We start from the raw sequence: 144,179 nt of genomic DNA on the forward strand, positions 1-144,179 counted from the left end.
AATTCACGGTGGTGACTCCCACCTGGGATCAGACAGCCAAAGCTGCAGCAAGAGCCATGTGCCAGGACTTCATTCACATATATATTCATACTAGCTGAAGAGCCCGGCGCTGCCCCGGCATAGTAACTAACTGTGGTTAGTTATAACAAATTATAATTATGCTCCATCAAATAGTCCCGTGCCCATATACCCATCATACATATCCACCATCCCATAGTCCCGTGCCCATATACCCATCATACATATCCTCCATCCCATAGGCCCGTGCCCATATACCCATCACACATCCTCCATCCCTTAGGCCCGTGCCCATATACCCCTCATACATATCCTCCATCCCATAGTCGAGTGTCCATATACCCATCACACATCCTCCAAAGCGAATTCCCTCCGACCAAGGGGCTTGCTTCCAGGGGCAAGTGATGGACAAACTATTGTATCTATAGAATCGACAAATCCAGAACTACACCATATCATCCACAAGGGAACGGGGCTTGTGAGTGCTTCAACCGAACCCTGTTGCAAATGTTGCAGACCCTGGAAGAGGACAAGAAGATGAAGTAGCCCGAATTTGTGTCTGAGTTGGTGTGGGTTTACAATAATCAAGTCCATACAACTACCGGTTACACCCCTTACATACTGCTGTTTGGCAGAAGTGGCCGAGAGATCACTTAACTGGAGCTGGAGGCAGAGGATCCAAGAACATAGACACCGACTTCAGATGGTAAGGAAGCTGGTTGAGCAGAAGTTTCGGGAAGTGTAACATTCAAGTCAATCCCCAATGTCAGGTGGACTTCAGCCAGGGGACCGTGTGTTAGTGCAGGCCACACGACCCAGGAACAAGCTGGATCATTGTTGGGAGGCGGTACCCTACCAAGTGGTGAGGAAGATTCACTTGAATAATGCAGTCTACGAGGTTAGACCTGAGAGAGATAATGCCATGGCACCACGGGTATTGCAAAGGAATATGCTGCAACTCTGCTCTTCTGAAGCAGAAGACTGTACTGAAGCAGTGCCTCCAACAGAAGTGGCTGAGGTCCCACAAAGGGGAGTCTTAGAGGAAGAGGAAGAATGGCTTGCAGGGTCAATGAATTCACCAGAGATGCTGTGGCCGCTCTCAAGTGGGATAGAAAACAAACTCGGGGTCTATTTAGAACCTCCAGTGCTTGAGGCTCCAAGTACCCCAGACGTGCCTCTGCAGGAAGAGCTTCGCAGCACTGAGTGGGCCATTGCTGGGATTCCCTCTGTAACTGGTATGCTCAGGATGAATTTGTCTGGTCCCAGAAACAGCAGAAGATGCAGGAATGTGCTTAACTGTTGACTGAACTTGGCCTACCTGTGGGGAAACTTCAAACTCAAAAGAATTCCACTCACCCAAGGAATGGCGAGCAAAAATGGGGGAGGAATGTAACAAAAAGCTATAGACCTCTGAAAAATTAGTGCAGGATGTGTTATTAATAAGGAGAGGCATCTGCTGGCCAGACGAAATCAAGCGGAATCAAGGTGTGATGGAAATTTTTTTTGAGAAAGAACAAGCTATTGTTCGAAACGCGTAATCTACTACTTGTTACTCATGTGAACACACCATTTTTTGCTCTGTTTTGGACTTGTTTTTAACAATAAATTGGACTTGAATTTGCAAAGCTGGACCTTTTTTCTTTTTCCTTGGTTACTGCGTGAAGACTGCATGTGGTCCGGGCTATCCACTACACATGCCTTCAGGTGAGCTGGCTTCTTTTTCTCTTTTTGATGGAAAATTTGCAAGGGGGATGAGCTTGTGCGCTGGACCAGATCAGGTGACCCTCAGTAAGAACTTCCCTGATCAAAAGGCCTGTGCACCCAACCATGAAGAGATTTAGCATAAGGGAAGAGAAAGGGACAGATGTGCCTAGGAGACACCACTGAAAACAACATGACAGGCCTCAGCAGGGAGTCTGTGCTACCCAGATGCCAGTCACCACCTGGCAAGGACCAGATTCCCCAGAAGATATCCCCGAGTACGGCTTACACTGGTCAGAGCTGGAATCTCTGACCTGCACTGGTCAAGCCTTCAAGGCCCGACTGTGCCTGTCAAGAACTGAGGCCCAGTCCTCTCAGCCCTGAGCCTGAGAGACTTCCACCGATGGTTAAGCCGAGAAGAACCATGTGGCGACTGCGATAGGAGAGACACGAATACCATAGAGGAGGAACAGTGCAAGTGAGCAGGGCCATCACTTCCAGCTATCACCTACGGTACTGTGGTCAGCTGGGACTAGAATTACAGGTTGAGAGGGGGCCAGTTGGTCTGTGGGAGGCTCAATGGGCTTTAATAGAACTCGTTAGGAAAACGTTGAGAGGGGGCCAGTTGGTGTGTGTGAGGCTCAATGGGCTTTAATAGAACTCGTTAGGAAAACTCAGTGATCCCTGTTAGGACTAGAGCTTCTAGTGAGAACTCATGTGGTGGACTCCCAAGACTGAGCACGCCACTAACTTATTCTAAGGCCTGTTTCACACTTCAGTTGTTTGACGTCAGTTGAAATCCACCAAGAGGAAAAAAAAGGACCCGTTTCCGTTTGACAACAAACGAGAGAGAGCTTTTTTTTTTGCTGCCAGAACGGGTTTTGGGGTTGAATATCATAAAAGGAAATTCTTCCGGGCATGCTCAGTATAAAAAGGTGGATCTGTTGGTGGATTCCGCCAATTAAAGATTGGCAACGGATCCGTCACCCATAGGCGTCCATTATAACGCATGGCGGACAGCGACGAATCCGTTACTATCCGCTGTTTTAATGCACACAAAAAACGTTTCATTGTCCGTCCACTCCAGACAGCGGAAGCCAAAATTATGATGGATCCGTCAAAAAACGGATGCAACGGATGACCATCCGTCAAAATCCGCCGCTAATGCAAGTCTATGGGAAAAAAGGCGGATCTGCCAAAAAAAAAGGTGGAATCGTTTTTTTTTGCAAAACAGCAGATTTTTGACTGGCATCAAACAACTGAAGTGTGAAACAGGCCTAAACCTGTTATTTCCTATACTGTTAACTTGCATATCTACTAACACTAATTGTTCTAAAGTTACTGTTCTATATACCATTACATCAACTCCTGGCTATTTTTGCCTCGTGACCTCTGCTCGTTGCATCCAGGCACCTACATTACATTTACACAACCCATTGACAAGAGTCCACTATTATGGAAGGACAGCACCATGTTTTTTCTAATCCTGGTTTACCCATTGTATGTGTTATTGAGCCAACCTATCAAACCAAACTTCAAAATATTAAATCGATATAAGAATAGTGGATCAATTAACAGCAATCTGCTGATTGTTTCCAAGTAGCAACATTTTTTTCCTCAAAATAAATAAAGATACTTATTTTTGCCAACCATATACCCAATATATTTAATTTGCTATAAATGTTTCTACCAGGTATATCAGCCTGGGTATCGCTCCACTGATCTGTCACTGTTTCTGAAATAGCTGCTCCCTATCTTGACTTTTCAGGTTTTCTTCCCTTCAACTTTTAGATTTTGAAGGCAAGAAAACCAAGAATATGAAATCACGGTTGAAGAGTCTCACTCACCACATGAGACATATATGTCACACCATTATCTTTAATCACTCACAAAATGGTAATTAATAGCAAATTGAAGAGCAGAACTCCATCAATGGCATTTCAGAATAAAAATATCCTAGACATAAAAATCCGCATGGGAACAAAGACACAAAGGAGGCAACAATTATATCCACCTAAAGCCACTACTTACATGTCAGCAGTAATATGATTCACAATGGAGGATAATTGTGCATGACTTACTCTACTTTACTTTTTATTCTTATATTTTAAATATACTGATATATTGATTTTTTAAATAGATTTTATAGATTTCTTATTATTAATAGTCATATTACTAATAACATATTATTAGCAAAGAAATTGTCTCTTTATAAACCTACTAGCTATGAACCCGTTCTACGCCCGGGTGGTGAGCATTTTTATTGGTATATGGTCTCCCATCCTGGTATGTGCTGCCCCCCCTCCTATCCTGGTGTGCATGGTACCCCTCATCCCTATGCTGGTGATAGGTTTGGGTGGGCCTCTTGGGACCCTTCTAGTATGTTGGAATGGTGCCGGATCAGATATGCTTCGATCGGAGCAGAATGAGACGATATGAACACAGGAGAAGTATCTCTGGGTGCAAAATCATCTGAAGGTTTACTGAAACTAGTCCGGCTTATATCCACTGCCGGACTGGGCGTACACATTACATCATATCAGAATTTGTTAGCAATTAATAATTATGGTGATATGTCCTAAAATACATGAGTAAGCTGGTAAACATACAGATAACCATTTTCTTATCAGGTGACTCTCACCTTAGGGTACCGTTACACTTAGCGATGCACCAGCGATCCCGACAACGATATGGATCGCTGGTGCATCGCTAAGTGGTCGCTAGTGAGCTGCCACACAGGTAGATCTCACCAGCGACATAGCAGGGGTCGGGGGTCGCTACTTACCTGTCAGACGCGGCGATCCTGACGTCCTCCCGCCCGCGTCCACGCGTCCTCGTCTGCGCCACAGGAAGCCCAGCAGGAAGCGCCCGACGAGAAATGGTCCAGGACGTTCTCGCGCGACCAGCGATGAGCAGGGGGGGAGCCGGTCGGAGGTAAGTATCAGACATAGCGATATCGCTAGCAATATTGCTGCTACGTCACAAAATCGGTGACGTTACAGTGATATTGCTAGCGATATCGCTATGTGTAATGGGGCTTTAGACGTGGACGAGAGTCTAAAGTCTAATCTTCATCATTAGCCACCATAGTTACTAAGCCTTTATCTAATTAATTATATGCTGTCATTAGCTACCTCAATCAATACTGTGCTAAGTGACTTTGCGTGTTTATCAGTTATCAGGTTGCGTTGGCCCAAAGAAATGTACAACTTATCTAATATGTTCTAATATGTTCAAAGTCTTACTGCAAGCAAATGTCATCTTGAATTATTAAGTACTATTTCAATATAATTCTAGCTATGAGAGTCATAGTGTTTAAGAGATATTCTTAAAGGGTCTCTAAGTGTGTGTTAGAAGGGTCTCTGAATACCCTGTCAGTTCCCCCTTTTGAGAACAGATATGATTCTTCCCTTGACATATGGGTACGTTCAAAGGCCTAATGCCAGTGTCGGACTTTGATTTCTTTTCTTCTGCCGAATTCTCCCTATGGTGGGGAGATCATATCCTATTCTCAACCATGGTATGTTGTCTCTAACCTACTTCTTCTTGTGCTCTGCTGTGGTGTCAGAGGAAACTGGGCCTAACTGACACACTATTTCACTCAATGCCTCCCTAGTGTATTTTATGAATCTCTGCTGATTATAATAAACATAATTTATCCAGTCCACATTTTTCTTAAAATCAAGTTTAAAGTAATCTGCTGTTTTAGAAATATTATTTTGCTTCATCTGAGTCAGTTGCCAATTTTGGAGTAGGGCCATCAGCATCATCAGGAGCAGAATCATCACTCTTGCGTTCCAGGATCTTGCAATGGCTGGCATGGATCCAAGTAGGTTTTCGCTTGAGCTTCAGTGATGTGGCTGTGGTGAGGAGTACTTGAAAGGGATCGTCAAATCTGGGCTCTAGTGGCTTCCTCGTGTGTCTTTTGACCACCACCCAGTCTCCTGGCTGCAGAGAATGGGTTCCTTCTTGACTCTCTTTCCTGGAATAGAATGAAAAACTTGTTTATGCATGAGTGAGAGCCTCTTCTGGAGGCCCTGCACATAACCGGTGAGGTTATCACATTGTAGCTGCAATGTCTGTGGGAAGTACAAAACTAACCTAGGTGCTGACCCAAACAAAGCCTCAAATGAGGAGAGTTTTGTCTTCCTGTTGGGCGTGTATGTAATGGAAAAGAGAGCTAAAGGTAAACATTCTGTCCAAGGTTTCCCTAATTCTTCACTTGCTTTCTGAATTTTTAACTTAAGTGTACCATTTAGCCGTTCAACCTTCCCACTCCCTTGGGGTCTGTATGGGGTGTGTAATGCTTGTGTAACACCCAACATTTGCATAGCATTCTGCAATACCTCTCCGGTGAAATGGGAACCTCTGTCGGACTCTATGGTTTCAGGAAGTCCAAACCTACAGAAGACCTCTGACATCAAATTCTTTGCAGTGGCTCTCGCAGCAGCTTTTGGCAACGGGAAGGCTTCTGGCCACCCTGAGAAGAGATCAACACACACGAGCATATACTCATACGCTCTCACTCTTGGTAATTGTATGAAGTCAATCTGCAGTCATTGAAATGGGTAGAGGGGCTTAGGTGTGTGTTTCTGTGGTACTTTCACTACACTTCCTGGATTGTGTTGTGCACATGTTAGACATGCCTGTGTGAATCTAGCAGCAACTGTTGTGAAACCTGGGACGATCCATTGTTTATCCACCAAAGAACACATGCCATTCTTGGACAGGTGTGTTGGACCATGGGCCACCTGAGCCATCATGAGGTACAAGGACCTTGGGAGGCATACCCGTTGTCCCACCATCCACAAACCTTCACGGTCCTAAGCTCTTTTTCTCTTCCCCGGTAGCCTGCCGAGAAAGAGCCTGCAAAATTCCAAAATCCAGCTTACACTCAGTGCTTACCATGATCAGTGGAGGTGCCCCAGAGGTCATATGTTGCCTCGGCTTTCTGGCGGCTTCCTTAGCTGCTCGGTCTGCTTTGTCATTGCCTTTTGCTTCCTTCGTAGAGAGTTTTGCATGTGCCCTTACCTTGATGATGGCAACCTCCTTTGGGAGCAGAAGTGCCTCCATTAGTTGTTTAATGAGGTGCCCATGTTTGATAGGTATGCCTGCTGATGTAAGAAAATCTCTTGCCCTCCTTATGGGCCCATAGTCATGGGCTATTCCAAAAGCATACCTCGAATCTGTGTAAATGTTGCAGTGTTTACCTTCAGCCCCTTTAAGCGCTTCAATGAGTGCCGTCAACTCCACCTCTTGTGCAGACATGTGAGGAGGGAGTGGTTCTGCTTTTACTACCTCATGTTGTGTGGCCACGTCATACCCATTGTAGAAGCGGCCATCTTCACCGATACTCCGTGATCCTTCTACAAAAAACTCAACATCTGGATTAGCGAGAGGTGTATCGGTCACATGTGAAAACACTGCTGTTTCTTGAGCCATAAGGGCTATACAGTCATGTTCATGGTACGCGTCAAATAGTTCATCCTCTGACAATTTTTGTAAAAACAGTGGTTTCCCTTGTCCTTCTCCCACTTTTGAATCTGCTACATCAATTGGAATTAGGGTAGCTGGATTCAAAGTCATGCATCGTTTTAGAGTAACATTGGGAGGCATTAAGAGGGCACACTGAAGCTTAAGATGTCTGGCTACAGCAATGTGTTTGGGTTGAACCTGGCTGAGGATGCTGTGTAAGTCATGTATAGTGTAGATCATGACTGGATAGTCCAGCACAATCTCTGAGGCTTTGTCTAGTAAAAGTGAGACAGCTGCTACTGCACGGACACATGATAGGGCTCCTCGAGCAACAGGATCTAACCGAGCAGAGTAGTATGCTACAGGCCTGTTGTGTTGGCCATGTTTCTGGGCTAGGACCCCTGTAGCATGTCCCAGCATCTCTGTACAGTAGAGGAGAAAAAGTTTAGCATAATCTGGAGTGCCCAAGGCTGGAGCGGAGACAATTGCTAGCTTGAGTGAGTAGAAACTGTCTAAAGCTTCCTGATTCAGCTGAAAAGGTTATGTGGGTAGACAATCAGAGTGGCTGCATGAGAATGGATGCAGATCGAATCCAAGGCCTACAATATGACGCTAACCCCAGGAAGGTGCGTAGATGTTGAACCCCTGTGGGTGGCTTTAGCAGTTCAATTGCCTTTTTCCTATCTTCTGTCAGGTGGCGTGCTCCCTGTGAGATGCAATGTCCTAGAAATACAACTTTTAGCTGACAAAACTGTAACTTCTCTTTGGATGCTTTACACCCTTTGGAAGAGAGGTGCTGAAGCAGTGAGATTGTAGCTTCACAGCATACATCTCTGTTTGGGGCACAAAGGAGTAGGTCATCCACATACTGAAGTAAAACTACCTCAGCATGCGTAATGATCCAATCCTGCAAAACAAGTTGCAATGCAGCAGTATACAGGGTGGGAGAGTTGTGAGCTTCTTGCGGTAATACCATCCATGTATACTGTTGTTCCCTAAACGTGAAAGCAAACAGGTATTGACAGTCAGGATGTAAAGGCACAGAAAAGTAAGCATTTGCTAAATCAATGCAAGTGAAGCACGCTGCAGTGATCGGAATTTGTGACAGAATAGTGTGAGGATTTGGAACTACAGGTGTCAGTAGTTCGGTAACAGCATTTATGGCTCTGAGATCATGTACCATCCTGTAAGTGACTGGCTCCCCTTTCTTGCCCTTTTATTTTACTGGAAACAGGGGAGTATTGGCTACAGACTTTGTTGGTTTTATAGCCCCAGAAGCAATGAGATTTGTAATATTTTTCCCTATGGCTTCTTCCTGCGCAGCGCTTAGTGGATACTGTCTGATTTGTGGGGGTTGCTCCCGGCTTCAGGTGAATCATTACTGGAGGGACTGGCATATGTCCAATATCAGTCTTGGACTTTGCCCACAGGGTGTCTGGGACCTGTGCCAGTGACTCATCACTCTCAGGAGGGGAGGGGGTGTCAGCTATGTGCAGAAATGCTAGTACTTTGCACAGAGCAAATTCTGGAATCCCCGCTGTCAATTTAACAGTACCATCCGGCTCATATATAATATGTGCCTGCAGTGCTTGGAGAACGTCAGAACCTAGCAAATTGACAGGGGACTTGTCACTGATCAGTAATCTGGTCATACACATGTGGTCAACTAGTTTGAGGGGCAGTGGTTTAGTCAATTTACACTCTTGGATTAGTCCCTCAAAACCTTGGGTATAGATGGTATCATCTGATATGTCTGATGGTCTGACATGTTCCTGGAGGATAACTGTTGTGGCTGCCCCCGTATCCACCAGGAATGGAATTTTTCTACCACCTGGGAGATGTACTGAGACTACCCCTTGTGAGCTTGGGTGTGAGGGTGCCCTAAGGGGATAGATGGCTACGGGGTTGCCTGTTTCCTATTGTGGGTTTTGGGTTGGAGCGTCAGTCTTGGTCTGGTTGTCCTTTTTAGGGTCTTTCTTGGGCAGTCTGCACTGACGGCTAATAAGGCCCATCTTCCCACAATTATAACACTCCATCTGTCGCCGGTCTTTCCTGGCTGAATTATTCCTCCGACCTGTCTGAATGTCATTGGAAACATATTGTATTGGTACTGGCTTTAGCCTCTGGTCTAATTCAACCCCTTTTGCCACCCACACCAGGTCTTCTATTGTGCATGTTCTCCAGTCAGGCTTAGCTGCCTGGACCTTTTGTCTGAGCTGTGGTCTAAGCCCTGCCATGAAAGCTCCATGGAAAAGTTTCCTTCCTACGTCTCCCATTTCCTCATAACCCAAGTCTTTGTGTCTCAGCTTCAAGTTCCCCCAGAAAAGTTCCACTGTATCTTTGGGGCCCTGTATTACATCTAGGAGAGAGATCGTGGATTCTTCCACCTTTGCCTGACACCATGCATGCAGACCTCTCAAGAATCATAGAATCATAGAATCATAGAATCATAGAATCGTAGAGTTGGAAGGGACCGCCTGGGCCATCTGGTCCAACCCCCTGCTCAAAGCAGGATTCGCTAAATCATCCCAGTCAGATGTCTGTCCAGCCTCTGTTTGAAGACTTCCATTGAAGGAGAACTCACCACTTCTCGTGGCAGCCTGTTCCACTCATTGATCACTCTAACTGTCAAAAAGTTTTTTCTAATATCTAATCTGTGTCTCCTCCCATTCAGTTTCATCCCATTGCTTCTAGTCTTTCCTTGTGCAAATGAGAATAAAGTTGATCCTTCTACAATGTGACAGCCCTTTAGATATTTGTAGACAGCTATTAAGTCTCCTCTCAGTCTTCTCTTTTGCAAACTAAACATTCCCAAATCCTGCAACCTTTCCTCATAAGACAGGGTTTGCAGACCGGTCACCATTCTGGTCGCTCTTTTCTGAACTTGCTCCAGTTTGTTGATGTCTTTTTTAAAATGTGGTGCCCAAAACTGGACACAATATTCCAGATGAGGTCTGACCAAAGAGGAGTAGAGGGAAATAATGACTTCACGTGATCTAGACTGTATGCTTCTGTTAATACATCCTAGAATTGCATTTGCCTTTTTTGCTGCTGCATCACACTGTTGACTCATATTCAGTCTGTGATCTATTAGTATACCCAAGTCTTTTTCACATGTGCTGTCACTTAGCCCTATTCCTCCCATTCTATATATGCTTTTTCCATTTTTATTGCCCAGATGTAGTACTTTGCATTTCTCCCTGTTAAAAACCATTCTGTTTGTTGCTGCCCACTTCTCCAGTTTATTTAAATCTTTTTGAATCCTCTCTCTCTCTTCTCTAGTATTAGCTATCCCTCCTAGCTTTGTGTCATCAGCAAATGTAATCAGTTTACCCTCAATGCCTTCATCTAAATCGTTGATAAAGATGTTGAACAATACAGGGCCCAGGACAGAGCCCTGTGGTACCCCACTTGAGACATTCTTCCAACTGGATGTGCAGCCATTTACGACCACTCTTTGGGTCCGATCACTAAGCCAGTTATGAATCCACCTAACAGTTGCCTTGTCCATTCCATACTTAATCAGTTTTTCAATAAGGATTGTATGAGAGACTTTGTCAAATGCTTTGCTGAAGTCAAGATATACTATATCTACAGCATTTCCTTGATCCACCCAATCAGTGATACCGTCATAGAAGGAAATTAAGTTAGTCTGACATGACTTATTAGTTACAAACCCATGCTGACTCTGTTTAATCACTTCATTCTTATCCAGGTATTGACATACATGTTGTTTAATAATTTCTTCAAAGATCTTTCCTGGTATAGAAGTCAGACTCACCGGCCTATAGTTACCTGGGTCCACCTTCTTCCCCTTTTTGAAGATAGGAACAACATTTGCTCTTCTCCAGTCTTCTGGCACTTCTCCTGTTCTCCAAGAATTTTCAAAGATTATAGAGAGGGGTTCAAAAATTTCTTCTGCTATCTCCTTCAGTACTCTGGGGTGTAATTCATCTGGACCTGGAGACTTGAATTCATTTAGGCTAGCTAAGTGTTTCCTCACTATCTTTCTGTTTATAGATATCCTGGATTCTTCTATTCCCTTAATAGGACAGTGAATAACAGTTGATGTTACATTTCCTTTCTGAGAGAAAACAGATGCAAAATAGGAATTTAAAAGTTCAGCCTTCTCAACATCCTGTCTTACCATTTCATCATTTTCATCCTGTAAAAATCCTATAGCATCTTTGACTTTTCTTTTACTTTTGACATATCCCCAAAATCCTTTATTATTGCTTTTGACATCTCTTGCAAGCCTCAATTCATTTTCAGCTTTAGCTAATCTGATTTGTGCCCTGCAGGTTCTGCAGACAGCATTATATTCTTCTTTAGATATGCCTCCCTCTTTCCATTTTATAAACATTTTTTTCTTCCTTTTTAGCATGTGCTTAAGTTCTGTGTTCATCCATCCTGGTTTCCTTAACTGCTTCCTATTCTTCCCTCTTTTCGGAATTGTTAACAACTGTGCTTTGAGAATTTCATTTTTCAAGATTTCCCATCCTTCCTGGACATTTTTGTCTTTAAGGATATCCAGCCATTGGATCCCTCCAATTCTCTTTCTGAATCCCTTAAAATCTGCCTTTCTGAAATCTAACCTTGACGTCTGAGTCTTCACAGGTCTTCCGCCTCTAGTTATCCAAAATTCTAAAATAGCATGGTCGCTACCTCCTAGGGTCCCAGCCACTTTTACCTCCTCAACCATTTCCTCCCTGTTTATAAGGATTAGATCCAAGGTAGCAGTTCCCCTTGTTTTCTCCCTTACCTTTTGGAAGATAAAGTTGTCAGCATAAAGTGCATCCCTGACTCTATAGTCCTAAAATACTGTGCTCCCAGGTCTTGCTCTGAAGAGTATGATTTCCCCATTCTAGATATTATTTCCAGTACTGCCTCTGACTCGCCCCCAGAGGCCGTGGGGTGCTCGGTGCCGGGCCCGTTGATTTCAATGGGAGATGTCACAGTGGCAGTGACCCAGTCCGTGGCCTCAGGCGGTTAATGTAAAAGGGGTAGAGTGATAGGGATAAAGTTGTTGAGATGATTTGTGACGCCACCTGTGGTTTCTGGTCAGTTTGACCAGCGCTGCAGGGTTGCTTCTCTGGGACAGATGTTGTGGTGCAGCAATGATGTTGTAGCCCTCCACAGGTAGGGCTGTAGTCCCAGGGCAGAGTAGATGAGGTTGGCAAATGAGGAGATAGTGAGGAGAAGTAGATGGTGCAGTGTTAGGCACAGAGATGTAGCAGTGCTGAGTGGGTTGGCGCAGGAAGAAGGCAATGAGACAGATGAATGCAGTTCCAGTTCTTTTACTCACGTTCTTGGCACAGACAGGTGCCCGCTTCAATGCTGCGGTCTCCAGATCAAGGGCTCAGCCAACTCCCAGGCAGACGGAATTAGCCTTTCCAGCTCTCCCTTTCGTGTGCCTGTTCTGAACGTCTCCTTTCTAGCGCTTAAATTGAAGTACTTGTAGTTGTGTGTTAAACCCAAGTTCCTCCTCTCAGATGTTCCTTTGAACTCTACTCGCATGACAAGTGACTGTAGCCTGCTTCGGGAACTCCATCCGTCATGTCCCGGCTCACACATAGTTTGCCACCGTGTCTTCGAGTCTGTTGTGGGAATAGAGTGGTCACAGCTCCTATTCCTCTGGTGTCTGCTGCTGGAACATTAGTTTCACAAACAGCCTCGGGGACCGGACCCCGGCCATGCGCTTCATACTTGAGGAAGGGTTCTGCTCTGACCCTAGTCCCTAGTTCTCTTCTCCTTACGTTCCGTACTAAACTTTCTTTCTTCTGAAGATTCAGGCTTTCTTTTTCTCTTTCCCTTGCCAGCAGCTCCAGGTCACAGGAGTCTGCTGCAGCACCTCCTTCACTCCATCCCTCTCAGGGGATCTTCTCTCACAGACTGACCTTTTCCTAATATTCTCGCGCTCTCATATGCAGTCTAAGCTCCACCCACCTCCCAGCACTCTTCGTGTTCCAAGCAGGGAGCCATGAAGGTTGCTCTGCTACACTACAGTGTTTGTGTGGGATGCAGGTGTTGGAGGCTGGTCAGGTGTTACCATCTTACCTGGAGAGTGGGATACTACACCTCAGGAGGAGGTGCAGTACCTCTGCGGCGGCTGAACCCTCAGGGGAGCCACATACCCCCTCCGTTAACCGCAGCACGTCCGTGGGCTGTAAACAAATGAGTAGTAAGATGTTACATAAGGAACATACAAAATTTTTAAAATGCATTTTAACAAGTAAACAATTTTTAAACTAAACTTCCCAATATGGGAGGCACTGATTCCTAAACGTTGCAGAACAAGTTAACAGACTACCTATAATTTAACATTTTACCTAATTTAAAGTGCTATTGGCATTAAGCCTTGCTAAGAAGTTCACTACCAGTTCAATTATTACCATTTTCACTTCAACACCTTTTTCTTTTGTCATTCACATTTTCACATTCTGCTGTTTCTTCTAGACCCATATGTGACAAACGCTGACTTCTGGTTCGTCACCGGAATTCAACATTTTTATTCAGAGTTTCACATTTTTTTTTTTTTACTAAAACATTACTGCCAACTAAATCCTATAGAAAATCTGTTCTAATGCCATAACTATACTCTACTGCTATCAACATTTTTATTAAAGACTACCACTACAACTTATTCTTGTAGAAGAAATGCTTTCACTATAAAATACTAGAAAGATGTATATCTTTGTACCGTGTTAGCCAGTGGATAGAAAAATATTCAGGATTGAGAGTCCTCAGTAGTTGATACCTTTTAATGGCTAACTGAAAAGATGGTAACACATTGCAAGCTTTCGAGACTACTCAGGTCTCTTCTTCAGGCTAGACTAATACAAAATCTGAAGTCACATATTTATGCACAATACAGCATAGAAAAAATGCAATAGATAAGACAAGTGACGTGAAGCAGAACTATCAATATGGGAGAGGGAGAAACATAAATATAAACATTGGACCAGTTCATAGATAAGGAGTCTGGATGTTTTATGGTCCTCTGATTGGGGTCTAGTTCTGTGTTGCCCCGCAAGGTTTTAAAAGGAAATTCCTTAATTGATGTAAAAAGACATAAATCCATGCGACACATTCATTCAGAAAAAATGTAAAACCTGTCCATTTATAATGACCACGGACAAGATAAAGATCCCCAACTCACATCAGGACTACAAGATCCCAGGTACTTTCACCTGCATTACATCTAATGTGGTGTACTTAATTATTTGTACTAAATGTCCAACTGGGGGTCTGTATGTGGGGGAGACAGGGCAAAAGCTTAGAACAAGGATGAATGCTCATCGTCACACAATAAGAGAAAAAAGAATGGATCTACCTGTGGCAAAACATTTCTGTATCCCTGATCACAGCAGCATGGATATGAAATTACTGGTATTGAAAGGTAACTTCACATCTCAGAGAGAGAGACGAGTTTGGGAGTACAAATTTATGACGAACTTTGACACTCTCAGTGCTGGAATGAATGTGTCGCATGGATTTATGTCTTTTTACATCAATTAAGGAATTTCCTTTTAAAACCTTGCGGGGCAACACAGAACTAGACCCCAATCAGAGGACTATAAAACATCCAGACTCCTTATCTATGAACTGGTCCAATGTTTATATTTATGTTTCTCCCTCTCCCATATTGATAGTTCTGCTTCACGTCACTTGTCTTATCTATTGCATTTTTTCTAGGCTGTATTGTGCATAAATATGTGACTTCAGATTTTGTATTAGTCTAGCCTGATGAAGAGACCTGAGTAGTCTCGAAAGCTTGCAATGTATTACCATCTTTTCAGTTAGCCATTAACCCCTTCACGACCAATGACGCCACATAGGCGTCATGAAACCTGGTTCAAATCTGACCAGTGACGCCTATGTGGCGTCATGACTTCAAAGCCCCCCTGCGGGTCGGGTGACCGGGGTCACTGAAAGGTCACCCGACCCGCAGATACAGGGGGCTTTGTAATTCACCACAGGGGGCGTGGCTTCGCCCCCACGTGGCTACGATCGCTCTGATTGGCTGTTAAAAGTGAAACAGCCAATCAGAGCGATAGTAATATTTCATCAATGAAAATTGATGAAATATTACAATCCAGCCATGTCCGACGCTGCTGTAGCATCGGACATGGCTGGAGACACCGATTCCACCCCCCCACCGGCGATCGCCCCCCCCGCAACTGAATGACAGCTGCGATCTGCCGCCGCTGTCATCATCTGCCCCCCTCCCATTCCCTCTGCTCCCCGCCAGCCTCCGATCCCCCCCTCACCCCCCCGGTACCTCCTGAGTCCCCCCATCCCTCCCGGTGTCCCTCGGGTCCGGATGATGGGCGCCGCCTTCTTTGAAAATGGCGGGCGCATGCGCAGTGCGCCCGCCCGAATCTGCCGGCTGCAGATTCCATTCTTTCATTTTGATCACTCTCACAGTGATCAAAATGAAAGAAAAAGTAAATAAACCCCCCGATTATCACCCCCATAGGTAGGCAGAACTAATAAAATAAAGAAAATATTTTTATTTTTATTTTTCCATTAGGGTTAGGGTTGAAAAGAGGGTTAGGGTTAGGGTTGAAAAGAGGGTTAGGGTTGGGGTTAAAAAGAGGGTTGGGGTTAGGGTTGAAAAGAGGGTTAGGATTGAAAAGAGGGTTAGGGTTAGGGTTGGAAAGAGGGTTAGGGTTGGAAAGAGGGTTAGGGTTAGGATTGGAAAGAGGGTTAGGGTTGGAAAGAGGGTTAGGGTTGGAAAGAGGGTTAGGGTTGGAAAGAGGGTTAGGGTTGGAAAGAGGGTTAGGGTTGGAATGAGGGTTAGGGTTGGAATGAGGGTTAGGGTTGGAATTAGGGTTAGGCTTGTGGTTAGGGTTATGGTTAGGGTTGGGATTAGGGTTCGGGGTCTGTTGGGGTTAGGGTTATGGTTAGGGTTGGAATTAGGGTTAGGGATGTGTTGGGGTTAGGGCTGTGGTTAGGGGTGTGTTGGAGTTAGGGCTGGAGTTAGAATTGAGGGGTTTCCACTGTTTAGGCACATCAGGGGGTTACCAAACGCGACATGGTGCAACCATTGATTCCAGCCAATTTTGCGTTCAAAAAGTTAAACGGTGCTTCCTCCCTTCCAAGCCCCGACGTGTGCCCAAACAGTGGTTTACCCCAACATATGGGGTATCAGCGTACTCAGGAAAAATTGCACAACAACTTTGGGGGTCTAATTTCTCCTGGTACCCTTGGGAAAATAAAAAATTGGGGGCTAAAAAAATATTTTTGTGGAAAAATTTTTTTTTTTAATTTTCACGTCTCTACGTTATAAACTTCTGTGAAGCACTTGGGGGTCCAAAGTGCTCACCAGGCATCTAGATAAGTTACTTGGGAGGTCTAGTTTCCAAAATGGGGTCACTTGTGGGGGGTTTCTATTGTTTAGGCACATCAGGGGCTCTGCAAACGTAATGACGACCGCAGACCATTCCATCAAAGTCTGCATTTCAAAACGCCACTACTTCCATTCCGAGCCCTTACGTGTGCCCAAACAATAGTCCCCCCCCCATATATGGGGCACCAGCGTACTCAGGACAAACTGTACAACAACTTTTGGGGTCCAATTTATCCTGCTACCCTTGTGAAAAAAAAAATTGCTGGCTAAAAATCATTTTTTTTGAGGAAAAAAAAATATTTTTTATTTTCACGTCTCTGCGTTATAAACTTCTGTGAAGCACTTGGGGGTTCAAGGTGCTCACCACACATCTAGATAAGTTCCTTAGGGGGTCTAGTTTCCAAAATGGGGTCACTTGTGGGGGGGTTCCACAGTTTAGGTACATCAGGGGTTCTGCAAATGTAACATGATGCCCGCAGACCATTCCATCAAAGTCAGCATTTCATAATGTCACTACTTCCCTTCCGAGCCCCGACGTGTACCCAAACAGTGGTCATCCCCCCCACATATGGGGTATCAGCGTACTCAGAACAAACTGGACAACTACTTTTGGGGTCCAATTTATCCTGCTACCCTTGTGAAAAAAAAAATTGCTAGCTAAAAATCATTTTTTTTGAGGAAAAAAAATCTTTTTTATTTTCACGGCTCTGCGTTATAAACTTCTGTGAAGCGCTTGGGGGTTCAACGTGCTCACCACACATCTAGATAAGTTCCTTGGGGGGTCTAGTCTCCAAAATGGGGTCACTTGTGGGGGGTTCCACAGTTTAGGTACATCAGGGGCTCTGCAAATGTAACATGACACCCGCAGACCATTCCATCAAAGTCAGCATTTCAAAATGTCACTACTTCCCTTCCGAGCCCCGACGTGTGCCCAAACAGTGGTTTCCCCCCATATGTGGGGTACCAGCGTACTCAGGACAAACTGGACAACAAATTTTGGGGTCTAATTTATCCTGGTACCCTTGTGAAAATAAAAAATTGCGCAGTAAAAAATAATTTTTTGAGGGAAAAATTTTTTTTTTTATTTTCACGGCTCTGCGTCTTAAACTTTTGTGAAGCACTTGAGGGTTCAAGGTGCTCACTACACATCTAGATAAGTTCCTTAGGGGGTCTAGTTTCCAAAATGGGGTCATTTGTGGGGGAGCTCCAATGTTTAGGCACACAGGGGCTCTCCAAACACAACATGGTGTCCCCTAACGATTGGAAGTAATTTGCATTTCAAAAAGTCAAATGGCGCTCCTTCCCTTCTGAGCCCTGCCGTGTGCCCAAACAGTGGTTCCCCCCCACATATGGGGTACCAGCGTACTCAGGACAAACTGGACAACAAGATTTGTGGTCCAGATTCTCCTGTTATCCTTGTGAAAATTAAAAATAGTGTGCTAAAAATCATTTTTGAGGAAAAAAAAATATTTTTTATTTTCACTGCTCTGTGTTATAAACTTTTGTGAAGCACTTGGGGGTTCAAAGTGCTCCCTACACATCTAGATAAGTTCCTTAGGGGGTCTAGTTTCCAAAATGGGGTCACTTGTGGGGGAGCTCCAATGTTTAGGTGCACAGGGGCTCTCCAAATGCGACATGGTGTCCGATAACGATTGGAGCTAATTTTCCATTCAAAAAGTCAAATGGTGCTCCTTGCCTTCCGGGCCATGCCGTGAACCCAAACAGTGGTTTATGACCACATATGAGGTATCTGTGCACTCAGGAGAAATTGCTCAACAAATTTTAGGATCCATTTTATCCTGTTGCCCATGTGAAAATGAAAAAACTGAGGCTAAATGAAAATTTTTGTGAAAAAAAAGTATTTTTTTTTTTTACAGATCAATTTGTGAAGTACCTGGGGGTTCAAAGTGATCACTATGCATCTAGATAAGTTCCTTGGGGGGTCTAGTTTCCAAAATGGGGTCACTTGTGGAGGAGCTCCAATGTTTATGCACACAGGGGCTCTCCAAACACGACATGGCAACCACTAAATATTCCAGCATATTTTCCATTCAAAAAGTCAAATGGCGCTCCTTCCCTTCTGAGCTGTTCCGTGCGCCCAAACAGTGGTTTATGACCACATATGAGGTATCGTTGTACTCAGGAGAAATTGCCCAACAAATTTTAGGATCCATTTTATCCTGTTTCCCATGTGAAAATGAAAAAATTGATGCTAAAAGAAAATGTTTGTTGGAAAAATTAAAATGTCCATTTTTTCTTTCCACATTGCTTTAGTTCCTGTGAAACACCTGAAGGGTTAATAATCTTCTTGAATGTAGTTTTGAGTAGCTTGAGGGGTGCAGTTTTTAGAATGGTGTAACTTTTGGGTATTTTCTGCCATATAGACCCCTCAAAGTGACTTCAAATGTGAGGTGGTCCCTAAAAAAATGGTTTTGTAAATTGTATTGTAAAAATGAGAAATCGCTGGTCAACTTTTAACCCTTATAACTTCCTAACAAAAAAATATTTTGTTTCCAAAATTGTGCTGATGTAAAGTAGACATATGGGAAATGTTATTTATTAACTATTTTGTGTCACATAACTCTCTGGTTTAACAGAATAAAAATTCAAAATTTGAAAATTGCAAAATTTTCTAAATTTTCACCAAATTTCTGATTTTTTGACAAATAAACGCAAAAATTATCAACCTAAATTTACCACTATCATGAATCCCAATATGTCACAAACAAACAATCTCAGAATCGCTAGGATCCGTTGAAGCGTTCCTGAGTTATTACCTCATAAAGGGACACTGGTCAGAATTGCAAAAAATGGCCTGGTCATTAAGGTCAAAATAGGCTTAGTCATGAAGGGGTTAAAAGTTATCAACTACTGAGGACTCTCAATCCTGAATATTTATAAAATACTAAGCATTAATTATTAAGACATTAAAGGCAATCATTCTTGGGTGATATAGACCAGGGGCGTAACTAGAACTGATTGGGCCCCATAGCAAACTTTTAAACGGGGCCCCCTCAAAGACACACCCCCTTCAAGATACACACCCTTCTAGACGCACCCCCTTCTAGACGCACCATCTTACCGATAATGCATACTAGAGTTGGCTGAGTGGCTGGCCTGGCATTAATTAAGCTGAGACAGTGAGGGCTGCCTGCTTTCCTCCGCGCAAACCGACCTCCAGGAACTACATTTCCCAGAGGTCCATGCGGCAGGCAGCTCTGCAAAGAGCTAATAGACAGCGAGGGCTCAGGGAAGGGGCGGGACTGAACTAGTCTGAAGCAATACACTGGCTGCAAGCAGGGAGGCGGGCCCAATATGTGCTTCGCTCCGCACACCAGGCACAGAAATTCAGCGTAGGCTGCAAAATCATAGTGTACATTTTTTTCCACCGGGGCCCCGGATCCCCTACACTACACGCACCGGGCCGGCGGGCCCCCAAGACAGCGTTGGCCACAGCACCCGCCAGAGCGCCGCAGTAATGCACCGTATATACTCGTGTATAAGCCGACCCTTGTATAAGCCGACCCCCCCTAATTTTGTCACAAAAAACTGGGAAAACTTACTGACTCGCGTATAAGCCTAGCGTGGAAAATGCCGAAGCTACTGGTAAATTTCAAAAATAAAATGGGTCCCATAAGATGCTCCATAAAGTTCATGATGGGTTTCATAAGATGCTCCATACAAAAATATGCCTAATAATGCTGCATAGTGAATAATGGTGGCCCTATAACATGCTCCATAATAACATATGCCCCATATAATGCTGCAGTGATTGGTGGCCCCTTATAATGCTGCACAGTGATTGGTGGCCCCTTGAAATGCTGCACAGTGATTAGTGGCCCCTTGTAATGCTGCACAGTGATTAGTGGCCCCTTGTAATGCTGCAGTGATTAGTGGCCCCTTGTAATGCTGCACAGTGATTGGTGGCCCCTTGTAATGCTGCACAGTGATTATTGGCCCCTTGTAATGCAGTGATTGGTGGCCCCTTGTAATGCTGCACAGTGACTGGTGGCCCCTTGTAATGCTGCAGTGATTAGTGGCCCCTTGAAATGCTGCACAGTGATTATTGGCCCCTTGTAATGCTGCAGTGAATAGTGGCCCCTTGTAATGCTGCACAGTGATTGGTGGCCCCTTGTAATGCTGCAGTGATAAGTGGCCCCTTGTAATGCTGCACAGTGATTAGTGGCCCCTAGTAATTTTGCACAGTGATTATTAGCCCCTTGTAATGCTGCAGTGATTAGTGGCCCCTTATAATGCTGCACAGTGATTAGTGGCCCCTTGTAATGCTGCACAGCGATTATTGGCACCTTGTAATGCTGCAGTGATTAGTGGCCCCTTGTAATGCTGCAGTGATTAGTGGCCCCTTATAATGCTGCACAGTGATTAGTGGCCCCTTGTAATGCTGCACAGTGATTATTGGCCCCTTGTAATGCTGCACAGTGATTAGTGGCCCCTTGTAATGCTGCACAGTGATTAGTGGCCCTTGTAATGCTGCACAGTGATTAGTGGCCCCTTGTAATGCTGCACAGTGATTAGTGGCCCCTTGTAATGCTGCAGTGATTAGTGGCCCCTTGTAATGCTGCACTGTGATTAATGGCCCCTTGTAATGCTGCACAGTGATTAGTGGCCCCTCTTTATGCTGCACAGTGATTAGTAGCCCCTTGTAATGCTGCACAGTGATTAGTGGCCCCTTACAATGCTGCACGGTCATTAGTGGCCCCTTACAATGCTGCTGCCGCTGCCTCAATTAAAGAAGAAAAAAACCTATATACTCACCTCGTCTCTGCAGCTGCAGCTGCTGCTCCTCAGCGTTGCCGGCCCTGCACAGTGACTGTTCAGGCAGAGGGCGCCTGCTAATTACATCATGGTGCCCTCTGACCTGAACGTCACTGCCAGAGGAAGCAAGACAGCAGAGGGACGCGCAGCGGTGGAACAGGGGACAGGTGAATATGGCTCCCTCCGTTATACTCACCTCTCCTAGCATGTGTCTTGCAGCCCCCCGTGCTTATTCCATCTCAGCACTGCTCTTCCTGCTTTCAGTGTCCACGTGGTGCCGCTCAATACATATGCGAATATGTAATGAACCACAATTACATATGCGCATATGTAATGAGCGGCCGCTGAAAGCAGGACAAACAGTGCTGAGAAGATGGACTAAGCAGGGGGGGGCTGCAAGAGACATGCAGGAGAGGTGAGTATGTACTTAATTGCACTACCCGGGTAGCGCCGATCGGAGCCGGGGACCCGGGCACCTATATAGGCCGGGCCCCAAAGCAACCGCTTCGGCTGCTACCCCGGTAGTTACTCCAGTGATATAGACACTGGTCCAGCCAGGATGTCTTGCAGTGTCCTTGTAATTGGAGCAGAACTCCAGGTCTGAGGTAGTCCTTATTTGAAGAAGGTTCATGTAAAACCAAGAGAGAGCACCTTAAGAGGCGCAAACTATTTACAGGAAAGTTTGTGAATCATTTCAAGTTCATGATCACTGTAGTTTTGTATAAAAGGGGAAAACTGATGCCCAAAACTAGGCAAAAACTGGCAACAAGATAAACAATGGGGCACAACGGTGCCAATACCCTCCTGGGTAACAGTTCAGTTACTGGTAAATGTTCTTTTACTGGTGGTCCCCTCCTGGGGTGGTGGAAGTAGTTTTCCTCTGCTTCCACCCGTGTGGGGTCTTGGTCTCCCGCAGGCAGAACATTGTTCACGCCAATCGGGGTTTTGCTGTCCACCCACACATACCCATCCATCTGGACCTGTTGAGACAGGGGCAATGAGATGGAGTTGATATGGTGGAGGCCTTCACTTTCCTTACATACTTAATTCCTTTCGGGGTTTCTTTCTTAATCCAACAACATTCCATTTGCATTTCTTTAGCTGCTTCTGCCCAAGCCCTTGCTTGTGGAACCAACTTATTGTCAGTGATCCACGCCATACTTGTTGCTAGAGCTGACTCCCAGAGGGAGGAATCTAGTGGCTCACTCTCCATCCCTAAACCTTTCAACAACTTACATGAATCCTTCACAGCAAACTTTCCTTTTCTCAACTATCTCCTGTGCTGTACAACCCTCCTGGTGCTCTGAGCTCTCTGTGTTACACTTTCCTGCCTGTGTTTTCTATCTTCTCTCTCTCTCTGTCTCTCTCGTTCTCTGGTTGATGCCTACTTTTCTCTGTACTTGCGATATTATTTTGTGCCCACCACTCTTGGCCCCTCAAAACTGGCTGTCTATAGCGCCCGTTTTTGTCCACACTTTTCGTAACCAGAGCTGTGATCCCCAGCTGAGGCGTGCAGGCCGTTTTCCTGCTATGTGTCCTCACTTGTCAGAACCAGAGCTGTCTTTATTACAGCTGAGGTAGTGGACCGTTGTTACCTCTGGAATTATGATTAAGTGCTTTGGCCAACGTGACTACCCTGGGTCACTTCGCTACTTAATCCTTGTTGTGGCCTCTCAGCGAGAAATGGCACAGTCTCAAAGTTGAGCCTAGTATACTCAGCAATTCTATATATCAACCAGAGAGCAAACCCTGTTAACCACAGGCAGGCTAATATGACCCAAACTCTCTCAAGATCTTCTAGCACCAAGTAGGAGTGGCTGGTTTTGCACAAGACAAGACAAGACAGGGGGTAAACAAACTTACTCCGTAAAAGACACAATTCTTTCAGGCACAATGCACGTATTTCGCAGAATTTTCACCACAATTGCTCAACTTGCAGTCTCCCCAAATATTTGCTGGACTGTTGCAAACCATAGGCCACCTGAAGACACGGACAGGACAAGCCCGACTACTTGCTTCCAGTCTTTCTGCGTAGCTTCAATCAACAGCAGCACAATATTATAGTTTCAGCTTATCTCATCCTTTCACGTGTGACTATGTGCTTTCACTTTCTAATGTTCCTTTACTATATCCTTGGTGCCAATTGACCAAAGGATCATACTGTTGGCACACCTAGTCGGACTCCCTTATTGCACTCAGGATTTGTATGTTTAAATCCTTATAACGTACACACGGTCATTCAGTTCATTCAAGGAGTCTCATGTGTCAATCACTTTCATGCACACACAGTTTGCACTTCAACATATAACAAAGTGGTTAACCATTCCAATATACTGTTATTATATGGTTCTTGTCAAATAATATGAGCTGGCAATGTAAGAAGACGGCTATAGCATACCCAGGATCCGGTCTGCAGACTGTGAGACAGATGGAGACACAGAGTTTGTAAGAAATAAAGTTTCTTACCTTCACCAGTGATATAGTCTGTGTGTCCTTCAGTCCTCAGTGCGTTGCCGGGTCTCGGATATTAGGTGTCCTCTGTTTCACCAGCCCACCCAGGGACGCCTAATGATGGGTTTGGGTGGGCCTCTTGGGACCCTTCTAGTATGTTGGAATGGTTCCGGATCAGATATGCTTCGATCGGAGCAGAATGAGACGATATGAACACAGGAGAAGTATCTCTGGGTGCAAAATCATCTGAAGGTTTACTGCAACTGGTCCGGCTTATATCCACTGCCAGACTGGGCGTACACATTACATCATTACATCATATCAGAATTGGATAGTAATTATTAATTATGGTGAAATGTCCTAAAATACATGAGTAAGCTGGTAAACATACAGAAAACCATTTTCTTATCAGGTGACTCTGATCTTAGACGTGGACGAGAGTCTAAAGTCTAATCTTCATCTTTAGCCACCATAGTTGCTAAGCCTTTATCTAATTAATTATATTCTAACTGTCATTAGCTACCTCAATCAATACTGTGCTAAGTGACTTTGCGTGTTTATCAGTTATCAGGTTGTGTTGACCCAAAGAAATGTACAACTTATCTAATATGTTCTAATATGTTCAAAGTCTTACTGTAAGCAAATGTCATCTTGACTCAATAAGTACTATTTCAATATAATTCTAGCTATGAGAGTCATAGTGTTTAAGAGATATTCTTAAAGGGTCTCTAAGTGTGTGTTAGAAGGGTCCCTGGTAAGCATGGCACCCTATTCCTCATCCTGGTATGCATGGTCTCCTCACCCCCCCAATCCTGGTATGCATGGTCCTCTCACCCCCCTATCCTGGTATGCATGGTCCTCTCACTCCTGTATCCTGGTACACAAGGTTCTCTCACCACTCTATCCTGGTATGCATGGTCCTCTCACCCCCTCTATCTTGGTATGCATGGTCCTCTCACTCCCCAATCCTGGTATGCATGGTCCCATCACCCCCCAATCCTGGTATGCATGCTACCCCTCACCCCTCATTCCTGGTATGCATGGTCCCCTCACCCCCCAATCCTGGTTTTCATGGTCCCCTCACCCCCCTTTTTAGTGGTATGCCTGGTTCCCTCACCCCGCTTTTGTGGTATGCATGGTCCCCTCACCCCCCTTTTGTGGTATGCATGGTCCCCTCACTCCCCCTTTCGTGGTATACATGGTCCCCTCACTCCCCTTTCGTGGTATGCATGGTTCTCTCACTCCCCTTTCGCGGTATGCATGGTCACCTCACCCTCCTTTCGTGGTATGCATGGTCCCCTCACCCCCCTTTCGTAGTGTACATGGTCCCCTCACCCTCCTTTCATGGTATGCATGGTCCCCTCACCGTCCTTTCATGGTATGCATGGTCCCCTCACCCTCCTTTCGTGGTATGCATGGTCCCCTCACCCCCCTTTCGTGGTATGCATGGTCCCCTCACCCCCCTTTCGTGGTATGCATGGTCCCCTCACCCCCCTTTCGTGGTATGCATGGTCCCCTCACTCCCCTTTCGTGGTATGCATGGTCCCCTCAATCCCCTTTCGTGGTATGCATGGTCCCCTCACTCCCCTTTCGTGGTATGCATGGTCCCCTCAATCCCCTTTCGTGGTATGCATGGTCCCCTCACTCCCCTTTCATGGTATGCATGGTCCCCTCACCCCCCAATACAAGTATGCATGGTCCCCCTCACCCCCCAATACAAGTATGCATGGTTCCCTCACTCCCCCAATACAAGTATGCATGGTCCCCCTCACCCCTACTAAACTATACACATACAAAAAAAAACATTTATACTCACCCTTCTTTCCTGTGCTCCAGCGCTGTCATGTTCTGCTGGAGGCCGGGGGAGGAGTCTGGCGCTGGAGTACGTGCATGCCCATAGTGCTGTCTGGCGCCATATTGCTGAAGACACACCGCAAATGTGTCTTCAGTAAAATGGCGTTGGATCGCGCTATGCGCATGCGCGATTCCGGCCGCACTCCTGCCCCGGTCTCCAGCCGAAGAGAAGCGCCGCGGCAACGCTCCTCCTGGTCAGGTAAGTATGTAAGTATGGCGCCCGAGATTGCGGTATGTACGCATACCGCCATCTCCGGGCGCCATACAGACTCCTCACCGCTGGATGCCTCATTCTGTCTGGAGCCAGACTGCGCAGGCGTGTCGCGCTTGCGCAGTCTATAAAGGCTTCGGACAGAGTGATGCTTAGCCAGTTATATTATAGATTTTTAAAAATCTTATCATCAGGGGATTCTTTCATTTACAAGACACTTTTCTCCTTGCCTCCCTAAGTCACCATCTACTCTGAAGAAAACTGCATAGAGTCAGCTGCAGATTCAGGGAGCTGGCTGTCAGAAAATGCCAGACTCTTCATAGAGAAGGAAGAGGTGGTTTATTACCTCTGCCTGACTTCTGTATACACAGTACTCAATGAGACATGTACATAAAGTACAGGAAGTACTAATCATCTTTCTACTAATGGCGATTACTCCTCCTGTCCCAGCAATCATATGACTAGTGGGTTTCAGGAGGTTGTAAGTAGAGTTCAGCGAGTATCTTTGGTTCCCTGCTTATTCGGCAAGCTGTAGCACTATAAGCTATAGCTTACACTATGGCTGGTCCGAACAATAAAAGCAACTGTTACCACCCACCTTTCATGTCTCGCCTTTTTCCTTATAGATTGTAAGCTTGTGAGCAGGGCCCTCATTCCTCTTGATATCTGTTTTGATCTATGTGATTATTGGTATGCTTGTCTATCATCTGTACAAGTCCACTCTAAAATGTAAAGTGCTGCGGAAAATGTCGGCGCTATAGAAATATTATTATTTTTATGTCACCAATGGGTGAGAATATTTCGGGCATGAAGTGGTTAATTTAGCCTCAATATACTCTGTGGAGCTCTATAAAACATTAAGGGTATGTGCACACGTTGCAGACTAGTCTGCGGAATTTTCTGCACAAAATCCGCATCTCTTGGCAGGTGAAAACGCTTGCTGATTTCCTGCGGATTGTAATGCATTTTGGTTGTGCGGATACTGGATCTGGACATTTTCTCCCTTGTGGTTGTGGAGGAGAGAGAGAACACACTGCTGCGGAACCCCAAAAAGAATTGACATGCTGTGGAAAAAAAGCAGCTGCAAATCCGCGCGGATTGTTCCGCAGCATGTGCACAGCGGTTCTTCATTTACCGTAGACTAACATTGCCTGTGCACTACATTGCAGATTTGAAACCGGCAAAAACTGCTGCGGATCCGCATCAAAATCCGCAATGTGTGCACATACCCTTACAGGTATTACATGTATAGTGAACACGTGAATGATCTAGTCAAAGTGTCACAAAGAAGGGATCCAGAAGGGGGCTGGAGGGGGCACAGCCTAAAGGAAGCCCCCCATGACTGCAATGGGCGGGTAGGTTTTTGAATTTGTTTTGGCCGGGCAATAATGGTTGGCTGGGATGGGCCAGGGGAGGGGTTTGGGGGGGAGGGGTTTGGGGTGGGGGGGGCAGCCTGGTCAGGGAAAAGTGCGGGAAAGCCACACTTCACCAACGAATCTGAAGGAGAGAAGACCCACCCACCCTCCCTTTTTTAGGCAGCAGGATTGAATTAAAGGTGTTAGGGGATTTTTGTAATTGATAAAAAAAAAAAAAAAAAGAGGAAAAAGTAGCAGAGGCATTTTGGTGGGAATCTATGCGAGGCGCTGCTTGTTGCTGTCGTCACAGTGGCTAAGGGGCGGGGGGTGGGGTTCTTGGAGTTGACGGTGATTGGTCGGGGAAGGAGTTGGATGTAATATTCCCGACAGTTTTAAAAAATGGTATGGGGGATCTGGCTTTTTGGTTATGGGCTCTGGACGGGGTTTTTACCTCGGGAGCTCTGGTGGTGAGTCTCCCGGAACGGGAGTTACGGTGCCCTTGAGCTGGGTTGGACGGCTGGGGGTAACATGGTGGTTTAGTTTTTGGTCTTGGGCCAAAAAGGTTTTTTATAGCCAGATCTTTTAGCTCCAAGAACCCTCCCCTCATATTATTTGTATTTAATATTTGGATGTTTATTGTTAATATTTGATTGTTTGTTAATAAATTGGCCGCTGTGGCCATAATTATCCAAAGGAAAAGTGGTAGTCTGTGTTACTTTAAGAATATGGGATACTAGGAGTCGGGGTGGTTTTTGGGAGAAGAGAGAAAAACTGGATTCGCCATATGCGGTCATGTGCATATGAGCTTACAATCTATACAGAATAATGGATAATTTTATAGACTATGTACATATTAGTGAACACATGTTTTTACAGCTTAATTATAGTCTTTAACAGAGAGATATGTAGGCATAAATATATGTAAAGTGGAGCTGGACAACATATATTAAGGGCTACGTTACTATGCCTTAAGTGCAGGTGAACGTTCTTGAACCAGTAGTCAAATAGCACAAATGTCAACCCTTCAATCAGATAATGGTGCTGCGGGTTTCTTAGTATAAGCTCTTAAAGGGTTTTCATCAGTGGTGCAGAATTAAATGCTGATTTAAGTGCTGGTTCTGATTTCTTGTGATCTCTGAATGTTCTCCTGAAGAGTCTACCATCTATAGGTAAGGATGCAAATAACACATATTGTACCCACTTTATTTATCTACAGTATATGGCACGACTATCTAATCCTTCTGTGTTTGCAATTTAAAGTACCTTCCATCAAAATTACTGTAAAAAAAAAGTAAAGAATATATTGAGGGAAGCAGTGGGAATAAGAAAAGAACAAAGCCTGTCCACTTGTGACCTGGTGATAGCTCGCCTTTAATTAAGTATGGTGTACATGTAACAAGGTGGCATGAGATGGTAGTCATGGGTGAGTCTACTAAGTCACAGTCAGTGAGCACCCCGCCACCTTGCACATGAAACGACAGGTGAAGTCCGAGTCCTGCAGTACAGTCAGTTACCTTCAGCTCCCAGTCCCTCAAGTTGCAGGGGACGAAGTTTCAGGAAAACACCACAATCCAAAGTTCTGTTCCAACGGCAAAATTTTACTGAACACGGTGCAAAAAATGCAAGGCTTGCAGATCTGTCCCTGCGGCTTCAGAATACTGCACAACACTAGCTCCTCTGTGGGGGTCCTGAACCCTGTATCTCACCTGGGGTCAATCCCGCTGAGCCAGTGTCCATCCACACTGCCCGGCAGCCTTCATTCCCCTGACCGAGGAATCTTCTGTCCTCATTATGGTGCATGTCCTGCCCCGGGCAAGCCTGCCTGGGCTCTGCTCTCAGAGCAGGAAGTCCTTTCTCTAAATTTTGAGATTTTGCACCATCCCTCTTTTAACTCCTCCCAAACAGTTTAATTAATTCTATCCCTAAGCTAAATATATAAAAGTACACAGGGCCATATTTAGAGTTTATGCTGCCCTAGGCAATTTTAGTGCTGCCTCCCCCATTTGTGAGTATGACTAATCCAGACACTTTGGCAAAAATCGCTGATGTGAAAGTAGCCTTTCTCCCTAGTGCAGCCATGTCCCCTGTGCAGCCATCTCCCCAGTGCAGCCATCTCCTCAGTGCAGCCAGCTCCCCAGTGCAGCCATGTCCCCAGTGCACCCATCTCCCCAGTGCACCCATCTCCCCAGTGCAGCCATCTCCCCAGTGCAGCCATCTACCCAGTGCAGCCATCTACCCAGTGCAGCCATCTCCTCATTGCACCCATTTTCCCAGTGCAGCCATCTCCCCAGTTCAGCCATCTCCCTAGTGCAGCCATCTCCTCAGTGTGCCCATCTCCCTAGTGCAGCCATCTCCTCAGTGCAGCCATCTCCTCAGTGCACCCATTTCCCTAGTGCAGCCATCTCCCCGCTGCACCCGTTTCCCCAGTGCAGCCGTTTCCCCAGTGCAGCCGTTTCCCCAGTGCAGCCATCTCCCCAGTGCAGCCATCTCCCCAGTGCAGGCTCCGCTCATTATCCACCCCGGCACTCATTCCCCCCCAGCGCTCATTATCCACCCCGGCGCTCATTCCCCCCCGGTGCTCATTCTCCACCCCCCTGGCGCTCATCCCCCCCGGTGCTCATTCTCCCCCCAGCTCATTCTCCCCCTCTCCGGCCCCCATTCTTCACCCGGCTCATTCCCCCTGGCCCCCATTCTCCACCTGGCTCATTCCCCCCTCCGCTCATTCTCCATCTGGCTCACCTTTGTCGTGGCTTGGTCCGTTCCCTGCTGCTGCTGCATGTGCATGTCTCTCTTTAATATTTCCTGTTTGTGTGTGTGTGAGCGCTCATTAAGGTCATGAATATGGGCGCCACGCCAATGAGAGTGGAGTGGCGTCCATATTCATGATTAGAGATGAGCGACTTTGCCTTTTTTCGGATCGAGTCGGGTTTCACGAAACCCGACTTTCGCAAAAGTCGGGTCGAACGAAATCGGCCGATTATTGTGAAAAGTCGTAGTCCGACTGAAACACGAAACCCAATGTAAGTCAATGGGGAAGAAAAGTCGGCAGTGAGTGGAGGACAGGAAACACACCTACAGTGCCCATTTTAATGCCAAAAACATCAATTCTTATTCCTTAAGCTTGTCAACCTTAATTTACTTTATAATAATAGTTAGGCATTGAAAACTGGGGGTTATTTGGCTAAAGTTGTGGGGGGGTAGTGCTGGCTCCAGATTTTCGTGGGCCCAGGGCCAAAGAGTGTCACTGGGCTCCTTTAACACATGACACAATTCATGATCCTTTCCAGAGAAATAGCGGTACAGTACAATGAAAAATACTTAAATTCTTACATCACATGACTGATATCCATTTTAAATTCTCCAATAGCTCCAAAAACAGACAGTATATTCCTCCATACAGTATTATGGCGACCGCATAGTGCGCCATACAGAGTGATGAGGCCCATATATTTCTCCATACAGAATCATTGGTCCCATATAATGTTCCATACAGTATATGATGAGCTCCACATAATGCTACAATATATGTTGTTCACCATGGATGAAGCTCCAGCGTCTTATGGGCCCAAATAATGCTCCATATATAATGGGCCCCATTTCTAATGCTCCAGTGTATAATGGACCCTGTAAATGCTGCTCCAGTGACTGATGTCCACCTTTGGAATGCTCCAGTGTATGGTGGGCCCCAGATATCATTCTCCAGAGTATCGTGCTCCCCAAAAATTGCTCCCAACCTTTAAAACAATTAAATAAGTCTCCTCGCTAGGGAATCCCTTTACTCTGGACTCCTCGTCATCCCCATCTTCCATCTCTCTGCACTTGGACTGTTTAGGCAGAGGGCGTACAGACATGATGTCATCGCGCTCTTTGACCAGAATGTCACTGTCAGGAAAAGTGTTTGGTTTCCAGGGGGCAGTATGGTTGCAAAGCTGAACCTTAAAGGAATGTCCAGAAGGGCACCACCAGGAGTGGAGCCTGCGGCTTAATTGGACTCAACATGGGCAACCTCAACCATGCCATCCACAAAAAAGCTGCACAGATTGCAAGCTTAATTCCGTTAACGAATGAGACTCAGGCATGTCCCCGCGGTCCGCGTCCAGCTTACTAGAGGGACACGTGAGGCTCTGGCACGCGAGATCGGCCAATAACAGGTCTGTCATGCCCTTACACCTCCGGGGCTGCACGCGTGCTACAATGAAAGGACAAGCGTGTATCGCTTACAGGTGCGGATAACACGCTGAACCCCGTTAGTGATGGGGATCTGGGATTACAATTCTTCCCCGTGAACAAGCATTTCCCAGTAAGTGCAGGTCAACCGTAATTCCGGAATTAGGCCTAAACGGCATTCCAGAAAGAATGTGAAAAAATTAAACCACAGGTGCTGTAGCTTGCTTAACAGCTGGGCTCCTCTGCTGAGTAGCACACAGTTCTTACATAAACAGGCGGCATAGCTTGGTTCACGGGTGGCCAACTCTGCTGAGTAGCATACACAGTTACTAGGCCCAAAGTATTAAGTGGTGTAAATGCAGTCAAAAACTGGTTCTTTCATAAACAGGCGGCATAGCTCGGTTCACAGGTGGGCTCCTCTTCTGAGTAGCAGACACAGTTACTAGGCCCAAAAGGTTTTTCAGGACAATATGCGGTAAAAAATTATTAGAAACACACACGGTGTAGCTCCTTCACAGGTGTACTACACCACTGGCTACCAGACACCGCTACTATGCCCTAAAACTGTCTGTTATCATTGAAAACCATTATTAATGTGAAAAAAAAGATATGCTTTTGTTTAACGAAACGTTCTCGAATGGAAACTCGAACAGCTGAATTTTAATCAAAGTGTTGTAGTTCGGCGAACGGATATAACACCGCCCAAAACAGCTTGAATTTGAACTTGGCCAACAGTTCCACTCAAACACCACTCATCTGTAATCATGAGGCAGACTCAGACGGTCTCAGGCACAGTATGGATTCGACAAGATTGCAGAAAGTTGAGAAAGAGTACAGTATCACCGGATAACAGGTATATATAGCATAGTTTAAACATTTAAAATCTCCGTGTTTATTTCCGGAGTACGACAAAGACACTCACAGCCTCAGTATGGATTAGACAACAATCTAAAAAGTAGAAAATGGAAATGTTTTTGAAGCGTACACCAGTATACACTGTTGGGGTATTTTTAAATCTTCACATATATTTCTGTCTCAGTAAGACAGTCCAGACTCTCCGCAAGAGGAAACGAGATGGATAAAAGTACAGACATAAAGTCGAGTGATTGCAGAAATTTAGGAATTACTAATCACGGGAAAAACTCCCAGGAGAATTCTCAGAGGCGATGCTGACCCTCAATTACTTTGTGTGTGGAGACAGCGAAAACAGTTCTTTGTGAAGAAAGGGTTGCTGCATCACAGAACCGTTGATCCCATCACCGTTACTCATCTCCATCAAATTTTGATCACAGGGAGAGATGTAGACATGGTCCTCACTGCCTATCATGATCTGTCAGGTAACTTTGGAGTGCAAAAGACAGAAGCTACAGGCTGTAGGCGATTCTATTGGATTGTCATGAGAGGGCACATTTAAAAATGTGGGCAGGAATGTCACACATCTGTGAGTAGGAAAACTGTGAAAGCTGATGATAAACCACCACGGCATCTCATTGTGAGTCGACGTCCATAAGAAATGGAAGCCATTGATCATCTGAAGCTAGAGCCCGGTCAGCAGGACAGGGCATAGCTACGTCTTAACCATCATCTATCAGTTCACCAAATTTGTAGTGGCAGTCCCAGGGAAGGATTTGACAGCCCAGACTACACAGCGGAGGAGCAGGGAGAGGTAAATATTGCAAATGCTGGGGCCCTGCCCAAGCAAGGGGGCCCACTCATGGGCGTCGGTACTGGCACTGGACCCCTCATAGTACGCCGGTGTGTCTGATGGCGGGTGTGCACCCCCACCGTCAGAGACACTTGATTGCACTATGAGGGACCCTGTGCCAGTGCTGGCGCCCAAGAGTCGGCCCACCCACCTGTCCAGGGCAATGGCACTCGCACGGTTGGGTGCGCTAGGTGGTGACCCCGGCCATGGGAGGGGAGAGGCAGCCCAGTTAGGGAGGTTTAAAAAATGGCATATGTTGATGTTGGACATTCAGCAGCTGCAAATGGAGGAATTGGAGAAGTCCGAGGAAGAGGAGGACAAAAGCGAGCCATTTTTCTGGCAACCTATGTGTCATCAGGGGAAGGTGGGACAAAATCCTTTGAAACCCATGCATGGTTCATTTTAATGAAGGTTAGATCATCAACATTTTGGGTCAACAGGGGGATCCTTTTTTCTGTCAGGATTGAGCCAGCAGCACTGAAGACTCTTTCCGATAGCACACTAGCAGCAGGGCAAGCGAGCTCCTGTAAGGCATATTGTGCCAATTCAGGCCAGGCATCCAGTTTAGAGGCCCAATAGTCAAAGGGGAATGACCTTTGAGGGAGAACATCGATAAGGGAGGAGTAGTTTGTAACCATAGTTGACAACTGCTGTCTCCTGTCACTTTCAATCGATGCAGTATTACCAGTCGTGTGAGCGGGACTTGAAAAATCAGTCTACAACATGGTCATGAAACCCCTTGTCTCCAACGCCACTTCTGATGTGTACACCACGAACACCTCTTCCATGTTTCCCCCTACTGCTCGTTGGAGAACCATCACCACTGCTGTGTGCTGGGAATGCCTCAAACAAACGGTTTACCAGAGTTGCTTGTTTGTTTACCAATATTAGGTCAAGGTTCTCCTGTGGCATGTTGTTATGGAATTTGCCTTTATAGCGTGGATCCAGGATGCTGGCCAACCAGTAGTCGTCATCGATCATCATTTTGGCAATGCGGGGGTCCCTTTTTAGGATCTGCAAGGCATAATCTGACATGTGGGCCAATGTTCCAGGTGTCAATGATGCACCGCGAGTGCTGAGTGGAAGAGCACTTTCTGGCAAATCCACATCCCTCCAGTCACGCACAAACCCTGTACCAGCCTTGCCACGCCAACATTTTCTCTTGCCCCACGAGAAGCATTCTCCTCCCCTAAATAATCATCCCCATCATCATCCCCCTCCTCCTCCTCTTCCTCTTCTTCCTCCACCTCGTCCAGGAGAGATTCCGGAGCAGACAATGGCTGACTGTCATCAAGGCTTCCCTCCTCCTCTTCCTCATCCTCCTCGGCTGCAGACGCCTGCTCCTTAATGTGTGTCAAACTTTGCATGAGTAGACGCATAAGTGGCATGCTCATGCTTATGATGGCGTCGTCTGCGCTTACCAGCCATGTGCATTCCTCAAAACACTGAAGGACTTTACAGAGGTTTTTCAGCTTTGACCACTGCACACCCGACAACTCCATGTCTGCCCTCAAAGTGCCTGGTTGTGTATCCTCCCACAAACGCATTACAGACTGCCTCTGTTCGCACACAGCCTCTCTACCATGTGCAGGGTGGAGTTCCACCTTGTTGCAACATCGATAATTAGGCGGTGCTTGGGAAGTTGGAGCAATCGCTGCAGCTTCTGCATACGACTGGAGTGTACGGGCGACCGGCGGATGTGTGAGCACAGTCTTCGGACATTCTGGAGAAGGCCTGTTAACCCAGATAATTATTGAGGAAGCACTGCACCACCAGGTTGAAGGTGTGAGCCAGGCAAGGTATGTGTCGGAGTTTTGAAAGGGCTATGGCTGCCACAAAATTCCGGCCGTTATCACAAACTACCTTGCTTGCCTCAAGATGTAGACTGCCCAGCCATGACTCAGTTTGTCGCTGCAAGTAGTCGGCCAGTACCTGCGCGGTGTGTCTGTTGTCACCCAAACACATCATTTTCAACACAGCTTGGTGAGGCTTACCACTAGCTGTTCGATAGTGGGACACCGAGTGTGCAACACTGGCAGCTGCGGATGGAGTGCTCATGCGACTGCACTCTGTGGACGAGCTTTAGCTTCTGGAGGAGGAGGCGGGTCGAACGCCTACACCCAACTGTTTTCTATACCGTGGGCTAGGCAGCACTGTCCCACCGCCACTGTCCACTGTGCACCCTGCATCCACCACATTAACCCAGTGCGCAGTGATGGACACGTAACGGCCCTGGCCATGCCTACTGGACCATGCATCTGTTGTGAGGTGCACCTTTCCACTCACTGATTGCTTGAGTGCATGAACAATGCGGTCTTTCACATGAAGGTGGAAGGCTGGGATGGCTTTGCGAGAAAAGACGTGCCGACTGGGTAGGTCATAGCGTGGTACTGCATAGGCCATGAGTTTGCGGAAAGCTTCACTTTCAACCAACCGGTAGGGCATCATCTCTTATGAGATTAGTTTGGCAATGTGGGCGTTCAAACCCAGTGTACGTGGATGAGAGGAAGAGTACTTTCTTGTCCTACTCATAGTCTCTGGTAGCATGAGCTGGACTTGAGAGCTGCATATGGTGGAACTAGCGGTGGACATGGCGGACTGAGAGAGGGTTGATGATGGTGATGGAGTTGGTGTTCTTTCTGATGGCCTAGATTCAGTCTTTTGTAGCAATAACATTGTGATTCCCTGACTGCTTTGGCCTTGCAACGACACCTCAAAATTTGCTGCTAGTGGTGTGCTAACCGGTGGGCTTACAGTGGGGGAAACGATGTAGCGTTGCTGACTACCTTCATTGGGAGCAGTTGCACATGTGGTGCGTGAGGTTTGGCAGTCCTTTCACGCTTGCAAGTGCATGGTGGTTAAATGTCTAAGCATGCAACTGGTATTCAAATTTCTCAGATTTTTCCCTTGGCTAAAGGTCTTTGCGCACTTCTTACAGATAACCTTTAAAAACACATGTGACATGTGTGCATGTCACATGTGTTTTTAATCCAGTTTTTTCCGTGCCTATGCATGATTTAAGAGACCCCACCCCTCTCTTGTGTGACATGCACATAAGGAGCTGGCTTACACCACGTGCCCATACTAGGAAGCGGCCTATCTTCATCCTGTTCATTTAGACACTGTTCACATGTTCAGGTTTTAAATACATTAGATAGGGACTGCTTCAATAGGGTTACCTTGACGCGGTGAAGCAGCTTGGTATACATTTTTTTGCAAAAAAACATATCGACTAAATACCCTGTATTTGTTATCATCTTTTCATCAGCACTTGCTGACTACTGTTATATGTTTTACTGCAGGATATTTCTGCACAATTGTCATTCTGTGCTCTCTGTTTGTGTTACAGTTAACCTTTGCCTGATCATTAGGATTTTGTTCAAAAAAGTGCCACACTGCACTCTTCCTACTATGGAAGACATTTTGAGGCCTTGCATGCTGTGCTAATTTGACTGGCCTAGCTGTCCTGCAACTCTTTTGGTTTTTGTAACCCGTTTATGGAATGCTCCGGGCCTGCCAGATAACAGCTGTTGCGATGTCGATGCCTGCTGAGCTATTGGCAGCGGCACCCTCTTCCCCCAATGGATGCCAATCTGGGTCAACAACTGGGTAATCCATCACCTCCTCTTCAATGTCATGTGCACCTTCCTCTGTGTCACCATGTAAGGTGGTATAGTATGTGGGAAGGGGCACCTGAGTTTCATCAGGGTCAGATTCTGGCTCAGTACACTGCGAGGACAATGTAGTGCTCTGAATGAATGTACCAGCAGATAAATGAAGCAGTGGCTGTGCATCAGTGCACTCCATGTCAGATTCTTCTTGGACTGGGTAATTCAGGATTTGACTTGATAACCCAGGCATGGTATGTGAAAAGAGCTCCATGGAGTAATCTGTAGTGTGGCCCGCTGCATCCTTTACTTTTGGTAGAGGTGAAGGACATAAGGAAAGGTGTGGTTCCTGACCATGAGCCTCCAATGACGACTCAGTGCTTTTATTTTTTGAAATTTCAGAAGAGGAGGCGATAGAGCTGGAGGCTGTGTCAGCAATGTAAGCAAAAACTTGTTCCTGAAGCTCCGGCTTTAAAATCAGTTTACCTACTCCTAGAAAAGGGAGCCTTCCAGGCCTTGTGGAGCCAGATGATGATGCAGGCTCAACACCTCCTGCATTAGGTGCTATTGTGCTTTTGCCACTGCCAGCAGATCCACCACCACCACCAACACCATCATTATCAGCTGGCAACCCCCGCCCACTTCCACGGCCTCTTCCAACACACTTCCTCATTTTTGGGAAAATGTACCCAAAATACCACCAGCAATATGGTACTGTAGAACAAGGTACAAGGTGTACATAGTATTGGGGAGAATTTGAATCTCCCTACAGACTTGAGGACACTGAACTGATATCTCAGGCCCAGTGTAGATTACACCTGAATATAACAGGCTGAAATTGGAAGGTGTATAAAATGTCTATATAGGACTGAGGGGAATTTGAATCTCCCTACAGACTTGAGGACACTGAATTATTATCTCAGACCCAGTGTAGATTACACCTCAATATAACAGGCTGAAATTGGATGGTGTATAAAATGTCTATATAGGACTGGGGAGAATTTGAATCTCCCTACAGACTTGAGGACACTGAACTATTATCTCAGGCTCAGTGTAGATTACACCTCAATATAACAGGCTGAAATTGGATGGTGTATAAAATGTCTATATAGGACAGGGGAGAATTTGAATCTCCCTACAGACTTGAGGACACTGAACTATTATCTCAGGCCCAGTGTAGATTACACCTCAATATAACAGGCTGAAATTGGATGGTGTATAAAATGTCTATATAGGACTGGGGAGAATTTGAATCTCCCTACAGACTTCAGGACACTGAACTAATATATCAGGCCAAGTGTAGATTACACCTCAATATAACAGGCTGAAATTGGATGGTGTATAAAATGTCTATATAGGACAGGGGAGAATTTGAATCTCCCTACAGACTTGAGGACACTGAACTAATATCTCAGGCCCAGTGTAAATTACACCTCAATATAACAGGCTGAAATTGGATGGTGTATAAAATGCCTATATAGGACTGGGGAAAATTTGAATCTCCCTACAGACTTGAGGACACTGAACTATTATCTCAGGCCCAGTGTAGATTACACCTCAATATAACAGGCTGAAATTGGATGGTGTATAAAATGTCTATATAGGACTGGGGAGAATTTGAATCTCCCTAGAGATTTTAGCAAGCTGACAATTATGCTCTCAGTCCCAAGTAAGGCAGCAGGCAGCCTAATAAGCAGGACTGTTGCACACAAAAGTGTGGAAAAATGAACGCTTGGTAACTGGGCAAAAAAGAGGATGAAAAGTATTTTTGCTTTTAAAAAAGCAGTTTGCACAGCAGTGTGAAAACAGCAATGCAGCTATCAGGGAGCCTTATAAGGCAGCCTAATAACTAACAGAGCTGATGCACCAAAATATAGCCTCCCCTGTCACTGCACACTAACTGGTGTGTTGTAGAGGCAAAATTGCTAGCAGCCGAAGCAGTTTTTTTGTATCTTCTTCCCTGCCTAACGCTCTCCCTACAGAGTCATCATCAGCAGCAGCAGCTCTCCTTATTCTGAGATCAGCAGAAGTAAGATGGCGTTCGGCGTGCATGCCCTTTTATAGCCCCTGTGACGCCACACAAAGCAAGCCAATCACTTGCATGCCCTTCTCAAAGATGGTGGTGACCGCTGCCTATGTAATCGCATTGCCCACAGTGTGCGTCCTCCATCATTGGCTGAAAAAGGGCGCTGAAGCATCATTTGAAACGCGACTTTGGTGCCATGGTCGCCGACCTCGTGGCCGACCTCACGCTATGGTCGGGTTTCGTTTCATGAAACCCGACTTTTGCGAAAGTCGGCGACTTTTGAAATTGACCGACCCGTTTCGCTCAACTCTATTAATGATCTTAATGAGTGGTACCACGTGACCGCGCACTCACACAGGAAGAACAGATATCGGTGCAGGACCATCGGAGCTCCAGCAGGCATTGCTGGAGGAGGTGAGTATGATGTGGGTGGGAACGAGGGGGAGGGCCGACCCCGGACTTTAAGAAAAAATAAAAAAATTGCTCAGGTGCCACCCTCCCGCAGAGTCCCGCCTTAGGCACATGCCCACGAGTGCCTAATGGCAAATACAGACCCTGCAAGTACATGCACATTTAGGATACAACATATGACAATGACATTGCTGCATGACATATATATATAAAACATTAGTGAACCATCAGGGTGCCACAGGTGACACATGTGCTCAGTGTATAGGAGAGAGAAGGTACATTTGGGATTAGTAATGAGAGAGTATGCTCATTACTCGAGATATCCGAGCATGTTCGGGTGTTCTCCGAGTATTTTGGTGTGCTCGGAGATTTAGTTTGTGTCGCCGCAGCTGCATGATTTGTGATGCTTGACAGTCTGAATACATGTGGGGATTGCCTGTTTGTTAGGAAATCCCCACATGTATTCAGGCTGTCTAGCATCCGCAAATCATGCACCTGCGGCGACACAAACTAAATCTCTGAGCACGCCCAAACTACTTGGAGAACACCCGAGCATACTTGGAAATCTCAAATAACGAGCCTACTCACTCATCACTATTTGGAAAACGTAAATTTCTCATTTCATCTACAAAAGCCACACTGAAAAATAAGTCCTTGTTAACTCATAGAAAACACAGGCACTCTCGAATGAGCTGAGCGTTCCTGTGTTTTGGCGAGTCAGGTGAGATATCTGTCTGCTGACCGGTTGTTTGGCCGACAGCTATCTAATGTGCAGTGGGGGTTTAGTCTTGTTTCCTTGTTGATTATATAAAAATACTGAATCAAATAATAGGAAACTGTATCTTCTTAAGCTCTGTGCCCATCCTTCACTCATGCTGTCTTTGCTTACAAGACTAGACTGATTCACTTCATGGGTAGGTGCACACCAGGGCCGGTATTAGGCTAAGTGGGGCCCTAGGCAAGGTTAAAATGGGGCCCTAAATGCTAACATATTGCAAATCACACAGAAGCATTTCGATTGTATTTACATGCGCTAAGTTCAGGACGCTAAATGAGTGTGATCGACATTATTGAAGTCATTCAACACTTGTTTCCTGCCCTCTTTCCACCTCTGAGAAAGAATGATGGGGACAGAATGATCACTAATGGATCAATCTGTCCCCATACAGTATCATGTTATCAGCAGCACATCTACAGTTTACACCCCATAGTCCTCCATATAATATAATGTGCCCCATAGTCCTCCATATAGTATAATACATTCCTCAGTCCTCCATATAGTATAATACACTCCCCATAGTCCTCCATTTAGTATAATACACTCCTCATAGTCTTCCATATATTAAAATACACTCAGTCCTCCATATAATATAATACACTCCTCCATATATTAAAATACAGTGCTCAGTCCTCCATATAGTATAATACACTCTCATAGTGCTCCATAGAGTATAATACACCGACAGTCAGCCATGTAGTACAATTCATTTCCCATAGTATAATGCACCCCATAGTTCTTCATATAGTATAATGTATTCCCGATAGTCCTCGATACCTTATAATGCAGCCCACATATAGTATAATGCAGCCACCCCATAGAGCATAATGCAGCCACCCCAGAGTATAATGCAGCCCCGCCATACAATATAATGTAACCACCCATAGAATATAATGCAGTTCCCCTCTTATAGTATAATGAAGCCACCCCTTAGAGCATAATGCAGCCAACCCACAGAATATAATGCAGCCCCCCTCATATACAAAAATGCAGCCCCTCCATAGAATATCTGGCAGCCCCCTCAGAGTATAATGCAGCCTCTCATAGAATATAATGCAGCCCACTTATATAGTATAATGTAGCCCCTCCATAGAACACAATGTAGCCCTCCTCATATAGTATAATGCAACCCCAATAGAATATAATGAAGCCCCCATACAATATAATCTAGCCCCCCATACAATATAATGCAGCCCTCCCATAGAATACAATGTAGCCTCCTTATATAGTATAATGTAGCCCCCTCACAGAGTATGATGCAATCACCCACCATAGAATATAAATATAATACAGCCCACCTCCCCATATAATATAATGTAGCCCCCCATATTGTATAACACAGCCTTCCCCATAGAATATAATGTATAATGTACCCCCCATGGTATATAACACAGCCACATAGTATATAGCAGAGCCACATAGTATATAGCAGTCACATAGAATATAGCACAGCCAACATAGTATTGTCACGGTTCTGTCCGCGCCGGCGTGCAGCCAATGTGGACCAAGGACTCACCCACACTGCAGAGGGGTCCGGGGTCAGACAAGGCCGGATAGTTCAAGCAAACAGGACCTGGAGAAGCTAAAGTCAGTGAGCAGTGAAGGACCTACGGTCATGTGACCATAAGGGGGCGGGGCTTAGCGTCTTGCTGTCAGAGATAGGCAAAATACTATACAGGAATGCTCAAACTCAGACAAACCAGGTCATACACAGAGATAACAATAAAGTACCAGGGATGAGACAGAATGGATAGTCGGGGACAGGCAGTGGTCAAAGCCAAACAGACATAGAAGGTACCAAGCAGAACCCAACAAGCAGTATCCAGAGAACAGACCGAGTCGTGCACAGAGTATCAGATAAACAAGGACACAGCACCAACACACTCAGGGGTCACCACACAATGCCAAGGGCGAAAGTATAACTGACGGGGATGGGAGCATCCTGAGGCTATAAGAAGCTTTCACAGAACCAGGGAGAGGCCACAATCATAAGCCCCAGGTGTGCAGGTAAGCCTGCACTGGGATCACAACCTTTAACCCCAGAAATGCCAGTCATCAGTACTGGTTCCAGACACCAACCCCACATGTGCGAGTCAAACCCGCACCCGCATGACAGTACCCCCCTCTCAACGGGGGGGCCTCTGGACCCCCAGGCTTGCCAGGGTACTTAGCATGGAAAGCCCGCACCAGGCGATCAGCATGCTTCAACCGGGCCGGTACCCAGGATCTGTCTTCCGGTCCATACCCCTTCCAATGAACCAGGTGCTGTACCGACCGCCGTACCAACCTGGAATCTATGATATGACCAACCTCGTACTCCACCTGCCCCTCAACCAAAACAGGAGGAGCAGCGGACTCGGAGTCTCCCCGGACTGTTTCAAAAGGTTTCAGTAGAGATTTGTGGATTTCTTGTATGGGCCAATGAATTTGGGCCCCAACTTGGCTGAAGGAACCTTCAACTTAATGTTTCGTGTGGAGAGCCAAACCATGTCTCCAACCTGAAACGTGGGCCCTGGTGTCCGTTTCCTGTCCGCGAAAAACTTATACCTGCCCTGAGACCTAGATATACTCCGCTGGACTTCTGCCCACGTATTCTGTAATCGCTGAACAGAGCCCTCAGCCCCGGGACACCCCGAGTCCAGACGAGAAAACTCACCAAAATGAGGACTGAACCCATAATTGATCAAAAAAGGAGTTATACCCGTGGATTGACACACCCGACTATTGAAGGCAAATTCAGCCAACGGCAGTGCATCGCACCAGTCATTCTGTCTAGCAGAGGTTAGACACCTGAGCATCTGCTCCAGGGACTGGTTTGTGCTTTCCGTCTGACCATTGCTCTCAGGATGGTATGCAGATGAAAAGCACAGAGACATCCCTAATTTTTTGCAGAAAGCAGGCCAAAACTTAGCCACAAACTGCACACCATGATCAGACACCACATTCAGGGGTACCCCTTGCAACCGGATCACATGCTGCACAAACAACCTGGACAACGTCTCAGCTGACGGTAGTGCGGACAGGGATACAAAATGAGCCTGCTTAGAAAACCTGTCCACCACTACCCATACCACCGTATTACCCTTAGATGGAGGGAGATTGGTAACAAAATCCATGGTAAGTGAGTCCATGGTCTTTCGGGCACTGCCAAAGGCATCAGCTCCCCTTTGGAACGAGCGCAGATCCCGCAACCAGCAATGAATTTTTTTATGTCCAAACCCAGGGTAGGCCACCAAAAGATCCTGGCCACCGCCAGATGCGTGGCTGAAATACCAGGGTGAGCACTCAGCTTGGATTCGTGGAACTCCTGCAAGAGTTTCAGGCAAAGTTGCTCTGGGACAAACAACTTACCCCCCCGGCTTGGCCGCCGGAGCCCGCGGCTGGGCCCCCTGAATCTCCCGTTTCAATTCAGATGAGACATCTGCTAACACAACCCCAGGGTGAAGAATGGAGGACGGTGGCTCGGGGAGAGACACCAGCTGAAAACTGCACGATAAGGCGTCAGCCTTTGACATTCTTAGACCCTGGACGAAATGTAATCGTAAACTGAAAATGGGAAAAAAAAGTGACCAACGGGCCTGTCTGGGCGTTAGTCTTTTAGCAGACTCAATGTATGGCAAATTTTTGTGATCCGTGATCACCGTAACCGGGTGACTGGCCCCCTCCAAAAAGTGCCTCCATTCTTCAAACGCCAATTTGACCGCAAGAAGCTCTCTATTGCCTACGTCGTAATTTCTTTCCGCAGCAGAGAACTTCTTGGAAAAGAAAGCACATGGCCTGAGGTTGGTTAGAGTGGCAGGCCCTTGGGACAACACCCCCACCTCGGAGGCGTCCACTTCCACGACGAATGGTTTGGACGGATCTGGCTGTACTAACACGGTGTTAGGACTCAGATTTCTGCCTCTCCTTTGCTGAAATCTAGGTCCTCACATTCTGCAGTCTCCTGCACTTTTCCTGCTGCAGACGAGATTGCAGAGGAGATTGCCCTGCAGCAACTCTCTCCAGAGGCTAAGTCCTTTGTTCCCTCATCTGAGCATGCTCATGGGACGAACTCCCATTGGAGTTCGGGAGTCAGGTGCTCAGGTCCTGTGTCAAATCCCAATGGCTCTTCCTGGAGCCTTGGAGATTTCCGGAAGGTCCCGTTCGGTATAAAAAGCACACATGGCAGTTCCACCATGCTCTAGTATTTTCATGCTTGCTGCTGTATGTTTGATGATGGATGTTTGGACTGGTGAATGACTTATTAAGAAACCCCTTCCCTCTGATAATACGTTTGTGTGAGTGATTGGTTCCTGCCAGTAGTAGTGCCAGCGCCAGCACGCTTAGCGTCTGCATTGCGCCAGCGTTATTTGCAGCGCCTTATCAGCGGCTCAGTTCTTGCCACGCTGCAGTTGCAGCTTATCTCTGCGTCCGCTGTTGCAACACCACGCACCTTATTTAACGGTAGGTCTAGTCGGAGTAGTCCTGCTGACTAAGGCTACTCCTGTGATCCTGAATACCGTATCAGCATCGCTGAGACTCTGTGACTCTGAACAGAGCTTGCTTCAGTGCACATTGGGTGCAGTTAAACCCTGTGCACATTGCTGCCATAGTGCTCTGCATCTACTAGCTGCGGTTTTCCATCCTCCGCACGGTGGACCCCGAGCGGCGAAGGCTCTTTAATCATATTTTTATTTAGTGCCTTCCGCCACTCCTAACACATGGGAGCAGACATAAAGCTTCTTTTCAGGGTCGCAAAGGCCTCTTTTGCGAGCGAGGACCAGTTTCTCACATCCGCACCTTTACATGTAAGATCTGTGAGTGGTTTGACCACCTGTGAAAACCCCCGAATAAATTTGCGGTAATAATTGGCGAACCCCAAGAAGAGCTGAAGACCCTTAAGGTCTCGGGGTTGCACCCAATCCGCAATGGCCTGCACCTTCTTGGGGTCCATGTGACAACCCTCACAGGACACAATTAAACCCAAAAAAGACAATTCTTGAACAAAAAACACACATTTCTCCAATTTGGCATACAGATGATTTTCCCTCAGTCTTTGGAGAACGGTTCGTACATGATTCAGATGAGATTGACTGTCGGGAGAGTATATCAGAATATCGTCTAAGTAAATGACAACAAAACGACCAATGAGATCTGAGAATACCACGTTGATGAAATTCTGAAATATGGCTGGAGCATTGGTAAGACCAAACGGCATGACTAAATTTTAAAACAGTCCCTCGGTCGTGAGTAACGCGGTTTTCCATTCATCCCCCTCCCGGACCCTTATCAAATTATATGCCCCCCGAAGATCCAGTTTGGAAAACCATTTTGCCACTGAAAGTTGGTTTCACAAATCGGGAATCAACGGAAGGGGGTATGTATTTCATACAGTAATCTTGTTGAGCTCACGAAAATCGAGGCAGGGACGTAAATTGCCATCTTTTTTCTTTACAAAAAAACCCCCTGCCGCCACAGTTGAGACTGAGGGACGTATGTGTCCTTTGCGAAGACTCTCAGCAATGTAATCTTTCATGGCCAAGCGCTCAGGGCCAGATAAATTAAACAGACGGGCTTTAGGTAATTTAGCCCCCGGGACTAACTCGATAGCGCAGTCAAAGGGTCTATGTGGCGGCAACGTCTCAGCCTCGCTTTCAGAGAAGACATCTTCGATTTCTTTCAGGTACTCCGGAATACCTTCCAGCTCGACAGATGACACAGATACAGATTTAACAGGTTCAACCAATAGTGCAGACTTATCACATAACATGGAATCATTAAACCCCCACTGAACAATCTCCCCCGTTTTCCAGTTAATAACTGGGTTATGGCGTTGTAACCAGGGCATGCCCAACACTAATCCTGCTGGTAAATTGTCCAGAACCAAACAACTTAAGTTTTCCACATGGGTAGCGCCCACTTTGAGCAAAAACAAGTCAGACATAAAGAGAATTCCCTCTTTAGTGAGGGGGGAGGAGTCAATGGCCACCACTTTGATCGGAACCTTAAGTCTGACTGTCCCTATCTTACAGCATGTGGCCAATTGGGAGTCAATAAGATTGATGGATGATCCGCAGTCCACGAAAGCTGTAGAGGGAAAACAACAACCGTCCACTAACAGTTCCACATGAAGCAACACCTTAGAAAACGAGGAAAAGGGTACCTGAGGGTCTGAGTGGTCTCCCCGCTTACTACCCAGACCTAGTCGTTTCCCGTCGACTGGGTTGAGGATGGACAATCAGGACACTCCCTTTTCCAATGTCCCGTTTTACCACAGTAGAAGCATAACTTCTTTTCTCTCCGGCGTTGTCTCTACCTTTCCTTCAGGGAGAGAGCCCTTACCTCCATGGGCACAGAAACAGTCTCTTTTCCACTAGGGAACAATGGAGTCTCCGCCTGCATCACCCCCTGGCCCGCAGCCTGCGGTCCATCCGAACGGTCTGGGTCATGGCATACTCGAGTGAGTTAGGTGGGGGATGTAATGCCAAGGCATTCTGTAACCGCTCGGACAAGCCTCTGCAAAAGAGTCCTCAGAGTGCGGCGTCGTCCCATGAGACTTCTGTGGCCCAGTGGCGGAATTCTGTACAAAACCACTCAGCTGAGTGTTTCCCCTGACAGACACTCATCATCATGTCCTCTGCCAATCGCACTCGGTCCGGCTCATCATATATGTGCCCAAGGGCCTCAAAAAACGCATTCACAGACACTCTCTCAGGGGCAGTGGGAGGAAGGGAGAAAGCCCAAGCTTGTGGGGACCCTCTTAATAAAGACATAATGACCCCAACCCTCTGACTTTCGTCCCCAGAGGAACGTGGCCTCAAACTAAAGAAGAGTTTGCACCCCTCCATGAAGACACTGAACTCCTTTTTGTTCCCAGAAAAGAAATCAGGCAGTTTAACAGGTGGTTCTGGGGACTCCAAAACAACATCACTCACCCCAGCCCCCAGAGACTCAGCAGCTAAAGCCCCCCACACTGTCTCAGAAACCTGCTGCTGAGAGCGAGCCAAAGCTCGCTGCTCCAGAGATAAACCCTGAAACATCTGACTCAGATTTTTCATTTGCTCAGCTAGAGACTGTATGGGATCCATATTTCTCAGCAGAGAAAGAAAAAAAAAAAAAAACCCAAAAAACTTAACGGTCAGATATAATGTCACGGTCCTGTCCGTGCCGGCGTGCAGCCACCGCGGAGCAAGGACTCACCCACACTGCAGAGGGGCCCGGGGTCAGACAAGGCCGGATAGTTCAAGCAAACAGGACCTGGAGAAGCTAAAGTCAGTGAGCAGTGAAGGACCTACGGTCATGTGACCACAAGGGGTAGGGCTTAGCGTCCTTCTGTCAGAGATAGGCAAAATACTATACAGGAATGCTCAAAGTCAGACAAACCAGGTCATACACAGAGATAACAATAAAGTACCAGGGATGAGACAGAACGGATAGTCGGGGACAGGCAGTGGTCAAAGCCAAACAGACATAGAAGGTACCAAGCAGAATCCAACAAGCAGTATCCAGAGAACAGACCGAGTCGTACATAGAGTATTAGATAAGCAAGAACACAGCACCAACACACTCAGGGGTCACCACACAATCCCAAGGGCGAAAGTATAACTGACGGGGATGTGAGCATCCTGAGGCTATAAGAAGCTTTCCCAGAACCAGGGAGAGGCCACAATCATAAGCCTCAGGTGTGCAGGTAAGCCTGCACTGGGATCACAACCTTTAACCCCAGAAATGCCAGTCATCAGTACTGGTTCCAGACACTAACCCCACATGTGCAAGTCAAACCCGCACTGAGATCATGACAAGTATATAACACAGCCCACATAGTATATAACACAGCCCACATGGTATATAGCACAGCACCATGGTATACAGCACAGCCCCACATGGTGTGTTACACAGCGCCACATGGCATATAGCACAGCCCCACATGGTAAATAGCACAGCACCACATGGTATAAAGCACAGCCCCACATGGTATATAGCACAGCCCCACATGGTATATAGCACAGCCCCATGGCATATAGCACAGCACCACATGGTATATAGCACAGCCACACATGGTATATAGCACAGCCCGCATCCCCCCCAGAGAATGGCCCCACAGTCCATTACTTACTGTTACATTAAAAAAACACACACTCCTCACCTCTCGTCGTGCCTGCGCTGCTCCCAGCTCCTGTCTCAGCCTGCTCTGCCTGGTAAACAGTGAGTGCGCAATAACATCATCGTTCACCCGCAGTGTCAGAGGCAGAGCGAGGAATGATGGGAGAGGGAGCGTCAGCTGATGCACTCTCCTCCATAATTACTTTGAACTGTACCAGCATCTATAACGCCGGTATAGTTCAATGCGGCGGCGGGGGGGAGTCGGCGCTGGCAGCAGGCGGGCCCCCCTGCCTTACGGGCCCCATAGAGGCTGCTTGATGTGCTGCTAGCTGGGGGCCCCTGGGGGAGCCGGGGCCCTAGGCAGCTGCCTGGGCTGCCTGCCCCTAACGCTGGCCCTGGTGCACACAACCCTTTTCTCTCCATTTGAGAAAACCTGTCTGATTATTCTGATCAGATTATGATCAGCGTTTCATTAAAGTGGCATCAGTTTTTCTCAGAGGTGGACAGGAAAAAAAAGTTTCTTCACCCTCTCCGTTCTGTCAGCCCATGAAAATCAGACCACACTCGAATGTCCTTCAAGTGTAGGCCGTATTTTTCTCACTTGAATTTGCTGATTTTGATCCAACGCTTGGATCAAAATTGGACATGTTTCAGATTTTTCCTTCGGACCACTAGGTTATGTGCACAAAATCGAACATCTGTACAGCCCCACAGAATATCATGGGTATGAGCGCAATTTGTTAAAACCACAGATAGCACTTGTCTGATATAATCGGTCGTGTATACGAGCCCTTACAAAAAGTCCCCACTTGAAAAGTCATTGCTTTTCCCAATGCATAGTAAGTGCTACAGCCGTGCGAACAGCTGTGTGTCCAGACTGTAAAGCAGGTAGTTCTCTCTGTCTCTCGTTAAGCTCACTCTCAGACATGAATCAAAACATCCATCTGCCATTAACATTAAATTTCATCACTATGGAAAACATTGGATAAACAAAATTATGCTGCTAATTAACAATGATTCAATGAGCTGGAACTGGAAAAGCACTAGTCAATTAGTGTACTTAAAAGGAATGTGTCATCAGAAAATTACCTATTATTTAATTCATGTTTTTATGTTAAATATATATATATATATATATATATACATATATATATATATATATACACTCACTGGCCACTTTATTAGGTACACCTGTCCAACTGTGTGTTAAGACTTAATTTCTAATCAGCCAATCACATGACGGCAACTCAGTGCATTTAGGCATGTAGACATGGTCAAGACAATCTCCTGCAGTTCAAACCGAGCATCAGTATGGGGAAGAAAGGTGATTTGAGTGCCTTTGAACGTGGCATGATTGTTGGTGCCAGAAGGGCTGGTCTGAGAATTTCAGAAACTGCTGATCTACTGGGATTTTCACGCACAACCATCTCTAGGGTTTACAGAGAATGGTCCGAAAAAGAAAAAAAATCCAGTGAGCGGCAGTTCTGTGGCCGGAAATGCCTTGTTGATGCCAGAGGTCAGAGGAGAATGGGCATACTGGTTCGAGCTGATAGAAAGGCAACAGTGACTCAAATTGCCACCCGTTACAACCAAGGTAGGCAGAAGAGCATCTCTGAACGCACAGTGCGTCGAACTTTGAGGCAGATGGGCTACAGCAGCAGAAGACCACACTGGGTACCACTCCTCTCAGCTAAGAACAGGCATCTGATGGCTACTTTCAGCAGGATAATGCGCCATGTCATAAAGCTCGAATCATCTCAGATTGGTTTCTTGAACATGACAATGAGTTCACTGTACTCAAATGGCCTCCTCAGTCACCAGATCTCAATCCAATAGAGCATTTTTGGGATGTGGTGGAACGGGAGATTCGCATCAGGGATGTGCAGCCGACAAATCTGCGCCAACTGTGTGATGCCATCATGTCAATATGGTCCAAAATCTCTGAGGAATGCTTCCAGCACCTTGTTGAATCTCTGCCACGAAGAATTGAGGCAGTTCTGAAGGCAAAAGGGGGTCCAACCCGTTACTAGCATGGTGTACCTAATAAAGTGGCCAGTGAGTGTATATATATATATATATATATATTTAATTTTCCACAGCTTGAATTATCTTAAAAAAAATCTGACCTCTTGCTATTTTCACATGTGACACTAGGCTTAATATTAGGGCACAGTCAGACCACCCTATTATTCTCGCTAGGATTGCATCGCAATCCTTGGACTAGCCATCGGCTTTATTGATCTGAGAGTGACAGCATGTACACTCAGGTCAGGATTGCGCCGCCAACCTCACATGAGTAATAGGACAGTCTGACTGAACCCTTAGGCTGTGTTCACACACAGCGTTTTTTTTCTTGTTTTTCCTGCGGATTTAAAAAAAATCGGCTCAAAAAACGCCTAAAAGAAGCTTCCCATTCATTTTAATGCATTTTGCACTTTTTGTGCATATTGATGCGTTTTTTTACCGCGAAAAAACCGCTTTGCGGTAAAAACGCAGCATGCTCATTAATTTTGCGGTAAATTACGCATTTCTGGCTATTTTCTATGTGTCTGGGGACGCTCCGGAAAAAAATCGCGGCAAAAACGCGCAGAAAAAAATGCGCGTTTTCTGGGAAGGAGTCCGGTTTTTATGCAGAAATTTTCTGCATACGTGTGCACATAGCCTAAGACTCATACTTCCTGCTCTGACACTATTGATTTTTATAGAAGTATTTTCTGCTCCTGCTCTGATTTTGGTAGATGATATGATATTGTAAAGGGTAGGGGAGGAGATGAATGAGCTGTAACATCACCTATTGTTAAAGGTGGATCCTGAGTTATCTACTGTATATTGTAGTGCTACATTTCCATGATACATTTATGCTTAAGGCTGTGTGCCCACGTTGCGTTTTTGTAAGCGTTTCCGCAGCGTTTGAGCCAGATCAGAAGCTGCCGAAATGCTTAAAAGAAGCTTCCCTTTTAATTTAATGCATTTTTGGCAATGCATGCGTTTTTAAATGCTCAGAAAATGCTTAGCGACTAAAAACGCAGCATGCTCATTAATTTCCGCATTGCTCCGCGTTTTCAGCCCTTTCCAATGTTCCCAGAAACCGCGCGGAAAAAAGCGCATCAAAAACGTGCAGTTTTTGTGCAAAAATCGTGCAAAAAATGTGAGGAAATAAAACGCATGGTTTCTGAGAAGGAGTCTGGTTTTCTGAGCGTTTAAAAACGCTAACGTGGGCACATAGCCTAAAACATACAACTCTGCCCTTCACCTCTCCAAACAAGCCTACTCCAACACCCTTATCACCACACTATTCAACAATCCTAAACAACTCTTTGAGACTTTTCAGTCCCTCCTTAGTCCAAAAGTACAGCCCCCAGCCACCAACCTCAGTGTTGACAATCTGGCCAAATACTTTAAAGAAATAAATGACTATATTCAAAAGGAAATTTTCTTCCAATCCCCTAATATAATGCAGTCTCTTCTGCACTTCATCTAACTCACTTTCTGTCTTTGAACCAGTCACTGATGAAAAAGGCATCAGGCTCCTCGAATCTTATTGTCCTACTATCTGCACCAGTGACCCTATTCCCTCACATCTCCTTCTGTCCCTTTACAGAGCCTTCCTTCAAACACACCAGCATGTACCCATTACTTAAAAAAAAATCCCTCAACCAGAACTGTGCTGCTAACTATAGAACTGTCTTTAATCTTCCTTCAATTTGTAAACTTCTGGAATGTTCGGTCCACTCCCATCTAATCCTCTCTTAGAAAATGCTTTTTGACCTTTTACAATCTGATTTCTGCTACTTATGCTGTACTGAAACTGTCCTTACTAAAGTCTCGAATGATCTACTAACAGCTAAATCTAAGAGTCACTACTCCCTGAAGATTACCCTAGATCTCTCCGCACCATTCAACACTTTGGATCACTAGCTCCTCCTGACTATGTTCCGGTTTATCGGGCTCAAGGATATTGCTCTCTTGGTTCTCCTTCTACTTATCTGACTGCTCTTTCACAGTATCTTTTGCTAGCTTCTCTTCATCTCCTCTTCCCCTTACTGTTGGGGTGCTAAGGGTTCAGTACTAGGTCTCCTCTTTCTCTTCTCTCTATACATTGCCTCTATTGGACAAACCATCAGTAGATTTGGTTTTCAGTACTCTCTTTATGCTGATGACACCCAATTATACACATCATCTCCTGACATCACCCCAGCATTACTACAAAATTCCAGTGATTGTCTTACTGCTGTCTCTAACATCATGTCCTCCATCTATCTAAAACTGAATCTGTCAAAAACTGAACTACTTGTGTTTCTTCCCTCTACTAATCTTCCTAAACCCAATAATGCCATTCCGTGTGTGGTTCTACTCTTACTCCCCAGCAACCAATGCTTTCTTGGGGTTATAGTTGACTCAGAACTTTACTTTTTATCCCCGAATCCAATCACTTACTTGGTCATGTCACTTAAAAACATCTCTGTATTCAACCTTTTCTTACCCTTGTCTGTGCAAAAACTCCTAGTTTTGCTCTTATTCTTTCTCATCTGGACTATTGCAACTTTCTACTAATCAGCCTCCCTCTGACTAAACTCTCTCTTCTCCAATCCATCCTGAATGCAGCAGCCAGGATAATATTCCTCTCCAACCTCAACAAGGATGCTTCTACCCTGTACCAGTCATTGCACTGGTTGCTCATCCGCTACAGAGTCCAATATAAACTAACCACTCTCACCCATAAAGATCTCCTCAGTTTACCACCCTACATCTCCTCCCTTATCTATGTATGTCTGTTCCCCTATCTGAGCCTTCAGTTCCGCTAATGATCTAAGACAACTGAACTCAAAACTGAAAATAAAGATTAAACAACAACCACAAGATGGATTTCATCAACCCAAGGTATCATTCTAATCAGTATAACGGCGCCGAGCTGACACTGTCTGCAGGTTACTGTGCACAATCCTGCTGACAGGTTCCCTTTAAGCTATCCAGAAAAAAAAATCAAGCTTGCAACAATGTATGGTAATTAGAAAAAAAAACTCATGAAAATTCTGATTTAAACAATAAGTCAAATTGTGAGGGCACGTTCACTTGACTCTTTTCCCACGAGGAGCACTCTGTTATTGTACTCAGCTGCAGGTGACTAATTCTAACTATTTGAGAATGACAGACCATATTCCTGTATGTAAAACATTGTGATACTTTACTGGACCTTTATATAAAATAATAACCAACTCACGTAAATCGAGTATACTTTGCAATTAACATTCCTGTAAGCATTGTTCTAGTCCAGCCAGGAAGGTTAGAAGACTTTCCATTTACACCCTTTAATCAATGCCACCTTCAAGGCTCTGCAGTATAAATAGGCTTTGTCTTGTCGACCGCCTAATTATATTTTATTATGCAGCAATAAGGCTCATTAGTGAATAATTACTCTTTGTGATGCATTAAGACAACTATTAGCCAATTACTGGAGACGCAAATTATTAACACACCCCAAATTAGATTTTGTTGGCTGTTTGTGACTCTTTTTTGGATGCGAGTGGAGTCAAACGCTATCACCCGCTCGCATTCATCTGCGTAAATAAAATCAGTGCAACGTGGTTCCTGGAAAATAGGACTGGGGGCACGTGAGTGAGCCTAGGGAATGCAGGCAGAAGTCACACAGTGCACTAGGATCTGCGACTAGTGTAGTGAGCTCAGGACCTGACACTCAGCAATCACGTGAACAGGGGGCGGAGCCACCGCACGTGAGTGCAGGGAAGGACACTGAGCACTCAGAGCACAGGGCCAAGACAGTAAACATGGTCAAAGAGAGCCGAAAGTCAGAAGCCAGACGAACGCGCAGTACCTAAGGACAAGACAAAGAGTAAACGGGGACAAGCCAAGGGGGTCAGATAACCAGGAGAGACAGAGCAGTACAAAAGCAGGATACAGAGACAGAAGTCAGGGTACAAACCGAATCATACACAGCAAGGCACACAAGCACAGAGGCACAACGTTTAAGGACGAGTCACCTGGGTCAGCAACCACTAACCGAGTATACGGAAGTATCGCCGACACTAAATCGAGGAACTGCCAACATTAAATAGCCGCCCCAGAACCAAAGAGACGCGGACTAAAATTAACCCTGACCTGACCAGGATGGAGGCGAAACCATCCTGTCCAGAGTCATGACGACGACGAGTGTCATGCGATTACTATACGATTTTCCTCACATAGCATCCATATGACATGAAGACACATTGTGTTTTTTACAGGACCATTTACAGTTTTCTATGCTACAGAATTAGGTAATGTGTCTGCAAAAAACAGACGGTATACGCATGGTCCGTGTGCCATCCATTTTTTTTCTTGCACACATTGAATTGCATTTGTGAGTCTCGTCCAAGACATGCGACCACTCACAGCATGCTACGATTTTTTTCTCAGTTCTATCAGAGCTGAGAAAAAAAAATTACAGATGAGCAGAGAATCAGTGATTAACACTAGTCATAATGTCAGATTATTTCTTGGATCTGACTCTTCTGATTTAAACGCACCTGAGTATGAGCCAGCACCGTGAGTATGGGGCCGCACGGAGGCTCAGTGGTTAGCACTGGTGTTTTGCTGTAGTGGGGTCCTGGGTTCAAATACCACCAAGGACAACATCTGCAAGGAGTTTGCATGTCCTGCCTGAGCTTGAATGGGTTTCCTCCGGGTTCTCCGGTTACCTCCCACACTACAAATACATATTGATAGGGAATCTAGATTGTGAGCCCCAATGGGGACAGCGATGATATGTGGAATATGATAGCGCTATATAAGCTAAGCATAATAATGAGCCCTGTGTATATGTTCTGGATTTTCTTACTATTACAGCATTTCTTGTACTTCATTGTTATCAGTTGACCAGTGACTCTAGTCACAGTACATAGGGTAATTACGATAAGGCTTCTTATCCAAGTGCTGGCAATTTTGGTACCTTCTTGATTATTATTATTATTATTAGTTTTTGTTGTCTCTGGGGATAAAAAATGAATGGCATCCCTGGGATATGGGTCAGTTTACGCAGACCAACCGGTGGCATGAAAGGACCACCAATCGTTAAACTTTTTCTTAATGCCGGTCGATTAAATGCCCGTCTACACAGGCAGACCAAAGTGAACGATGAGCACCGAGTGACCTATACTAGATCATTCAGTGCACAAAGGCTGCTATAGTTCTCGGCCGCGTGGGTCCTGTTTACACAGAACAATGCACCACCGAGGACGATGATCTTTTATGCTGCTTGAAAGATAGTGTCACCTGATGAATGAACACTTTGCTTGTTCATTGGGTGAATGACAATCTGGTTACGAAGCAAAATACTTGATTAACAAGTGTTTCTAATATCACTCGTTCATGATTATCTTGCAGTGAAAATGCCCCTTAAGTCATCAATGTTTGCGGTGCAGGGAAGAGCTGAAGACAGTGTCTGGTAAGTATAAGACTAGCAATAGGGAAGTTATATTGGGAGCACCATTCCAAAAATGCTAGAGTGGTGCTTTAATATACGGCTTGAGTGAAACTAGCTGCAAGTCCAGACACAGCCTCTCTGTCAATGTAAACAATGAGAGGGAATCAGCGCAGTTTGACCCTAATCATTCAAACACTGATGATGGCATCAACTAATATCCATCAATGTTAAAGAATTGTTCTCATGTTAAATCTTCAGGAGGACACTGATCCTCTGTCCCTTGGCTTCCTGATTGCTGGGGAGCGGTGTGCTCCTGTAGATTGACAGGATTGCACCCACAGCATGGTTCAGCTGCTGGCGTGAACAGTGCGCTCTCTGATGCAAGAGCAGGCAGATTTGCCTCTGCACTATTGTAAGATGATGAGCCAGGACAGAGTCAGCGTTCCCTGTGCACTTTGGGGAACTATTGGGACTGTCATCACTGCTGCCGGGGGACGATTCATCTGAGTGGGGAAGACCTTTGCACTGGACAGCAGGGGGCATAGGGGAGATAAAAGGGGCTGAGCATGGAAGTAGGGGAGATTTGGTGGGAAGGCAGCAGGAGAACAAGGAGAAGGTTGACTCCCTCCCCACTTCTCCGACTACGAACGCCGCATCCTCTAGTTCCCTGAAGATTGACGTACCAACTAAGTGTGTACTGACTGAGCTGTCCCTGGACGTACCTGTACCGGTCAGGTCCTTCTCGCTCCCAGTGAAAGATACTTTTACTCGCTCTGATCATAGCGAACCCGTTAAAGGGTCGCACGCTTCCGTGGCCTGCAGGCCTGCATGCTGCTCATGTTCTGTGCATTCCCAGAGGAATCAACAAAAGAGACTGTTTCTACATTCCAACGTACTCAAGCCAAGTGAGTCCGGATACATCGGCACGGTCGGGAGACAGTACATTTCGTTCCTCCGTAACAGAGCCAGAGACATTGTCCACGATCTACGACGCTGGCGGGAGATATTCCAGCCTCTCCCCAACAAGAACTTCAAGCAAAAAGTTACCTCTTTTGTACACCCCTTCCCCCCAAATATTGTGTTTTTGTGCAAATTCTGTTGTTGCGCTCAGTGTTCCTGTGTCATTTAGTTGTTGATTTCACCTCCCTGTGCAGAGTATCCCTTGTGCGTCAATAACCTGTTTAAGTAAATTTTGTAAACCCCTTCTCTACTTCCGGCTCTTCACTGCATCCAACGAACTTCACTTCCAGTACCTTTACACTATCATATACACACAGTGGCACTAAAGATGGCCAGATTGATCCCTCTAGTGATTTTGCCCAAACTTTATTAAAAAGAACTTGAAAGGACTACTCATGCTCGGCCAGCATTTCTAGACTGCAGTGGTGGTCAGTAACCTACACAGCCAGTATTAAACAAAATTATTTTTATTTATTATTTTGCCTGCACTTTGCCATTAGAGCTGTTGATGTCAACCCCTTAAAGACCCATTTAAATGGGGGCTACAATAAGGGGGGATGGAAAGCTAAATAATGCACCATTCATTCAGCTAAAATGATCGCCCTACTCTGTTTTCTGGTACAACCCTTTATCTTCCCTTTCCTCTTCTTGCAGCTTTGGTACTGTGTACAGTTGTTACTTTGCTGGTGGTGGCCTTATACTTTATCTGCCATGGACTCCGAGACAACTTATGGATCCAGAGACCAAAAAAATGGAGAACCGCCAAACTCTTGACAAAATTTGGAATGCCGCTAGACTCCACAATGGCAGGAATAACTATAACGGCCTGGTTATGGGGTGCAGCTCTTGTGGGACATTTTATTTCAGTGACTTACTATGAATAATGGGTTTATGGCTGTGATGGTGTGATAGGCTATGTGGATATCATTTTGTGAAAATGTATATTTCTATTTCACTTATTTTCATAGTGTTTTTCTTGTATGTCTATAGCCTGACTGTATCTGTCTCTTGATGACCCCCTGTAGTTCTTTAATCCCCAAGACTCCTTTGTTCTCCTCTGGGAGGAGTGGAAACCACCCCAACCTGTTTGACTAACCCTGGACACAAGGAAGGGGGTGGGGAGGACAGGAGCTGGTCAAGTCAGTTCCTGTGTGGAGAGGATGGTGTAAAGACTGCACTTCAGAGTGAAGGACCCATTTTATCCTCTGGGGCTAGAGTTTTGGACTCTCATCTCCCTGGACATTTTATCCTGTTACTGTACTACATTCGTGTTCTGGACTATTGTATCCTCAGTGTGGTGGATTGTTTATGGACCTTCTAATTTTGCCTGTAATAAAGGTCTTGGGATTGTTCACCCTTCCCTCGCTCTGTGGATTGTGTGGTATTGGAGAAGGACCCCGTGACAACTGGTGGCAGCAGTGGGATCAACAGAGCGTAACCCAATGGAGAACCACCTACAGAATGAGTACAGAAATTGGACTGTATCCTGTTTACAGGAGAGAGCCAGAGACCTGGGCCTGAACTACCAGGGACTGACTAAAGAGGCCTTAATCGATCTACTGGTGGGCGCTAGCCCAGCAACCTCCTCCCAGATGTCTGAAGGATGAGCACTGGAGACAGGGATCCCCATCCAGAAAAGCCAGTGGTTGGTGTGGTATGAAGAAGAGATGGCGGTTCTGGGCCCCGGCGTCTCTCAGGAGTATAAGGAGGAGGCTGCACGCCGGGCACAGCAGAGACAGGAAGCAATGGAGCTTGAAAGAGGGAGTAACGCAATGTGGAGTGCAACCCCAACGATCTGGGAGCTTGTACGGATCACCCGGACAGAGTTTAAGCCATTTGATGAGGTTTCCGGAGATGTGGAGGGGTTCTTCAAAGACTTTGAGCAGCAGTGTGCTGTGATGGAGGTGCCCCACTGTAGCTGGATGCGTTTGTTAGTGGGGCTCCTGAACGGAAGCATGGCGGAGGCTTACCGAACCATTGACGCACCGCGGAATCGGGATTATAACATTGTAAAGCGGGCTATCCTGGATTACCATGCTATCACCCCAGACTCATATAGGGTCAAGTTCTGAGACCTCCCATGCACCACGGGGGGATCGTTTAGGATGTATGCACATAAGATGTCCCAGACATGTCGGAGATGGCTGGAAGCAGAAAACTCCTTTACTGTGGAAGATGTTATACAGGCATTCCTTATAGAACAATTTCTTGCCAAGTGCCCCGCAGAGGTATGGGAATGGGTCCGGGAGCGCACGCCGTGTACCGTGGATAGAGCTGCAGCCCTGGCCGATGAAGCCCTTACTATCCGGCCGCAATGGAGGAGGCTTCTGGACAGTGAACCACGGCCTGCACCCGCACCCCGTTCCCCTCCAATTATATCTGCCCTTCCACCTAGTCGCAAGCCGATGACAATCATGCCTCACAATCCTAGGCCCCAACAGTTCCGACCACGACCTGGGGGTATCACAGAGAGGAGGTGTTGTGGGTGTGGGCAACCTGGACATTTGCAGTCCGGCTGTCCCTCCAGGATTCGGAGGGATCCCCACGCAGCCCCACCTCATCCAGTGCATCTTGTGCACTCCACCCAGCCTGAGGAAGAGCTACCACCAACCCCACCAGAGTGGACCACCGACCACGGCACCATAGATATTCCTCCTGGAGTGTACGGACTCTGGCCTCTGTCCTTTAGCTACTCAGAGCAACGACAACGCCCCATCCAGCAGGCTGCCTACCTAGTTCCACAGGATGTTCAAGGCATGATAAAGAACGAACTGGAGGAGATGAAATGACTGGGAGTTATTTAGCCATCTCACAGTTCTTGGGCCTCTCCTGTCATCCTGGTCCCCAAGAAGGATGGTACAACACGATTCTGCATTGATTAAAGACGACTAAATGATGCCACCAAGAGTGATGCTTATCCCATGCCCAGGATTGAGGATCTATTGGATTGTCTGGCCAGTGCCCAATTTGTGACCACGTTAGACTTGAGCAAGGGGTACTGGCAGATACCCCTAACGGAGCACGCTTGGGAGCGCTCGGCCTTCATTACTCCATTTGGGCTTTTTGAGTTCCTGGGAATGCCCTATGGGATGAAAACTGCCCCCGCTACTTTCCAGAGACTGGTAGATCGACTGTTACAACAATGTCAGGACTTTGCCTGTGCTTACTTAGAAGACATTGCCATTTTTAGCACAACCTGGGAGGAACATCTTAAACACTTGGGCATAGTGCTAGACTGTATCCTTACTGCAGGACTGACCATTCGCCCTGATAAGTGCCAATTAGGGATGGCTGAGGTGCAGTACCTCGGGCATAGAGTAGGGGGTGAGACCCTAAGGCCTGGTGTAGACCCCAGACTAAAAAGCAGGTACTTGCATTTTTAGGAACTGCTGGTTACTATCGCAAATTTGTTTCTAACTTCAGCACCTTGGCCAAGCCCCTAGCCGACCTGACCCACAAGAACATGCCTAGGAATGTGACGAGGACGACTGCATGCAAGGATGCCTTTTCAGCGATAAAGACCACCCTCGTCACTGCTCCTGTCTTGGCTGACCCGGATTATGAGCGCAGGTTCCTCGTGCAGACAGATGCATCCAACTTTGGGATTGGGGCAGTACTTAGCCAAGTGAACGCTGCTGGAGAAGAACATCCTGTTGCTTTTGCTAGTCGGAAACTACTGGATCGGGAAGTGGCCTATGCCACTATTGAAAAGGAGTGCCTTGCCATCGTATTGGGCGCTAAAAAAATTGCAGCCATACTTGTATGGCAGAGACTTTACAATTGTTACAGACCACAACCCCCTCACATGGCTGAACCGTGTATCAGGAGACAATGGAAGGTTGCTGCGGTGGAGCTTGTCCTTACAACCCTACAGCTTCTCCATCCAATACAAGCGGGGAAGCCAACACCAGAACGCCGATGGTCTGTCTCGACAAGAAGAACCATAGGCTCCCCAGGCCGACCTACCCCTGCCACTGTACAAGGAACTATAAATGGTTGAGCAATGTGAACTAAAGTGAGCAGTCCAGAGGTCTGTGTAGACCTCATAGCGTGCTCACTTATTATGGGGGGGAGAGGTTGTGATGTGTGATAGGCTATGTGGATATCATTTAGTGAAAATGTATATTTCTATTTCACTTATTTTCATAGTGTTTTTCTTGTATGTCTATAGCCTGACTGTATCTGTCTCTTGATGACCCCCTGTAGTTCTTTAATCCCCAAAGCTCCTTTGTTCTCCTCAGGGACGCCTAGAAACCGCCCCAACTTGTTTGACTACCCCTGGACCCAAGGAGGGGGGGTGGGGAGGACAGGAGCTGGTCAAGTCAGTTCCTGTGTGGAGAGAATGGTGTAAAGACTGCACTTATGAGAGAAGGACCCATTTTATCCTCTGGTGCTAGAGTTTTGGACTCTCATCTCCCTGGACATTTTATCCTGTTACTGGACTACATTCTTGTTCTGGACTATCGCGATCCACCTGTGGCTGTTAACCCGTTAAATATCGCTGTCAGACTTTGACAGTGGCATTTAATGCGTGCTTCCGGCAATGGCAGAGGAAATCCGCCCATCGGTGACGCCCGTCACGTGATCGCAGGTCACCGATGGGTCGGCATGGCAACCAGAGTTCTATTGCAGACCTCTATGGTTGTCAATGCCGGATTGCTATGAGTGCCACCCGGTGGTCAGTGCTCATAGCAAGTCAGCAATTCTGCTACGTACTGACGATCTGATCATCGCCTGTATGTAGCAGTGCCGATCAGGTTATGGCAGCTTCTAGTCTCCCATGGAGACTATTGAAGCATGCAAAAAAAAAGAAAAGTTTATAAAAATATTAAAAAAATAAAAAAGCATAAGTTCAAATTGCCCAATTCAAAATAAAACAATAAATAAAATCAAACATACACATAATTGGTATCGCCACATTAAGAATCCACTGTTCTATCAATATAAAAAAAGAATTAACCCGATCGCTAAACTGTGTAACAAGAAAAAAATTAAAAACGTCAGAATTGTGTTTTGGTCGCCACAACATTGCATTAAAATACAATAATGTGAGATCAAAAGATCGTATCTGCACCAAAATGATATCATTAAAAATTTCAGCTCGGCAAGCAAGAAATAAGCCCTCATTCAACCCGAGATCAAAAATGGAGACGCCACGGAAAATTACGCAATTTTTTAACAAACTTTGGATTTTTTTTTTCAGCACATAAATAAAAAAGAACCTAGACATGTTTGGTGTCTATGAACTCATAATGACCTGGAGAAACATAATGGCAGGCCTTTAAAAGAGATGTATAACAGTCTGAGGTCAACAGCCCATTTAAAAACAGTAGAAAAATAATCCCTTTTTGAGAGCAGATGCCTACCTTACTGTTGCAGTGAAAACCAAAGAATCTGTAGCTGTTTCACATGAGGTGATGTAAAAATTATCCTTTTTTGGGAAGCATAAGCTTTGTTCTTTGCTAAATTTTGAAGCGGAGGCTTTTTCAAAAAACATCCAAAAATTATCCCTGTTTTTTCATCCACAAGAGGTTTTTTATTGTCAAAATGATTAAACAATTACAAAGGAGATTTTATAATGCTGTTCAAAAACTATCCCTTTTTTTTAAGGCGGACCAGGCTAGTTATTTTCAAAGTGAAGAAACAATGGCTTGCCAATCACCCATGAAAAACATTCCATTGTTGGGAGCTGTTTTATGTTTATGTACTCTAAAGACGGGACGCTTCCATCAGAAGTAAAGTACAATACATCACACTGGAGAAATACAGGAGATTTCTGTGTGTGTCTAGCTGCAGTAAGTGAAGCCTCATGGTATAAAAATAAGATGGGTAAAGCAAGATTTAATTTAAATTTAACTTTTAATTTAAAATTGAGCATTTTGTGAAAGAAATTTGCATTAATGAAATATCAAGTATTTTTTGTTTGCAAATTACAACAATTTTGTTCCTTGTGCTCTGTCCTGTACCAGGACCCAATCCTGTTTAAGGTCCTACCAGTGAAGCTCATTCCAGTACATGCAGCTCTAAAAGCTCTTATAGATGCCAAAAATTTTGATGAAGCAGAAATCCAAAGATATTTGAGCTTAATCAAAACCAAACTATTTTTTTTTTTAAATATTTTTTGCCCTGTTTTTCATCCCTGCACAGGGGCCCATTTCTGCGCAGGGTTTTTGCAAGCACTGAAAAAAAATTACAAATCAAAAAAATTATAAAGAAGCAGAGACACAGCAAAAATTTGATGCAACTTGAACACAATATTTTTTTTTTTTTTTTTTAGAAAAATGTTTGCATTTTGTGCCCAGATCTGTGCAGGAGCCCAATCAACTTAAAGAAGTTGTTCTTATGAAATATCTTCCTTAGCCCCCTGAATGCCGTGGACACTAATAAAACAATTGGCAAGAGGCAAAGGAGGGCAATTTTAACCTCTCATTCATACTACTGCTGCTGGGTTGGTTAACCACAATGCATGGATTAACCACGAGTCCTCCGATCGAAGCTTTATATATTCTATGAGGCTGTCACACTGAAGTCAGGTGACCCTTGGTAAATCGGTGCATTGCGGATCTTCATCAGACAGAGATCGGGCAGACGTCTGGATGAGCCCTTATGCAAACAGTTATGCAAAGCCATACTTTTTTTTAGTACTTTTTTAATAGATGTTTTTATGTGTAATTTCCCTTTCCCCTTAACAAAAAATTCTTAACCTTAAAAATTTACCTTGTTAGGCAAGTGCATTCAAACTTAAATTAGACTAGTAAATCAGATACAAAACCTTAAAAAAACTTTGTTGTATGATGGAGTCCTGCACCCAATCAGCTCTGGTGTCACTGTCCCCACCTTCAGACTAAACGAACATCAAGAGGAAGTAAGCGGCAGCCATAACCCTGCCTTCCTGTTTATGTTCATAACGTCTGAAGATGAGATCAGTGAAGCCGGCACTGATTGGGCACAGGGCTCGTGTGACATAACCTCACATAAGCCCCGGAAACGTGAGTGCCGCCAAACCGTTTAACCTCTTGCTGCCATGTGACATACTATCCCGTCCATGTGCCCTGGGACTCAATTCCCAGGGACGGGATAGTACGTCACAGCGATCAGCGGCGCTCATGCTCACAGCTAACACCCGGAACAATGTGTCAGGGGTGGTCATGGACCGCCCCAACATGTTAACGCCTTGCACACCGCGATCAAACACGATCGCGGTGTACCGGGGGTTAAAGGGAAGCATCGGCAGGGAGGGGGCTCCCTCCGTGCTTCCCTGAGCCTCCCATGGCAGCGTAATGTGCAGCGCTGCTGCTGGGGGCTCCTTCCCTGCAGGTCCCTGGATCCAAGATGGCGATGGGGACCTTCGGGGGCCTGCAGGGAGCTGGCTTCCTCAGTGCCTGCGGAGCGCAGGCAAGAGGAAGCCTGCTTCAATGCCTGTGACAGATCGCTGATCTGTTACAGTGATCTGTGATGTGACAGATCAGCAATCTGTCACAGGACAGTGATGTCCCCCTGGGACAACCTAATAAAATTTAAAAAAAAAAAAGTGTAAAAATAATTTTTAAAAAAATCGCTAAATAAATTTAAAAAAAAAAAATTCCCTAATAAATTCATTTTGTGGAAATAAAAAACCCCAAAACAATAAAAGTACACATATTTGGTATCGCCACGTCCGTAACGACCTGCCCTATAAAACTATCCTATTAGTTAACCCCTTTAGCAAACCCCTTAAAAAATAAAAATAAAAAACGAAGCAAAAAAATAATGATTTATTATCAAACCGCAGACAAAAAGTGCAATAACGCGCGATCAAAAAGACGCATATAAAAATTCATGGTACCGCTGAAAACGACATCTTGTCCTGCAAAAAACGAGCTGCCACACAGCATCATCAGAGAAAAAAGAAAAAAGTTATAGCTCGCAGAATAAAGCGATGCAAAAATAATTATTTTTTATATAAAATTGTTTTCATTGCATAAAAGCGCCAAAACATAAAAAATGACATAAATGAGCTATCGCTGTAACCATACTGACCCGAAGAATAAAACCGCTTTATCAATTTTACCGCACGCGAAACGGTGTAAACGCACCACCCAAAAGAAATTCATGAAACGCTGGTTTTTGTTCATTCTGCGTCCCAAAAATCGGAATAAAAAGCGATCAAAAAATGTCACGTGCCCGAACATGATACTAATAAAAATGTCAACTCATCCCGCAAAAAATAAGACCTCACATGACTCAGTGGGTCAAAATATGGAAAAATAATAGCTCTCAATATGTGGTGATGCAAAAACTATTTTTACAATAAAAAGCATCTTTTAGCATGCGACAGCTGCCAAACATAAAAACCCGCCATAAATAGTAAATCAAACCCCCCGTTATCACCCCCTTAGTTAGGGAAAAATAATAAAATTAAAAAAATGTATTTATTTCCATTTTCCCATTAGGGTTAGGGCTAGGGCTAGGGTTAGGGCTGAAATTAGGGTTAGGGGTGTGTTGGGGTTAGGGTTGGAGTTAGAATTGGGGGTTTCCACTGTTTGGGCACATCAGGTGCTCTCCAAATGCAGCATGGCATCTGATCTCAATTCCAGCCATTTCTGTGTTGAAAAAGTCAAATGGTGCTCCTTCCCTTCCAAGCTCTGCCATGCAGCCAAACAGTGTTTTACCCCATATATGGGGTATCAGCCTACTCAGGACAAATTGCAAAACAACTTTTGGAGTCCTATTTCTCCTGTTGCCCTTAGGAAAATAAAAAATTGGGGGCAAAAATATCATTTTTGTGGGAAAAAAATGATTTTTTTATTTTCATGCCTGGACTTTATAAACTTCTGTGAAGCACTTGGGGGTTCAAAGTGCTCACCACACATCTAGATAAGTTCCGTGGGAGGTCTAATTTCCAAAATGGGGTCACGTGTGGGGCGTTTCAATAGTTTAGGCACATCAGAGGCTCTCCAAACGCACATGACACCCGCAGACCATTCCATCAAAGTCTGCATTCCAAAATGTCACTACTTCCCTTCCGAGCCCCGACGTGTGCCCATACAGTAGTTTTCTCCCACATATGAGGTATCAGCGTACTCAGGACAAATTGGACAACAACTTTTGGGGTCCAATTTCTCCTGGTACCCTTGGGGAAAATAAAAAATTGGGGACTAAATGATCATGTTTGTGGAAAAAATACGATTTTTTTATTTTCACGCCCTGGCATTATAATCTTCTGTGAAGCCCTTGGGGGTTCAAAGTGCTCACCTCACATCTAGATAAGTTCCTTAGGGGGTCTAGTTTCCAAAATGGTGTCATTTGTGGGGGGTTTCCACTTTTTAGGTACATCAGGGGCTCTCCAAAGGCAACATGACACTCGCAGACCATTCCATCAAAGTCTGCATTCCAAAACGTCACAACTTCCCTTCCGTGCCCCGACGTGTGCCCATACAGTAGTTTTCTCCCACATATGGGGTATCAGTGTACTCAGGACAATTTGGAAAACAACTTTTGGGGTCCATTTTCTCCTGGTACCCTTGGAAAATAAAAAAATTAGGGACTAAATGATCATGTTTGTGGAAAAATTACGATTTTTTTATTTTCACGCCCGGGCATTATAAACTTCTGTGAAGCCCTTGGGGGTTCAAAGTGCTCACCACTAGCGTTGAGCATTCCGATACTGCAAACATTCATACAACATACATACATAATACATACATACTACATATATACTACATTCATACAACATACATGCATACTACATACTACATGTATACTACATTCATACAACATACATACTACATACATACTACATTCATACAACATACATACATACTGCATACATACTACATACTACATGTATACTACATTCATACAACATACGTACTACATACTACATACAACATGCTACAGACATACAACATACATACATGCTACATACATACTACATACAATACATTCGTACATTCATACAATACATACATATAGACATACAGTACATATAACAGAGTACATACTCACCATCACTTGTCACTTTGATCCCCGAAGCCAGTGTCATCTGTAAAAAATATTAAAATAACCAACAAGCAATATACTCCCTGATCCGCAGAAATCCACGAGTGTCCCACGACGATCACCTGTGGAGAACAGCAGCCTCAGCTGTTGCCACTGCTCTCTAGGGGCCTCAGGAATACAATGACGAGAGGTAGGTATCCTTCCGCACTGTATTCCTCCGCCACTGTAAAAAAATAGTCCCTAGTCTCACTTTTGGCATTGCTGTGTGAGAAAGTTCCCACGCAGCTTTTGCCATAAAGTGAGACCAGGGACTATTTTTTTTACAGTGGCGGAGGAATACAGGGCGGAAGGATACCTACCTCCTGTCACTGGATTCCTGGAGCTCCGTAGAGAGCGGTCGCATCAGCTGATGCTGCTGTTCTCCACGGGAGATCGACGTGGGACACACATGCGTGGATTTCTGCGAATCAGGGAGTATATTGTTTGTTTGTTATTTTCATATTTTTCCACAGATGACACTGTCTTCGGGGATCAAAGTGACAAGTGATGGTGAGTATGTACTCTATGTTATATGTACTGTATTGTATGAATGTATTGTATGTAGTATGTATGAATGTAGTATATATGAAGCATGTATGTAGTATGTATGTATGCTGTATGAATGTAGTATATATGTAGCATGTATGTAGTATGTGGTATGTATGTATGCTCTATGAATGTAGTATATATGTAGTATGTATGTATGCTGTATGAATGTAGTATATATGTAGCATGTATGTAGTATGTATGTATGTTGTATGAATGTAGTATATATGTAGCAAGTATGTAGTATGTATGTTGTATGAATGTAGTATATATGTAGAATGTATGTAGTATGTATGTATGTTGTATGAATGTAGTATATATGTAGCATGTATGTAGTATGTAGTGTGTATGTTGTATGAATGTAGTATATATGTAGCATGTATGTAGTATGTATGTATGTATGTTGTATGAATGTAGTATATATGTAGCATGTATGTAGTATGTATGTATGTTGTATGAATGTAGTATGTTTTTTTTTTTACATTCAACACATTAGCCGGATGATGGGACTACTACTGTCCCATCATTGGCTAATGTGTCAATCACTGTCAGTGTAGCAGGCATCGCCCGATGGGACTTGTAGTCCCATCGGACGATGCCTGCACACACACAAGACCCCCGGCAGGCCCGCACAGACCACCGGCAGCCGGCACAGGCCCCCGACAGGCCTGTACAGACCCCCGAGAGGCCCGCACAGGCCCCGGCCGCACACACAGACACGCACAGTGTCTGCCCACACACCGCCCACACTCTTCCCCCCTCCCGAACAGGATGTACAAGGAAAGAAAGGTTTTTTTTTAATTCCGATATTTCTGTCCCATTGACTTGAATGGGACTTCCGGGATCGGTACCGGCAATACCCGATACTTTTTTTGTATCGGACCGATCCAATCCGATCCGATATTTCTGCATATCGGATGGTATCGCTCAACACTACTCACCACACGTCTAGATAAGTTCCTTGGGGGGGGTCTAGTTTCCAAAATGGTGTCATTTGTGGGGGGTTTGCACTGTTTAGGTACATCAGGGGCTTTCCAAACGTGACATGGCGTCCGATCTGAATTCCAGCCAAAAAAGTCAAATGGCGCTGCTTCCCTTCAGAGCTCTGTCATGCGTCCAAATAGTCATTTACACCCACATATGGGGTATCAGCGTACTCAAGACAAATTGCAAAATAACTTTTAGTGTCCTGTTACCCTTGGGAAAATAAAAATTGGGGGTGAAAAGATAATTTTTGTGGAAAAAATATGATTTTTTAATTGTACCGCTGTACGTTATAAACTTCTGTGAAGCCCTTGTGGGTTCAAAGTTCTCACCACATATCTAGATAAGTTCCTTGGGGGGTCTATTTTCCAAAATGGGGTCACTTGTGGGGGGTTTCCACTGTTTAGGTACATCAGGGGCTCTCCAAACATGACATGGCGTCCGATCTGAATTCCCGCCAATTTTGCATTGAAAAAGTCAAACGGCGCTCCTTTCCTTCTGAGCTCTGCCATGCGCCGAAACAGTGGTTCCCCCCACATATCAGGTATCAGCATACTCAGGACAAATTGTACAATAACATTTGCAGTCCAATTTCTCCTGTTACCCTTGGTAAAATAAAAAAAATTGAACCTGAAGTATTTTTTTTGTGAAAAAAAGTTAAATGTTCATTTTTTTTTTAATTTTTTTAAAAATCCTGTGACGCACCTGAAGGGTTAATAAACTTCTTGAATGTGGTTTTGAGCACCTTAAGGGGTGCAGTTTTTAGAATGGTGTCAATTTGGATATTTTCTATCATATAGACCCCTCAAAGTGGCTTCAAATGTGATGTGGTCCGTAACAATAAAATGGTGTTGCAAAAATAAGAAATCGCTGGTCAACTTTTAACCCTTATAACTTCCTAACCAAAAAAAATTTTGGTTCCAAAATTGTGCTGATGTAAAGTAAACATGTGAGAAATGTTACTTATTAAGTTTTTTGTGTGCCGTATCTCTGTGATTTAAGGCATAAAAATTCAAAGTTGGAAAATTGCGAAATTTTCAAAATTTTCACCAAATTTCCGTTTTTTTCACAAATAAACGCAAGTTATATGAATTAAATTTTACCACTAGCATGAAGTACAATATGTCACGAGAAAACAATGTCAGAATCACTGGGATCCATGAAAGCGTTTCAGAGTTATTACCTCATAAAGGGACAGTGGTCAGAATTGTAAAAATTGGCCCGGTCATGAACGTGCAAACCACCCTTGAGGGTTAAGGGGTTAAAGAGATTGAAAAGTGGCTGGATACAGTCCTAGGAGATCTCATAGTGTTCTACACATCTTTCAAGGCAATTGGAGTGAGTACCTGCTAATTGCGGCAAATTTAATCGTTATGTTTAGAAAATTTTCTTGTTACGCATTCAGGTGCTGCAAATGGTTTCGCAGACCCACTATGCTACAATGCCGGGCTTACCTAGGAGGGGAATAGCTAAGTGCCTACCATGTGTTCACTGGAGCTCCTGATGGTGGAGTCAGGCATGGTTGCAGGTAGTCTCCCTGTACCACTCTTAGGTAGTCCCCAGTTCTGCAGCTGCTGACCCGAGTGGTCAGGTACGCAAACACGGATAGGATTATGGTTCCGTTCAGGTTGATAAGTTCTGGGTCCTTTGTAGAATGGTTACTGACATGGACGTGAACTCAGGTTGCATTCAGACTTCTAAATTCAGGATCCTCTTCAGAATGGTTACTGACACGGAGTGTCAGCCAGGGCTGATTCAGAGACTGGTTGAAGCAGTCCAGATATAAGGGGTACTTGAATAGGGACACATTCAGACACACTGGTCTTGGACACTGATTCAGGAACTGGCTGCATACTAACCAGAGGATGCAGTTCAGGCATTGGCTGCACTAGCAAGGAAAAAAAACGGATTAAAAACACACATGTGACATGCACACATGTGAACACGTTGATTAGACAATGCTCACACCACCCACTAACTGAGATACAACAAGAAACACAGAATGACAGATTTGCAAAAATACTCTGCAATAAAAAATGGCAGTAATCAGCTAGTGCTGGATAACAAATACAGGGTATTTAATCGATACTTTTTTTGCGCAAAAAAATGTACACCAAGCTGCTCCACCACGTCAAAGTAACCCCTATTGAAGCAGTCCCTATCTAATGTATTAAAAACCTGAACATGTGAACAGTGTCTAATATGAAAAGGATTCAGACAGGCCGCTCCCTAGTATGGGCTTGTGGTCTGAGACAGCTCTTATGTGCACGTCACACAAGAGAGGGGTGGGGTCTCCCAAACCATGCTAAGCAAGGAAAAAAAATGGATTAAAAACACACATGTGACATGCACACATGTTAACACATCGATCAGACAATGCTCACACCACCCACTAACTGAGATACAACAAGAAAACAGAATGACAGATTTGCAAAAATACTCTGCAATAAAAAATGGCAGTAATCAGCAAGTGCCGGATAACAAAAAAGTGTCTTTTTTTTTAACCATAATTTTTATTGAAGTATAACAATAAAAATTAAACATACAGATTATGGGCAGTATCAATCATTTTCACTTTCATCCAGTCGGTTATCTTTAATAATAGGCAATTGTCTATTTTCTGGCTTCCAGTTTCAAAATTTAACAATCATTATGCAACATTGAAACCACAATGGTTGAACCTCTACCTATACACCAGACAGACCCGAGCTCCAGCATTCCCCTTGTCCTAATCTCGCCTGGAATCAGAGTACTCCAGCCATTTTCCCCATGTAACTTCAAACTTGTACCCTCTATTATTGCTGATTGCTATCATCTTTTCCATACTACAATTATATCGCATCTTGGCCCTTATTTCTTGAGCAGTCGGAACCTGCGAAGTTTTCCATTTGCTCGCAATGCACACTCTTGCCACTGTCAAAAATTGTATGGTTATTATTGCATCGTTATGGTCCATATCTTCCAGACCTATGGACAACAAGGCAGTTTCGGGCCCCAACTCCAGACCATAGCCCAGTATCGAGCTTAAACATTGTTGTGTCTCCGCCCAGACAGGTTGAATCAGCCCACACTCCCACCAGACGTGAAGCAGCGAGCCCGACTGTTTGTTACACCTCCAGCACGTGTCTGATAATTGAGGATATATTTTCTGCAAACGTGCTGGCGTATAATACCATCTGTAAAGAATTTTCCTTGATATTTCCAAGTGATTAATACAATGGGACTTTTTTTGTGTATTTGAAAAAAGTAATCCCATTGTTCTTCCCGGAAATGTGTTTTCAAATCAATTTCCCATTTCCCCACAAAAGGTAGGGAGTGCGGGCCACCCATGTCATTCAAGACCTCATTGCCCTTGATATTCCCCCCTTTGTGTCTTTGTTAACCTCAAAAAAGTTTTCATATGGTGAGACCAATTCCTGTTGTTCTGTTTTAACACTTGATAGTAAGTGTCTAATTTGGAGGTATTTGTAAAAATCCCTCTTATGTACCCCAAACATTCTAACGAGATCACCAAACGGTCTGAGATCCGAATTATTCATAACATCTCCAACTTTAAGTAGTCCTTTCGAGATCCAGTGTCCCAGATCCAAATTCTGGATCAAGTTACCCACTACATTCATTGGAAGCTTATATATTCTTATAGGGAGTCATTTCTGTCCTATCGTCTGCGTTAACCAAATGTTCGCGCCTGCTCGTATTGTGGGGTGTCTTGGCAATTGCTCATTTTTGGCCAAACGGAGATGCCACATATATGAGACCATAGAGGGATGCCCACTATTTGCGCTTCCAGTTTTACCCAGGCCTTTGAAGAGTTCCCATCCCACCAGTATCTTAGCTGTTCTAACAACGTAGCACGGTAGTATGCGCGTACACTTGGGCATCCTAGCCCCCCAAATTTTATTGGCAAAAACAAGAATTTCGCTGATACTCTCGCTCTTTGTTGGTTCCATATGTAATTCATTAAAGCGGATTGGAGCCTATGGAGGGTATGAAGTGGGAGTTGGATAGGCAAGTTGCGAAAATAATATAAAATTTGGGGTAATACCATCATTTTTACCACTGCTATCCGGCCTAACCAGGATATCATTGCCTTGGAAAATGACTGCAACTCCTTATGGATATTCTGCAGTAAACGTGCATAATTTATTTTCCCCAGATTTCTGATCGGGTAAGTAAATTGAATCCCTAAGCATGGAATTGAGTCAGCCCTCCAAGTCAAAGGATATTGTTCCATTAGTTTCTGTTTTGTAGCCTGTGAAATACCCATATCAAGAATTAAACATTTACTTAAATTAATCTTGTAATAGCTAGCTTGCCCGAATTGGGTAATTAGTCTGAATATATGGGGCAGGGAGACCTCAGAATTCGTGACGCATAATATGACGTCGTCAGCAAATAGACCTATCTTATTTTCCACAGTGCCCACTCTGATCCCAGAAATTTCTTTCTCCATTCTTATAGCCTGGGCAAACGGTTCCATCAATAAGACGAATATCAATGGGGAGAGAGGGCACCCCTGCCTCGTTCCGTTTGTGATATTAAACCCCGGAGACAGATACCCATTTGCATATACCTGGGCCGAAGGCCCAGAGTATAGTGCCATAATGGAAGACAGAATGGGTCCCCCGAATCCAAAACATCTAACCGTCCTTTCCATAAATCCCCATTGGATTCTATCAAATGCCTTCTCCGCATCCAATGACAGGAGCAGAGAAGGCGTACGACCCCCCTCCACCTCAGCGATTAAATCGATAAGGCGTCTGGTTCCGTCACTGGTTTGCCTATTTTTGACAAATCCAACTTGATCCCAGTGGACCAACTCGGGAAGGATGTGTAGGAGTCTTAGAGATAGTACTTTAGTGAATAGTTTGATGTCCGTGTTCAAAAGCGAAATTGGCCGAAAGTTTGCCGGGGTATTTGGATCTTTTCCTGGCTTGGGCAGGGTGATAATATGAGCGTTCAGCATTTCTGCTGGAAAGGCACCATTCTTGGTAGCTTCATTGAACACTCTCACCAAATAAGGTGAGATCAAATTTTTATACTTTATATAATAGTTGTTTGGAATGCCATCTGGTCCTGGGGCCTTATGTAGCTTCAGGGTATCAATAGCTCTATGGATTTCCAATATTGTGAGTTCCTGAGATAATGTTTCTTTCTGTGTGGGTGATACCATGGGTAAGCTTATTGAGTCTAAGAATATCCCTATCTCTGCATCACTTGGCTGGTGGGTTTGATTATCTCCTTTTAAATTGTATAAAGTTTCATAATAGTTGGCAAATTCGTTTGCGACTCTCTGAGGGTCTATTATTTTTCCCTTATTGGGGCCATTTAAATATGGGATACGGGATTTTGCTGCACGTATTTTCACCTGTTTGGCCAATAATTCCCCAGATTTATTTCCATGCCAATAATATTTCATTTTGAGTTTTTTGAGGGCTTTCTCGTATGTGTGTAAATTAAGCTCATGTAGCCGTTTATGAAGATCTGAAATCTCAGCCGCTCTTGTGGGAGGGTATGATCGTTTGTGCAATCTGTGTAATCTTCCCAATTTGGTTTGGATATCATTTACTGCAGTTTGCGTAGATTTTTTATAGTGAGAAGCCTGCTTTATAAAATGTTCTCTCATGACCGCCTTATGTGCACACCATAGGGTTGCGTCCGATACTTCTCCGTTATCATTTTGCATAAAATAGTCATGAATGGGTTGTTGCGTTTGTGATGCATAAGTGGGGTGGTTCAAGATGTAAGTGTTAAGCCTCCAAATTGGGGATCTATCTGTTTCATGCTTCTCTTCTATTTCTAATGTGATAGGAGCATGGTCGCTCCAAGTTATAGTACCTACCTTGGCAGTTAACACTCGAGGGATTATTGTTGTATCAACTAGTAAAAAATCAATTCTCGTGTAGGTATTATGCGGGTGAGAAAGAAACGTATAATCTCGTGTAGATGGGTTTTTAAGTCTCCAAATGTCGTACAGTTCTTGCATGTGAAACAATTTGGTAAGTGGGCTAGGGTTGAGTTTATTTGATCTAGCTGTGAAATCCATGTTGGGCCACAACGCTACATTAAAATCCCCTACTACTATTAGAGAGCCTTTCTTGACTTTAATAGCTTTTGCTATTATCTTCTTAATGTGAGTATATTGTCCTTTGTTGGGGGCATATATGGTTACTAATGTGTATGGGATATTGTTGATTGAACACTGCAGTATAATGTATGTTCCATGAGAACCTATAATTTGATTAGTTAGAGAAAAGGCGACCGAGTCCCTTATTGCAATCGACACCCCACCTTTTTTCCTATGCGCCGGTGCCAGAATCACATGAGGGAATCTTTTATGTTTTAATCTACTCATGTCTTCACTGTTTAAATGAGTCTCCTGTATACACAATATGTCTGCATTGGTCCTCAGTGCTTCTTTCCATAATATTGACCTCTTGTAAGGGGAATTTAGGCCTTTGGCATTTACAGATAAAAACTTAATCACCATCTATGAGTGTGATCAAGACTGCTGAGTGCCTCTGCTGTGTATATTGTATCCCCTCTATCTTGTGTATACTGGTGGGATAGACCAACCTGGTGTCATACTCAATTACCGCATAGCTTCTTCTATGATATTGTTTTGGAACCTGCTTTGCGTGATTTAACCCTCTTCCCTTGTGTACAGCGTCGGACTGGCCCACCGGAGAACCGGTGGATACTCCGGTGGGCCCTGGCATCTGTGGGCTCTGGCACCTGCTGGCATACAGGGCCAGCAGTTGCCTAGGGCCCCTGCTGCTCCAGGGGCCCCCAGCCAGTGGTGTGTCGCACACCATGCAGCTGCTTTGGGGGCCCCTGCCAGTGGAGCAGCAGCGGGTGTCAGGAGGCAGGAGCCCCTGTCCCCGCTGCTAAAGAGAAATGAATATTCACTGCAAAGCAGTGAATATCATTTCACAGTCTCCACCCCCAGAGGCCCCGCCCCCAGCCCAGTAAGCTGCTCTGCAGACTACAGCTGTAAATCAGGGCCGGTGCCGCCCTCAGTCCTCTCTGCTCCTGGCTCACAGCCAGTGCGCGATGACGTCACTACATCGCGCACCCGCTGTGTGTCTGGCAGAGGGGGCAGCTCCTGACACTGAAGCCGGGATCAGCGTGGGAGCGAGGAGGAGAGGTGAGTATCGTGGTTTGTTTTTTTATATCTCTATCTCTCTATCTGTCTCTCTCTCTCTCTCTCTCTCTCTATCTATCTCTATATATCTCTCTATATATATCTCTTTCTCTATTATCTATATCTACAGTATCTATCTTTCTCTATCTATCTCTATCTATTATCTATCTATCTATCTGTCTCTATATCTATCTATCTCTATCTATCTATCTATTATTTATCTCTATATTTATCTCTCTATCTATATCTATCTCTATCTATCTCTATATCTATCTATCTATCTCTATATCTATCTCTCTCTATATCTATCTATCTCTATATCTAATGCTATGTATCTATCGCTCTATCTCTATAGCTATCTATTATCACTATATCTATCTATCTCTATATCTATCTCTATATCTATCTTTATATCTATCTATTATCTCTATATCTCTATCTCTATCTACCGCTCTATCTATATCTATCTAACTCTATTTCTATCTAACTCTATATCTATCTCTATATCTATCTCTATATCTATTATCTCTATATCTATCTATCTATCTATCTATCTATCTATCTACAGTATATATATATATCTGTAGCTATCTATCTCTATATCTATCTATATTTCTCTATATTATTATTACTATATCTCTATATTTCTATCTATTATCTATCTCTATCTATTATCTATCTATCTATCTATCTATCTCTATATCTATCTATCTATCTCTATATCTATCTTTCTATCTATAGCTATCTATCTCTCTATCTCTCTATCTCTATCTATCTATCTATCTATCTATCTATCGTTTATCTATCTATCCATTATCTATTTTCTATCTATCTCTATATCTATCAATCTATCTCTATATCTATATTTCCATCTATATCTATCTTTATATCTATCTCTATCGATCTCTATCTATTATCTATCTCTATCTATCCATTATCTACTATCTATCTCTATATCTATCTATTTCTACATCTATCTTTCTATCTATATCTATCTAACTCTATATCTATATAGCATTATACCCTATGAGGGGGGCAGCATTATACCCTATGAGAGGGCTATATTCTATGAGATAGCTGCATTATATTCTATGAGGGGGCTGCATTATACTATATGAGGGGGCTGCTTTATATTCTATGAGGGAGGCTACCCCAACTCCTGCTACATAATTAAGATTTGTACTACTTTATATTATACCCTGATATTAGTGTGTTTTACCACACAATTGGTGGTCTTGTATTTATTTCTATGTAGCTACATAGTGGGCCCCAAGAATGATTTTCTCTGGTGGGCCCAAGGTGTTCCAGTCCGACGCTGCTTGTGTAGGTTTACCAAACATGCTATGAAACATACAATCTCATACTTATCCTGGGCACTGGTGCCCACTGTCATTACTTGTTCAAATTGCTTCTCGCCCCTTTTTCCCACCCCTGAAGATCCGACTGTGAAATGCTGCCACTGTGGATGAAAAGAAAAATAAACAAAAACACAAATAACATTCAAACTAATAACTATGCCTTCCTAGGCACAAATACAGGGAGCCCGTACAGGCTGCCCGTCATGGGTATCGGGAGCCCAGCAAAAGCTTAATAGACCAAATACAGCCTGGGCCCTGACATAAGTCCCAAAAATGGACCAATACCAGAAAAAGGACCAAGTTCGGAGAAAAACAGCAAAAGAAACCATAAAAATTAAGAAGCAATGAAAAATCAAAAGGGTTGCATGAAAAATCTCCATATGTAGAAAAAAACAAAACAAAAACAAAACCAAAAACAGGAGTTCAGAAGATCCTGGTGAATGATCCATGTCCAAGTCCCGATAACCGTAATCAATGGGGTCCTGCCATAAATGACCCCCGACTTCTCAGACCCGGACAGTCCTACCCCAGAGGGTTTTACTGCTTTCAATTTGTATAACCGAAAATAACGAAGCCACAAGAGCTCCCCTGAAAAATATCAACCAACAGAGGACCACTTCAGACCTCCATATCCTGTTCCAGGAGACTAAACCAGTTCCTTGTTGCATGCTGCTCATGCTTGGGACCATTCCTCCAAAATTGGTCGTGGTAGTGGGTTTTTCCCTTGAACTTCCCTAGTTTTGAGAGGAAGATTCCATTCTTTGCAAAGGCGTAAAGCTTGCTCCGGGTTGTTCGCCACATTCTTGCGCCCATCTTTTGTTATTACCAGCTTCACTGGGAACCCCCACTTGTACGGGATATTGTGTTCTCTTAGGATCCCCGTGCATGATGAGAATGTTCTCCTGTGCGCTAGAGTGAAAGCTGACAAATCCGCAAATATAACTATGTCTTTAAAGCGGTCGGCAGAGAGGGCGGATTTCGAGCAGCCTCCATCACCTTCTCTTTTATGTGAAAGAAATGGATTCTAACTATAACATCTCTCGGTATTGCGGTCGGGAGACGGTTTGGCTTGGGCAACCTATGGGCCCTATCCATAATCAAGTCGAGCAGTGTGGTATCCGGCAACAGACATGAGAAATAATCAGTAAGAAATTCTTTGAGGTCTTCAGTCTTCACCGTTTCTGCAATACCCCTCAAACGAATGTTGTTGCGGCGAGATCTGTCTTCCATATCTGCTACTTTCAGTTTTAATGCATCTACATCTTCATCCGTGGACACCACTGTGTCCACCACCTCATTGTGCGCAGCAGTTAACTCCGCCATCTTATCTTCCATGTGGGACGTGCGTTCTTCCAGAACATTAATGTACTTTTGCATAGATCTAAGCATGTTTTGCATATCTTTTTTAAAAGTAGACATTATTTCAGACATAAGTTGTCTCATAGTGTGCTCATTTAATGGTTCTCCAGCAGAAGTGAATACATTGCTCTGTGTGTATTCTTTGGAGCCGCTTGAGGCCCTCAGGCCTCTTCCATGAGGGGATGCCTGGGGTTGGATTTCTGGGTCCTCCCCCCTGCTCCCGTCCTCCTGCGCCGTGGGGGTCCCGGGGTCAACCCCACCATGATCCTCCTTGCTATATTCGGGTAGGCTGCTCCCCTTCTGTTTCCCCTCCGCAAACCTCCGTGGAGATTCTCCTACCTCTCCCCTTGAGCATGGGGCGGTTGAACGCTGTGCCTCCATGCCGCGTCTGTGCTTCCCAGCGCCATTTTGCTCTCTCAGATAAAACTGGGTGAGTTTAAGGGGGCTTTTCCTCCCCTTTCCTCTACTGCTGCGTAGATCTCTCATGGCCCCGCACTCCTGCTGCTTTCCGCCGTCCGTCGGGTCAGGAGCCGCTGCTGTAAGTGCCGCTTTATGGGGTCAGTATGCACCGGAGAAGTTCTACTATGCTTCTTTCTCCATGTGCAGCAGGCCACGCCGAATTTTTTTTTTTAATGTATATTTTTTCCTCTTTTTCTCTGGGGCCGTAGGAGGAATTTTTTCTTAATGGAGATTAAGCAATTGTCTGATCGTGTGGAGCAGCTCGCTGCTGAAGTGCGGGTAATTTCCGCCTATCTTGCTCATTCACATGCTGCTGAACCAAAGATCCCTACTCCTGATGTGTTTTTTGGGGATCGGTCTAAATTTTTGAATTTTAAGAATAATTGTAAATTATTTCTTGCCTTGAAGCCTAGCTCATCGGGGAGCTCTGCTCAGCAGGTTAAAAATGTCATCTCTTTGCTGCGCGACCATCCCCAGGATTGGGCGTTTTCTTTGACACCTGATGATCGTATTCTACCTAATGTGGATGCATTTTTTCAAGCCTTGGGGTTGTTGTATGATGAACCTAATGCTATTGATCAAGCTGAAAAAGCCCTGTTGGCATTGAGCCAGGGTCAGGATTCTGCAGAGTTGTACTGTCAAAATTTCCGAAAGTGGATGGTCCTTACTACCTGGAATGATGGTGCCTTGGCAGCTCTTTCGGAAGGGTTTGTCAGAAACCGTAAAAGACACTATGGTGGGATCTCCTGTTCCCTCTGGTCTTGACGATTCTATGTCATTAGCCATTCAGGTTGATCGGCGTTTACGTGAACGTAAAATTACACGAGAAATGTTGCCTCCTGTTGAACAAATGTCTGAACCTATGCAATGTGATAGAGTTTTGTCTAGGGCGCAACGTCAGGAGTTCAGAAGGCGTAATAAGCTGTGTTTTTTCTGTGGAGATGCCTCTCATAATATTTCTGTCTGCCCTAAACGAGAGAAACATTTTGCACACACATTTGCTGTGGGTGGTATGCAACCTAAGTTTCTTCTGGCAATTACTCTGATCTGCTCCCTGTCCACATTTTCCGCTAAGGCTTTTGTGGATTCAGGAGCGGCTCTGAACCTGATGGACTTGGATTTTGCTAAACGTTGTGGGTTTCCTATGACACCTCTGCGGACACCTATCCCTTTGAGGGGTATTGATGCTACTCCTTTGGCGAAGAATAAACCTCAGTTTTGGACCCAGGTGGTAATGCAGGTCGCCCCAGACCATCAAGAAAATTGCTGATTTTTAGTGTTGCATAATTTGCATGATACCATTGTTCTGGGGTTTCCCTGGTTACAAATCCATAATCCAGTTTTGGATTGGAAATCTGTGTCTGTGGTGAGTTGGGGTTGTCAGTGTGCTCTTAGTGACACTCCTGTTTTCTCCACCTCTCCCCAGTCGCATGATGTTCCTGACTATTTGGCTGATTTTTATGATGTATTTAGTGAGAATAAGTCTGCGTCTTTGCCTCCTCATAGGAGTTATGACTGTGCAATTGAGCTGAGCCCTGGGTGTAAATTTCCCAAGGGTCGACTTTTCAATTTATCTGTACCCGAGCATGAGGCTATGCGATCTTATATTAAGGAGTCGTTGAAGAAGGGTCATATTAGACCATCCTCTTCACCCTTGGGTGCTGGGTTTTTTTTCATGGCCAAGAAAGATGGTTCATTAAGGCCTTGTATTGACTATCATTCCCTCAACAAAATTACTGTTAAATATCAGTATCCGTTACCCCTGATTTCTGATCTATTCTCCAGAGTTAAAGGTGCTTGCTGGTTTACCAAGCTTGACCTCAGGGGGGCGTATAATCTTATTCGCATTAAGCATGGGGATGAATGGAAGACGGCGTTTAATACTCAGGAGGGACATTTTGAGTACCTGGTGATGCCTTTTGGGCTCACTAATGCCCCTTCTGTCTTCCAGTGCTTCATGAATGATATTTTCCAGGACTTTGTGGATGCATTTTTGATCAACTATCTGGATGATATTTTGATCTTTTCCAGGGATTGGGACTCTCATGTGGAACATGTTCGGACTGTGTTCCGTATTTTGAGGGAGAATTCCCTGTATGTTAAGGGGTCGAAATGCCTTTTTGGTGTACAGAGGATTTCATTTTTGGGATTTATTTTGTCTCCGTCAACTATTGAAATGGACCCGGCCAAGGTACAGGCCATTTATGATTGGGTTCAGCCCACTTCTTTGAAGGCCCTCCAGAAGTTTCTGGGTTTTGCTAATTTTTATAGTAAATTTATAGCTAATTTTTCTGGTATTGCCAAATTATTGACTGATTTGACTAAGAAGGGTGCTGATGTGCTGAATTGGTCTCCAGAGGCTGTTTCTTCCTTTCAGGAGCTGAAGCGGAGGATCACTTCTGCTCCGGTTTTGCGGCAACCTGATGTCTCACTCCCGTTTCAGGTAGAGGTGGATGCTTCTGAGATTGGTGCAGGAGCTGTTTTGTCCCAAAAAGATCCGGCAACATCTAAAATGAATCCCTGTGCTTTCTTTTCCCGAAAGTTCTCCCCATCTGAACGCAACTATGATGTGGGGAATCGGGAACTGTTAGCCATGAAATGGGCATTTGATGAGTGGAGACATTGGTTGGAGGGAGCTAGACATCAATTGTGGTCCTCACTGACCACAAGAATTTGATTTACCTTGAGTCGGCCAAACGCTTGAATCCTAGACAGGCTAGGTGGGACTTGTTTTTCACACGTTTTGATTTTGTGGTCTCTTTTCTTCCGGGCACTAAGAATGTCAAGGCAGACGCCCTCACTAGGAGTTTCTTTGCTGATTCTCCTATTGTGACCAAGCCTGCTACCATCTTAGGTGAGGGGTGTAGTTCTTTCTGCCATCTCGCCCGATTTGAGACGTGCTCTGGAAGAGTTTCAGGAGGACAAACCTGAGCGTTGTACCATTGGAAAATTGCATGTTCCTGACCAGTGGAGGAAGAGAGTAATGTCTGAAGTTCATTGCTCCGCATTGGCAGGTCATCCAGGTATTTTTGGTACTAGAGATTTGGTGAGTCGGTCTTTTTGGTGGCCCGCCTTATCTCGTGATGTCAGGAATTTTGTGCAGTCCTGTGGGACTTGCTCCCGGTCTAAACCTTGTTCTCGCTCTAGTGGGTTGTCGATGCCTTTGCCGGTTCCCAGGAGGCCATGGACCCATATTTTAATGGATTTTATTTCTGATCTGCCTGTCTCTCAGAGAATGACTGTTATCTGGGTGATTTGTGATAGATTCTTTAAGATGGTCCATCTTGTACCACTCCCTAAGTTGCCATCTTCCTCAGAGTTGGTGCCCTTGTTTTTGCAACAGCTGGTTCGCTTGCATGGGATTCCTGAGAACATTGTATCTGACAGAGGAGTTCAGTTTGTCTCTAGATTTTGGAGGACTTTTTGTTCCAAGCTGGGAATTCAGTTGTCCTTCTCCTCTGCGTTTCACCCTCAGATCAATGGGCAGACGGAGAGAACAAACCAGACTTTGGAGTCTTATTTGAGATGTTTTATCTCTGCTGATCAGGATGATTGGGTCTCATTTTTGCCCTTGGCCGAATTTGCTTTAAATAATAGAGCTAGTTCTGCCACTTTGATGTCACTTTTCTTTGTAACTTTGGGTTTCATCCTCGATTCTCTTCAGGGCAGGTGGAGTCTTCTGCCTGCCCAGGTGTTGACACTGTGGTGGAGAGCATGCACCAGATTTGGGACCAAGTGGTGGATAAGTTGTCTCTCTCCCAGGAAAAGGCCCAGCGGTTTTCCAACCGGCATAGGACCATTGGTCCCCGGTTTAAGGTGGGTGATATGGTTTGGTTGTCATCAAAGAATATCTCTATGAAGGTGGCTTCTCCAAAGTTTAAACCCAGATTTATTGGACCTTACAAGATTTTGGAGATTCTTAATCCGGTCTCTTTTCGATTGGCTCTTCCTGCTACATTTAAGATCCATAACGTGTTTCATAAGTCTCTGTTGAAGAGGTTTGTTGAGCCAGTAGTTCCTGTGGTGGCACCTCCTGACCCTGTATTGGTTGAAGGTAATGTGGAATATGAGGTTGAGAAGATACTGGATTCTCGTCTGGCTAGATGGAGACTCCAGTATTTGGTTAAGTGGAAGGATTATGGCCAGGAGGATAATTCTTTGGTCTCTGCATCTGATATTCATGCCGAAAGATTGGTTCGTGCTTTTCATCCGTCCCATCCTGATCGGCCTGGTGGTGTGGATGAGGGTTCGGTGACCCCTCCTCAAGGGGGAGGTACTGTTGTGAGCTCATTTTCTCGTTCACCTTTGATGTCCGATGAACTCCCTCTGCTGGTGAAAGGAGCTGGTGAAACTGATTTGGATGGGAGAAACCTGTCACCTGAACAGGTGGATTGCGATTGGACATCTGGAATCTCTGAGTGGATATAAGGCAGCCGACGCCCTGTAGGGTTGCTGGTGATTTCTCTGCTCTGAGCTCTGGCCTCCAGTTCAGTTCCTGTCTTCTAAAGCTAAGTTTTGCTCTGTTATAGTTCCATGAGATTTTGTCTGATTTGCTTAGTTTTGTGTTCTGCCAGCCCCGGCTGGGGCTCTGCTGAATTTCCATTTTTTGTCCCTGATCGGTTAAATCTCTTTTGCTCTGTCTTCAGAATATATCGGAGTGCTGATATAGGGATTTTGAAGTCTAGTGACTTCAGGGCCGTTTTTCCTATCAGACGTGTTGGGACATTTTTGGTAGGGTTTTTGCGGATTGCAGCCAGCATCTTTTCTGTCCTTTCCTATCTAGTTAGTTGGGCCCCATCGTTTGCTCTGCCTGTCTTTCTGTCTGTGTTTGTGTTTTCATCTGTTTTCACCGACAATACATGTTGGGGGCTGTCTATTGCTTTGGGGTCTTCTCTGGGGCAGTTTAGATTTCCCCTTTTTTTCTTTATGCTTATTTAGTTCTCCGGCTGTGAAGAGGCGTCTAGGACCACCGTACGAAAGCTCCACAGCTACTGTTAGTTGTTGTGAATAGGATCAGGGGTTTGCAATCCGCTAGCTTCCAACCTCGCCGGTTTTCTGGACTTAGCTTGCATTTTTCTTTTTTCCTCCTCCTCCGGTGACTCATTCATAACACACAAGCCCATACTAGGGAGCGGCCTGTCTGAATCCTGTTCATATTAGACACTGTTCACATGTTCATGTTTTTAATACATTAGATAGGGACTGCTTCGATAGGGGTTACCATGACATGGTGGAGCAGCTTGGTGTACATTTTTTTGCGCAAAAAAACGTATCGACTAAATACCCTATATTTGTTATCCAGCACTTGCTGATTACTGCCATTTTTTATTGCAGAGTATTTTTGCAAATCTGTCATTCTGTGTTTTCTTGTTGTATATTGGCTGCATTAGGACCAGGAAATATGTGTTCAGGACTGGTCACACATGGACCAGGGACTCCAGGTTCAGAACTGACAGCAACAGGGACTTCTGATTCAGGACTGGCCACAAAAGGACCAGGGATTTTTGGTTCAAGACTGGCCCCTCAAAGACCAGGGAATTCCGGTTAAGGACTGGCCACACAAGGACCAAGGACTTTGAGTTCAGGACTGGCCGCATAAGGACCAGGGAAGTTGGGTTCAGAACTCTGGCCACACCAGCCCCCGGGGACTTCACAACTTCACTAGTAGACTACCTAATGATTTCCTGTGTTGCTTGACACTTCCCTATTGGGAAGGGTGCCTTTTAAACAAGATGCCTCCCAGTCTCACTTTTGGCATTGCTGTGTGAGAAAGTTCCCACGCAGCTTTTGCCATAAAGTGAGACCAGGGACTATTTTTTTACAGTGGTGGAGGAATACAGGGCGGAAGGATACCTACCTCCCGTCATTGGATTCCTGGAGCCCCGTAGAGAGCGGTTGCATCAGCTGATGCTGCTGTTGTCTACGGGAGATCGGCGTGGGACAGGGAGTATATTATTTGTTTGTTATTTTCATATTTTTCCACAGATGACACTGGCTTCGGGGATCAAAGTGACAAGTATTGGCGAGTATGTACTCTATGTTATATGTACTGTATGTCTATATGTATGTATTGTATGAATGTATGAATGTATTGTATGTATGTAGTATGTATGTATTGTATGAATATATGAATGTATTGTATGTAGTATGTACAGTATGTAGTATGTATGTTGTATGTATGTCTGTAGCATGTTGTATGTATGTAGTATGTATGTATGAATGTAGTATATATGTAGTATGTATGTAGTATGTATGAATGAATGTAGTATATATGTAGTATGTATGTAGTATGTATGCTGTATGAATGTAGTATATATAAAGTATGTATGTATGAATGTATGTATGTAGTATGTATACAGTATGTATGTAGTATGTATGTAGTATGTATTTAGTATGTATGTATGTTGTATGAATGTAGTATATGTAGTATGTGTGTCATATGTATGTTGTATGAATGTAGTGTGTTGTATGAATGTTGTATATATGTAGTATGTATGTAGTATGTATGTATGAATGTAGTATGTATGTAGTATGTATGAATGTATGTATCAATGTATGTATGTATGTGTATGTATGCAGTATGTATGTAGTATGTATGTAGTATGTATGTATGTTGCATGAATGTAGTATATATGTAGTATGTGTGTAGTATGTAGTATGTATGTATGAATGTAGTATATATGTAGTATGTATGTAGTATGTATGTATGTTGTATGAGTGTAGTATTTATGTAGTATGTATGTAGTATGTATGCTGTATGAATGTAGTATATATGTAGTATGTAGTATGTATGTATGTTGTATGAATGTAGCATGTATGTAGTATGTATGAATGTAGTATATATGAAGTATGTATGTAGTATGTAGTATGTATGTATGTTGTATGAATGTTGTATATATGTAGTATGTATGAATGTTGTATATATGTAGTATGTATGTAGTATGTATGAATGTTGTATATATGTAGTATGTATGTATGTAGTATGTATGTTGTATGCATGTAGTATGTGTATATATATATATATATATATATATATATATATTTTTTTTTTTTTAACATTCAACACATTAGCCGGATGATGGGACTACTACTGTCCCATCATTGGCTAATGTGTCAATCACTGTCACTGTAGCAGGCATCACCCGATGGGACTTGTAGTCCCATCGGACGATGCCTGCACACACACAAGACCCCAGCAGGCCCACACAGACCCCCGGCAGGCCCGTACAGACCCCCGGCAGCCGGCACAAGCCCCCGGCAGGCCCGTACAGACCCCCGGCAGCCGGTACAAGCCCCCGGCAGGCCCGTACAGACCCCCGGCAGCCGGCACAAACCCCCGGCAGGCCCGTACAGACCCCCGGCAGCCAGCACAAGCCCCTGGCAGGCCCGTACAGACTCCCGGCAGCCGGCACAAGCCCCGGCAGGCCCGTACAGACCCCCGGCAGCCGGTACAGACCCCCGGCAGCCGGCACAGACCCCCGGCAGGCCCGTACAGACCACCAGCAGCCAGCACAAGCCCCCAGCAGGCCCGTACAGACCCCCGGCAGCCGGCACAAGCCCCCGGCAGGCCCGTACAGAACCCCGGCAGCCGGCACAGGCCCCCGGCAGCCGGCACAGGCCCCCGGCAGGCCCGTACAGACCCCCGGCTGTCGGCACAGACCGCGCATCATGATGCGCCCAGACCGCGCATCATGATGACATCATTTCAGCAGCCAATCACAGCCACAACAGTGGCTCATTGCATTATGGGGACTTCCGATTCCGGTATCCGATATTGAAAAAATATCGGTACTTAGTATCGGAATTCCGATACAGCGAATATCGGCCGATACCCGATATTTCCAGTATCGGAATGCTCAACACTATTCGTGACGCCACCTGTGGTGTTCGACAATGAAGATGTTAAGCCGACGCTGCAGGCAGATCCTCTGGGACAGATGGTGTGGTGCAGCAATGATGTTGTGGCCCTCCACAGGTATCCATGCTGTGTCCTCCAGGGCAGGGGCTCAGTCAACTTCCAGGCAAGATAAAGTATTCCGTTCCAACACTCCGCCAACATATATGCCTTTTCTGAACGTCTCCCTTTTGCGCCTAAAGTGAAGTACTCACAGTGCTGAGTTACACTGGAGTTCCTCCTGTCAGATGTTACTATGAACTCTGTTTGTACAGCAGACAGCTGTAGCCTGCTTCGGGGACTCCTTACTACTAAGTTCCAGCTCACTATCGTTGCTGTTGTGCCCCCTAGTCTTGTGTGGGAATAAAATGGTGACAACTTCTATTCCTCCGATGTCTGCTGCAGGACCATTAGTATCCATACAACCTCGGGGACCGGACCCCGGCCTTGCACTGTGAACTTGGGAAGGGTTCTGCTCTCACCCTAATCCTTAATCCTCCTCTCCTTATGTTCCGTACTAATCCTTCTTTCTTATCGAGAGAGTCAGGCTTTCCATCAATGTCTCTTTCCTGTGCCAGCGGACCCAGGTCACTGAGGTCGGCTGCAGCACTTCCTTCATCCATCCCACTCAGGGGATCTTCACTCTTCCACTGACTCCATCAGACTGACTAAATCCTCAACTCTTCCCGCTCTTTTGGTGCCAACTAAACTCCACCCGCCTCCCAGCATGCTTCGTGTTCCAAGCAGGGAGCCACCAAAGGGTGCTTTGCTACACTACTATGTTGTGTGGGATGCAGGTGTTGGAGTGTGGTCAGATGTCTCCACCTTACCTGGATGGTGGGGCACCACACCTCAGGAGGAGGTGCAGTACCTCTGTGGCGACTGAACCCTCAGGGGCGCCACATAGGCTCCTCAAGCTCCCAGGACAGAGAACTCCTCTGCCTGACTGCTGCTGGATACATGGCTCCCCTCAGTGCAGCAGTCCCTCTCCTCCTGGTCTGCTGCAGCACGCCTGGCCCTTCTCTCTGCTGCTGTCCCTCTGCAGGTGGTGGGGTCTGTCGCAGCTCCATCACTGTCTGGAGGGACGGGGCGCAGCGCTCCTCTCACTGCGCGCTGCCCCAGGTTTGCGCCAAAAGCCCCCTGCTGCGCGCGCTTTTTTCTTTTTTGTCCCCACCCCCCTCTGTCAGGAGGAAGGTCCAACCCACTCATGCTTCTCCCTGGCAAAAGGGGAAGGTTCGCCTCACTAAAGCTTCCCCCCGGGAACAGGGGATACAGCCTATCTAGTTCTGGACCCGGCACGCAGGTATCCATGATCTCATCGTCCCCCTTAGAGTAGTTTAAATGCATGACCGACACAGCCCATCCTGGTGCAGGAACTTTCACCCGGCCATGACGGACTGTGTCCGTCATTGGATGTTAAAGGGTTAATATTATCCTGCCTAGAGGAAATCAAGATTTACTACAAGACCAATATTTCTAATACCAATAATATTGCTATATAAGATTAACCCCTTCCTGACATTTGACGTACTATACCATCCACGTGCCCTGGGCCTTAATGCCCATGGATGGTATAGTACTTCATCATTGATTAGCGGCGCTCACAGGGGGACCGCAGCAGATCGCAGATGGGTGTCAGCTAATTATCACAGCTTAAACCCGGCACTATGTGCCAGGAGCAGTCACTGACTGCTCCCGACACATTAACCCCCGGCACACTGCGATCAAATATGATCGCAGTGTTCCGGTGGCATAGGGAAGCATCGCGCAGGGAGGGGGCTCCCTGCATGCTTCCCTGAGACCATCAGAACAACGCGATGTGGTCGCGTTGTTCCGAGGGCCTCCTTCCTGCAGGCCCCCAGATCCAAGTGTAAAAATAATTTTAAAAAAATTCAAAAATAAAGAAAAAAAATATTCCCCAATAAATTCATTTCTTATGTAAATATAAAAAAACAATAAAAGTACACATATTTAGTATTGCCGCATCCATAACGACTCGCCCTATAAAACTGTCCCACTAGTTAACACCTTTAGGGAACCCCTTAAAATAGAAAAAAAAAACAAGGCAAAAAAGCAATGCTTTATCATAATACCGCCGAACAAAAAGTGCAATAACTCACGATCAAAAAGACGGATATAAATAAACATGGTACAGCTGAAAACGTCATCTTGTCCCGCAAAAAACAAGCTGACATACAGCATCAACAGCAAAAAAAATAAAAAAGTTATAGCTCGCAGAATAAAGCGATGCAAAAATTATTTTTTGTATAAAATGGTTTTTATTGCATAAAGTGCCAAAACATTAAAAAAGATATAAATGAGGTATCGCTGTAATCGTACTGACCCGAAGAATAAAACTGCTTTATCAATTTTACCACACGCGGAACGGTGTAAACGTACCCCCCAAAAGAAATTCATGAAATGCAGGTTTTGTTCATTCTACGTCCCAAAAATCATAATAAAAAGCAATCAAAAAATGTCATGTGCCCGAAAATGGTACGAATAAATATGTCAACTCGTCCCGCAAAAAATAAGACCTCACATGACTCTGTGAGCCAAAATATGGGAAAATTATAGCTCTCAAAATGGGGTGATGCAAAAACTATTTTTTGCAATAAAAAGCGTCTCTTAGCGTGTGACAGCTGCCAAACATAAAAACCCGCTATAAATAGTAAATCAAACCCCCCTTTATCACCTCCTTAGTTAGGGAAAAATAATAAAATGAAAAAAAAATGTATTTATTTCCATTTTCCGGTTAGGGGTGTGTTGGGGTTAGGGTTGGAGTTAGAATTAGGGGGTTTCTACTGTTCAGGTACATCAGGAGCTCTCCAAACGCAACATGTCGTCTGATCTCAATTCCAGCCAATTCTGCACTGAAAAAGTCAAACGGCACTCCTTCTCTTCCGAGCTCTGCCATGCGCCAAAACAGTGGTTTACCCCCACATACTGTATGGGGTATCAACGTACTCAGGACAAATTGCACAATAACTTTTGTGGTCCAATTTCTCCTGTTACCCTTGGGAAAATAAAAAAATTGGACCTGAAATATTTTTTTTTGTGAAAAAAAGTTAAATGTTCATTTTTTTAAAAACATTCAAAAAATTCCTGTGAAGCACCTGAAGGGTTAATAAACTTCTTGAATGTGGTTTTTAGCACCATGGTGTCACTTTTGGGTATTTTCTATCATATAGACCCCTCAAAGTGACTTCAAATGTGATGTGGTCCCACCAAAAAATGGTGTTGTAAAAATAAGAAATCGCTGGTTAACTTTAAACCCTTATAACTTCCTAACAAAAAAAAATTTGGTTCCAAAATTGTGCTGATGTAAAGTAAACATGTGGGAAATGTTACTTATTAAGTTTTTTGTGTGCCGTATCTCTGTGATTTAAGGGCATGAAAATTCAAAGTTGAAAAATTGTGAAATTTTTAACATTTTCGCCAAATTTCCATTTTTTTCACAAATAAACGCAAGTTATATCAAAGAATTGTTACCACTATCATGAAGTACAATATGTCACGAGAAAACTTTGTTAGAATTACCAGGATCCATGGAAGCGTTCCAGAGTTATTACCTCACAAAGGGACAGTTGTCAGAATTGTAAAAATTGCCCCAGTCATTAATGTGCAAACCACCCTCGGGGGTAAGGGTGTTAAAAAATTATAATATCAAAACAATAATATTGCAGTATTACAGACAAATACCTACAAACCATAACCAAATATCAGCATCATAAACAATATTGAAATGTCATCATACTGATCGTTAATGGGGATGAGAAGAAAGGTCTATGTTACTTTAGACTTCTAAATCCTCATTGCACACACTGTGAGGATTCTCTGGTACCGGCATTGGGAGCATCCATCAATGCCATCAAGTATGTGATTTTCACACCTCCGGCCACAATTCCGACTAATTTTACTCGACTTTCACTTGTATTGAGCAAGGCTGCACATGTCTAGTTAGCACGTGACCGCATGTATGCAAATCGCATACTTGTCCTCACATGATCAGGGACGTAACTAAAGTAGGTGCGAGGGTTGTAATCGCACCCGGCCCTGGAGCCTATGGGGGCCCAAAAGTCCCTTTGGTCTATATAAAAACTCCCAACACGCAAACTCTGAGGATTCAGAAGTCTGCAGTCATATAGAGTCACTGGAGAATTTAACTTCAAACTTGGACAACTACTTTAACCAAAACCACTATACTAAGACTGATATTACCACCATACAGTGACCATATAATGGTAATACCAGTTTTAACCTGAAAAAATGTTAACAAGTGTGCTCGGTATCTTTTTTTAGTATTGGGGTTTTATTTGAAAAATAAAAACAAATCTTAAAAAATTGGTGTTGTCATTAAAAAACCAATAAAAATGCTTAGGACAATCAGAGTATAAATGGTTAATTCAAAATGATAATGTGCGCAATTAGATCAGGATAAGGATGTACCTCATGTAACTGGATGCAAATAATTCAATGATGTCCTGAAGAAATAGTCCAAGCTGCAGTCAAAGAATCAATGACCCACGGTGAAGATAATCCAGGTGCTTGTAAGAAGGTCCCAAAGGAGTTGATCAGTGAATTAGCTTATAACACAGTGTTGCTCCGGCCGGTAGCAGACACTGTTAGGCTTACCGCCCGGGAAAGAAAGGCAATAACTTCCGTGCTCTGACGCGTTAGATAGTTTCTGGCCCACATTGCGATCTGTAGCTTTTTTCATTTTGACTGCAGCCAGGCATAACACGTGATTCTGACGTCATGCCAGGTCCTGTGCTGATGAGCACAAGCGTGACCAGTGAGCACGGAAGTTATTGCCTTTCTTTTCCGGGCGGTAAGCCTAACAGTGTCTGCTACCGGCCGGAGCAACACCGTGTTATAAGCTAATTCAATACTGTATGACTGTCCCCCCAAATCCCCCTATATTGTATGGTGGTCCACATGACAGCCCCCCATATAGTATGATGGTGTCACAAGTGGGAAATGTCCTCCTGGAAGATCTGGGGTTAGAAGATCAATACGTATTGGGAATCGCAGATCTTCCATTTGGCCTGTGTTTGTGTTTCATATTAAATGGATTTTGCTTAATTTGGTGCTGAAGAAATTAATGACCCTTTCTATGCTGTTTAGAAACTTGCAGCTTCATATCACAGCTGTTTCAGACCTGGTCATTTCCTCTCTCTACAAAATCTGGCTAGGCCTTCTCTTCCATGCCACTGAAAGTTTTACTTCCTAGCAACTTGGAGTCGATTTGCTGAGTTGGAGGTCGTTGTTGCTGCTGGAGATTGTTGCATGCTGTTTTTGGGTGTATGCTTTCCTTATTGTCCTTTTCGTATTTGGCTTAAACACTCCTACCCTTCCCTATACCTCTCTACCATTGGGTGAGTGTTTTGTATATAAGTTGCTTTTTGTTATCCTGTTTGCATGTTTATATACTAGGATTTCTGTCCCAGCCCTCCTGGGAGAGGTGGAGGGGAAAGGGACAGCTTACTGTACAACAGGAAAACAGTAAGGCTGGTGGCCCAAACCTTCTCACCTTTAAAGGTACCTTTGGGAGCAGGGATAGTTAGGGTCTCAGCTCTAGGGACAGTGCAGGGCCCCTTTCCTATTTACGTACAGTCAACCTCACTGCCCCATATAGTATAATGCTCCCTTCCACAGCCCTCAAAGTAGTATGTTGTTCCTCAAGAGTCCACTATATAGTATGGTGGTCCACACCACTGCCCCTTATGTACTTTGATAGTCCAACTCACAGCGTCCTATATAGTGAGATGGTCACCCACAACCCCCCAAAAATAAAGATATCTCTATACTCACCCAATCCAGAAACTTCATCCTCCGCAGCGTCTGACTCCTCTTATATTCATTCTTGCAGTGGATGCTGGTGGCACGATACAGTGACATCACTGCATTGCTGACGGCCCCTGTTGGTGCTGGACTTCGGCAGGTTGCAGACAAAAATTACGCCCGCGGCCTGCTGGGATGAGAGACGGAACCAGTGACTTTATGCTCCATCACAACTGTTAACAGTATGAGCATCTTGAAGATGCAGATTCTGATAACAATGTAGCTGACAGGGTGTCTACAGCCACACAGGCCCTTCTGGCATTTGTCAGAATTGCCAGATGGCCAGTCCGGCTCTACACTTATAAGTTGCTCTTGTGAGTTGAGTATTTGGGAGCACTCTACAATACGGAGGTTCTATTTTGTTATCTCTTAAGATGGCCTTGTGGCTAGTGGCCCCGATTTTCCCTAGCTACAATCATAGTGTCAGATATCACAGCTACAAAATCTCCTATATTTCTTATATTAATATATGGTAAAATCATTTAAGCTGGGAAGCAAAAATAAATCACTCTTGAGTGGAACATCACTTATTATAATTCACACTTGGAATAATTGAATGAGAAATATGCAACATGCATGTCATTATAAACAGCCATGAAGCAATTTCCCAACTCCTGTGATTATCTGTGCCCTTTTGTGTGACCTTTGTCTCCTCTGACATCTTCTGAATGGCATTCTGGCTAGTAAAATCCAGTAGAAGAGCACACAGAGAATTTCCAATCTAAAGCTTTCATTAAGTCTTCACTCCTGAGTGAAATGCAATGTCTGAGGATCTGCTAGGAGTTCAACAGAAAAATGGCAAATGTAGTCTATCCCATTGTATTCATTATTTTCTCTTCTCGCTTAAATTGAACGTTTCTTAGATAACGCACTTAGCATCTCAGCGTCTGTCTAGCACCCTGTGTCAGTAAAGGCTTGTCTGAACAGGAAGCACTAGCATCTTCTATTGTACCTGCTAATGTTATGCAAATGGAGTATTGAATCGGCGTCTTATGAGCTGATTTTTCCACCAATCAGACAAACATCCCAATTATTTATCATTTTGTTTGTCTTATCTTTGCATCTTTGCATTTACATACATAAATAACTTGTCAGTAGGAATAATTTTTATACTAAATGTTCTCCCCAAGGGTGTACACAACATAGAGGTAGACCCTGATCCATGCTCTTGTAGGCTGGCTCAGGCCCAATAATTCTTAAAATGATGGGCTGCAGAGGTAGCAGTCACAAGAAGACCCCTGTGCCTAAGGCTGTGTGCCCACGTTGCATTTTTGAGGCCATGAAAATGCTTAAAAAACGCTTTAAAAACGCATTCCCATGGGATTGCACAGTTGCTGTGTCTATGCTGCTGATTTTACCTCTGCGGAATCGTATAGCGGTAAAATCCACAGCATGTCCATTATTACTGTGGAATCGCGGCGATTCTGCCGCCATAGCATTGCATTGAAACACTCACTTTACGCAAGTGGCTATGCCCACCATGCGTAAAGAGAGCGCTTCATGTGCGGATGGTACCCAGGGTCTGGAGGAGAGGAGACTGTCCTCCATGCCCTGGGTACCATATTTCTGTAAAAAATAGAATTAAAATAAAAATATGGATATACTCACCTTCCGGTCGGCCCCCGAAGCTCTCCCACCCTCAGCGGTGCTCGCGGCATCTTCCGTTCCCAGGGATGCATTGCGCGAATCACCTGAGATGATGTAGCGGTCTCGCGAGCATGACTTTACAAACGTCCTTCGTGTAACTTGTCCCTGAGAACGGAACGTACCTGGAGCGCCGCTGAGGAGATCGGGGGGCTGTCGGAAGGTGAGTATAAAGCAACAAATATGAACCTAGCACTCAACTTAAAGGTATTTGTAAGGCGGTTTATTGTAGTACACGAAAAAAGACGTTTCGGTCAATGTGACCTTCTTCAGTTACGTGTGGTATATAGATTGTGTAGAGCTTATAGGCATCTATCAGAAAGGACGATGGTGCTTTAGGCATTGAGGAGAATGATCTCTCTAAGGTAATGAGCTTGTCAGTATATAGGAGAGGGGCAAACGTGCCTCCAGATGCGGTGTCCACCAGAGGCACGTTTGCCTATAAGCTCTACAAAATCTATATACCACACGTAGCTGAAGAAGGTCACATTGACCGAAACATCTTTTTTCGTGTACTACAATAAACCGTCTTACAAATACCTTTAAGTTGAGTGCTAGGTTCATATTTGTTGCTTTAACGGCTTGGGAACCTAACCTTAGCACCATCTTGAGTTGTGCTCACGGTGTTCTTTCTATATGGAAGGTGAGTATAAGCGTATATATTTTATTTTTTTATTATTTTTAACATTCTGTCTTTTACTATTGATGCCGCATAGGCAGCATCAATAGTAAAAAGTTGGCCACACTTGTAAAGCATAATGCTTGTGTGTGACCAACCTGTCAATCACTTTTCTAAGCGGTGCTTCAAATCGCTTGGAAAGCACAAGCATTCTGCAAGCTAAAAACGCTTGCAAAATGCTTGGGTTTTGCGGGAAAACGCATGCGAATTCCGCATGCGTTTTACCCGTGTCAGGGAGTTGCGAAAATGCTGCGGACATTTCCGCAGCATTTCTGCAACGTGGGTACTTAGCCTAAAGGGGTCCGTTTTTAAGCTGCATTAGTTCTTCTGTTATTTGCTACGTTGTAATTTACAACACTTTGGAAGTACAATCTTTGTTTAAGATTTAGGAAAATGTTGAATAAACACAGACACAACATAAAAAATAGGCTTTTAAACCACAGTATGTCCAAAAAATCTTGTTCTACATACAATAGGGCTCCTCTTGCTTAAGATTGAAAATAATGTAAAAAAATCCCTGAATCTCATCCGTATAGTTTTAGGTTAGTTAATAGAGAATCTTTTTTGGATGATGAGCGCCAACCTGTCAGTATGGTGATGGACAGCTCAGCCGCTGGGGCGTGCTGAGCTCTCAGTATCTGGAATGACAGTTTTTCTGTCCAATCAGGACCAGGGTGTGCCGTAGCTTCATCTATGTGTCTCTTGTCCAGAATAATTATCTTACTATTTAACAAACTCTCTGCCTTTGACTGCTGCTAAGTGTAGCTATACTCTTTTTTTTAAATTTAAATACATTTTATTAACAAATTTTAACTATTTACAAAAAGGAGACATTAGGGTATGTCAGGGATTAGTATTAATGTACAGATCTTGGGGAGAGAAAAAGTAAAGGATAGAGAGGGGAAGGGAGAAAAAGAGGGACATAGGGAAAAAGGTAAATAAAATCTTAAAGAAAAAAAGAGAAAAAGAAGATACAGTTGTTTTGAAATAACTTACAGCAACATCGGCACTTCAAAAATTACAGAACACAGAAAAAAACTAGACTAGTAGGTTGTTGGCCCAATAATTTTTCCAAAAAGGTAAGCCATGGATTCCATTTAAATATATTTCCCAAGTGTTATTAACAATTGCTAACCTATGCTCATAAGAATTGTGTAATGACGTTTTCTCTATTATATCTTTTGTAGGAATGGTAGCTCTTTTCCAATTTAAAGCTATAACATTTTTAGCCACTGAGAATGTGTATTAGAATAACTATATTTCTGATTTGATATGCTCTATTTCTAGAGAAAGAAGAGCTAATTGTGGTGTAATTATAATGTTGCTACCAGTAACTTTTTTATTATACCTGAAAATATGGATCAAGTCTCCTTTATTTCTGCATCATCTCCAGCAAACAGGTGTAAGATTCATAAAGGCTTTAGCCAATCTATTGGGTCTTAAATACAACCATGAAAATGTGTTAAAAAAAGGTTTCATGAAGAGAGATTAGATAAATATGACAAGGAAATACCGTATTTTTCAGACTATAAGACGCAGCCCAAATTTTCAGAAGGAAAATAGGGGAAAAAAATAATGCGTCAAATGTGGGTCCATCTTACAGTCCGAATTCAGCTTACCAGGGGAAATCAGTAGCGCTGGTGGAGCATGCTCACAGTGGGTGTTCGGTGGTCCGGTGATGATATGACTCTCATCCCAGACTTGTGTGGCAGGTTCTGTGGTGCTCATGGTGCGTGGGCTCCGCCGACATTTTGTGAAAGCCCGGAGCCCCGCACATCCCCACTGCTGTGATGATGTAGCCTCCGGGAAAATGACCTTAGGGTTGGCGCATGCGCAGATTGAGATCTCAGCACCGTTGCCGATATCTCAATCTGCATATGTGCCGCTTCCTGAAGCTATTTTCCTCGAGGCTGCTTGAGGTCTAGTGTGAAGTTTTCACAATCAATGATTGTTTGGGAGCCACGCTGATATAGGTACACTGGTACTGGTACACTGTGTTTTATCAAGACCAGCTGTGCAGCCGTCTACCAGGAAATTTTAGAGCACTTCATGCTTCCCTCTGCTGACAAGCTTTTTGGAGATGGAAATTTAATTCTCCAGCAGGACTTGGCATCTGTCCACACTGCCAAAAGTACCAATACCTGGTTTAAAAACAACAGTATCACTGTGCTTGATTGGCCAGAAAACTTGTCTGACCATAACCTAACAGACAATCTATGCGGTATTAGCAAGAGGAAGATGAAAGACACCAGACCCAAGAATGCAGACTAGCTGAAGGCTGCTATCAAAGTGACCTGGGCTACCATAACACCTCAGCAGTGCCACAGGGTGATCGCCTCCATGTGACGCTGTATTGATGCAGTAATTAATGAAATAGGAGCCCCGACCAAGTATTGAGTGCATTTACTGAACATGCATTTCAGTAGGCCAACATTTCGGATTTTAAAATAATTTTTCAAGCTTTGATATAAAGCATTCTAATTTACTGAGATAATGACTTTTGGGTTTTCATTGACTGTAAGCCATAATCATCAACAATAACAGAAATAAACACTTGAAATAGATCACTCTGTTTGTAATGACTCTATATAATATATGAGTTTCACGTTTTGTATTGAAGAACTGAAATAAATTAACTTTTTGATGATATTCTAATTTTTTGAGATGCACCTGTAAATAAAAAGAAAACTCCCTCACTATTATTCACTCTGGATATGGAGAAGGTATTCAACAGAATAAATTGGTTATACTTGAGGAGAACTGGAAAAATTTGGCTTCAACGAACAAGCAATAAGTAATATTATGGCTCTTTATTCCTTTCCAACTGCCAAGGTCTTGGCTAATGGACATCTGTCGAACGCTTTTTCCATTTCTAATGGTACTCGTCAAGGTTTCCCACTTTTCCCATTGTTCTTTGCAATGGCTGTGGAACCTCTAGCTGAAATAATAAGACACAATAACAGTGTCAAGGGAATCACCTTGAATAAGAGGGTCTTAAAAATTTGTTTGTTCGCTGATGATATAATTTTGTTGTTAGGAGCAGGGACGTGATTACCGCGGTCGCAGTGTTCACAGCTGCGACGGGGCCCGCAGTTCTAAGGGGCCTGGTCGCGAGTTTGCACTTTGAAGGTGAGCTGTGTAGTGGGCGCATCAGGTGAGAACGTGATTACCACGGTCGCAGTGTTCACAGCTGCGACGGGGCCCGCAGTTCTAAGGGGCCTGGTCGCGAGTTTGCACTTTGAAGGTGAGCTGTGTAGTGGGCGCATCAGGTGAGTGGCAGCCTCTGGCTGTCCAGCTCTGTGCTTTGATTGGCTGCCAGGCTGCAATTGGCCTGACGCGATGGCTGTTCTGTGGGCACAGGACCTGTGGTGAGGTCACAGGAAGGGAGGAGTCAGGGATCACATGATCAGGAGCCTCATGCAGGACTGTGCTGTGCTGGTTGTCATGGTGCTGGATGAGGTGAAGTTTGTGTGGGGTCAGGAGGGGTTTACAGGGTGGACGTAGCAGAGCCGTATGTGTACGAGGTGTATGGAGCAGAGTCATGTGTGTACGAAGTGTATGGAGCACAGCAGTGTGTGTACGAGGTGTATGGAGAGGAGCCATGTGTGTACGAAGTGTACGAAGCGGAGCTGTGTGTCTACGAAGTGTACGGAGAGGAGCCGTGTGTGTACGAAGTGTACAGAGCGGCGTCGTGTGTGTACGAGGTGTATGGAGCGGAGCCGCATGTGCACGAAGTGTATGGAGCGGAGCCGTGTGTGCGAAGTGTTCGGAGCCGAGCCTAGCTTGCATATTAAAAATATATCCTCCTTTACCTAGGAAAGTGACTTCATTGATAACTTAGGTGTTGCTTTATGTGTTTTGTCATGATCCACTACCTTTTTCTAATATTGACCTCTGACAGTTTCCTAACTACACCTTTGTCTCACCTCTCTGTCTATGACTTACTTTCTTGGCTTTTGACCTCGGACCTCTTGACTACTCAGCTTACAGCTTGTCTGTGAGTAGTGACTAGTGTCACAGTAGAATATGCAATTTCCTTGGATCATTTCCTTGTTCCCTTTATAAGTTATTTTATATACTCCTTTGTTTGATAGCCTGAGTAAGAAATCAGATCAATTTTGAAACACGTTGCTGTTTTTTAACCCCTTACCTACAATTGACGTAATATTCCGACCATGTGACCATGGACCTAATTACCATGGACGGAATATTACGTCATCGCGATCAGCGGCGCCCACGTGGTGAGCGCCGCTGATCGCGGCCGAGTGTCAGCTAATTATCATAGCTGACACCCGGCACAATGTGTCAGGGGCGGTCCGTGACCGCCCCCGACACGTTAACCCCTTGCACACCGCGATCAAACGCGATCGCGGTGTACCGGGGGTTAAATGGAAGCATCGGCAGGGAGGGGGCTCCCTCCGTGCTTCCCTGAGCCCCCCACGGCAGCGCAATGTGCAGCGCTGCTGCGGGGGGCTCTTTCCCTACAGGCCCCCGGATCCAAGATGGCGACGGGGGCCTGCAGGGAGCTGACTTCCTCACTGCCTGCAAAGCGCAGGCATGAGGAAGTCTGCAGCGGTGCCTGTGACAGATCGCTGATCTGTCACAGTGATCTGTGATGTGACAGATCAACGATCTGTCACAGGACAGTGATGTCCCACCTGGGACAAGGTAATAAAGTAAAAAAAAAAAAAAAAAAAAAGTGTTAAAAATAATTTAAAAAAAATCGCTAAATAAATTAGTAAAAAAAAAAAAAAATATTCCCCAATAAATCCATTTTTTCAAAATAAAAAAACCAAAAACAATAAAAGTACACATATTTGGTATCGCCGCGTCCGTAATGACCTGCCCTATAAAACTGTCCCATTAATTAACCCCTTTAGCGAACTCCTTAAAAAATAAAAATAAAAAACAAAGCAAAAAATAATGATTTATTATCATACCACCGAACAAAAAGTGTAATAACGCGCAATCAAAAAGACGCATATAAATATCCATGGTACCGCTGAAAACGTCATCTTGTCCCGCAAAAAACGAGCCGCCATACAGCATCATCCGCAAAAAAACAAAAAAGTTATAGCTCGCAGAATAAAGCGATACAAAAATAATTATTTTTTATATAAAATTGTTTTCATTGCAAAAAACCGACAAAACATAAAAAAACGACCTAAATGAGGTATTGCTGTAACCATACTGACCCGAAGAATAAAAACGCGTTATCAATTTTACCGCACGCGGAACGGTGTAAACGCACCCCCCAAAAGAAATTCATGAAACGCTGGTTTTTGTTCATTCTGCGTCCCAAAAATCGGAATAAAAAGCGATCAAAAAATGTCACGTGCCCGAAAATGGTACCAATAAAAACGTCAACTCGTCCCGCAAAAAATAAGACCTCACATGACTCGGTGGGTCAAAATACGGAAGAATTATCGCTCACAATATGTGGTGATGCGAAAACTATTTTTACAATAAAAAGCGTCTTTTAGCGTGCGACAGCCGCCAAACATAAAAACCGCCATAAATCGTAAATCAAACCCCCCGTTATCACCCCCTTAGTTAGGGAAAAATAATAAAACTAAAAGAAAATGTATTTATTTCCATTTTCCCGCTAGGGTTAGGGCAGGGCTAGGGTTAGGGCAAGGGTTAGGGCTAGGGTTAGGGCTAGGGCTCAGATTAGGGTTAGGGGTGTGTTGAGGTTAGGGTTGGAGTTATAATTGGGGGTTTCCACTGTTTGGGCACATCAGGTGCTCTCCAAAGGCTACATGGCGTCTGATCTCAATTCCAGCCAATTCTGCGTTGAAAAAGTCAAATGGTGCTCCTTCCCTTCCAAGCTCTGCCATGCGCCCAAACAGTGTTTTACCCCCACATGTAGGGTATCAGCCTACTCAGGACAAATTACAAAACAACTTTTGGGGTCCAATTTCTCCTGTTACCCTTAGGAAAATAAAAAATTGGGGGCAAAAATATAATTTTGCGGAAAAAAATGTTTTTTTTATTTTCACGCTCAGGCGTTATAAACTTCTGTGAAGCACTTGGGGGTTCAAAGTGCTCTCCACACATCTAGATAAGCTCCGTGGGGGGGTCTAGTTTCCAAAATGGGGTCACTTGTGGGGAGTTTCAATAGTTTAGGTACATCAGGGGCTCTCCAAACGCACATGACACCCGCATACCAATCCATCAAAGTCTGCATTCCAAAACGTCACTACTTCCCTTCCGAGCCCCGACGTGTGCCCATACAGTAGTTTTCTCCCACATATGAGGTATCAGCGTACTCAGGACAAATTGGACAACAACTTTTGGGGTCCAATTTCTCCTGTTACCCTTGGGAAAATAAAAAAAATGGGGACTAAAAGATGATGTTTGTTGAAAAAATACGATATTTTTATTTTCACGCCCGGTCGTTATAAACTTCTGTGAAGCACTGGGGGGTTCAAAGTGCTCACCACACATCTAGATAAGTTCATTAGGGGGTCTAGTTTCCAAAATGGGGTCACTTGTGGGGGGTTTCCACTGTTTAGGTACATCAGGGGCTCTCCAAACGCACGACACCCGCAGACCAATCCATCAAAGTCTGCATTCCAAAACGTCACTACTTCCCTTCCGAGCCCCGACGTGTGCCCATACAGTAGTTTTCTCCCACATATGAGGTATCAGCGTACTCAGGACAAATTGGACAACAACATTTGGGGTCCAATTTCTCCTGTTACCCTTGGGAAAATAAAAAAATGGGGACTAAAAGATCATGTTTGTGGAAAAAATACGATTTTTTTATTTTCACGCCCGGACGTTATAAACTTCAGTGAAGCACTGGGGGGTTCAAAGTGCTCACCACACATCTAGATAAGTTCCCTGGGGGGTCTAGTTTCCAAAATGGTGTCATTTGTGGGGGGTTTCTACTGTTTTGGTACATCAGGGGCTTTCCTAACGCGACATGGTGTCCGATCTCAATTCCAGCCAAAAACGTCAAATGGCGCTGCTTCCCTTCCGAGCTCTGCCATGCGCCCAAATAGTGGTTTACCCCCACATGTGGGGTATCAGCGTACTCAGGATAAATTGCACAATATCTTTTAGGGTCCTGTTACTTTTGGAAAAATAAGAATTGAGGGTGAAAAGATCATTTTTGTGGAAAAAATATGATTTTTTAATTGTACTGCTGTACGTTATAAACTTCTGTGAAGCCCTTGGGGGTTCAAAGTTCTCACCACACATCTAGATAAGTTCCTTGGGGGGGTCTAGATTCCAAAATGGTGTCATTTGTGGGGGGTTTCCACTGTTTTGGTACATCAGGGGTTTTCCAATCGCGACATGGTGTCCGATCTCAATTCTAGCCAAAAACGTCAAATGGCGCTGCTTCCCTTCCGAGCTCTGCTATGCGCCCAAATAGTCATTTACACCCACATATGGGGTATCAGCGTACTCAGGACAAATTGCACAATAACTTTTAGGGTCCTGTTACCCTTGGAAAAATAAAAATTGGGGGTGAAAAGATCATTTTTGTGGAAAAAATATGATTTTTTAATAGTACCGCTGTACGTTATAAACTTCTGTGAAGCCCTTGTGGGTTCAAAGTTCTCACCACATATCTAGATAAGTTCCTTGGGGGGTCTAGTTTCCAAAATGGGGTCACTTGGGGGGTTTCCACTGTTTAGGTACATCAGGGGCTCTCCAAACGCGACATGGCGTCCGATCTGAATTCCAGCCAATTTTGCATTGAAAAAGTCAAACGGCGCTCCTTCCCTACTGAGGTCTGCCATGCGCCGAAACAGTGGTTCCCCCCCACATATCAGGTATCAGCGTACTCAGGACAAATTGCACAATAACTTTTGCAGTCCAATTTCTCCTGTTACCCTTGGTAAAATAAAGAAAATTGAACCTGAAGTATTTTTTTTGTGAAAAAAAGTTAAATGTTCATTTTTTTTTTAATATTCAAAAAATTCCTGTGACGCACCTAAAGGGTTAATAAACTTCTTGAATGTGGTTTTAAGCACCTTAAGGGGTGCAGTTTTTAGAATGGTGTCACTTTTGGGTATTTTCTATCATATAGACCCCTCAAAGTGGCTTCAAATGTGAAGTGGTCCCTAAAAATAAAATGGTGTTGCAAAAATGAGAAATCGCTGGTCAATTTTTAACCCTTATAACTTCCTAACAAAAAAAAATTTTGGTTCCAAAATTGTGCTGATGTAAAGTAAACATGTGGGAAATGTTATGTATTAAGTTTTTTGTGTGCCGTATCGCTGTGATTTAAGGGCATAAAAATTCAAAGTTGGAAAATTGCGAAATTTTCAAAATTTTTGCCAAATTTCCGTTTTTTTCACAAATAAACGCAAGTTATTTGAATGCAATTTTACCACTAACATGAAGTACAATATGTCACGAGAAAACAATGTCAGAATCACCGGGATCCATGAAAGCGTTCCAGAGTTATGACCTCATAAAGGTACAGTGGTCAGAATTGTAAAAATTGGCCCGGGAGTTAACGTGCAAACCACCCTTGGGGGTGAAGGGGTTAAATAAATGTAAATTGTTTTTCTACACGGTCTCATACTTGTCTTCATTGTGATAGTATAAGGGGAAGGAACTAACTAGGCATGTCTCCTCCATGAAGGGTCCGGAACTGTCGGAGCTGTCACCTATATTGCGGGGTATTCTTTTGATCAAAATTATGTTTACTAAATATCCTTATTATTACTACCTTCATGCAATTTTTGCAATTTATTTTTTCTTTTTTTATTTCAGGATATCAGGATATTTGTTTTTTTTGTTTTTGGTTTTCATTGCGGGGTAGAAAGCTTGAGACTAGAGTTGAGGGAAACAGGTCGGTCAGATTCAAAAATCGCCGACTTTCGCTAAAGTCGGGTTTCGCCAATCGAAACCCGACCCTAGCGTGAGGTCGGCCATGAGGTCGCCGATCAGCGCACCAAAGTCGCATTTCAAATGATGCACCTTTTCTCACCCAATGATGGAGGATGCACACCGTGGGCAACTCGATGACATGCGCAGTGGCCAGCACCATCTTAGAGAAGGGCATTGAAGTGATTGGCTGGCTTTGTGTGGCGTCACAGTGGGTATAAAAGGCTGTGAACGCCGACCGCCATCTTACTTCTGTTGATCTTACAATAGGGAGAGGTGCTGCTGCTGATTCTGAACAGGGAGAGCATTAGGCAGGGAAGAAGAAAAAAAAAACTGCTTCTGCTGATAGCGCTTTTCACTGTACAGTTAGTGTGCAGTGAAAGGGGAGAATTTATGTTGTGTGCAGCAGCGCTGGAGGTGATTAAGCTGCCTTTTAACGCTACCTGCTAGCTGCATTGCTGTGTGCACACTGCTGTTCAAGCTGCTTTTTTCAAAGCACTCCAAATTTTATTATTTTGTCCTGGTGAGTTACTGAGCGATCATTTTTTCACACACCGTGGTGTACGCTCCTCACACACTACCGTGTACCGGCTGGTATCACGGACAAATAGAAGCTATCTGGGTGTGACTCTGGAAGAAAAAGCCGAGGAGTTTGTCCATTTTTCCAGACCTACACCTTAGAGTCGTGTCCGTTTTTCAAACAGTTTCGTAGATCTGCTGTTTGATAATGGTCAAAACTAGACAGAGACAGCATGTGTCGGTCCGTATACAAATGCACGGAGCTTGACAATTTTACATACACACACCGTACAGCGTTGTACGCTCCTCACACTCTACCGTGTACCACCTTCTAGCACGGACAAATAGAAGCTACCTGTGTGTGACTCTGGAAAAAAAAGCTGAGGAGTTTTTCCATTTTTCCAGACCTACACCTTAAGTCCTGTTCGTTTTTCAAACAGTTTCGTAGATCTGCTGTTTGATCACGGTCAAAACTAGACAGAGACAGCGTGTGTCAGTCCGTATGCAAATACACGGAGCTTGACAATTTTTCCCTACACACACACCGTACAGCGGTGTACGCTCCTCCCACACTACCGTGTGCCACCTTCTAGCACGGACAAATAGAAGCTATTTGGAAGTATGGTTGAAGAGGCCGCGGACGTGGGCAGGGGGGCGCAGCTGGTACTGATGGTGGTGGTGTATCGGCTGGTTCTGGCAAAAGCACAATAGCAGCTAGGGCAGGAGGTGTTGAGCCTGCGTCATCCTCTGGCCCAAGAAGGCCTGTAAGGTTGCCTTTTCTTGTAGGAAAACCGCTCTTAAAGCCGGAGCATCAGGAACAGGTTTTGACGTACATTGCTGAGACAGCCACCAGCTCTATTGCCTCCTCTTCTGAACGGTCGAAACCTGCAAGCACAGAGTCGTCAGTGCAGGGTTCTGGTCATAAAAAACCTCTTTCCTTGTGTCCTTCACCCCCACCAAAAGTTAAGGATGCGGCAGCCCACACTTCAGATTACTCTATGGAGCTCTTTTCACATACCATGCCTGGGTTATCCAGTCAAATCCTGAATTCCCCAGTCCAAGATGAATCTTAAATGGAGTGCACTGATGCACAGCCACTGTTAGATGATTCTGCTGGTACATTGACCCACAGCACTACATTGCCCTCGCAGTCTAATGAGCCAGAATCTGACCCTGATGAAACCCAGGTGCCCCTTCCCGCATACTATACCACCTTACACGGTGACACAGAGGAAGGTAAAGAGGAAGGTGCAGATGACTTTGAAGAGGAGGTGATGGATGACCCAGTTCTGGACCCGGATTGGCATCCATTGGGGAGAAGGGTGGCGATGGAAATAGTTCAGATAAGGAGAAGGATCCGCAGCAGGCATTGACATCGTAGCAGCGGTTATCTAGCAGGCCCGTAGCTGTCCTAAAATGTGGAACAAAAACTAAAAGAGTTGCAGGACAGCTTGACCAGACGGTCAACTTAGCACAGCGTGGAAGGCCAGAAAATGTTTACCATAGTAGGAAGAGTGCAGTGTGGCACTTCTTTGTCCAAAATCCTACTGATGAGGCAAAGGTTACCTGTAAGAAGTGCGGAAGGACCTTTAGCCGAGGTAAACAACTCAGAAATTTGAATACCAGTTGCATGCTTAGACATTTAATCAACATGCACTTGCAAGCGTGGACGGACTAAAAAACCTCAGGTAGCACATGTGCACCTGCTTCGACTGAAGGTAGCCAACAACGCTCCATCGCTACCCCCACTGTAAGACCACCGCCACCATTAAGCACACCACCAGCACTAAATGTGGAGGTGTCGTCGCAAGGCCAAAGCACTCAGGGAATCACAATGGTTTTGCAACACAACACAGAATCTAGGCCATCACCACCAATACCATCACCAACTCCCTCTCACTCCACCCGGTCCACCGCTACTTCCCCCTTATGCAGCTCTCCAGTCCAGCTCACCCTACCAGACACTCTGAGTAGGACAAGAAAATACTCATCCTCTCATCCGCGTACACTGTGCTTGAACGCCTACATTGCCAAACTAATCTCATTAGGGATGATGCCCTACCATTTGGTTGAAAGCGAAGCTTTCCGCGACCTCATGGCCTACGCTGTCCCATGCTATGACCTACCCAGTCGACACTTCTTTTCTCAAAAAGCCATCCCTACCCTCCACCGGCATGTGAAAGACCGCATTGTCCATGCAATAAAACAGTCAGTGAGTGGAAAGGTGCACCTCACAACAGATGCATGGACCAGTAGGCATGACAAGGGCCGTTACGTGTTCATCACTGCGCACTGGGTTAATGTGGTGGGTGCACGCTCCACAGGGGACAGCGGCGGTGGAACAGTGCTGCCTAGCCCACGGTATAGGAAACAGTTGGCTGTAGGCTTTCGCTCCTCCTCCTCGTCTTTCAGGGAAAGCTCGTCCACAGAGCGCAGTCGCACGAGCACTACATCCGCAGCTGGCAGTTTTGCACACGAGGTGTCCCACTATCGAACAGCTAGTGGTAAGCGTCAGCAGGCTGAGTTTAAGATGATGTCTTTGGGCGACAACAGACACACCGCGGCGGTACTGGCCGACTACTTGCTGCGACAAACAGAGTAATGGCTGGGCAGTCTATATCTTTAGGCAGGCAAGGTAGTCAGTGATAACGGCCATAATGTTGTGGCAGCCATAGCCCATGCAAAACTCACACACATACCTTGCCTGGCTCACACTTTGAACCTGGTGGTGCAGTGCTTCCTTAATAATTATCCAGAGTTAACATCCCTGCTCCATAAGGTGCGAAGACTGTACTCGCACATCCGTCGCTCGGCCATACACTCCAGTCCTATGCAGAAGCTGCAGTGATTGCTCCACCTCCCCAAGCACCGCCTAATCATAGAAGTTGCAACAAGGTGGAACCCCACCCTGCACAAGGTTGAGAGGCTGTGCGAACAGAGGCAGGCTGTAATGCATTTGTGGGAGGATACACGGGCAGGCAGTTTGAGGGAAGACATGGAATTGTCGGGTGTGCAGTGGTCAAAGCTGAAAGACATCTGTAAAGTCCTTCAGCGTTTTGAGGAATGCACACGGCTGGTAAGCACAGACGACGCCATCATAAGCATAATCATCCCACTTATGCGTCTGCTCATGCAAAGTTTGATGCACATTAAGGATCAGGCGTCTGCAGCGGTGGAGGAGGAGGAGGGAAGCCTTGATGACAGTCAGCCATTGTCTGGTCAGGGAGCTGTCCTGGACGAGGTGGAGGAAGAAGAGGAGGATGAGGATGAGGGGGATGATTATTATTTTGGGCAGGAGGATGTTTCTCAGGGGCAAGAGAAAATGTTTGCCTTTCAAGGTCAGGTACAGTGTTTGTGCGTGACTGTAGGCATGAGGATTTGCCAGAAACTGCTCCTCCACCCACCATGGGCCGTGCATCATTGACACCTGGAACATTGGCCCACATGTGCGATTATGCCTTGTGGATCCTAAAAAGGGACCCCCGCATTGCCAAAATGATGAGGGATGACGACTACTGGCTGGCCAGCATCCTCGATCCATGCTACAAAGGCAAATTACACAACATCATGCCACAGGAGAACCTAGAGATAATATTGGCAAACAAACAAACAACTCTGGTAAACCGTTTGTTTGAGGCTTTCCTAGCACACAGCAGCGGTGCTGGTTCTCCCACGAGCCGTAGTGGGCACAAAGGAAGAGGTGTTTGTGATGCACACAGCAGAAGTGGCATTGGAGACAGGGGTTTAATCAGGGCCGGACTGGGACTAAAATTCAGCCCTGGCATTTGAAGTTACACAGGCCCACTAGTCACATGGTGACTATATAATATCTTTGTACACTTGTAGTTTACAAGAAGTGAGAGGAGATTAACACGACTATATAACATGTAGTCACAGCTGTGCCCAGTATTTCAGCTCAGTCCTATTTATTGCTCTTAGGTACAGTACTCCTCCCAAAGCTCTGTCCCCTTTTGTATGCATGATTACAGAATTCCTGGCAGAACTGCTCTCTATTGGGCAACCAGACCCCCTGGTCATAGCCGCCCCATCATACCTCCCAACTTTTGAAGAAGGGAAAGATGGATAAAGACTGCGGCGCGCGCAGCGCGCAGCTGCAAATTTTGGCCACGCCCAGCCACACCCATTTCACAACTAGTCACACCCATGTCCACACCTAATCGCACCCATTTAGCACTGCTGATCACACTGACTTGTACTGAGGACACAGTGGCTGGCATTATGGGCACACTGACTGGCACTAAGGAAGAGAGAAAACAGAGAGAGAGAGAAAAAAGAAAACAGAGAGAGCGAGAAAGAAAGGGGAAAGAAAGAAAGAACAGTGAGAGACAAAGAAAGAACAGTGAGAGACAGAGAAAGAACAGAGAGAGAAAGAAGAAAGAACAGAGAGAGAAAGAAAGAGGGGAAAGAAAAGAAAGAAAGAACAGAGAGAAAGAGAGGAAAGAAAAAGAAAGAAAGAGGGGAAGAAAGAACAGAGAGAGAAAAAAGAAAGATTAGAGAGAGAAAGAAAGAACAGAGAGAGAAAGAAAGAACAGAGAGAGAAAGAAAATGAGGGAAAGACAGAACAGAGAATGAAAGAACAGAGAAAGAAAGAAAAAGAGAGAAAGAAATAAAGAAAGATTCTACAAAGATACTATAGCAGCCTGGCTCCCATTGTAGTGCCCACCTGAGCCTCCCGGTGCAGGACCTATCATGATCCGCTCACATGGCCGGCATCCCCGATTCCAAGGCGATCCTGCTGTCTGCGCTGTTGGAGGAGGACACGGTGATGGATCTGAAGCATTCCTGGTTCCGTAACAATCTCCTCAAGAAATTATCTCATTTCCGGTCAGCTTCCAGCACATCACTTCAGGTGGAACGTCATGTGTGTGTTTTAAAATGCTCCTCGGGGCTCCGCCGTGTACTCCTGTGTCCGTGGGAAAAGCCCGCTTTGTATGCTTTGTACACACTTGGCTCCGCTCCGTACATCCCGTACACATATGGCTCCACTCCATACACACACGGCTCCACTCCGTCCACCTCGTACACGCGTGGCTCCTCTCCGTACACCTCGTACACGCGTGGCTCCTCTCCGTACACCTCGTACACGCGCGGCTCCACTCCGTCCACCTCGTACACACGGCTCCTCTCCGTACACCTCATACACACACGGCTCCTCTCCGTACACCTCGTACACGCGCGGCTCCACCTCGTACACCCCGTACACTTATGGCTCCACTCCATACACACACGGCTCCACTCCGTCCACCTTGTACACACGGCTCCTCTCCGTACACCTCATACACACACGGCTCCTCTCCGTACACCTCGTACACGCGCGGCTCCACCTCGTACAAGCACACGGCTCCGCTCCGTACATCTCGTACACACGGCTCCTCTCTGTACACCTCGTACACATGGCTCCGCTCGGTACACGCGTGGCTCCACTCCGTACACCTCGTACACACGGCTCCGCTCCGTACACCTCGTACACACGCGGCTCCTCTCCGTACACCTCGTACACACACGGCTCCTCTCCGTACACCTCGTACACACGGCTCCTCTCCGTACACCTCGTACACGCGCGGCTCCTCTCCGTACACCTCGTACACGCGCGGCTCCTCTCCGTACACCTCGCACACACTGCTCTGCTCCGTACACCTCGTACACACTGCTCTGCTCCGTACACCTCGTACACACTGCTCTGCTCCGTACACCTCGTACACACTGCTCTGCTCCGTACACCTCGTACACACTGCTCCGCTCCGTACACCTCGTACACACGGCTCCTCTCCGTACACCTCGTACACCCACGGCTCCGCTCCGTACACCTCGTACACACTGCTCCGCTCCGTACACCTCGTACACACTGCTCCGCTCCGTACGCCCCGTACACCCACGGCTCCGCTCCGTACACCTCGTACACACTCCTCCGCTCCGTACACCTCGTACACCCACGGCTCCGCTCCGTACACCTCGTACACATCCGGCTCCGCTCCGTACACCCCGTACACACACGGCTCTGCTCCGTACACGTCGTACACACATGGCTCCACTCCGTACACACACGGCTCCGCTCCGTACACCTCATACACACACAGCTCTGCTACATCCACACTGTAAATCCTGACCCCACACATACTTACCTCAACCAGCACCATGACAACAGCAAAGCAGAGTCTTGCAGACGGTAGAGGCAGGGCTGAGCGCACAGGACCTGTGATGAGGTCACAGGAGGGGCGGAGTCAGAGGTCACATGATCAGGGGTCTGGACAAAGGCTCCTGATCTTGTGACCCCCTGACTCCTCCCCTCCTGTGACCTCATCACAGGTCCTGCGAACAGAGCGAGCAGGCAAGCGAGTGCGACACTGTGAGTGGCTGCGGGGGCGGGGGGTCTCATGCTAAGGCGAGGATGGGGTGCGTGGGGGGGGGCGTGGCGGCTTATCTCCCTGCAGTGCGGGAGGAACTTGAAACTATCACCGCCATGCCCGCAGAGGGCCAGCGGCAGGAGCAACAGTGGCCGCAGCAGCTGGCCCGCGGCCCACGTGACAGCGGCCCAGCGGGAAAATGCCCGGTTGGTTATATTGCCAATCCGGGCCTGGGTTTAATGACCATGTTGTGGAATGATTTCTCAAGTACCACTCACACGACAGGTAATACTGAATCGATCGCAAGTAACAGGAGACAGCAGTTGTCAACTATGGTTACAAACTACTTCTCCTCCCATATCGATGTTCTCCCTCACTGGTCATTCCCCTTTGACTATTGGGCCTCTAAACTGGACGCCTGGCCTGAATCGGCACACTATGCCTTACAGGAGCTCGCTTGCCCTGCTGCTAGTGTGTTATCTGAAAGAGTCTTCAGTGCTGCTGGATCAATCCTGAAAGAAAAAAGGAACCGTCTGTCGACCCAAAATGTTGATGATCTAACCTTCATTAAAATGGTTAAGCCTGGGTTTCAAAGGATTTTGTCCCACCTTCCCCTGATGACACATGGGTTACCAGAAAAGTGCCTCGGTTTTATCCTCCTCTTCCTCGGACTTGCCCAATTACGCCCTTTGCAGCAGCTGTATATCCAGCCAACACATCAACATATGCCAATTTTTAAACCTCCCTAACTGGGCTGCCCACCCCTCCCCCAACGGCTGGGGTCAAAACCTGGCGCACCCAGGCAAGTGCCATTACTCTGAACAGGTGGATGGGCCCACTGATGGCCGACGGCAATGGCAGAGGGCCCCTCATAGTATAATACAGTGTCTCAGACGGTGGGAGGGGCCGTCAGACACAGCAGCGTACTATGAGGGGCCCTGTGCCAGTACCATGGACCATGATTGTGCCCCCCCTGCTTGGTCATGGCCACAGCACTTGCAAGTTGCAATACTTACCTCTCCCTGCTCCACCGCTGTGTAGTCTGGGCAGTTAAATCCTTCACAAGGACGGCCACTAGAAATTTGGTGTATTGATCAATGATGGTTAAGATGTAGCTATGGAATTTCCCACACAGCTTTTACCATAAAGTGAGACTAGGGATTTTTTTTTTTTATGTGGCGGAGGAATACAGTGCGGAAGGATACCTACCTTCCGTCATTGGATTCCTGCAGCCCGTAGAGAGCGGCAGCATCAGCTGATGCTGCAGTTCTCTACCCAAGATTGTCGTGGGACACACTCGTGGACTGCTTCGGATCATGGGTGAGTATTTTTGTGGTTTGTTATGTTAATATTTATTCCGTAGACGACAATGGCTTCGGGGAACAATGTGACAAGTATTGGTAAGTATGTTACTCTATGTTATATGTACTGTATGTCTATGTATGTATTGTATGTAGCATGCATGTAGTATGTATGTAGCATGTATGTAGTATGTATGTAGTATATATGTGGTATGTATGTAGCATGTAGTATGTATGTAGCATGCATGTAGTATGTATGTAGTATGTATGTAGTATGTATGTAGCATGTAGCATGTATGTAGCATGCATGTAGTATATATGTGGTATGTATGTAGCATGTAGTATGTATGTAGCATGTATGTAGTATGTATGTAGTATGTATGTAGCATGTAGTATGTATGTAGCATGCATGTAGCATGTAGTATGTATGTAGCATGCATGTAGTATATATGTAGTATGTATGTAGCATGTATGTAGCATGCATGTAGTATGTATGTAGTATATATGTGGTATGTATGTAGCATGTAGTATGTATGTAGCATGCATGTAGTATGTATGTAGTATATATGTGGTATGTATGTAGCATGTAGTATGTATGTAGCATGCATGTAGTATGTATGTAGTATATATGTGGTATGTATGTAGCATGTAGTATGTATGTAGTATGTATGTAGTATGTATGTAGCATGCATGTAGCATGTAGTATGTATGTAGCATGCATGTAGTATGTATGTAGTATGTATGTAGCATGTATGTAGCATGCATGTAGTATATATGTAGTATGTATGCAGCATGTAGTATGTATGTAGCATGCATGTAGTATATATGTAGTATGTATGTAGCATGTAGTATGTATGTAGCATGCATGTAGTATATATGTGGTATGTATGTAGCATGTAGTATGTATGTAGCATGCATGTAGTATGTATGTAGTATGTATGTAGTACATATATATATATTTTTTTAAAACATTTAACACATTAGCCGGATGATGGGACTACTACTGTCCCATCATTGGCTAATGTGTCAATCACTGTCATGGTAGCAGGCATCGCCCGATGGGACTTGTAGTCCCATCGGACGATGCCTGCACAGACCCCCGGACGTCAGCACAGCCCCCCGGCAGGCCGGCACAGCCCCCCGGCAGGCTGGTACAGACCCCCACAGGGTGCACAGCCCCCCGGCAGGCCGGTACAGACCCCGGGCAGTCCACACAGCCCCCCGGCAGGCCGGCACAGCCCCCCGGCAGGCCGGTACAGACCCCCACAGGGTGCACAGACCACCGGCAGGCCGGCACAGCCCCCCGGCAGGCCGGCACAGACCCCGGGCAGTCCACACAGCCCCCCGGCAGGCCGGCAGAGACCCCCGGAAGGCCCGAAATGACGGCGCATCATGATGCGCACACACCGTGCATCATGATGACGTCATTCCGGCTGTCAATCAACTTTGAACTTCCGATTCCGATGCCCATGCCCGATATTGAAAAAATATCGGATGTCGGTATCGGAATTCCGATACAGCAAGTATCGGCCGATACCCGATACTTGCGGTATCGGAATGCTCAACACTATACATAACCCATTTACAGCTTTTCATATTCTTGTGTAATCCATACTGGGCCTGAGAGCGTTTGTGTCTGCCTCCTGAAATGTATACAGAGAATCAGAATGTTTACACTATACTATATATACCTTGTATCTGCTGATATTGTACCCTTTTTCAACTTGTTATTTTATTGGGTAATCCATACTGAGCCTGTGAGCATCTGTCTATGCCTCTATGCCTCATGAAATATATACAGAGATTTACTGTTATCCATAGACTGTATAGAGCTGTACTCTTCGGATACAGTACCATATATCTGCTGGTATTTTGAGTCCATTTTCCAAAACATGAGGAAGTATGGTGGAAGAGGATGTGGGCATGGAGGGCCACCTGGTACTGATGGTGGTGGTGGTGCATCTGCTGGTAGTGCCAAAAACACAATAGCAGCTAAGGCAGGAGATGTTGAGCCAGCGTCATGGTGTAGCTCTGGAAGGCCTGTAATGCTCCCTTTTCTGGGAGTAGGTAGGCTGCTTTTAAAGCCGGAGTATCAAGAACTGTTTGTGGCTTACATTGCTGAAAAAGCCTCCAGTTCTTTCACCTCCTCTTCTGAAGTTGTAAAAAATACAAGCACTGAGTCGTAACTGCAGGCTTCTGGTCAGGAGCAACCCCTTTCCTTGTGTCCTTCACCCACACCAAAAGTGAAGGATGTGGAAGCACACACCTCAGATTACTCCATGGAGCTCTTTCCACATACCATGCCTGGGTTAATTAAAAATAGGGCCCATCATGTGCTGGAGCAATGGGAAATGGGGCAGATCAGACACTGGAGCAGCATCTAAGGGGCACATTATACACTGGAGCATTACAAATGGGGCCCATTATATATGGAGCATTATTAGAGCCCATCATACACTGGAGCATCAACCATGAGGCCCATCATGTACTGGAACAATGTAAATGGGGCAGATTAGACACTGGAGCAGCATCTAAGGGGCACATTATACACTGGAGCATTACAAATGGGGCCCATTATATATGGAGCATTATGTGGAGCTCATCATATACTGTATGGAACATTAAATGTGACTAATTATTTGTTATGGAGAAATATATGGGGCTCATTATTCTGTATGGCGCACAATGTGGTGGCCATAACACTGTATGGAGTAATATACTGTCCTGTTTTTGAGCTATTGTACAATTTAAAATAGATCAGTCATGTCATGTAAGCAGTGAAGTATGTGTCATTGTACTATACCTATATTTCTGTGGCGTATCGGAGCATCATGAGTTGTGGTATGTGTTAAAGGGGCGCACTGACACTCTTTGGCCCAGGGCACACGAAAACCTGGAGCCAGCCCAACCCCCCCACAACTTTATCCAAATAACACCCAGTTTTCAATGCGTAACTATTATTAGGAAGTAAATTAAGGTTGACAAGCTTCAGTTCTAAGAATTGATGTTTTTGGCATTGAAATGGGCACTGTAGGTGTGTTTACTGTCTTCCACTCCCTGCCGACTTTGCTTCCCCTTTGACTTGCATTGGTTTTCGTATTTCAGTCAGCCTCCGACTTTTCCCTATAGTCGGACGATTTTGTTCGACCCGACTTTTGCGAAACCGACCTGAAAAAAGGCAAAGTCGCTCATCTCTACTTGAGACTCCAGACCGTACTCTGCGTTTGAGAAAAAGGGGCATGGCTAAGCGGACAGAGCTGCAGCGTGCGAGTGACCAGACAGTTCTGAAGGGCCTATCTATGAAATTCAGCCCGAGGGAGCCGATGATGCTCCAACTCTTATTGTGCACTGAAACATGTTACGCACCTGTGTGTCTAGAGACCCTATGCGAATAGAGAAAGAATAGCTTGATGCTCCTGAGAATATTCTATCATTCACTAGTGAAGATGAAGATGATGAATGCCCTGAACCACCACGGGCAGAACCAGAAGAAGAACAGAAACCTGGGACTCCTGAAATTCCTACAAGGGCCGTTTCTCCACAGCTGAGTGCACCCCCACCTTTGTCCATTCAGCCTGATTCTATTACTCAAGTAGAACTAACTGATATTCCCAGTTTACGATGTTCTTAAGGTTTGACAGCAGGAAAACCCCCTCACTGATTTGATCAGGATAGTTTTGTTTGGCAACAAGTTGTTCGAAATGTAGAAGAATGTCAATGCATACTTCAAGAACTCTTGCCTGTGGAATGGTGAGTGCAAAGAGAGGGATAATGTAAGGGGAAGGAACTAACTAGGCATGTTTCCTCCGTGAAGGGTCCAGAACAGTCAGGGCTGTCACCTATATTGTGGGATGGAAAGCTTGAGACTCCAGACCGTACTCTGTGTTTGAGAAAAGGGGGGCATGGCGTGAGTGACCAGACAGTTTGGGCGGGAACTTCGGGCACAAAGGACGCCTGTGAGGTAAAATCAGCTGAGAGGCATCTGGGCAGAGCAGAGCTTGGAACAGCAGAGTGCTTTGACAGAAGACCGTCGACTGAATACCGCTCAGATACCGCTGTCCCAACTGACATCACTGCCCTCGCTGAGATTGCTGCCACAGCCAAAAACGCTGCCACAGCCGCCCCGCTGACAATACTGACCGTGAGAGACAATGTCTGTGAATGGGACTTAGGCGTGTGTCGATTCGGCACAGCGAACCAGGCTGCCCATTGTAAACTGTGTTTGGGCAGTGCTGCAAATCTCCGTAGTGTTGGGACACTCACCGCTGATGATAACGACGTATCCCTATTGTCACGTCTGCCATGTCTGTTTGTCTCAAGAACTCCTGGAGCAATGTGCATGCTCATGCTTTGTCTGCTGTCCTGCATGTCCCTTAGAGCAGTGTGCACACTCACCTCATGTCTGAGCTACAGGATGCCTGCGTTTCTGCTCTGCCTTCTGTGATCTTCTCGTCATGTCTGGAGTCCTTGATCATGTGACATTTCTTAAGATCCTGCACTGTCTGGTTCTGCAATCATCTCGTCATGTCTAGAATCCCGGATCATGTGTTCTTCCTAGGATCCTGCACTGGTTGGTTCGGTGATCATCTCGTCATGTCTGAAACCCTGATCATGTGACGTTTCCTAAGATCCTGCACTGTCTGGTTCTGCTATCATCTCGTCATGTCTAGAATCTCGGAAGTGCTCCCCTGGTCCTGACCTGAGGAGGAGGTGCTATGCCCTATATCAGGCCGCCTCTTCCTATGCTCAGGGCCTGATTATTGTGTTGCTTCCCTGCAAGGCTCTGGGTCTGTGGGGTTGCTCCCTCTATTCTGTGCCCTTGCACTTTGCTCTGTAGTGCGTCTCTGCACACGCTCCGTGCTCGTATTCCGCCTCTTGTCTTGTGCCATGTCTTGTGTTGTCTCTCGTGCCATGTTTGTCTTTGCCTTGCTTTGCCTTGTAGTCCTTCTGCTGTTCTTTGTCTTAGTCTGTTTTGCTATGTCTCGCCTTAGCTATGCTTTGACTTGTAGTCCTTCCTTTGTTCTCTGCCTCGCCTGTTTTGCCATGTCTTGCTTTTGCTATGATTTGACTTGTAGTCCTCCCTGTGTTCTCTGCCTTGCTATTCCTTGCTTTGTGTTCCTCCCTATGGTCTCAGTCTTTGCTTGCTCTGCCTCGCTCTCTCCTATGGTGCTCTGTAGTGCTCCCTGGCACACGCACCATTTCTCCTCTCCTTAGTCCTCGTTTCTTTGTCTAGTCCCAAGGTCTTTCCTTGGCCCGGCTCTGGGCTTCTGCCTACGCTCCGCTGCTAGACTCTGTCCTCGCTCTGACCTGGCTCTGTTTCTGCTTGTGTTCCTTGCCTTGTTCCCTGCCTTGTCCTTGCATTGAACCCCGGCGTGGGTTCCCCTTGGCCGTCTCCTGTGCCGTGGTAAGTGCCACGTGTTTGTGTACAGCCGTGTGCACTGGCCAGTGTGGTGTGCCCCCTGCGTGGCTCCTAGCACGCAGCCCTTCCTTGTGCCCTGCGTGGCTCCTAGCATGCAGCCCTTCCTTGAACCCTGGCGTGGCTCCTAGCACGCACCCTGCCTTGAACCCTGGCGTGGCTCCTAGCACGCACCCTGCCTTGAACCCTGGCGTGGCTCCTAGCACGCACCCTGCCTTGAACCTTGGCGTGTCACTACACGCACTCTGTCTTGTACCTTGGCGTGTCTCTACACGCACTCTGTCTTGTACCTTGGCGTGTCTCTACACGCACTCTGTCTTGTACCTTGGCGTGTCTCTACACGCACTCTGTCTTGTACCTTGGCGTGTCTCTACACGCACTCTGTCTTGTACCTTGGCGTGTCTCTACACGCACTCTGTCTTGTACCTTGGCGTGTCTCTACACGCACTCTGTCTTGTACCTTGGCGTGTCTCTACACGCACTCTGTCTTGTACCTTGGCGTGTCTCTACACGCACTCTGTCTTGTACCTTGGCGTGTCTCTACACGCACTCTGTCTTGTACCTTGGCGTGTCTCTACACGCACTCTGTCTTGTACCTTGGCGTGTCTCTACACGCACTCTGTCTTATCCTATGCTTTGGCGTGGCTCTACACACGCACCCTGTCTCGTCCTATGCTTTGGCGTGGCTCTACACACGCACCCTGTCTCGTTTGTGAACCTTGGCGTGTCCCCTACACACGCACCTCGCTTTGAACCTTGGCGTGTCCCCTACACACGCACCTCGCTTTGAACCCTGGCGTGTCCCCTACACATGCACCTAGCCTTGAACCCTGGCGTGTCCCCTACACACGCACCTCGCTTTGAACCCTGGCGTGTCCCCTACACATGCACCTAGCCTTGAACCCTGGCGTGTCCCCTACACACGCACCTAGCCTTGAACCCTGGCGTGTCCCCTACACACGCACCTAGCCTTGGACCTTGGCGTGTTCCCTAAACACGCACCCTGCTTGGATATCTGTCGTGCCTCCTTGCCTGAACCCTGGTTTGCCTGCCGGATGCCCGGAACCTGCCGACCGTTGCCAGAGGTCCGGAACCAGATGACTGCGGCCTGATGTCCGGAGCTGACGTCCGCAGCCTGATCCCTGGACCCTGTCGGTTTGCCAGCAGTCCGGAGTCCGATGCCATCATGCCATTACCTGTGCCTAGGCGTGCCATCTGGCACGTACCATGTTATGGACCTTGGCGTGCCCACGCGCGCACCTTGCACGTTTTGCTTGTTTTCTCTGTATGTGATCTTGTGTTATTCTAATGAAGATACCTTGCACCTACATCTAGTCTCGTCTTGCTTCCTGCTCGTCCTTGTCGTCAGACACTCGTCTAGTGTCCCCTGAGCCGGCCGTCTGGTCCCAGCAGTCGTGGTGGCTCACCCCCTTGGTCTTGCCCCTGACACTCCCTGTATAGGGGGTGGATTCTCACAAGGTCAGCTCGCCCTCGGTGGGTGGGTGCCACGACCCAGAGGGTCCACTCAAAAAATGGGCTCAGCAGGAGCTGAGTCCGTCACAGTTAATCAGGCCATGGACTCCGCTGGTACCTCGGCTACCCGTCTGATGACCCGTCTGTTATAGAATTTGATCTGCTCTGTCTCCTGGACTCTCCTGAATATGGCGGTACCCCGGCCACTCTTCTGATGTAAATCAGACCCGGCCCTTGACCTCTGGACTCATTTGGAAATGATGGCAGCCAGAGTAAGAAGACTTGCTTGTCTACCTGCAGTCCTCCCCACTGGATTCCCTTGTCTCGTCCACGGCTCCTGTGTCTTGACCGGCGCAGGTGTCCGTTTCAGATGTCGGATCAACATTGTTGGAGTGGTTTGTACTAAACTCTAGTTTCTGCCGAAGAAAATTTTTTTTTCTTCTTTCCAGCCCCGGTGAGAGGGGGCTTAGAGGGGGGTACTGTCACGTCTGCCATGTCTGTTTGTCTCAAGAACTCCTGGAGCAATGTGCATGCTCATGCTTTGTCTGCTGTCCTGCATGTCCCTTAGAGCAGTGTGCACACTCACCTCATGTCTGAGCTACAGGATGCCTGCGTTTCTGCTCTGCCTTCTGTGATCTTCTCGTCATGTCTGGAGTCCTTGATCATGTGACATTTCTTAAGATCCTGCACTGTCTGGTTCTGCAATCATCTCGTCATGTCTAGAATCCCGGATCATGTGTTCTTCCTAGGATCCTGCACTGGTTGGTTCGGTGATCATCTCGTCATGTCTGAAACCCTGATCATGTGACGTTTCCTAAGATCCTGCACTGTCTGGTTCTGCTATCATCTCGTCATGTCTAGAATCTCGGAAGTGCTCCCCTGGTCCTGACCTGAGGAGGAGGTGCTATGCCCTATATCAGGCCGCCTCTTCCTATGCTCAGGGCCTGATTATTGTGTTGCTTCCCTGCAAGGCTCTGGGTCTGTGGGGTTGCTCCCTCTATTCTGTGCCCTTGCACTTTGCTCTGTAGTGCGTCTCTGCACACGCTCCGTGCTCGTATTCCGCCTCTTGTCTTGTGCCGTGTCTTGTGTTGTCTCTCGTGCCATGTTTGTCTTTGCCTTGCTTTGCCTTGTAGTCCTTCTGCTGTTCTTTGTCTTAGTCTGTTTTGCTATGTCTCGCCTTAGCTATGCTTTGACTTGTAGTCCTTCCTTTGTTCTCTGCCTCGCCTGTTTTGCCATGTCTTGCTTTTGCTATGATTTGACTTGTAGTCCTCCCTGTGTTCTCTGCCTTGCTATTCCTTGCTTTGTGTTCCTCCCTATGGTCTCAGTCTTTGCTTGCTCTGCCTCGCTCTCTCCTATGGTGCTCTGTAGTGCTCCCTGGCACACGCACCATTTCTCCTCTCCTTAGTCCTCGTTTCTTTGTCTAGTCCCAAGGTCTTTCCTTGGCCCGGCTCTGGGCTTCTGCCTACGCTCCGCTGCTAGACTCTGTCCTCGCTCTGACCTGGCTCTGTTTCTGCTTGTGTTCCTTGCCTTGTTCCCTGCCTTGTCCTTGCATTGAACCCCGGCGTGGGTTCCCCTTGGCCGTCTCCTGTGCCGTGGTAAGTGCCACGTGTTTGTGTACAGCCGTGTGCACTGGCCAGTGTGGTGTGCCCCCTGCGTGGCTCCTAGCACGCAGCCCTTCCTTGTGCCCTGCGTGGCTCCTAGCATGCAGCCCTTCCTTGAACCCTGGCGTGGCTCCTAGCACGCACCCTGCCTTGAACCCTGGCGTGGCTCCTAGCACGCACCCTGCCTTGAACCCTGGCGTGGCTCCTAGCACGCACCCTGCCTTGAACCTTGGCGTGTCACTACACGCACTCTGTCTTGTACCTTGGCGTGTCTCTACACGCACTCTGTCTTGTACCTTGGCGTGTCTCTACACGCACTCTGTCTTGTACCTTGGCGTGTCTCTACACGCACTCTGTCTTGTACCTTGGCGTGTCTCTACACGCACTCTGTCTTGTACCTTGGCGTGTCTCTACACGCACTCTGTCTTGTACCTTGGCGTGTCTCTACACGCACTCTGTCTTGTACCTTGGCGTGTCTCTACACGCACTCTGTCTTGTACCTTGGCGTGTCTCTACACGCACTCTGTCTTGTACCTTGGCGTGTCTCTACACGCACTCTGTCTTATCCTATGCTTTGGCGTGGCTCTACACACGCACCCTGTCTCGTTTGTGAACCTTGGCGTGTCCCCTACACACGCACCTCGCTTTGAACCTTGGCGTGTCCCCTACACACGCACCTCGCTTTGAACCCTGGCGTGTCCCCTACACATGCACCTAGCCTTGAACCCTGGCGTGTCCCCTACACACGCACCTCGCTTTGAACCCTGGCGTGTCCCCTACACATGCACCTAGCCTTGAACCCTGGCGTGTCCCCTACACACGCACCTAGCCTTGAACCCTGGCGTGTCCCCTACACACGCACCTAGCCTTGGACCTTGGCGTGTTCCCTAAACACGCACCCTGCTTGGATATCTGTCGTGCCTCCTTGCCTGAACCCTGGTTTGCCTGCCGGATGCCCGGAACCTGCCGACCGTTGCCAGAGGTCCGGAACCAGATGACTGCGGCCTGATGTCCGGAGCTGACGTCCGCAGCCTGATCCCTGGACCCTGTCGGTTTGCCAGCAGTCCGGAGTCCGATGCCATCATGCCATTACCTGTGCCTAGGCGTGCCATCTGGCACGTACCATGTTATGGACCTTGGCGTGCCCACGCGCGCACCTTGCACGTTTTGCTTGTTTTCTCTGTATGTGATCTTGTGTTATTCTAATGAAGATACCTTGCACCTACGTCTAGTCTCGTCTTGCTTCCTGCTCGTCCTTGTCGTCAGACACTCGTCTAGTGTCCCCTGAGCCGGCCGTCTGGTCCCAGCAGTCGTGGTGGCTCACCCCCTTGGTCTTGCCCCTGACACTCCCTGTATAGGGGGTGGATTCTCACAAGGTCAGCTCGCCCTCGGTGGGTGGGTGCCACGACCCAGAGGGTCCACTCAAAAAATGGGCTCAGCAGGAGCTGAGTCCGTCACAGTTAATCAGGCCATGGACTCCGCTGGTACCTCGGCTACCCGTCTGATGACCCGTCTGTTATAGAATTTGATCTGCTCTGTCTCCTGGACTCTCCTGAATATGGCGGTACCCCGGCCACTCTTCTGATGTAAATCAGACCCGGCCCTTGACCTCTGGACTCATTTGGAAATGATGGCAGCCAGAGTAAGAAGACTTGCTTGTGTACCTGCAGTCCTCCCCACTGGATTCCCTTGTCTCGTCCACGGCTCCTGTGTCTTGACCGGCGCAGGTGTCCGTTTCAGATGTCGGATCAACATTGTTGGAGTGGTTTGTACTAAACTCTAGTTTCTGCCGAAGAAAATTTTTTTTTCTTCTTTCCAGCCCCGGTGAGAGGGGGCTTAGAGGGGGGTACTGTCACGTCTGCCATGTCTGTTTGTCTCAAGAACTCCTGGAGCAATGTGCATGCTCATGCTTTGTCTGCTGTCCTGCATGTCCCTTAGAGCAGTGTGCACACTCACCTCATGTCTGAGCTACAGGATGCCTGCGTTTCTGCTCTGCCTTCTGTGATCTTCTCGTCATGTCTGGAGTCCTTGATCATGTGACATTTCTTAAGATCCTGCACTGTCTGGTTCTGCAATCATCTCGTCATGTCTAGAATCCCGGATCATGTGTTCTTCCTAGGATCCTGCACTGGTTGGATCGGTGATCATCTCGTCATGTCTGAAACCCTGATCATGTGACGTTTCCTAAGATCCTGCACTGTCTGGTTCTGCTATCATCTCGTCATGTCTAGAATCTCGGAAGTGCTCCCCTGGTCCTGACCTGAGGAGGAGGTGCTATGCCCTATATCAGGCCGCCTCTTCCTATGCTCAGGGCCTGATTATTGTGTTGCTTCCCTGCAAGGCTCTGGGTCTGTGGGGTTGCTCCCTCTATTCTGTGCCCTTGCACTTTGCTCTGTAGTGCGTCTCTGCACACGCTCCGTGCTCGTATTCCGCCTCTTGTCTTGTGTTGTCTCTCGTGCCATGTTTGTCTTTGCCTTGCTTTGCCTTGTAGTCCTTCTGCTGTTCTTTGTCTTAGTCTGTTTTGCTATGTCTCGCCTTAGCTATGCTTTGACTTGTAGTCCTTCCTTTGTTCTCTGCCTCGCCTGTTTTGCCATGTCTTGCTTTTGCTATGATTTGACTTGTAGTCCTCCCTGTGTTCTCTGCCTTGCTATTCCTTGCTTTGTGTTCCTCCCTATGGTCTCAGTCTTTGCTTGCTCTGCCTCGCTCTCTCCTATGGTGCTCTGTAGTGCTCCCTGGCACACGCACCATTTCTCCTCTCCTTAGTCCTCGTTTCTTTGTCTAGTCCCAAGGTCTTTCCTTGGCCCGGCTCTGGGCTTCTGCCTACGCTCCGCTGCTAGACTCTGTCCTCGCTCTGACCTGGCTCTGTTTCTGCTTGTGTTCCTTGCCTTGTTCCCTGCCTTGTCCTTGCATTGAACCCCGGCGTGGGTTCCCCTTGGCCGTCTCCTGTGCCGTGGTAAGTGCCACGTGTTTGTGTACAGCCGTGTGCACTGGCCAGTGTGGTGTGCCCCCTGCGTGGCTCCTAGCACGCAGCCCTTCCTTGTGCCCTGCGTGGCTCCTAGCATGCAGCCCTTCCTTGAACCCTGGCGTGGCTCCTAGCACGCACCCTGCCTTGAACCCTGGCGTGGCTCCTAGCACGCACCCTGCCTTGAACCCTGGCGTCGCTCCTAGCACGCACCTTGCCTTGAACCTTGGCGTGTCACTACACGCACTCTGTCTTGTACCTTGGCGTGTCTCTACACGCACTCTGTCTTGTACCTTGGCGTGTCTCTACACGCACTCTGTCTTGTACCTTGGCGTGTCTCTACACGCACTCTGTCTTGTACCTTGGCGTGTCTCTACACGCACTCTGTCTTGTACCTTGGCGTGTCTCTACACGCACTCTGTCTTATCCTATGCTTTGGCGTGGCTCTACACACGCACCCTGTCTCGTTTGTGAACCTTGGCGTGTCCCCTACACACGCACCTCGCTTTGAACCTTGGCGTGTCCCCTACACACGCACCTAGCCTTGAACCCTGGCGTGTCCCCTACACACGCACCTAGCCTTGAACCCTGGCGTGTCCCCTACACACGCACCTAGCCTTGGACCTTGGCGTGTTCCCTAAACACGCACCCTGCTTGGATATCTGTCGTGCCTCCTTGCCTGAACCCTGGTTTGCCTGCCGGATGCCCGGAACCTGCCGACCGTTGCCAGAGGTCCGGAACCAGATGACTGCGGCCTGATGTCCGGAGCTGACGTCCGCAGCCTGATCCCTGGACCCTGTCGGTTTGCCAGCAGTCCGGAGTCCGATGCCATCATGCCATTACCTGTGCCTAGGCGTGCCATCTGGCACGTACCATGTTATGGACCTTGGCGTGCCCACGCGCGCACCTTGCACGTTTTGCTTGTTTTCTCTGTATGTGATCTTGTGTTATTCTAATGAAGATACCTTGCACCTACGTCTAGTCTTGTCTTGCTTCCTGCTCGTCCTTGTCGTCAGACACTCGTCTAGTGTCCCCTGAGCCGGCCGTCTGGTCCCAGCAGTCGTGGTGGCTCACCCCCTTGGTCTTGCCACTGACACTCCCTGTATAGGGGGTGGATTCTCACAAGGTCAGCTCGCCCTCGGTGGGTGGTTGCCACGACCCAGAGGGTCCACTCAAAAAATGGGCTCAGCAGGAGCTGAGTCCGTCACACCTATTAATCACCTCATCTGCTGGACTCAAGACCCGCATCAGGATTCCGAGAATTTGCTGCCATCGTCTGGACCACGGGAGGACACGGCCAACATCAAAAGATACTACATGATTTACCTCCAGGATGGTGACAGACCCCCACTGCGACGCAATCTAGGCAGCACCAGTCACAGACAGAAGTTCAACCGTGACTGGCGCCTGAGTGATAAATTATATTTTATAGTATTGTCGGTTTTACTTGTCCCTGTTCCTTAAGTTATCCCCATTAGCCTTATGCTGTATTAGGGAATATTATCCCTCTGTTTTCTCCCTGCGTGGAGTTTCTACTGTATAATAAACCCCTATCACCCTTGGTCTGTGTATAGTCCTTTACTGCATCCTACGTGCTTGCAGTCTCCTCACACTAGCACCCATCATAACAATTTTTTCTTATGTTTTGCCTCGCCATTGTTTTACTGAGTCGTTCTGTCAGATTTCACTGGTGGAGCAGCAGTATATAACGTATATGAAACACCACTTCACTACTACTCTCCTCAGAGTTGTGCTTCAATGGCACAACTCCATCAGGTGAGCAGATTCTATCTACTCTTTCCTGTTTGTTATCATCAGTACTTCTCCATGGAGCGGTCTGATTTTGTCTTCTAGTTCTAAATGAGGCTGAAGGACCCTCTGCCATGTAAGAAGGCACAAGCATCATTCATGGCACATGATAGGTGAAGGCTTCTAATACAAATTTAGCATTGGGGTCCAGGGAGTTCAAGTTATACCTCTGACTGCAAGATGTAGGATAAATATAAGGGCTTTCAAGTCCATGGTTTCTAGTTTTAGAATTGAAGGATGTAGAGATGTGAGACAACATCTAGATGGAGCCCATTTTGAATCTAATTTTGAAATTTTCTCCATCGATAACTTTTTATCACGCTGTGATAATAACAAATAGCCTAAAATAAAATAATGGAAGATCAAAAAGCAGGCATTAAAATATTATTTTCCTTTAACATAAAAAATACGATTGAAGCAAAAAAAAACAAAAAACCTTAAAGTAATTTGAAAGGGTTTTGTTTTCAATATCAACTTTTTTTTTTATTATTAATAAAACTGGTCTGGCAATCAGCTGGAACTGACCTCAAGAAACATCCGACATTTCTGCAAAAGCAGTGGTCAAATGAATGCCTGACTATGTAATATATGGACAGACGAGGATAAAATGTATCAGCTCACCTCTGCAATGACAGAAATGCAGATAATTCTGTAAATCGGTGCACGGATTATTCTAGGCTGGTAATTGAGTAGGCAATTAAGTACACAGTGGGAAAAAGGTATAATCCAGCACCAGCACCGTAGAAAAAATATAAAATACCAATTCATTAACAAAGTTTGCTTCAATGTTTCGAATAATTAAAAACAGGAGGAAAATCACATATGAACCTTACGCATTTCGGACAATAACAAGTCCTTTTTCATAGGTCTTATAGTCCGAAATGCGTGAGTTTCATATGCGGTTTTCCTCACTTTTCGTATTTAAAATTGCAAATTGTACAGCTCAATTGTCATGTTATTCATATATTTCCAGGAGAAATACTTGTAGTAGATGATCTTCACTTTACAATTCTAAGAAATGAGGCGCTCCAGAATAATTATTTCATGGGGAATACAAGTATTTACCACAACTGACACATCAGGAAAGATGAGCAGTTCCTTTTTGAAAAGCAGTAAATGAAAAAAAATAAAGTGTATCAAAAAGCAGCCTAGTTCCCGCCTCGATTTTCTGATAATTGCCTATTAAAACCTAAATTGATCCACATGTCTAGTAAACGGATTTGATTTGTGATTTGCATCCTCTGTTATTAATCATGAACAGCAGTTATTACATCAGCAATTTGTGTAATTCCCCAAACAATCCCCTGAATTTAATTACACCAATCAGCGGTTGTTGTAAATTGTTGTACTCTCTAACCCCACGCAATATTTGTTAGCTGTGTCTTTCTTGTACTGTATCTTTAGATTTCAGCTCTGTAATATTAAATATAGCGTAAGCTCTAGTGGAGTAGATGACGTAGATACGATACTGGTGGGGGAAACACCTGCGAGCGTAGGAAGAACATGATAGAAATGTTAAAAAGTGATATCCAGGGGTGTCTCTCTAGGGGAATGGACTGATACTTGGACCTGTCTGATTGTGAAAAGACAAATGTATATGTGCGGTGTACAATACTTTACTGTAATTTGTAAACATGTGTGGGGAAAGCAGATGGAATTAGCTAGAGACAGTGAAGTACCGATTTTGGCCACTAGAGGGAGACACAGGACGGTGAGAAAAGGACATAACAGCAGCTGAACCTAGGAAAAAGCAAAGTCATGGTGGGCGAAATAACTGGGACTGAGAAGGGGAATTTCAAAAGAAGGGGATAAAAGGAGGGAGAGTCCCAGAGCGAGTCAGTCAGTCGGGGGGCGTGGCCCTGACAGGACAGCTGCAGACAGAGGTCGCCTGGGGTATTGGATGGCTGGACACCGAAGAGGCAATAGGTGTCGCAGTAAGCGGACAGGCTCGGCCAGGGGAAGTGCTGTGGCCGGTGACTTAGAGGCACAGTGAAAGAACCTAGAGGGCCGTCGCATCGGGGAACAAGAAGGAGGAGATGTGGTGACAAGTACCCAGGCCAGTGTGCAGGACCTTTCGTTTGTTTTGGATGTCATGGATGTCAGAGAAGACACGTAATAAAGAGGACCTGATTGAACGTCTACATGCTTCTGACTCCAGTCTTTTCGTTCATGAGAAGGGACCACCCCCCCAGTCGGCACACAATCCTACATCTCAATGGGCACTATTGTGTACGAGAGGCTCCAAAGGCCCCTCTGCCACATAATAAGACACCAGTATTATGAATGGCCCATGGTAGACAGGAGTCCTATTATAGATTTTGCTTTGGATCTAGTAGCTTCAAGTTACTTTTCTGGACAAATATTTATTTATTGCAAATGAAACAATAACTTAGTTCCAAACTGGAAACTCTTGCATATATAAAAATAATTTAAGGGACTTTTCTCCAAGACAAAGAAAAAAATCTATATAAAAATAGTGGCTTATTAAATATACTGCATTCCGTATACTGATTCTTAGCTATAACCCATATTATACTTCAGAGCTCAGTTTGGCTGGATGGACAGGTCTAGGAAGACTTCTGGTGGTCAAAACGATGCATGCGGAGGCATCTGCATACTGCGGCACAAACTGCGTACCCAATGCTAAAGATAGGCCGCATGCAGAAGTATGTGGCTGTAGGCGATGCTGACCGGAGGAGGCGCGGCCATGGGCGGAGCTTCACGGAGGACATCCGCAGCTCTCCCAGCCGCAAATGTGAGCCTTGCCTTAAATATGAGTGTCTGAGCAAAGGGTCTGAATACTTATGACCATGTGATATTTGTCTTACTTTTTAAATAAATTTGCAAAAATTTCTACATTTCTGCTTTTTTCAGTTAAGATGGGGTGCAGAGTGTACATTAATGAGAAAAAAAGAACTTCTTTGAATTTACCAAATGGCTGCAATGAAACAAAGACTGAAAAATTTAAAGAGGTCTGAATACTTTCCGTACCCACTGTAGAGATACACAGCAGTACAGACCGAAGCATTTCAAAGGAGAGCCTTAATTATGGTATATACTGAAATGAACACAGTTCTATTCACATAAGCAGCAGGAAAAACAACAATCACAAAACATATTTATGCAAAGAAAACCAAATACATCACACAGAACAAATGGGTCAACATTTACTTTTAGGATTGCTACCTCCAATAGGTGGCACTAGAGTTCTAGTCCTCTTCCTCTCTGAAGAGACAATTTGCATAATTAGCACAGAACAAATATGCATATTTAAAAAAAAATTACATCGTAGTAAAAAACACCTTAATTATATTGCAGAATTAGATCATGTCTCATATTGATACCATCTGAGTTTGAAATCTAACATCCAAAACAATTTACGATTTAATATCTTGCGTCTGAGATCACCCCCTCTAATAGGTCTAAAAACTTTCTCAATGCCCAAGAACCTAAAAAAATCTGTATTGCCCATGCGTATAGTGGAAAAATGTCTGGATGCTGCAGACATATTCAAAGCTGCAGGATTGCTGGCATCAGAGAGATGTCTCCTGATGAGCTTTTTAAGCAGTCCAGACATGCAGATCACGTATTGTATTTTGCACTGCATGCATTCTATCATGTAGACTATTCATTGCTTATTGTAATTAATAAAACTATATATCATAATGCTAGATTTTTGTAAAAAGATTTTTATTTTTGTTGTTGTGTAAGGGTGGGCCAGGGTGGTATTTGTGGCTGAGGACTTCTGCTCCATCACACCCTGACCTCCCCTCACATAAAAATAATGTCCATTAGTCAGCATACCTGTAATTTCAGGTCCAACATCCTCAAGATCTCTTCTGCACCACTGAAGGCTGTTTGCAAACAGTTTGACATGAATTGAGACACAGTTCATTTCAACTTGAAACTGAACAACTTTACTGTTTTCATTTCTCAGCACATCCAAGTATTTCACAGCATTAGTCACATGTTAAATATTACACATCTCTTCCTCTTTCCTCTTCTTCTCTCACTGTCACACAGCACGTATCCGGGTTGGACCATCTCATATGGTTCCTCAGCATCCTCTCTGTTTAGCTCTGCCACGATTAGACACTCGTCTGTCTATTTGGCCCCAGAAATCAGATCATCTGTTCCCAAAGTCAGTTGCCACATGGCGTGTGACCTGCCCTTCTGTGGTACTTTGTATGGCCTTCAGTACATTACGGGGACCTACCGCCTATAACGGTAATGCAGCGTCCTCTCTGCTTTCACTCACTGTGGTTTGGGGATTCCCTCAGCCGTTTCGCCCCAGATCTGAAGGCATCAGCCCATGTGATAAGCTGCCACATCATGGAGTCTCCTGCATCTCTGTGCTCTCCTAGCTTTTCCTTCAGCTTCTGCACCTCACTGCTGTAGCCCACTGTAGTCCTGTCTTGCGGTTTTCCTGGCCTGTTGTTACAGAAGGCTAGGGTCTCAGTTAGCATAACATTGTGTGGTCTCTGCAACAGCCCCTGGGCACTTAAGCCCATGCAGGAGCTATGGGCACCCAGGTCCAACGGAGCTAGATCAGGAAGTCCTTCCTTTCTTACCAGCAGATGATCCCTCCTATGTTTTTAACTGTTAACTATATGCACTATGTGAGATTCCTATTTAAAACAGTGTAAACTAAAATGCCCCCATCTAGTGGCCAAATTTAGGTACTACGCTTTCCCTATGCAAACTATATATATAGCAGAGATATAACATATATGGCTAATAAAACATTATACATAATTATATATGTATGTAAATATACGGCAATAGAAACAACTTAAAGGGGTAAACTTTGCATTCCCCTACAGTTGTCAGCATAAAGACATGCTTTTCAGGGATTTCATTCACACTTATGAAACCCCTTTAGTGAGAGTTGGGATTTACTGTGATAGGAAAAATAACTGGGAGACAGAATGATACATAAAGTAGGTGGCCTTATAGCTACAAATTTGATCTGAGATGTCTTGAAGACCTCTAAAATTTGAGTGTTTTCATTCAAAATTGGTAGATATTTTTTTACTAATGCCAACAATATCCACATAAAAAGAATTTTAAATCTTTTCCTAATAATCTAGAATTTTCGATACATAATTTCATTGTGATATGCAAGGAATAGTCTATGTGACGGAGGCCAGGGGGGTAGTTGGGGCTGACGGTGGCAGTACTGGCACACCCTGACTCCCCGCCACATTAACACATTGTATTCCACTCACTTGTAAGTCAGGGTCCATTCCACACTGCCGGGACTCCTTTTCTTCTATCACCACACAATAATAGACAGAGTCCAAGTTCATTTTCAGCAAAACAACTTTATTCAGCTCGTCCAGTTTAGTCACAGAAACAGCACAAGATTCTTTGCAGACTATAACCATTCCGTTCCCTGTACTGTTCCTTCCTCCACCAGGAATATCACATCTCTGTACCGTATCTGCCGGTACTGCAATTTGACTGGTCAGACTAACCCGCTTCAGGAGTTCCCCGCCCGCTTCCCTCTCCGAAGGTGAAGTTGAAGGATGGCTCTTCCATTCCTTTCCAGGCCATAGGCCTCAGACATTAAGGGTTGTTCCCACAAAGTTAGCTGCTACCATTCTTATGCTGCCCTGATATTTCTCCACCATGTAGCTGTCAGCTCTTAGGCCTTGGACTGCTGGGCTTCTTGGCTTAAATGTTCCCCTGTACACGACTGTCCTGTCCTTCCTCCCGGCTTATACTGACTAACTCCAGGAAGCTCCCCAACTACTTTTCCTTAGCCCCTCCTAACCAGACAAAATCCTATTGGTCTAAGTAACCCCTATCCTATTCTACTGTGCTCCCCTACTGGTCTAAGTTCTACACTATCCCTATATCTTTGCAACACATAAACATAGGTACAATGCAATGCACAATATATCAACATTACACGACATATGGAATATACTGCTTTTACCAGGAACATAGGCATGGAGTGCAGGGCACTAAACTAGCCTTCCGTACCCCTTACATCTACAAGATAGAATGCACGCAGTGCAAAATACAATACATGATCTGCACGTCGGGACCACTTAAAAAGCTCATCAGGAGAAATCTCTCTGATGCCAGCAATCCTATGGCTTTGAATATGTCTGCAGCATCCAGATATTTTTCCACTATACACATGGGCAATACAGATTGTTTTAGGTTCTTGGGCATTCAGAAGGTTTTTAGACCTATTAGAGGGGGTGATGTCAGACACAAGATATTACATTGTGTATCGTTTTGGATATTTAGACTTCAAACTCGTATCCCCCATGGTATGAATATGAGACATGATCTAATTCTGCAATATAATTAATGTGTTATTTACTATGATGTATTTTATAAAAATTACGCATGTTCTGTGTGATGTATTTTTTTTTTTGCATAAATATGTTTTGTGATTGTTGCTTTTCTTGCTGCTTATGTGAATTCTGAGACTATTCCACTTTATTTAACCATACCTCATTTATACCATGATTAAGGCTCTCCACTGAGGCATCGGTCTGTACTGCTGTGTATCTCTATTTGTTGTGTCCACGTACCTAATTTTTTGTGTGAACAATTAAAAGTTATATTTTAATCCACCTGAAGCACTTTTCTCTTCTGACGCTGGAGACTACCCTCGCTGCTTTTCCGTATCATTTATATACACCATCCCACATGCTTGTTTCCATCTATCTCCACCCTTTTTTGTCTCTATGAAGTCAGAGCTGTCAATCAAAGAAGAGTAAGGTGAAGATTAAATGAAAACAAGCAGGTATGAAGCTGTGTATAAATGATTGACCCCACCATGAAGAATCGAGCTGAAGGACTTAGTTTGAACAGTCATTCTGTGCATAACATGGGATGCTAAATGACCGTTCTCTGTGAGAAGGAGCTCTAAGCCAATAATTATGGATTGGATATTTTTAATATGGAATAAAAGAAATATGAAAATTATCTGGCGAGTGCTGCATACACTTTGTGAACTTTATTTTCATACTATACGGTTACCTGCTTTGGCTATTTGTGGATACTGAGCACCACCACTTCAGATTGGGTCCGTTATATTCAGTTGTGATATTGTGAGCCATGGTGCTGGACATTAAATCTTTGTATTTATTATCAAATGCATTATGGCTGGAACATCACTCACTAGTAGTTTGCCACCTTTGGACCACCTTAAGTCGTTGATTTACAGGTCACTCTTCCCTCAGTATCCTGTCTCCCCTACGCAGGCACGTCAATGCCTGGATTTCATAAGAAGGTCTGGCTCCTTCACATTGAGCTCCTGATGACTATACGGGAGACAGTACATTGATCTCGCAACGTCATCAGGAGGTCACTGGGCAGGGGCCGTCCCTTCTGACTGGGAGCTCTTACAAAGAGAAATATTTTTCTGATCTGCAAATAACAGTTCAGGAGCTTGTTCGTTTATCAGGCCAGAAACAAAGTTGTCCTGCAGATGACAACAACAAAAGTTGTCACTTTAACTCTTAAAATTGGTGAATTGCTTTTCTTCATGTCTCTAAGGAAGTTTAATCTTCAAAGGTGTCTGACCAGGGCTGGACTGGCCAACTGGAAATTCTATTAAATGCCAGATGGGCTGGATTGACAGTGGGCTATATCAGCCTGCAAGACTTCAAACAGTATTTGCTTCTAAAGGACGCGGATACTGTTAACAATTGTAGCGGAACAGAGAGCCATCAGATCTCTTCTCTGCCAATTTCACGGGCAAGCCACAGGCTGCTTCCAACCTGCGTCCTGTACTGTGAGTCCATGGTGAGGCAGTAGCTTCTTTATATACTTTGCTAAAAATAGAGGAGCATTATTTTTACTATAAGGATGCACAAAGGGAGGCTTTATAATAAGGAGGCAAAATTGAGGCATTATAATAAGGATCCCACATTGCCTCCTTATAATAATGTTCCCTGTGCCTCTTTATTATGCTTTATAAAAAGTCCTCAATTGTGCCACCTTATTATAATGTGCCTCATTGTGCTTCTTTAATATAATGCCCCCCTCTTAAGAGTTAAGCTATCATTGTGTTGGGGAATTGTTATTACAAGAAGTCACAGGTTTATTGAAGGGGTGCGTTATTAGTAAACATTATTAGTATAGGGGGCTGTATGGCTATAAGGAAGCATAGGGGGCAGTATTACTATGAGGTGTGACAAAAAGGAGAACAAAAGGAGAGCACAGATGAGGCTTTATTACTGTCTAGGACACTGGTTATAGCACTATTTAGTTTTTGTAGAAATGTGGTAATGTGATCAGTGTGCTGAAAAAGCGATAAGCCAAACATGTTTTTTTATTACATTTTGTAGAGGCGAGTCAGGGGATTGGTTTACAACTATTAGTCACCAATATATGGTCACTGTATGATAGTAATATCAGTCCTAGTGGTTCTGATTAATAATCAGTATGGTGGTACTATTGTAGGAGGGTGGACTGACCTATGGACCTGTCTAGTGCAGAAAGAAAATGTAAAATGTGAGGTGTACTCTGACTACATATGTGTGAGATAACAGCTGGAGTTAGTAAAGGATGATGTAGCACCGGGTTTTGGCCACAAGATGGAGACATAGAGTAGTGAGAAAAGGACTCAACAACAGCTTTAGGCTAGGGAAACCGCAGAGTCATGGTGGGAGGAGTCACGGGACTGGGAAGGGGATTTCCAGAAAGAGGAGATAAAAGGAAGGAGAGTCCCAGGGGCAGGGCAGACACCTAGAAGGAGATAGAAGAGAGAAGAGCTCAGGAGAGGACGGAGGAAGGACGAGCTCAGGAAAGACAAAGGAGAGAGATGGATACTCGGAGAGGGGGGTGGCCCTGAGAAGACAGCTGCAGGTCAGGAAGGTACTGAATAACAGAGGCCTGGGGTACCAGACGGCTGGACACTGGAAGAAGCAATAAGTGTTGCAGCAGGCAGACTAAGTCGGGGGAAGAGCTGTGGCAATGGGCCTAACAGCAGCCACGGTGAAGGAACCCAGAGGGTCTTTGCCAGCAGGAGCAGGAGGGAGGTGAGGGGTACCCAGACCTAGGGGCAGAAGCTATCGTGTTTGCTGCGGATGTCAAGCGGACACCCAATAAAGTTTGGACCTGGTTGAACAAGCTTCTGTGTCTGTGGTCAGTCCATCTCATGGCCGAAAGGGACCGCCCCCAGTCGGCACACATTCTACAAATGGCGTAGTCGGCAGGATCATCACCACCCAATACACCAACGCCAGTGGTGTGACCACGCCGAAGATTTAAAGGACCCAAGCTGAATGGGTTGAAGATTTGCTGGAGTAGATTACAATTTAGGACCTGAGCTGAGCAGGTTGAAGATGGGGCCTGAGTGGAATACAAATTGGGACTGTGATTGGAAATATTGGAAAAGAACCCGAAAGACACTTTGCACACCTGAAGCGCTGGTGACTGTCGGGAAGGAGGAGGTTGGCGTTAAATTGGACTACCAGGGGCAGCTATGCTGAGCCTGCCCCTGGTGGGGGGAACGGTGTACATCAAGTGACAGCCGCCCCTTCCCACTGAACGCTGGAAAATGGGTGGAGGGGCCGGCCAATGCCCCATCCTGGAATGGGAGTGACACACTCATCAGGCTGGGTGCAGCTGCTTGGCACCATTGAGCCTCGGAAGAACGGACACGATGAGATGTTGCAGCTGCCGTGGCCTTGGATGGGTGGAGAGGCAATGGCAGCGGGAGGTCGAGGCCCGTCGTATCACCTGTGCCTAGGAATCACAGCCAGCATACCGGACACTTACCAGGAATGAAAATCCTCGAACCGAGCTGGAGCTTCTGACACCTGGACCTGCGGAGTGGAGGGAGGAGGCATGCCCGCCTGCAGCATCGGCTGTGCCAAAGCAGCCATTGGAGAAACCGCCGCTGATGTGTCCTGCGGAACCATCGGGCCTGGAGGCTGGTCCTGCCGGATGGCAGGACGAAGAGCAGCAGTGGACACCAAGCGACAGGATGGGAAGCAGCAGAGGACCGGCGGGGCCCTTCCCGCGGGTGATGGCTGGCGACATAGAGCCCGTTCAGCGGGAGGAGGCCGGCAGCATCGTGAAAACTCCGGTCGCTCGGGTGCCCAAGTCCCTGGAGGAGCTTCGGAGCAGCCGGAAGGAGGCCATGGTGCCGAGGAAGGTGAGCGACTCCCCGCCCTGGCTGGCGGCACCGCAGGCAGCCCCCGCCTCCCCGCCCCATCCAGACGCTAAGCCCAAAGTTCCCGATATTGCTTCCCAGCCTCCCCGTCCGGCCCTGCCCTGTCACACTTTACCAGCCCAAGGGGGTGCAAGGCCTAAGGCCTGCGCGCTTGAGTCTCAGCCTCCCCGCCTGGCCTCCTCTCACTCACCGACATTGGCGCCCAATGAATCCGCGGCCTATGCTGGGCCAGTTGACGTCTGCACCATCGACCCCCGGCCTCCTCGCTCGGCTTCCCCCCGTCCCGCGTCACTGGTGCGGAGCAGGCCTGCGGCCTACACTGGGCTGGCCGTCTGGATTGCTGACTTCATCGCATACAAAGTCTACCTTAATGCACCCTCCATTAAACATGGGAGGGCCCTGCAGATGGGGGACTGGGTGTCCCCGCGGCTACTATGCAGTAGCTGTGACTGTGTACCCCGAAGAATACGGAACCCCATGAAGGGGAGGTGGCCTCCTGGGTCTTGGGCACTAAGGACACTCGTGGCCCAGGGACTGCCAGACATCCCAGGGGCCCTACGGCTGTGGAGTTCCCTTCTTCAGGCAGAGAACATCAACCGTCAGGAGATGGCCTGGAGCACTGTTGATGTACACGGACTACCGGGACTGCTGTACACCGTTGTGAAGCATGGGGACTGTTCCACATCCCCTTGGGGTAAGAAACCCTGTACCTGATGCAGAATGGATGTGTTGGGGGGTACTTTCCACAAGGGAAGGGGATGCTCTTGTGTTTTCAAATTGTTAAATAAATATTTAAAGGTAGAGGTAATGAAGCATATTTAACGGAAATAATTTAAATGTTGCCAGAAGAGTTAGTAAAGTTATTATATGAAAAAGTGTTCAAGAAAGAGGTCCAACATGTGAAGAAGTAGAAAATGCTTGCCATGATTAATCGTAAAAGACGGGGGTAAGATGGTTTGTGATTTGGAACAGACAGTGGTCCAAAGGTCAGGTCCTAGGTGGAAAGATTTCCAAAATGGAGTAGGGAAGACGGTGTCCTAGTAGGCCAGAGCCTCGGTCATTCTGCTCCTAGAGAGGAGCGCAGTTCTGGAAGTGAGAAAAGTGGGGGAGAGCACCCTTCGAGGAGTCCGGGTGGTCCAACCCCATTAAACGAAAATTGTCATGGAGGCGTACGCGCCTGCGGGTAGCCGTCTGCTACTCGGAAGCTTAATTGCTCCCGGCTCTGCCAAGCATCCCGTATAGAGCTAGAGAGCTCCAGGCTCTGCTCGGCAACCAGCCACACAGGCAAAAGAAAGTAGGAAAGGCAAAATGAAGGATACGGGATTGTCGAGGATGACAATGGCAAAAGGAAGGGAGTATGTAGGAGGGTGGACTGACCTATGGATCTGTCTGATGCAGAAAGAAAATGTAAAAGGTGATATGTACTTTGACTTGAATATATATGTGTGGAATAACAGCTGGAGTTACTAAAGGACGATGTAGTACCGGGTTTTGGCCACAAGATAGAGACATAGAGCAGTGAGAAAAGGACTCAACAGCAGCTTTAGGCTAGGGAAACCACAGAGTCACAGTGGGCGGAGTCACGGGACTGGGAACGGGATTTCCAGAAGGAGGAGATAAAAGGAACGAGAGTCCCAGGGGCAGGGCAGACATCCAGGAGGAGATAGAAGAGAGAAGTGCTCAGGAGAGGATGGAGTAAGGACAAGCTCAGGAAAGACAGAGGAGAGAGATGGATACTCGGAGAGGGGGTGGCCCTGAGAGGGCAGCTGCATGTCAGGAAGGTACTGACTAATGGAGGCCTGGGGTACCGGATGGCTAGATACTGGAAGAAGCAGTAAGTGTTGCAGTGGGCAGACTCGGCCGGGGGAAGCGATGTGGCCATGGGCCTAATGGCAGCCACGGTGAAGGAACCCAGAGGTTCTTTGCCAACAGGAGCAGGAGAGAGGTGACAGGTACCCGGGCCTAGGGGCAGAAGCTGTCATGTTTGCTGCGGACGTCAAGAGGTCACCCAATAAAGTTTGGATCAGGTTGCACGAGCTTCTGTGTCTGTCGTCAGTCCATCTCGCGGCCGAAAGGGACCACCCCCCAGTTGGCACATGTTCTACACTATCAATACTGTATATACTAGTAATAATTGGTTATGATCTGGTGGTATATTTAGGCTACCATAAAGCAGTATTAATGCTAACAAGGTATGACAACACAGCGTTTATTCTTAATTATGCGAGACGTATTATTCAGTAGGCCCAGGGACATGAGATATTGTTCATATGAGTCTGAACATTGACTCTTGCTGTACGTTGATGTTTGTTAATTTCTTGAATGGTTGCTGACTACCTATTGTATCAGACCTTGCAGCTAATGATGTTCGAGCATACTTGGTAATGCTTGGTACTCGCCCGAGCATCACTGTACTCGCGATCCTCGGCGAGCACCGAGCATCCCCAGGTTTGCTCGGCAGGAGCTTGGGTCCCCACCCTGCATGCTTGCCTCTCTTTAGAGAGCCAATCAACATACAGGGATTGTGTGCCATGCACTGTAATGCCGCAGCCATGTTGGTTGTGGCATTACAGTGATTGGCTGGCTGCACAGTGTCATCAGGTCTATGTCAGACCTGGCGCCACCCTTCTCGTCACATTCAGCTCCAGAATCAGATAGTGTAGGGAGAGATACTGCCGAGATAGGGACAGATTTCGGGGTTTCAAAGTTAGTTTGAGTATACCATAATTGAATACACAAATCCAGATAAATCAACAGTCCTTCAAAGGACTAATTACAGGGTATATAGATTGCAGTGCTAGGTAGGCAGGGAGTGTATATGGGTATGTAGATATCACTGCTAGTCAGGCAGCCATTTTATGTAGCATACTTCATTGCATGCATCAAGAGGGTCCATTCCATTACTGTCTGCTGCTGCTGCCTATTACATATATTGACCGTATATACATAGCCCCAGGTATCAGTGGCCAGGAATATTTTTTTTTTTTGCATCTTAATCCTGATTATTTTTTTCCAAAGCAATCCAAAGCACACATTTTTTTTTCCATTTGCTGTTGACACTGCAGAATACAGCCAGATCCTTTTCATAGTACAGCGTGAAAATCCAGCTATTTTAAACTGGATTGCCCGTCCCTGTGATCACATCTGAGTGCGCAGAAAATTCTGCCATTTTTGTGGTACTGTAAAAATTTTTTGTATTGTCTTATCCAATTTCTGTACACCATTTTGCTGCCAAAAAAAAAAAATTAGCTGCCAAAAAATTATTTAGCTACAGGGCAGATATTTTCCACTGGGTTATGTCCGCTGCACGGATCGCATATCATTGCTGTCAAAATTGTGCCATTTCAGGCCTCCATAGAATTGTTTTTGTTGTGTCTTAGCCTACTTGTTGACACAGGCCCAAAAAGAAAAAATACAGGCTAGATAATTGAAAGTGTGGTATCTCCATCACACGCCTCATCTATCTGTGGGCTAAAAATTGTGGCATTTCAGGCCTACATTGAACTGTTTTTGCTGTGTATTACCCTAGTTAGTAACACTATTTTGCTGTAAAAAAAAACACAAGCCACATATTTTACTGTCTGGTATCTCCGTCACACGACTCAGCTATCTGTGGGCTAAAAATTGTGGCATTTCAGGCCTACATTGAACTGTTTTAGCTGTATGCTACCCTGGTTGGTGACACTATTTTGTTGTAAAAAAAAATACAGGCCACATATTTTACAGTGTGGTATCTCCATCACATGACTCAGCCATTTGTATGCCAAAAATTGTGGCATTTCAGGCCTATATTGATATGTTTTTGCTGTGTGCTAATGTGATATCCCACAAAGTGGCTATTTCTATGGGATACTGTATATATAGTGTGTTTTCATATAAATGTTGTGAATTTTTATGTGGACTGTACAATTTAAATACATTGTGAGACCTGCTGACAGGCAGCACAAAAAGGGTTAATATTCTCCTCCCCGGCTTGATTAGGTGACCCAGCTTTGTTTTAGTATGCAGAAGGTTCTGGAAAAACGCCTCAGGGCAGTCAGCCAATTACTGCAGCTCTACAGTCACATAGAAGGGGGAGGAGCCAAGTCCTGGGGGAGAGTTTTAAATTTGAAGTAGCAGTTGGTGGTCTGACAGCTTGAGAAGACTAAACCATTTTGTATGTGAAGGAATTACCTACTTTCTCCCTGCCGGCTTTGTTTAAAAATGAGACTGGCACGAAAAAGGAAGTTAGTAGTCTTTATATGAGGAAGACTAACATTGCACCTCTAGGAAGAAGAATTACCTCAGGGCAGAAGCAGAGCACAGTGCTGAAGAAGAGATAATCAGACTTAATAAAACCAGAGGTTACTAAGATCTGCCTGTTTGCAGGTACACAGCAAAGTGAGTGTAATCCTGTACCTCAGTTTACTGCTGTTTGTAAATAATAATTTGACCCATTATTTTCAGTTAAAAGACTTCTGTTTCAAATTCTCACGGCTGCTTCATGACTGGGGCTCAAATGCACCAACTATTACCACCATCATCATCTTCTGCCTAGATGCAGTTACTGCGCAGATAGAAAGTCTGAGAAGCAGAGGGTGAACGCTTGGGAGGTGTTGTACTCTGTCAGCGGATTACGAAGGTGAAAGCTTCTAGATTAAATCATGACTGGAAGAGCCAAAGCAAGAGCACGTGGAAGAGCATGGGGTCAGGACTCACAGCAACCCAAGCCTGGTGTTCCTGGTCTGGATTCTGACAAATCATCACCTACTAATACTGAACTTATTGGACGAGGATGTCAAAAAGAAGCCCCTGCAGTTGCTAGACCAGAAGGTAGAGATTTTGACATTTTGGCTGGATTTCAAGATATGTCAATTGGAGCATGTGGTGCTCATAGACGTGACTTCCATGATATGGGTGTTTCCACTAGACAATCCATCCAACATGTCATAGAATCCAAATCTGTTTTTTTCTGGCAACTGTATTCAGCTGTGCACAAGCTATGTCAAATTGATTGCTAGACCCCAGTGGGTCTTGTACTAGTACCATGTTGACTACAGTCCACATATGTAGTCTACATCCCTGAGGTCAGCTCTACTTTAGTAGCATGATACATTAATAGGGAAAGCATGTGATTTTGATGGAGCTGTTCTTTTTTTGCCAAAGAAACTAAATAAGATCAATGAGGTGGTTAGCCGCACACGCATTGGAGAAATAGTAAAGACTAAAATTACTTTGACAAATGAGTTGCCACAAACTTCACCAACCTGCTTTCACTTTTACAACATTATATTCCGAAGGCTTCTGAAGATGATGAATATAAAGCAAATAGATCTGAATTATTATCACTCAAATGATGTTGCAGAAGTCATAACATACAACCTATCTGTGTGGCAAGGATTTACCACCTCAATTTTGAGGTACGAGACTAGTATGCCTGGCTGCCTCACTTAATTTCCTCAGAACTTCCAACCCTTATCGTGGGAGACTTCAACATCCCCATTAACAGCCCCACTTCCAGATCTGTATCCCAGCTTCTATCACTAACCACTTCTCTTGGCCTCTCACAGCTCTCAACCTCTCAAACACACAAAGACGGTAACACCCTTGACCTGATCTTTGTCCGGCTCTGTTCAAGATCCTACCTTAAAAATAAAACAAACGAAAAAAGCAAAAATATGTCCAATAAGAAAATTTTTTATTAGATATCCAATAATAAAATATATATATATATATATAAATAAAATAGTGAAAATGAGGGGAGGCCAATGCCAAGGATAAGGCACAACCAGGGGACAATAGTAATCACTGATATTATATATTTAGACAGTATCACACAATGCTGGATAAAACAGAATAGAAAGTGCTAGTGCCAGTATAACATCATTGTGCAAACAGCAAAAAATATAATTCATAATGTCATATAAAGTGCAGTTAAACCTGTGTAAAAGGCAAAAGATATGGCCGCAAATAAAGTGCAAAGCAGATTGGCAATAAATATATAGCCACAAATAAAGTGCAGTGTACAATAAATAATGAAATGGATCACCACTTATAGGGTAAAGTGATGAATATAAACAAAAAGTCCGAGCACAATGTAATACCTCTTTAACTGCTTTAGTCCTCGGGATGTGCCAGCCCCGGCGTGCGTTTTGGCGTATCTTCGTCAGGGGGTGGCAACATCCAGGCATGATGGAATTTAAATAGGGCAAAGCAACCAATGAGTGCGGAGTGAGTGTGTGGCGACGCATGCGAGCATCGCAGGTAACGAGGCAACCCCACAACGCCGGCCCACGTGTCTCGCCGATCATCACAATCAAATGATGCGGCGAAGAGGGACGCAGGCACAGTGGGTGGGACACCCGGGACCCGATACCGGCGCGCGTACAACTCAGCCCGCTGTCATTGGGCTAAATGCAACACGTGGTATACAATACCTAAGGGCTCTCTCTAATTGGATGAATTAGGTCACGTGATACAAAGGTCCTGAGAGCACACAACTTAAACAAAAAAGATCACATGGTACGAAGGTCTTATTGAATTAGTATAGAAGAAAAAAACAAAAATAAAGATAAAATATATAGATATAGAAATAAATATAAAGAATGAATGCATCATAAATATTAAATGAAAATAGATAAACAAAGAAAAAGAAAAAGAAAAAAAAAAGGGGGAAAACTTTAAAACTTTATCCATATATAATAATGTGTATCGGACATCAATATATAAATCAAATATATATAAACAAAGGATGGCTATATGAAAATAAATATATTAAAATAAATATATATATATATATATATATAATATATAATTAATAAAAATAAATAAAAATAAATATGAAAATTAAATATGGAAAATAAATATATGGAAAATAATGATAAAAAATAATGAAAAATAATAAATAATAAAACGAATAATAAATAATAAATAAAGAAAAAAGCAAAAATAAATAAAGAAAATAAAAATAATTATGCGTAAAAAATAAATAAAAATAAAATATATAAATAAAAATAATAAAAAGTAGTAATATTTGCAGAAAAAATGATAATAATACTAATACAAAAATTATATGAAAAAAAAAATTATATATATATATATAAAAAAATATGATAAGTCCATCTCTAGCCAAATTTATTCATATATTGATGAAACAAATATTTATTCTTTCTCCTTTTTCTTTTATAGTTGCATCCATGGGGGAAAAAGGACATCAGCATCGATCAACTCCAAGACTCCACGATGTGGTGACCTGACCTGACCTGATCTGGCTGTACACCACTACAATGACAGTCTCAGAAGCACCCTTGACCAAGTAGCTCCCCTCACCTTCAGAACCTCCAAGCACAGAGTAAAACAGCCCTGGCTCACATCGCAAACTCAATTTCTCCAGTGATGCTCTAGGAGTGCTGAACACTTATGGAGGAAAACTCGCACACCAGAAGACTTCACTTCAAATTTATGTTTAGAACTTATAACTCTGCCCTTCACCTCGCCAAACAGACCTACTTCACTACCCTGATCTCCTCACTGTTCAACAACTCCAAGAAACTTTTTGACACCTTTCACTCCCTCTTCAGGCCGAAAGCACAAGCCCTTATCACAGACAGTTGTGCTGATGACCTTGCAAGAAGAAGGACCAGACCGGGGGTACCTCTCTTGCGCCGGGTCCAGAACTGTCAGGGCTGTTACCTTTGTTGTTTGGGGGAAAGCTTAGAAACCCGGACCAACCTCTGCACTCTACAGCAGGGGGTGTGGCTAAGCTAAAAAAGCCAGAGCATGCGAATGGACAGGGAGTCTTGGTGGGAACATGCAGCGCCCAGCAGGGGAAATTTGGGGCTCTGTCCTCTGAGCACCTTGACAGCACAGGCCCTCGCTATCGAGTCCCTGCGACCACGTACAAAGACTGACCAGAGACGTGCCATGTGCCCGTTGGCTCCTGCAACTGAAGGTTCCAAACGCTCCGGGCCAGTATGTACCATGTTCGTGCCTCTTAAGAAGGACTGAGTGACTCACAGTGAACTGTGCCCTTTCTCACCTGCATACATCTGTCGAGCTACGTTAAGCTCCGGCAGTGTTGGAGACTGCACTTCACTCGGCATGATAAATCCTGGACTAAGGACCCCGTACAAAACGTTAAGGACTCACCGTTACCGCCGGGAACCAGATCATCAATGCCTTCAAGATGACACCGGACTTATCATGCGCTAACTACGTTGGTGTCACCATTTAAACCTAGGACTCTGCAGTCAGGAAGCCGTTGGACTAATAAGTTAACCCATAATGAACGGTTGCTTTACTTATTACAATTGTTACCTCGCCCTCACACTCTTTGTGCTAATATCATCTACTATACCCCTGTTTATCCCTTTTCCTCCCTGCGTGGAGTACCCCCTGTTCAACTAAAATTAACATTAACCCTTGCTCTGCCTCCTGTCTGTTACTGCATCCAGCAACCTGCTCACAACCTTGCCTCCCACTTTATAGAGAAAATAGATAATATCCGTCAGGAAATCGGCTCCCAGCCACAAGGTGCGTGACTCCCATCCCTCTCTGCATTTCCCTTTGCTAACTCTCCACATTTGACACCATCACAGAAGAAGAAGTCTCCAGGATCCTCTCTTCTTCTCATCCTACTACATGCACTACTGACCACATTCCCTCACATCTCCTCCAGTCTCTCTCCAGTTGTCACAACTCACCTAACTACAATCTTTAATCTCTCCCTCTCCTTGGGCATTTTCCCCTACTCCTTCAAACACTCTATCATTGCCCCATTATTAAAGAAACCCGCTCACTACCCATCTTGCACAAAGAATTACAGACCAGTCTCCAAACTCTACACCCGCCTTACCCGTTACCTCTCCACTCACTCCCTCCTAGACCCTTCACAGTCCAGCTTCTGCCCAGTACATTCGACAGAAACTGCACTCATCAAAGTGACCAATGACCTTCTGACAGCAAAATGTAATGGTGACCACTCTCTGCTCATTCTTCTCGACCTTTCTGCAGCTTTCAACACTGTTGACCAAAATCTCCTACTCTGTAGGCTCCAGTCACTAGGCATTAAGGACACTGCTCTCTCATGATTCACTTCCTATCTTTCTGACCGCTTCTTCAGTGTTATATTCGCTGGCTCCACTTCATCTCCTCTTCCTCTCACTGTTGGGGTGCCTCAGGGCTCAGTCCTTGGCCCCCTTCTCTTCTCTCTCTACACAGCCCCAATTGCACAGATCATCAGCAGATTTGGGTTTCAGTCCAATCTTTATGCTGATGACACACAACTATACACGTCATCCCCTGACCTTACCTGACTTCTCTATCTGAAACTCACCCTTTTCAAAACTGAACTTCTGCTCCCACCGTCTACTAACCTCCCTAAATCTGACATTTTCCTCTCTGTGGGTGGCACCATAATTACACCCAGGCAGCAGGCGTGCTGTCTGGGTGTTATGTTTGACACCAATCTCTCCTTCACC

At 45.5% G+C, this 144,179-nt stretch overlaps 1 long non-coding RNA gene and 1 pseudogene across 3 annotated transcripts; one reads left to right on the forward strand and one right to left on the reverse strand.

Moving 5' to 3' along the window:
• Window positions 1–3,581: 3,581 nt before the first annotated feature.
• On the reverse strand, window positions 3,582–116,758 carry LOC141086565 (uncharacterized). 3 transcript variants are annotated; one of them, XR_012231611.1, is made up of 4 exons: window positions 115,709–116,758; window positions 13,252–13,358; window positions 6,066–6,199; window positions 3,582–5,701 (listed from the first exon to the last, which is right to left on the reverse strand). It is a non-coding gene; the product is annotated as an uncharacterized lncRNA (long non-coding RNA). The 3 variants fall into 3 exon arrangements; XR_012231612.1 differs by lacking the exon at window positions 115,709–116,758 and adding an exon at window positions 28,900–29,014; XR_012231610.1 differs by lacking the exon at window positions 115,709–116,758 and adding an exon at window positions 23,789–24,025.
• A 22,606-nt stretch (window positions 116,759–139,364) lies between these two features.
• Window positions 139,365–144,179, forward strand: part of LOC141086652 (piwi-like protein 1 pseudogene) — a 17,539-nt pseudogene continuing 12,724 nt past the window's right edge.

Source organism: Dendrobates tinctorius, unplaced genomic scaffold (assembly GCF_039654945.1).
Source record: "Dendrobates tinctorius isolate UK_male_01 unplaced genomic scaffold, ASM3965494v1 ptg000032l, whole genome shotgun sequence".
NCBI lineage: Eukaryota > Metazoa > Chordata > Amphibia > Anura > Dendrobatidae > Dendrobates > Dendrobates tinctorius.